General features: G+C 36.8%; 1 protein-coding gene across 6 annotated transcripts; it reads right to left on the bottom strand.

Annotated features, from left to right (window-relative positions):
* Positions 1-25,329: 25,329 nt before the first annotated feature.
* On the bottom strand, positions 25,330-84,792 carry DNAJC10 (DnaJ heat shock protein family (Hsp40) member C10). 6 transcript variants are annotated; one of them, XM_057303257.1, is made up of 24 exons: positions 84,301-84,753; positions 83,679-83,788; positions 82,479-82,828; positions 80,720-80,885; positions 78,859-78,909; positions 60,234-60,316; positions 59,866-59,997; positions 59,212-59,305; positions 58,091-58,168; positions 53,988-54,031; positions 53,193-53,330; positions 48,873-48,962; positions 48,296-48,409; positions 45,335-45,449; positions 37,545-37,672; positions 37,116-37,232; positions 33,668-33,769; positions 32,891-33,046; positions 31,915-32,042; positions 30,795-30,848; positions 30,405-30,552; positions 28,323-28,442; positions 26,494-26,598; positions 25,330-25,452 (listed from the first exon to the last, which is right to left on the bottom strand). In XM_057303257.1, exons 3-24 carry the CDS (start codon positions 82,680-82,682, stop codon positions 25,441-25,443), a joined length of 2,379 nt encoding a protein of 792 aa, XP_057159240.1. In that variant the 5' UTR covers positions 82,683-82,828; positions 83,679-83,788; positions 84,301-84,753; the 3' UTR covers positions 25,330-25,440. The 6 variants fall into 6 exon arrangements, with proteins under 6 accessions (XP_057159240.1, XP_057159238.1, XP_044237287.2 ...); XM_057303255.1 differs by having other exon boundaries at positions 83,544-83,788; positions 84,301-84,707; XM_044381352.3 differs by lacking the exon at positions 83,679-83,788 and having other exon boundaries at positions 84,301-84,792.
* Positions 84,793-144,179: the final 59,387 nt, after the last annotated feature.

The following is a 144,179-nucleotide window of genomic DNA, read 5'->3' as shown; positions in this document are numbered from 1 at the left end:
AAGCAGAGACCCCACCGACTAGTGGCTCTTGGGTCCCTTGCTGAAGCTTGACTCAATATGAAAAACAATGGTAACACCCTTAACTATGAATCATCCCCTCCAGTGTTCATGTGACCAGTGGGGTTGTGATTGATTTAGAAGTAGGATTCCCAGTTGTAGAAATACTGAGGGGTTAGGCTAAAGCTGGTGTTTAGGTGAATATATTCTCCAGCTGGTCCCAGCAAATATTTTTTTCAATGAATAAGATATATATTTTTTGGATAATTCTCTTTTGACTTGAAATTTACCATGTGCATTGGCTAGCATCCCACTTTCTATTTTGTATTGTAAAATGAGACAGGTGGTCATTATCAAATTACCACTATTACTAATTCCTCCAAGCCACTGGTCCCTATTGCAGAATGGCTACTCATTCTGACCCTTTAATTCCTGACTATTTCCATTGGAGCTCTTGTCTCCTGATTTGAGTGGCACTTTCTCTTCATAGTCTCTAAAAATAATCATTCATAGACTGTTGTGAAATCTGAAAACAATATTACAGCAAATATTTAGGTGTTTGAATCCTCAATTTTCTCCTCTCAAAGAAATTTCTTCCTTGATAGCTATTAAACTTACTAGAACTGAGTTTGTGCCTCCAACTAGGGGCACTATGGCTTACCTAAGAATATTGCTGGGCCCAGTGTATATAGGTGCATCTATGCCTCATGGTAGGATATGAAAGAAATCTTGAGAGTTGCTCCTAGGTTTCCTGGGGGACTGAATTCAGGTAACAAGAGGAATGATGGGCTCTACTCAATAACACAGGGAGAGGGTAAGGAAGACCGTGTACTCCAAGGACTATAGAAGCACATTCGAAACCAGAAGAGTCTGTACTCTGCCTTAGAACACAGAAGGAAGGAGTTAAAGGGGCAAGGGGGGTGTATATTCCAGAGTAGAATCCATGTGAGTCCATTTCACTCCTCAATTATACAACCATAGACTGTAGTATCTATAGTGTCTTAGATATACCATTTTCTTAAATGAGCAATAGTGTTCAAAAGAATCATCTGAGATGATGTACGATGCACAAGACTCTCTTAAAGAGCTATTTTAAAGGAAAGTCCAGTTTCTTAGAAACACAAATTTTCATATAGGAGCAGTACTTCACTAATAACACTGAGCTGATGAGCTGTAGAGATGATCCAGGACAGGAAAGAGTGATTTAGGTCAGGAAAAGTCACCCCGAGAAGGAGCAACCACTGATGGTTGGCTCTTTGAAGTTGTGGTATACTATCAAGGACAAGTGCTAGGTGCTGCCAGCCAAAGGAATGTCCCTTGGGAACAGGAGGAAATGTAGCTTTAGGAAGATGGTGTGCCCTGCCCTATCAGGCAGATTCAGTTAGATCTCCCTTGCAGAAGATGGTGAGCCTCTGTGAATAATGAGGCTTCAGTTCTGTTAGTCAGGGCTGACCAGACAATCTCTAGTTAATTCTGTTTGAGAATTCAGTCTTATGACCTGAGTAGGAAACAGGATCATAATTTTCAGGCATTCTGATAGCTTGAGCCAATTACATAGGCTCTAAATAGTGAAGTGGCTGTCAGGTTCCAAGTTGGGAGGGAGTAATGAAAGGAAAATGAATTGCACATATTCTCTTCCAAAGTAGTCCTACTTAGTGCCAACCAGTTCCATTTTTATCCTGTAATTTTCCTACCTCTCCTAATACACTGATTTATCTGGCAAACAGATGATTATAAATTTGTCATTTGGAGTTCTGCAAGAAATTTCAGTAATATCTTAAAGACAACATTTTGCCTTTTAAAAACTAAACTTAGTTATTAAATTTTATTATGGAAATTTTCAAAGAGAAAAAATAGAATTATATAACCAACCTCTATTTATCCATATTCAGCTCCAGTAGGATACAGCCAATCTCGTTTCATTTAATAACCACCTCCAGCCCCTGGATTATTATTTTTTCCCCTCTTCTACCCCACCTTCCCCCAACATCCTGGTCAGGAATTATTTTAAAGCAAATTCCAGACATTGCTATTTTGTAAATATTATTAGCACACCTGAACACCATTATTCCTCCTCCCCAAATAATACTTGGTTAATATAAAATATCCAGTCAGTGTTCTAAATATCCTCAAATATTTCATATGCTTTTTGTGGGGTCTGTTTCTTCAAGTCAAAATCTACATAAAGTCCATACATTGCCTCTCTCTCTAATTTTTCTTTTAATCTATAAGTCATCCTTTTCTCTTATTTTTTCTTGCCATTTTTTTCATTGAGAAACCATGTCATTTGTCCTGCAAAATCCTCACATTCTTGATTTTTGTTGCTTGCTTATGTATGTTTTTCTTAAAAAACACATTATCTCATTTTATCTACAGGACTACCTGATGAAGGAGGTGGAAGAGATGTTTTTGCCATTTAGCACATTAGTTGATCAGGATACAGAGAGATGAAGTAATGGACATTGCTGCTATAAACATTGGGGTGCAGGTGCCCCTTCGAATCACTATGTTTGTATCCTTTGGATAAATACCTAGTAGTGCAATTGCTGGATCATAGGGTAGCTCTATTTTTAATTTTTGGAAGAACCTCCATACTGTTTTTCAGTCCCAACAGTTCATTTTTGCTTTTGTTTCCCTTGCCTTTCGAGACATGTCTAGCAAGAAATTGCTGTGACAGAGGTCACAGAGGTTGCTGCCTGTGTTCTCCTCTAGGATTTTGATGCATTCCTGTCTCACATTTAGGTCTCTCATCCATTTTGATTTTGTTTTTGTATATGGTATAAAAAAATGGTCCAGTTTCATTCTTCTGCATGTAGCTGTCCAATTGTCCCAACACTATTTGTTGAAGAGACTGTCTTTTTTCCATTGGAGATTCCTTCCTGCTTCGTTGAAGATTAGTTGACCATAGAGGTGAGGGTCCACTTCCAGGTTCTCTATTCTGTTCCACTGATCTGTGTGTCTGTTTTTGTGCCAGTACCATACTGTCTTGATGATTACAGCTTTGTATTACAGCCTGAAGTCCAGAATTGTGATGCCACCAGCTTTGGTTTTCTTTTTCAGCATTCCTTTGGCTATTCAGGGTCTTTTCTGGTTCCATACAAATTTTAGGATTATTTGTTCTAGCTCCATGAAAAAAGTAGATGGTATTTTGATAGGGATTGCTTTGAATGTGTAGATAGCCTTGGGTACCATAAACATTTTAACAATATTTGTTCTTCCAATCTATGAGCATGGAACATTTTTCCATTTCTTTGTGTTTTCCTCAATTTCTTTCATAAGTGTTCTATAGTATTCAGAGTATAGATCTTTTACTTTTTTGGTTAGGTTTATTCCTAGGTATCTTATGGTTTTTGATGCAATTGTAAATGGGATTGATTCCTTGATTTCTCTTTCTTCTGTCTCGCCGTTAGTGTACAGCAATGCAACTGACTTCTGTGCATTAATTTTATATCCTGCCATGTTGCCGAATTCCTGGATGAGTTCCAGCGGTTTTTGGGTGGAGTCTTTTGGGTTTCAACATAGAGTATTATGTTGTTTGTGAAGAATGAAAGTTTGACTTCTTTGCTGATTTGGATGCCTTTTATTTCTTTTTGTTGTCTGATTGCTGAGGCTAGGACCTCCAGTACGATGTTGAACAACAGTGGTGAGAGTGGACATCCCTGTCATGTTCCTGACTTTAGGGGAGAGGCTCTCAGTTTTCCCCATCAAGGATGATATTTGCCATGAATTTTTTGCATATGGCTTTTATGATATTGAGGTATCTTCCCTCTATCATTACACAGTGAAGAGTTTTAATCAAGAAAGGATGTTGTACTTTGTCAAATGCTTTTTCTGCATCTATTGAGAGGATCATATGGTTCTTGTCCTTTCTTTTATTAATGTAGTCTATCACATTGTTTGATTTGTAAATATTGAACCACCTTTGCAATCTAAGAATAAATCCCACTTGGTCATGGTGAATAATCCTTTTAATGTACTGTTGGATCATATTGGCTAGAATCTTGGTGAGAATTTTGCCATCCATGTTCATCAGGGATATTGGTCTGTAATTCTCCTTTTTGGTGGGGTCTTTGTCTGGTTTTAGGAACAGGGTAATGCTGGCCTCATAGAATGAGTTTGGAAGTTTTCCTTCCATTTCTATTTTTTGAAATATCTTCAGAAGAATACGTATTAATTCTTCTTTAAATGTTTGGTAGAATTCCACTGGGAGGCCATCTGGTCCTGGACTCTTGTTTGTTGGGAGATTTTTGATTACTGCTTACTGCTTCAATTTCATTGCTGGTTATGGGTCTGTTCCGGTTTTCTATTTCTTCCTGTTTCAGTTTTGGTAGTTTATATGTTTCTGGAAATGCATCCATTTCTTCCAGATTGCCTAATTTGTTGGCATATAGTTGCCATAATATGTTCTTATAATTGTATTTCTTCAATGTTGGTTTTGATCTCTCCTCTTTTGCTTATGATTTTATTTATTTGGGTCCTTTCTCTTTTCTTTTTGATAAGTCTGGCCAGGGGTTTTTTGATATTTCAAAGAACCAGCTCCTAGTTTCATTGATCTGTTCTACTGTTCTTTTGATTTCTATTTCATTGATTTCTGCTCTAATCTTTATTATTTCTCTTCTCCTGCTGTATTTTGGCTTTGTTTGCTGTTCTTTCTCTAGCTCCTTTAAATGTAAGGTTGTATATTTGAGACTTTTCTTGAGGAAGGCCTGTATTGGTATATTCTTCCCTCTTAAGATTGCCTTTCTGCATCCAAGGGTTCTGAATTGTGTTTTCATTTCCATCTGTTTCCATGATTTTTAAAAATTCTTCTTTAATTTCCTGGTTGACCCATTCATTCTTTAGTAGGATGCTCTTTAACTTCCATGTATTTGTGCTCCTTTCAAATTTTCTCTTGTGATTGAGTTCAAGATTTAAAACATTGTGGTCTAAAAATATGCAGGGAAAATTCCAATCTTTTGGTACCAGCTGAGGCCTGATTTGTGACCCAGTATGTGATCTATTCTAGAGAATGTTCCACGTACAGTTGAGAAGAATGTGTGTTCTGTTGCTTTAGGGTGAAATGATCTGACTATATCTGTGAAGTCCATCTGGTCAGTGTGTCATTCAAAGGTCTTGTTTCCTTGTTGATCTGCTTAGATGATCTGTCCATTGCTGTGAGTGGGGTATTAAAGTCCCCTACTATTATTGTATTAGTATCAATGTGTTTCTTTAATTTTGTTATTAATTGGTTTATATAATTGGCTGCTCCCATGTTAGGGGCATATTTACAATTATTAGATCTTCTTGTTGGATAGACCCTTTTATTTGGATATAGTGTCCTTCTTCATTGCTTATTATAGTCTTTGGTTTAAAATCTAGTTTGTCAGGGCGCCTGGGTGGCTCAGTCATTAAGTATCTGCCTTCGGCTCAGGGCGTGATCCCAGGGTCCTGGGATCTAGCCCCACATCAGGCTCCCTGCTCTGCTGGGAGCCTGCTTCTTCCTCTCCCACTCCCCCTGCTTGTGTTCCCTCTCTTGCTGGCTGTCTTTCTTTCTGTCAAATAAATAAATAAAATCTTTAAAAAAATTAAAAAAAAATAGAGGGGGGTGGGGGAATGGGATAGGCTGGTGATGGGTAGTAAGGAGGGCACATATTGCATGGTGCACTGGGTGTTATATGCAACTAATGAATCATGGAACTTTATATCAAAAACTAGAGATGTATGGTGACATAATATAATAAAAAATTATTTAAAAAATTAAATAAAATCTAGTTTGTCTGATATAAGGATTGTTACACCAGTTTTCTTTTGATGTCCATTGGCATGATAAATGGCTCTCCACCCCCTCAATCTCAATCTGAAGGTGTCTTTGGGTCTAAAATGAGTCTCTTGTAGATAGCAAGGGTCTTCTTTTCTTAATCCAATCTGATACCCTGTGTCTTTTGATTAGAACATTTAGTCCATTTACATTCAGAGTGATTATTGAAAGATAGGAATTTAGTGCAATTGTATTACCTGTAAATTTGCGGTTTCTGTAGATTGTCTCTGTTACTTTCTGGTCTTTGTTACTTTTGGGCTTTCTTCTCTCAAAGGATCCCCTTTAATATTTATTGCAGGACTGGCTTAGTGATCATAAGTTCTTTCAGTTTCTGTTTATCCTGTAAACTCTTTATCTCTCCTTCTATTCTGAATTATAGCCTTGCTGGATAAAGTATTCTTGGCTACATATTTTTCTCATTTAGCACCTTGAATATATCATGCCAGTTCTTTCTGGTCTGCCAGGTTTCTGTGGACAGTCTTATGTTTTTGGTCGCTGCCAGCCTTATGTTTCTACCCTTGTAGGTTAAACACCTCTTGTCCTGAGCTGCTTTCAGGGTTTTCTCTTTATCTCTGAAATTTCTGCTCCCCCCTCTCTCTCTCCTCTTACTCTGGAACCCCTTTATTCTAATATTTCACTTAATGGTATTGCTGATTTCTCAAATCCTTCCTTCATGATCCAGTAGTTGTTTTTCCCTTTTTTTTTTTCACCTTCCTTATTTTCCATCAGTTTGTCTTCTAGATCACTGATTCTCTCTTCTGCCTCATTTATCCTAGCAGCTAGAGTCTCCATTTTTTACTGCATCTCAGTAATAGCCTTTTTAATTTCAGGCTGATTAGATTTCAGTTCTTTTATTTCTACGGTAAGGGATTCTCTAGTGTCTTCTATGCTTTTTTTCAAGCCCAGGTAGTATCTTTATAATCGTTGTGTTGAATTCTAGTCCCAACATGTTATATCCATATTGATTAAATTCCTGGCAGTGAGTACTGCCTCCTGCTCATTCTTTTTGGGGTGAGTTTCTCAGTCTTGTCATTATGTCCAGAAAAGAATAGGTACAAAAATACCAACAACACCAGGAATATACAAGGAAAACAAATCAGAAGAAAACAAAAACAAGAGAGAGAGAGAGAGAGAAACAAGAAGTAAAACAGAACACAGCAATAAACTAGATCTTGGGTGTAGTTTGTTAGAAGAAACTAGATCCCAAAATAGGAAAGAAAAACTTCTATATACACACAAAATAAAATTGAATACAATGAAAGGAAACAAAAATGTAAAAAAAAAAAGGTATATGTATAATCATAAATGTAAAAATAAAAATTAAAAAAGACTTAAAAGTAGAATTGATAAAATAAGAAAATAGCTGAAAAAAAAAAAAAAAAACCCAAACCCTGAAAGACTAAAGAATAATTTAAAAAAACCCTGATGAATGCTATATACTGTTTTCCCCAAGAGCTGAAGTTCTGCAGTTCTCTGTGATCAGTAAACTTAGTATTAGCCGGATGTTCCTGCTGGTCTTCTGGGGGAGGGGCCAGTTGTGCTGATTCTCAGATGCCTTAGCCCCAGGTGGAATTGTACCCCCCTTGCCAGGGGGCTGGGTTCAGTGTAAACTGCTCTGGATTGCACTATGTGGCATTGTTTTGCTCCTTGAAAGCTTTCAGCATTGATAGGGAGGATGGAAATGGCAACACCCTAATCTCTAGCCCTGGAGCTGAAAGTTTGTGTCCCCCACTCTTCAGTCCGCCCTCACAGAAAAGCAAACATTCTTGTCTCCCTGGTTCCTGCCTACACTCTGTGTTCACCCAGCCTATGACCGAGCCTTCATATCTCAGGCATGCGACTCAGTTTTGAGTCTCCAAACTTTATGGACTCCTGTGGTGTGGACCCGCCATGTTCCTACCATAGGTGTGTGTGGGGGGGTGTCTCTCGCCATGTTTCTGCCTTTTGCTGGGCCCCTGCTTGGAGAGTGTTGCCATACTGTGCAGTTGTTTGGGGTTTATAGCAACACCAAGCAGGAAGCTGGCACCTAAACTGGCTGTTTGCAGCCAGCTTTCCTGCTCTGGTGCTTGGGTACTCTGCCGTACTTGGGTACCCCCATTCTTTTTGTGACCCCAGGGTCACAAAATCCTGAGACCACACGATCTCCCCGGGATTCTGCCCTGCTTTGCCACCTGAGCGCCTTTCAGTCAGGGGCGTCCCTCACAGGAGCAGACTTCTAAAGTTCTGATTTTGCACTTTGCTGCTTTTATCCCATTCCAGTAGCCAGCTTATGGAGGTTCCCTCCCCCATGGTTTATCTTCCAGTACATCACCTTGGATTCACTTCTCCTCACCCCCTACCTTGCAAAAAGTGGTCACTTTTCTATTTGTAGTATTGCAGCAATTCTTTTCTCAGATCTCAGGTTGATTTCATAGATGTTGAGAATGATTTGATAACTATCTAACTGAATTCCAGGGACCAGACAAAATTAATGTCCCCTACTCCTCTGCCATCTTAACTTCCCCCCAAGACTTTCTTGAATTTACTCTTTAATATCATTCACTCATTTGATTATTTCTTTGTCTCATTTGCTATACTACATGATAAACTTTGGTATTCAAAATCCAGTGTTAGTTTATTTGCAGTTTCTCACAGTCAAATGTATGTGACTGATATTCAGGATCTTTATAGTGAGAAACAACGGCAAACAAAGCTGTGTAAGTTCTCATTCACTACTCAAGTAGAAATAGCATTTTCTAGGAGTAATGAAATATCTTCTATGTCTCTGCTTATTTTTCACTGCCATCTACTGGTGCCTGATGTTTTTGACTAAAATCCTTTAAGGAAATTTATCACAAGGACTTCTGCAGAGAAAGTTCCTTTTGAAGGAATAACTGCTTTCTTAATAGGTAAAGCTACCTTAAATATACAATAAAAATCACCAACTTCTAAAAAAAGGTTTCCATTATATCTACTACAATATCCCCTAAGCATTATAAGGGCTTGATAAACTTACCATCACCTACAACTTTTATTTTTTTTAAAGATTTTATTTATTTATTTGACAGAGATAGAGACAGCCAGCGAGAGAGGGAACACAGGCAGGGGGAGTGGGAGAGGAAGAAGCAGGCTTCCAGCAGAGGAGCCTGATGTGGGGCTCGATCCCAGAATGCTGGGATCACACCCTGAGCCAAAGGCAGACGCTTAACAACTGAGCCACCCAGGCGCCCCATGATTTTATGTTTTCCAAAAAGCCAACACCTATTCATTTTTAAAAAAGAGATATAATGACACATAACACTGTATTAGTTTTAAGTGTACATTATAATGATTTGATGTATGTATATTTTGAAATGATCACAGGTCTAATTAACACCCATCACTATACCTAGTTGTATTTTTTCCTTGTAATGAGAACTTTTAAGATTTACTCTCAGCAACTTTCAAATATGCAACACAGTATTATTAACTACAGTCACCATGCTGTACATTATATCACCAGGACTTATTTAACTTATAACTGGAAGTTTGTATCTTTTGACTACCTCCACACATTTCACTCCCTTCCCCTCCATGCCCCGCTTCTGGCAACTACCAATCCTCTCTATGTATCTATGAGTTTCTTTTTCTTTTTCTTTTTCTAATTGAATAAATTTGACATATAATGTTGTGTAAATTTAAGGTATACAAATATGTGACTTTGATACATTTATATATGGAAATATGATTACCATTATAATATTTATCACATTATAGTATAGTATTGTTGTCTATATTTACTAGGCTTTAGATCTCTATAGCTTATTTACTACCTGTTACAAGTTTGTACCATTAAACAACGTGTCTTATTCTCCCAACACCTGGTAAGCACCATTTTACTCTGCTTTCTTACAGGTTTGACCTTTTTAGGTTCCACATATAAGTGATAATCATACATTACTTGTCTTTCTCTTTCTGACTCATCTCACTTAGCATAATGTGCTCAAGGTCCATCCATGTTATTGCAAATGGCAGGATATCCTTCTTTCTCATGGCTGAGTGATAATCCATTGTGTACATAAACCACATCTTTTTAGCCCATCTATCTGTTGATGGGCATTTAGGTTGTTCCCATAGCTTGACTATTGTGAGTAATGATGCAATAACATGGGAGTACATATACCTTTCTGAAATCCTCATTTCTTGTGCGTATATACCCAGAAGTGGGATTGCTGGATCATATGGTAGGTCTATTTGTAATTTTTGGAGAATTCCCATATTGTTTCCCATAGTGGTAGGACCAATTTACTTTCTTTTTATAAAAAGCTTTATTCATTTTTATTTGAGAGAGGGAGAGGAGTGAGGAGCAGAAGGAGGAGAGAATCCTCAAGCAGGCTCCACGCTGAGGCTGGTGCAGTCTCCAGGACCCTGAGATCATGATCTGAGTCGAAATCGAGAGTCAGCTGCTTAACCGACTGAGCCACCCAGACACGGCCCAATTTACATTCTTAAAACAGTATATAAGATTTCCCTGTTAACCACATCCTCACCAGCACCTGTTGTCCTTTGTCTTGATGACAGTCATTCTAACATGTTTGAAGTGATATCTCATTGTGGTTTTAATCAGCATTTCCTTGGTGATTAGGGATGTTGAACATCTTTTCATGTGCCTGTTGCCCATTTTGATTCTAGGAATTTATCCATTTCTTCCAGGTTGTCCAGGCATTTAGTTTTTCATAATACTCTCTTATAATTGTTTGTATTTCTGTGGTGTTCTCTCCTCTCATTCATGATTTTACTTGGGCTTTCTCTTTCTTTTTTTTTTCTTGGTAAGTCTGGCTAGAGGTTTATCAATTTTATTGATTTTTTTCTTTCCCCCAAAGAACTAGCTTCTGGCTTCATTGATCTGTAGCATTTATTTCTTCTCTGATCTTTATTATTTACTTCCTTCTGCTGGTTTTAGTTTTATTTGTTGTTCTTTTTCTAGCTCCTTTAGGCATTAGAGTTAGGTTGTTTGAGATTTTTCTTGCTTTTCAAGGTATATTGCTTTAAAATTTCCTCTTAGAACTGCTGCTGCTGCATCCTAAAGGTTTTGAACCATTGTTTTCATTTTTATTTGTTTCCATGTACTTTTTTATTTCTTCTTTGACTTCCTGGTTGACACACTCATTATTTTGTAGCACGTTATTTATTTTTTTTAGATTTTATTTATTTATTCGACAGAGATAGAGACAGCCAGCGAGAGAGGGAACACAAGCAGGGGGAGTGGGAGAGGAAGAAGCAGGCTCATAGCGGAGGAGCCTGATGTGGGGCTGGATCCCAGAACCCTGGGATCACGCCCTGAGCCGAAGGCAGACGCTTAACCGCTGTGCCACCCAGGCGCCCCTTGTAGCACGTTATTTAACCTCCATGTGTTTGTAGTCTTTCCAGATTTTTTCTTGTGGTGGTGGTGTGGTCAGAAAAGATGTATGGTAGGACTTTGATCTTTCAGAATTCATTGAGGCTTGTTTTGTGGCCTAATAGTGATCTATTCTGGAGAATGTTCCATGTGCACTTGAAAATAATGTGTATTCTGCTGTTTTAGGATGTTATGTTTTGTTTTTGTTTTGGTTTGGTTTTTAAGTAGGCTCCACATCCAGCATGGAGCCCAATGAGGGGCTTGCACTCACGACCCTGAGATCAAGAGTCAAATGCTTAACCAAGTAAGCCACCCAGGCATCCATAGGATGGAATGTTCTGAATATATCTGTTAGATCCATCTGGTCCAGTGTGTCATTCAAAGCCATTGATTCCTTATTGATTTTCTGTTTAGATGAATCTGGCAATTGATGTAAGTGGGGTGTTAAAGTCTCCTATTAGTGTATTATTATTTATTAGTTCCTTTGTTTGTTATTAACTGTTTCATATATTTGGATGCTCCCTTGTTGGGTGCATAAATATTTACAATTGTTATGTCTGCTTGTTGGATTGTCCCCCTTTATTATTATATAATGTCCTTTTTTGTTCTAAAGTCTATTTGGTCTAAGTATTGCTACTCTGGCTTTCTTTTGACATCCATTTGCATGAGAGGTATTTCTCCATCCCCTCACTTTTAATCTGCAGGTGTCTTTAGGTCTAAAATGAGTCTAAATGAGTCTCTTGTAGGCAGCATACAGATGGTTCTTGTTTTTAAATCTTGTTTTAAATCCATTGTCACCCTATGTCTTTTGATTATAGCATTTAGTCCATTTATATTCAAAGTAATTATTGATAGATATGTATTTATTTTCATTCTATTTCTTGTTTTGTCGTTGTTTCTGAAGATTTTCTCTGATCCTTTCTTTATGGTTTGCTTGTTTTCTTTACTGATAAGCTTGGATTTAACTTTCTCTTCATTCTTTGCATACTTATTAATGGTTTTTGATATATAGTTACCATAAGGTTTGTATATAACCTCTTCTGCATAGAGTAGTCTGTATTAAGTTAATGGTTAAGTTTGAACTTGTTCTTTACTCCTCTTCTCCCCATGGTTTAGGTATATGGTGTCATATTTTATATCCTTTTGAGTTCCTTCACTGATTTTTTACAGAAATATTCATTTTTACTGCTTTTGTGTTTCTTACCTTCAATGCTGTGATTTTTGGTAGATTGTTTTTCCACTCAAAGAGTTCCCTTTACTATTTCTCTCAGGGCTGGTTTAGTGGTTATGAACTCCTCCAGTTTTTGTCTGGGACACTCTTTCTCTCTCCTTCTATTCTTAATGATAGCTTTGCTGGATAGAATATTCTTGGCTACAGGGTTTTCCCCATTCAGCACTTTATTTTTTTAATTTTTAAAAATATTATGTTCAATTAGCCAGCATATAGTACATTAGTTTTTGATATAGTGTTCAACGATTCATTAGTTGTGTATAACACCCAGTGCTCATCACCACACATGCCCCCCTTAATACCCATCACCTGGTTACCCCATCCCACACCCCCTCCCTCAGTTTGTTTCCCAGAGTATGTATGTAAATGTCTTCCTTCGTCTTGCTGACTGCAATATTTTTTCCTTATCACTATATTTTGCCATTTTAATTATAATATGTCTTGGCGTGGCTCTGCTTTTGTTGATTTTGTTGGGGGTTCTCTGTGTCTCTTGAATCTGAATATCTCTTTCCTTCCCCAGATTAGGGAAGTTTTTAGCTATTATTTCTTCAAAAAAGCTATTTGCCCCCTTTTCTCCCTCTTCTTCTGGAATTCCTACAACACGAATGTTACTACATTTGATGGAGTCACTGAGTTCCCTCTGTATGTTCTTGGTTTGCATAATTTTTTCTGGTTTGATTACTTTCCATTACTTTGTCTTCTAGGTCATTATTTCATTCTTCTGGTTCTTCCAGTCTGCTGTTCTTTCCACCAAATGTGTCTATTTTGTTTACTGAGCCCTTTATCTCTATGTTGTTTCTTATCTCTGTGTTAATGGTCTCACTGATGTTCTCCACTCTTTTATTAAGTCTGGGTAGTATCTTTATCATCATTGCTTTAAATTTCCCATCAGGTATATTACTTACATCTGTTTCATTTAGATCTCCATCCATGGCCTTGTCCTGTTCTTTCATTTGGGAAAAATTCCTCTATGTTCTCATTTTGTCTAAGTCTCTGTGCCTGTTTATCTGTGTAGTATAAGTCTGCCATGTCTCCTGTTCTTGAGGATAATGGCTTTATGAAGAATAGGTCCTGTAGGGCCATGCAGTATAGTGTCCCTTGTTCTCCAGGGCCTGCTGCTTTGGGGAGTGTCTCCAGTGTACACTGTATGTGCTTTGCTATTGAGCCCTGGCTACTTTATCCTTCAGGCCAGTCATCTGCAGAGGCTCTGCCTGTCTTGGGTAGTATTTGGTCCTTGGCCTGAATGTGGTGCATTTTAACTAGGTGTGCTCTGGTCTGTTCATGAAATGAGACCTGTCGCCGCCACCACCACCACTGAAACAGGCCTCAGAAAACTTCTGGGTCAGGAATTGTGGTGTTGGCAGGGGTTTGGGCCAGTCTTCTGAGGGAACCCCCCCACCCCCCGCCCATGCTGGGACACAGGTAAGCATGACTGGGAAGGGCAGTTCCACTGAAGTGCAGAGGACAGGGCTTGGTGTAAGTTAGGTAATGAGTGTGGGTGCTGTGCTGGTTCCCACAAATGGCCCTGTGCTTATGCTGAGGGATGGGTGAGGGAAATGGCTCTGCTGGTTCCTTCGCTCCTAGATGGGTCTCTCTGTGAATACTGCCTCTCTGGGATGTGCTCCAAGATGAACAACTCACCTCCTCAATGTGTGCCCCACGTGCTTTCAGATTGCTGTTTCCACATTGTGTGCCAATGGGTTGTTTGTCTTTCCTTTCCTCCAAGAGTAGCCCCAATGTCCTCCAAGCTCTCCAAGAGCCAAGCATGCTGACCTTTATAATCCAGGCTTTAAATCCCACTGGTTGCAAGAACTTATGAAATTTGGGCCTTCTCACTTTCCAAGCCAATTACTATGGGGATTTGCTTTCCCTGTGTGCTAGTGTGTCTCTTGCCCTTCTCCAGGACTATGGCTCCCTTTTCACTGCAGCAGCCACAATCTGATTCTCTCCCAAGCTGTGTCTCCACACGTCCAACCTTCTTTCTACCTTTAGTTGTAGAGTTTGTTCTGCCAGTCTTCAGATTGATTTCTAGGGTATTCAGGATGATATGATAGTTATTTAGTTGTACTCATGGGACATAGCGAGCCTAGGGTCCTCCTACCCTGCTCCTATCTTCCCCTCTCCTCAGATCTTTCTTTTTTCTTAATATAGGTTTTTGTTTTTATTATTATGATATCTTCATCACCATACAGTACATCATTAGCTTTTGATGTAGTGTTCCATGATTCCTTGTTTACGTATAACACCCAGCACTCCACGCAATATGTGCCCTCCTTAATACCCTTCACTGGCTAGCCCATCCCCCCACTTCCTCCCCTCTAAAACCCTCAGTTTGTTTCCCAGAGTCCATAGTCTCTAATGGTTCGTCTCCCCTTCTGTTTTCCCCCCTTCATTTCCCCCTTCCTTCTCTGAATGATCTCCCTGCTATTCCTTATGTTCCACAAATAAGTGAAACTATATAATTGTCTTTCTCTGCTTGACTTATTTCACTTAACATAATCTCCTCCAGTTCTATCCATGTTGATGCAAATGTTGGGTATTCATTCTGATGGCTGAGTAATATTCCATTGTATATATGGACCACATCTTCTCTATCCATTTATCTGTTGAATGGTATCTCAGCTCCTTTCACAGTTTGGCTATTGTGGACATTGGTGCTATGAACATTGGGGTGCATATGCCCCTTCTTTTCACTACATCTGTATATTTGGGGTAAATACCCAGTAGTGCAATTGCTGGGTCATAGGGTAGCTCTATTTTTAACTTTTTGAGGAACCTCCACACTGTTTTCCAGAGTGGCTGTACCAACTTGCATTCCTACCAACAATGTAGGAGGGATCCCCTTTCTCCACATCCTCTCCAACAATTGTTTCCTGTCTTGTCAATTTTTGCCATTCTAACTGGTGTAAGGTGGTATCTCAATGTGGTTTTGATTTGAATTTCCCTGATGGCTAATGATGTTGAACATTTTTTCATGTGTCTGTTAGCCATTTGTATGTCTTCATTGGAAAAGTGTCTGTTCATATCTTCTGCCCCCCCTTTTTATATTATTTGTTTCTTGGGTGTTGAGTTTGAGAAGCTCTTTATAGATCTTGGATACCAGCCCTTTATCTGTAGTGTCATTTGCCAATATCTTCTCCCATTCCGTGGGTTGCTTCGTTTTGTCGTCTGTTTCCTTTGCTGTGCAGAAGCTTTTTATCTTGATGAAGTCACAAAAAGTTCATTTTTGCTTTTCTTTCCCTTGCCTTTGGAAATATGTCATGAAAGAAGTTGCTGTGGCTGATGTCAAAGAGGTTACTGTCTATGTTCTCTATGATTTTGATGATTCCTGTCACATCGAGGTCTTGCATCCATTTAGAGTTTATCTTTGGTATTGTGTGAGAGAATGGTTGAGTTTCCTTCTTCTGTACATAGCAGTCCAATTTTCCCAAACCATTTATTGAAGAGACTGTCTTTTTTTCCATTGGATGTTTTTTCTTGCTTTGTCAAAGATGAGTTGACCATAGAGTTGAGGGTCCATTTCTGGAGTCTACTCTGTTCCATTGATCTATGTGTCTGTTTTTGTGCCAGTACCATGCTATCTTGGTGATCATAGCTTTGTAGTATAGCTTGAAATCAGGCAACGTGATGCTCCCAGCTTTGTTTTTCAACATTTCCTTGGCAATTACGGGTCTTTTCTGGTTCCACACAAATTTTAGGATTGTTTGTTCCAGCACTTTGAAAAATGGCATTGGTATTTTGACCGGGATGGCATTGGAAGTATAGATTGCTCTGGGTAGCGTAGACATTTTAACTATATTTATTCTTCTGATCCATGAGAATGGAATATTTTCCCATCTTTTTGTGCCTTCTTCAATGTCTTTCATCAGTGTTCTGTAGTTTCCAGAGTATAGATCCTTTACTTCTTTGGTTAGGTTTATTCAGAGATATCTTATGGTTTTTGGTGCTATTGTAAATGGAATCAATTCCCTAATTTATCTTTCTTCAGTCTCAATGTATAGAAATGCAACTGATTTCTGTGCATTGATTTTTGTGTCCTGCCACATTACCGAATTACTGTATGAGTTCTAGTAATTTGGGGGTAGAGTCTTTTGGGTTTTCCACATAAAGTATCATGTCATCTCTGAAGAGAGTTTGACTTTTTCTTTGCCAATTTGGATACCTTTTATTCTTTTTTGTTGTCTGATTGCTGTTGGTAGGAATTCTTGTACTATGTTGAACAATAATGGCGAGAGTGGGCATCCTTGTCGTGTTCCTGATCTTAAGGGAAAGGCTCTCAGCTTTTCCCAATTGGGAATGATATTTGCTGTAGGCTTTTCATAGATGGTTTTTATGAAATTGAGGAATGTGCCCTCTATCCCTACACTATCAAGAGTTTGTCAGGAAAGGATGCTGTATTTTGTCAAATGCTTTTTCTGCATCAATTGAGAGGACCATATGATTCTTGTCTCTTTTCTTATTAATGTGTTCTAGTACATTGATTGATTTGTGAATGTTGAACCACCCTTGCATTCCAGGGATGAATCCCACCTGGTCTTGATGGATAATCCTTTTAATGTACTGTTGGGTCCTATTGGATAGGAGCTTGTTGAGAATTTTGGCATCCATATTCATCAGGGATATTGGTTTGTAATTCTCCTTTTTGATGGAGTCTTTGCCTGGTTTTGGGACCAAGGTAATGCTGGCCTCATAGAATGAGTTTGGAAGTTTTCCTTCTGTTTCTATTTTATGAAACAGCTTCAGGAGAATAGGTATTATTTCTTCTTTGAATGTTTAGTAGAATTCCCTAGGGAATCCATCAGGCCCTGGACTCTTTTTTTTTGGGGGGGGGAGGTTTTTGATCACTGCTTCAATCTTATTACTGAATATTGGCCTATTTAAGTTGTCAATTTCTTCCTCTTTCAGTCTTGGTATTTTGTAGGTTCCCAGGAAGGCATCCATTTCTTCCAGGTTGCTTAATTTATTGGCATATAGTTGTTGATAATAGTTTCTAATGATTGTTTCTATTTCCTTGGTGTTAGTTGTGCTCTCTCCCCTTTCGTTCATAATTTTATTTATTTGCATCCTTTCTCTTTTCTTTTGGATAAGTCTGGCCAGTGGTTTATCGATTTTGTTAATTCTTTCAAAGAATCAGCTTCTAGTTTTGTTGATCTGCTCTACTGTATTTCTGGTTTCTAATTCATTGATCTCTGCTCTAATCTTATTTAGTTCAATTTTCATGCATGGCTTAGGCCTGTTCTTTTGTTCCATCTCCAGCTGTTTAAGGTGTGAGTGTAGGTGCTTTATTTTAGATTTTTCTATTCTTTTGAGTGAGGCTTGGATGGCTATGTATTTCCCCCTCAGGACCACCATGTGTTTTCATTCTCATTGGTTTCCATAAATTGCTTAAGTTCTTCTTTAATTTCCTGGTTGACCCAAACTTTCTCAAGCAGGATGGTCCTTAGTTTCCAAGTGTTTGTTTCTTCCAATTTTTTTCTTGTGATTGAGTTCCAGTTTCAAAAGCATTGTGGTCTGAGAATATGCAGGGAATAATCTCAGTCTTTTGGTATCAGTTGAGACCTGTTTTGTGACCCAGTAAATGGTCTATTCTGGAGAAAGTTCCATGTGCATTTGAAAAGAATGAGTATTCTGCTGTTTCAGGGTGGAGTGTTCTGTGTATATCTATGAGGTCCATCTGGTCCAGTATGTCATTCAAAACTGTTTGTTAATTTTCTGCTTAGATGATCTATTGCTGAGAGTGGAGTGTTGAGGTCCCCTACTATTCATGTATTATCTATTTGTCTCTTTATTCTGGTTAACAGTTGGCTTATGTAGTTGGCTGCTCCACTGTTGGGGGCATAGATATTTATAATTGTTAATCCTCTTGTTGGATACACCCTTTAAGAATAATATGGTGTCCTCCTGTATCTCTAAGTACAGTCTTTAGCTTAAAATCTAATTCGTCTGATATGAGAATTGCTACCCTAGCTTTCTTTTGAGGTCCATTGGCATGAAAAATGGTTCTCCATCCCTTCACTTTCAGGTTGGATGTATCTTTAGGTTCAAAGTGAGTCTCTTGTAGACAACATATGGATAGGTCATGTCTTTTTATCCAATCTGCAACCCTGTGGTATTTTATGGGAGCATGTAGGCTGTTCACATTCAGAGTGATTATTGAGAGAGATGATTTTAATGTCATGTTGCCTGTGAAGTCCTTGTTTCTATAGATTGTCTCTGTAAATTTCTGTTCTGTATCACTCTTGGGGTCTTTCTTCTTTTATAGAACTCCCCCTTAATATTTCTTGTAGGGCTGGCTTGGTGGTCACATATTCTTTCAGTTTCTGCCGGTCTTGGAAGCTCCTTGTCTCTCCATCCATTCTGAATGACAGCCTTGCTGGATACAGTATCCTTGGCTGCATGTTCTTCTGACTTAGTGCTTGCCAGCCCTTTCTGGGTTGCCAGGTCTCTGTGGACAGGTCTGACATTATTCTGATGTTCCTCCCTCTATACATAAGAAATCTCTTCCCCCTCGCTGCTTTCAAGATTGTTTCCTTGGATCTAAGATTTGCAAATTGTACTATTAAATGTGGTGTTGGTCTGTTCTCATTGATCTTGGGAGGGGTCCTCTCTGCCTCTTGGACACGAATGCTTGTTTCCTTCCCCAGATTACGTAAGCTCTCAGCTACGATATGCTCAAATATCTCTTCTAGACCCCTTTCTCCACCCCCTCAGGAATCCCGACGATTCCGATATTGGAATGTTTCATTGAGTCAGTAATCTCCTTCAGTTTATTTTCTGAATGAAATTGGATTCTTTTTATGCCACCTCTTTTTCCTTCTTTTCTATCATCTCATCCTCTAATTCGCCGTTCTGCCTCGTTTACCCTGGCAGTCAGAGCATCCAATTTAGACTGCATTTCATTCATAGCATTTTTAAGTTCTGCCAGATTAGTTCTCATTTCAGCCCTTAGAGATTCTATATTTTCATCAATATTTTTCTCAAGCTTATACAACATCTTGATAATTGTTACTCTGAAATCCATTTCTGACATCTTGGTTCTATGCATATCCATTAGTTCTGTGGCAAAGGCCACAGCCTCTGTTTCTTTCCTTTGTTGGGGGTTCCTCCTCCTTGTCATTCTGATAAGGAGAAGTTGCAGGAATGTACAGAGTCCAAATTATTGACCAGGACCCAAGATGCACCTGTTTTATAGGGACCTTAGGGATGTGGGCTTCTTCTTCTTTCAGCCTGCCTTCTGGGGGAGGGGCCTGCTATCCTGATACTCGGGCACCTCTGTTTGGGCAGAGTTGCCCTGCCCCGTGTATGTATGGGGGGGGGGATGGGATCAGTGAGAACCGTTTTTGAGGGGCTTTTGTTGTCTGGCAGCTTTCCGTATCTCTTCTGAGAGTCAGAGCAGCAGTGACCGTATCCAAACCTCTGCCCAGAACAGAGAGATCACAGTCTGCTCTTCACTGAGCTCTCCAGGCCACACTGACTCCGTTTCTGTCTGTGCTGCTAAAAACCCACAGCATCCTGGGTTGTGCACCCCACAGCCGCTCTCCTAGTCCTTGTTCCTAGGGCTGGGCACATCTCTGCCCTTTGTGCTTCTAAAACCACCAGCCGCCCCCAGTTCGCACCCACGCTCCCGAGTTTCAGGTTTCAGTCTGGAGGGCGGTATCCTTACGACCTTTCCTCACCCCAGTCTGCGAGTCTGTGCCCGCTCCCCAGCACCAGAGGCTTCTGCCTTCCTGGTGCGCAAGTGTGGTGGCTCCCTCTCCATTCCGTTTATCTTCCAATATCTGCCCGCAGACTCTTGGCTCCCCTCTTCATACCTCAATACCCAGTGCCGGAGATGTTCATTTGTAGAGATCCAGATATATCTTCTTACGTCTTAGACTGATTTCATGGGTGTTCACAATGGTCTGGTAGATACCCAGCTTGATTCAGAGAACCGGTTGAAATAGGTTCCCTACTCCTCTGCCATCTTTCCCCGCCTCTCTTCCTTAATATAGGTTTTGATCACTATAAACTTATATTGGAACTGCTTTTGCTACATCACATAGGCTTTGCTATGTTGTATTTTCATTTGTTTCAAGGCATTTTTTTGTTTGACCCATTGATAGTTTGATAGCATAGTGTTTAATCTCCATACATATGTAATTTTTCTAGTTTTCTTCTTGTAATTTTTAGTTTTATACCATTATGGTCAGAAAAGACATTTCACATGACTTGAAACATCATATTTACTAAGACTTGTTTTGTGGCCTAACATATGATCTGACCTGGAGAATGTTCCACTTGAGAATGTCTTTTCTACTTTCGGGTGGAATATTTTGTAAATGTCTGTTAATCTGGTCTAACTTGTAGTTTAAGTCCAATGTTTTCTGTCTTGTTGATTTTGTCTGATCTAGCCATTGATGGAAGTGGGTGGGGAGTGATATACCCTACTATTATTTTACTGCTATTTATTTCTACCTTTACCTCTTAACATTTGCTTTACATATTTAGATGCTCCTAATTTGGGTGCATACTTACAAGTAATGACCCCTTGCTCATTATATAATGTCCTTGTCAGTTATTACAGTCTGTTTTAAAGTAAAGTTTGTCAGATAAGCATAGCTATATCAACTTCTGGTTTCCTCTTGTGAGTACCAGCTTCCGTATCTTCATTCGTGAGTTTATGTGTGTCCTTAAAGCTGTAGTGTTTCTAATAGGCAGCATACAGTTGGGTCTTATTTTTTTTCAATCATCCAGCTATTCTAAGTGTTTTGATTGGAGGATTCAATTCATTTACATGAAATTATTGATAGGCAAGGCCTTACTAATATCTCATAATTGTTCTCCAGCTGTTTTATAGTTCTCTTGTTCTTTTCTTCCTCTCTTGCAGTCCTTTGTGAGTTGATCATTTTCTGTAGTGATTCACTTTAATTCCATTTTTTTTTTTTTTTTTAGATTTTATTTGAGAGAGAGCGAGCTCACAAGCAGAGTGTAGGGGGCAGAGGGAGAGGGAGAAGCAGACTCCTGCTGAGCAGAAAGCCCAATGTGGGGCTTGATTCCAGGGCCCTAAGATCATAACTGAGCTACCCAGGCATCCCAATTCTCTTTAACTTTTGTGCATCTGTTACAGGTTTTGCTGTGTGGTTACCATGACTCTTACACAGAACATCTTGTAAATCCATCAGTCTATTTTATGCTAACAATTTACTCTCCTACAAAAACTTTACTGCTCTACTCTCCTTTTTTGTATCTGATGTCACAATTTAACTCTTTAGTATGAACAAATTATTATAGTTATTTTCACTACCTTTGTCTTCCAACTTTTATACTGGATTTATAAATGATGGACCCACCAGCATCACATTATTCAGAATCTAAGTATATATTTACTTTGGCCAGTGAGATTGATTATATATATAAATTTTTTAGATTTTATTTATCAGAGAGGGAGAGAGCACAGAGGGAACTTTCATTTCAGCTTGAAGAAGTCCCTTCAACATTCCTTGTAAGGCTTGTCTAGTTGATGAATTTCTTCATCTTTTGCTTATCTGGAAGACTCTCACTTTTAATTCTGAAGGACATTTTGCTGCGTATTCTTGGTTGGCAGTCATGAGTTCCCTCTTTGTTGTGGCACTGCAGTGGGGATGGGGCTTATGAGGATATTGTGTCACAGCTTCTTCTGCCCACTCCAATGTGGGTTTTTCTCTCATTAACCTGATGGATAGGAGTCACTTGGCTAGTGTCTGGATTTCCTTTAGAGGGACTTATTCTGTTCACAGCTGTAGACTCAGTGTGTCCACAGGAGGAGCTGAGTTCAGGAGCCTCCTATCTCACCATCTCCTATTGGAACCAATTCTTTTTTTTTTTTTTAATTTGAGGATGTAAAATATTAAAATGTTTAGAATAGCAGTTATCTAATAAAGAGTTCTCAATTAATATGGAACAATTTTTTGTGGACATTAGTACAGATTTTTTTGAATAGGTTTTTGAGCTGTATCTTAGGACAACAGGTACTAAGGAATGCACTCAAGTGACCAGTGTAACCAAGTGATCAAGATTTCATAGTCTGGCATCAGCGTGCAGCCATAATTTGGGTTAATCAACTCTCACAAAATAGATCCAACTGCTAACAAGGGGATTGGGTGACAGTAATCTAAGTGCAAATTTAATGTTAAATATGAAAAAGACTCAAGTTCTGAATCACTAACACTTTGGTGTATGATCACTAATACATTTCTACTTAGCCCAGTGGCTAACCTAAATTGTCATTACTCTTAGAAAATAAGCTATTCACCAAAGGAATTTAGGTGTATTTAAAAGTTTCAGTTTATGTGTAAAGTAGCATACTACTAGAAAAATTATTTTCTTCTCATCCTCAGGATCAATTATGAAAATTTAAATCATTACAGAAAATTTAAAACACATTTTGTTAACTTTGTACTATTTAATAGGATGGACTGAGTATGTCTAATTTAAGATATTTGTCTGATAGGGAGACCTATGGCCTAATTATACAAAAAAATCTGTTTTAAAAGGGCTGAAAAATATTACCTCATTAAAGGCTTTCATATTCTAAGTATCTTTGTAAATGTGTCCCATAGGAAACAACATAGCAATTCTGAGAACTGTATTAAGAAAATTCCTGCTTTGAATACTGTTAGAAAACAAAGCACAAACTTAAAGAAAACTTTTACAATATAAAAATAATTTCATTTTCCATTATCTTAATCATATACCTTAAGTAAAAAAGATATAAAAGATCTTAAATAAAATTTGGGAAATTTGAATAGGTAAGCATCATTAATATCAAAAACACAAAACTTCAAACTGTTTTATATAGCCACATATTTAAATGTATCTAATTTTCATATACAGCTGCCTGATAGAATACTCTCTGGTCTTGTAGAAATGGTGCTGTTACCCAAGGCCAGCTGCACACAACAATAGTGTTGCTGAGGGAAATGGCATGTTTTAGCTGGCACTCTTCAGAGGTGCTCTCCTGCACTTACACAGCTGTTAAACCGTTAATTCTGCCAGCTGTTCTTGAGATACTCAATGACACTGTTATGATTACAGGAAATAGCCTCCTCATGGATATTGTAGGATATATATTATTTAATACAACTCCCAGTAGCCCTGGCTTTAGAGCCAATTCCACAGGCACATACTTAGACCACGTTACAGGATATATAATGTTTACTATTTTTTTTTACTGCCTAAAATGTTTCTCAGTAAGTTTGGAATTCTATTTATAGGTAGTAGTACAGGTACCTATAAACCTATTTATGGGTTCAGCATCAGAACTGTGAATTAGAGACACTTGGGAGACAGGAACCATCCCTTGGATTCCTTCTACATATGCTTCAGTGTCCAGCACAGTGGTATTTGCATAATTAGTACATCAATTCAATAAACATTTACCAAGACTTCTTTTGGTCTTCCATTTTGGGATTGTTGAGAGCCAATTTTGAGATTTTTAGGCTGTGAAAATTTAACACATGAAAGGCACTTGCCATTACTGATTGTATTTCAAAAAGGTGGTATTAAATTAAAGTTAGAAGTGGCAATTGTTCTGTAAATGCCCAAATATGTGAAGTGAAATCTAAGGGTAGTAGCACTTAAAGGATTCAACTGAAGCAAAATGGGAGAATATTAGACTTGAAAATAAAATTTGTTTTTGTAGATATTAGTGATAAAATAATTATCTTTATGAGGAAATATTGGGAAGGAGATAAAGTGACATTAAAAAAAATAAAACTCTTCTAATATTATAAAGCAGAATCCTAGTAAGTTTTTGGGAAAACCTTTTTTTTTTTTTTTAATTTGCTGACCTCTTGATCAACTGGAATTTTTACCATTCCATACACTCTGAATTGTAACTGAACAACTGCACATTATTGACATGTTAAGATGCAAGGAAAATTTGATTCTTTTAGTCTGAACTGAGAAATGAAAAGGTCCCATCCTTAGATTTTATATACTTTTCTTACAAAAATAAGTTCAGTTATGCCAGTATTTATCTGAAAACAGCAGCATCCAACAGCAAACTAATAAATGGAATAACCACAGTGTCATTATGAGCTATAGTGAAACAAAACTGCAAAATTACTTTTCCTATTCGAATAATGAAAAAAATCAGACTAGTGAAAAACCACAACTATTGGCTGGGGGGAAGGCAAATGTAAATAAAGGATCTGTATCAAAACAAAGTCCAGAAGGCAAAACCATAAATATTAAAACAATACTTCAAAAGTCAATTACTATCACAGGGTAAAACTTCTAAGAAAGCAATTCAGAAAATAACACGTTTAAAATGGAGAACTCTAAAGACTTGATATATTTGGGATACTCTACAGTGCCAGTTAATAGCTACAAATACGGTTTTCCTCAGGTATTTCTAGATGCTGTAGAAATCTATTGGGTTTATTCATTGTTACAAAAATTTTTCTCAATTGTGAAAAATTTAAATCAGTTCTTCAACCTTTAGAAAAGAAAATGAAGAATTGCTTCAGTATAATACAGCATGAAAATAGGGTATGTTTGCCACAACGTGTGTTTTTTAAATGAAACAGAATCCATTTCATCCAATTTTTAGAACAGGTGACTAAAACCAAGTTATTTCTTTTCAGGCCAGCCACAAAACTTTAAGATACAATACAGTTGTGTACAACTTAGACATGTATGTACATACTAGAGCAGGCTCATGTTGAACCAGCCAGCCTTAACATCATTTCCAAGGGTCCATAATCTATGGCCCAGGAACTGAATGTGGCTTGTGGCCTGTTTGTGTATGGCCCTGAGCTAAGAATGGTTTTTGCATTTTTTAAAGGGTTGTAAACAAAAACAGGTATATGACAACTGTATATGGTCTACAAAGCCTAAAATCTTTACAATCTGGCCTTTTACAGAAAAAGCTTGCAGACCCTTCATTTATACCAGTGTTGTATAGAATTCAGACAGTGCAATTACAAGTCCAAGATAATGTTCATTTATTCCCACCAAGAATGGAGTAACATCCTAAATAGACGCCTTCTGATGTCATTGGTTAGAATTCCTTTTCTCTTTTCTTCATCTTCAACATCATTAAAGTTCATCCTACAATAATGTAAAAGTGATTGAAAGAAAAAGTATGAATCTATATTAAAATGTTGATTATAGTATTTTACCTTTCAAATATAATTAATGGATCACTGTATGAAATATACCTTGCCTAACTGTAACAATGGAAAAGGGTATCTCTTAGTTCTTACCTGTCCATGCAGATACTACTAATTTTACTTAAATAGTCATATTGGTATGTTTTTTACCTTAATTTCAATTATGATATTCTGGTTTATGACTAATAACATTTTCTACTTCAAACCTTTAACTTGAGATCAAGAGTCACACTTTAAAACCTCTCGAGGAAGCTAACATAGTAAAATATCGGAAAAATATTTTTGTAAACCCAAGAAACTAAAGATTTATAACTCTCAAAACAGGATGTAAGGCTTCTATGCTGGAGTCTGCAGTTCTAATATGGTTCTATAAAGCCAGACATCTCTAGCCCTCTCCAGAATCTGTGCTGTTCTTTTTTGTCCTTCTTTCACCTTACAGGGAAAGAATCCAAAAAAACCCTCATACGTGATTTTATTAAATTCCACTCAGCAGTCCAGCATTCATGGACTCTTTGGTCTGTTTTTAAGTATGTCCTAGAATGACAATGATTTAAAAAAGGGAAAAAAGAACAGTTCTTTCACAGAATAGCAAAGGGGTTGCACTGCCTCTTGATAGATAAAAATTCAAGGAGGGGCCAAGATGAATATGGTTCCAATACATCCTGACTCTACCAGAAGAAAATTTGCTACTATACAAAAAGTTTTATGAGGCTCCAGTATATTTATTCCCAAGTCAATGCTTTATTTATATTTGAACATAATTTAAATAATTTATGGCCATAGTTCACTATTTTAAATGGTTTTACTTGTCCAAATTTCTAAGCTTATCAGTGTATACAGACTGATTCTCATATTTTTCCAAATTAAGAAACTTCAACTTTACTATTTTTTGAAGTCTTCATTATACCTGTTTATTGATAGATATGTACAGTAAGAATAGATAATGTTTGCCAAAGTCAGCTCTAGATTTAGTCCTTACCTTCTCTCTCTTTCCATGATTTTGGAGATTTTCCAATTTTTCATATATTAAGGTAGCAATCTCTTTTGCATCTCTGGCATCTATTTGCTCTCCCCAAATATTTCTCTAAAATTAAAAACACTGCTCTTATAATCTTTTAGGTATCTAATTTAAAAATGCCATTTCCACTTAAGAAATTTGATGACCTATTCCTTAAAAGTTCTAAATGTTTGAAACTCAAATTCCTTCAAGGAAATAATGCTGCAAAAGCAGTTAACTCATAATTTAAATACACTATTGTTATGGGAACATGTAAAATAATTCCTTGGAAAAACGTATTGCTAACTCCAATTGCCTTAAAACAACTCAGTTGTAAAGAAAAGACATCCCCCATTGGACTCAAATCATTTTAATCTAATACAAATCACAGACACAGTTAAAACCTTGACCAACAACAACACTGGAAAGTAATGTATGTTTCCTGGTTCTCATCTGCTCACAGCAGGAAGGTGGCTGAAAAGCAGGGAAGGGGGTAGGCCAATAGATCAGGCTTGCTTATCTTGGATCTGGAGTCATTTATTTCCTTCTTCCTGGAAGGAACTCCACATTATGTTAGGATCTTGCTTTTGTGTGTTACTGCCCACCTGAGTTGTACTGCTGTTTACCACAATCATTATTCTGCTTTGGTTTTCAAATCTGGCCTGGTCTTCTGGGCTTCTCTAGACACATGGTAACATCATCTTTTCAAACAGCTCCTTCTATGGCCAGATTAATTCTGTGACTGCTCATTATATTGATACTTCCCTAACATCATTCTACGTCAGTGAAGACCCCTATCCACGTCACCCATTTCTCAGCTGTTCTGAGAATCGAAGTTGAGTCAGTGATTCTAAAGGAATGAAAATTCAGGTACTGGTATAAGCTCCTTTACTCTCATTTAGTTCTGCTTACTCCAGGCTGTTCTTAAGACAGACTTAACCTCTTTGACAAATCAACACCCTTCACTGAAAAATCTAGATGACAATACTAGACTTCTAAATTCATCTTCCAATTTCATTATTTAATTCCAAAATATAATTTCTAATAAGAGATCTTAAGCTGATGTTCTTTCTCAAAAAGTATAAAAATATTTGAAATTACTTATTTCAAATGTTTTACCAGGCAACATGAATATATGGCAAATCCTTATTTAATTACAGTTCTATTGTCAAAAATGTCATGCTTTTTACTCAGGATAGCAAAAGTCATGAGTACTTTCAGTTAGCAATTATATTAGTTGAAAGATATATGCATTTATATAAATGACCATAGGGGTTATCACCTGAATTTTAAGACCCATCAGATGTCTAGTTTTCTTTTTGGGGAAAACAAACAAACATAGTGGCCCAGAGAAGGGAGTAATAACCAAACCAAGGAACCCTAACTTTTATTTTATAGTCTAAATCACTAATAAATACTTCTCAAGATAAATGTTCTGGTACTAGTCTATTTCAAAAATATTATAATAGTATTTTAATTTTTTTCCTTTCCTGGAAAAATAATTGTAATGGTAATATAAGTTATTTTTCTAAAAGTAGGAAATATAGAACTTCACAGAAAATAATTACCTTAAATTCTCTACTCACAGAAAACTACTAAAAATTTTAGGGCAGTGAATCATATCAACTTTGAGACAGAAAATCCTTTTAAAATCACTTGATGCATATTACTGAAGCTTCTTTTTACATATACAAATAAAATAAAAAATGAAAAAGGAAGAAAAAGCTAATAAAAAAAATTCAGACTAATAACAAATCTTTTCCACCTGGTCTGCTAAAGGAAAGGCACATATAGGAAGGCCTTGTACGTACCTTTGCTCTTTCGTAGGGAAAAAATTTAACAGTTGGATAGGCTCTGATACCAGCTTTCTGGCAGGTTTGCGCATAAGCCTGACAGTCTACTTTTCCAGCTTTCACTTTTCCTTTAATCATCTGAAAAGAGAGAAATATGGTTTGCTATTCTCTGTGGCATAAATTATTTGGCAAGGATACTAAAATTTTCAACTCTATAATTTTTAAGACTTGTTTTAAAAACTTAAGCTTTCCTCCTTTCCATCCTAATAAGATTGCTTCCAACTTTTTACTGGCTCTTTAAATGCCATTTACCCAGAACCACCTCTCCAAGAGCAAATACACTCTTCATCTTATCAAGAAAAGCTCCTTCCTGGTACCCGCACCTTGTCAGTCACACCACAAACACCTCAGATTCTGCCCTCACCTGCCTTCTTCCTTTCTCTGGTCTCTCATGCTGAGGTAGCACTCTGCATTTTGTGGAAGGCTGACAACTACACTGCAGCCTCCAGTTCCTCTGACTTGCTCTTCAGGGTATAATCTTTCTCACACTGAATAACTTTCTGCTATATTCAAGATATGGTTGTGTTACAAAATATGCTAAGTTTTCAGTATACAAAGGGAGTAAAAACATTTTCTTAGAATTACTACAGAAAAGGAAGAAAGCATAAGAGAAGAGGATATAGTAAGTGGAAAATGAATAACCTCTTATTTGAAGGAAATGCAATAACTAAAATAATGTTATGACTCCTGGGAGCTCTGAAATCCCTTTGCTAGAGAAATCTCCATGGCTTGGGATTGAAAATTGTTTTAGGCTGGTGAAACTGGAGCTTTCTCATTCTAGTGAGTGTTTTATAGCCCCTGGCAAAGGTCCTTGAAGCAAGGAAGCTAACAATCTGGATTAGCTAATGAGCAGGATGATGGTGACAGAAACAAAAAAAAACTCAGATTGTATTCAGTTTATGCATTCAGTTAAGTTTTACAAGCATTTACTGAGTTAGACAAGACCTGTAAAACTTGCCCTCAAGAAGCTCAGTCTTATGGAGAAGACAGTCAACTAAATATTTAACATCCACTGTGTAAATTCACCAATGGAGTACAAGGTACCAAAGTGAACTGACTGAGGACAGAGGACAGTACACACAGAAGTACCAACTGAAGCTGGGTTTGTAGGACAAGGAGAAAAAGATTCAGATGACCAAGGTAAGGAAAAGGTATTTTATTTTTTAAAGATTTTTATTTATTTGAGAGCGAGAGAGAGCAAGAGAGCACAAGCAGTGTGAAGGGCAGAGGAAGAAGCAGACTTCTCACTGAGCAGGGTGCCCAATGTGGGACTTGATCCTGGGACTCTGGGATCACTACCTGAGCCGAAGGCAGATGCTTAACTGACTGAGCCACCCAGGCGCCAGGGAAAGGCATCTTAGAGAGATGGAACAGCATGTGCTTGTTCAACAAACCTCGTTCACAAAACTTTGTTGTGCCTGAACCGTAAAGTGTGGGGTAGGGACAGAGATAAAGCTAAAGAGGTAGGAAGGGTCCCATCAGAGACCCACAATCAAGGATGCAAGTCCAGAAACTTGTTCACAGGAAGCCTGAGAAGGGAGTATTGCAGAAAGATGATCAGGGCAGAACTGAAGGCAGCCGACTGGAAACATGAAAGTAGCTCAAAGGCACACATGAGATGGTGAGGGCTTGAACGGAGAGGCTAGCAGAGGAGATGGAGATGACAGATTTGAAAGCATTTAAGAGACAGAACTGACAGGATCTATGATGGCCTGGCAAGCAGCAGAGTAATGGTGGAAAGGAAAGAACTAGGGAACAAGCAAAAGAGGTGAGGTGTCTGGCTGTTATGGTTAGGTAGATGTCATCAAGCAAGACAGAGATGTTAGCTAAAAGCATTAAAGAAGGAAGAAATCTGCAAAGATTATAGTCCGAGAAATGAAATGGAGTTCTAAAAAATTCACAGGAAACTTCTAAGAGAATTATATTTAAAATATAATTATAGCTGATCATCTTATCTAATTTTTAAATAACTGTTATTTTATCTAATTATTAAAACATGCATGTGACTACAACTTATTTAAGTAGACAGACAAGACTTACCCTAGCCAAGAGCTCAAACTCTGGAGCAAAATTTTGGCAAGGTCCACACCAAGGAGCATAGAAATCAACCACCCAATGATTTTTCCCTTGTATAACTTTTTCATTGAAGGTCTGAGGTGTTAGATCTATGGATGCTTGAGGTAAAAATCTGTGGCAAGGGATCAAAATTGTTTTAAATTATATGAAACCAAAGCAAGCATCTAAAATATAATATTGCAAAAGTTTCTAAGTTAAAAATGACTTCAAAGTTATCTTGGTAAATTGTAATTCTTTATTAAGTAATTTAAAGTGCTACAGCCTTAACTCACAATAAATATAACTACAGACATAAGAGGAAGGTAAATAGCACTGAATGTATTTTATACAATGATGCATATTTTGATTACTCACCCTAGGCCCCAAATTCTCAGGGAATAAGCATCTCTATTCCAACCATTGTAACTACTGAAAGAAGAAAAAATATGTAAGTTGTAAATACTATTTGGATATGTTCAGAAAACCATCTCTCTGCAGCAATTTAGAAGTTTAACTTTTACCATTTCCCTTCTCAGATACACCTAGCTATAAATGCTACTTACAGGGCTTCCCAAATACATGTTTCTCTAGTCTCGATGTTTTTTTTTTTTTCGTGCTCCGGACAGCCCTGAATGTCTAGCTGCCCGCTGGACATCTCCTATAGACACATGGGAATGGTAATAATACTCCGAATGTCCAAGACTTCAGTTTCAGAACCTTTACTCTGGTCATTATGTCTGTCAAATTCCTATGTACTTTTTAAGACCCATGTCAAAAGCCACCTCATAAACACAGCCTTTCATGATTTCCTCTCACAGCTGTGATCCTTTCCTCCTTTGCAATCCGTGGATATCTCTTATATTCTGCCTTGCACTTGAGTTTTCTACCTCAAATGCCGTGTGGTGTTACAGAAACAGGATGGGCACTGACACAGATGGGGCTGAATCCTCAATCACAAACCTTTAGCAGCTGTGTAACTTGACAAAGTTATTTAAGGTCTATTAATCAGTTTTCTTACTTGTAATAGGACAAAGGGCAATAATTCTTATTTCTCAGGGTATATGTGAGGACTAATGGGAATAATGTGAGCAAAGGATCTAGTATAGTACGTGAAACCAAATACTGACTTACTAAATGTTAGTACTGCCTCTGTTTATCTTCTTCTCTACTAGTGTGCCAGCTTCATGAACATTGGGATCATTCAATTCTTTTTTCATCTTCAGAGGTTCTCATTAGCACACGATCTTAAAACATGGTGGGCTCCCCAAAAATATTTGTTGGGCTTTTATTCAGTTAACTTTTTTTTTTTTTAAAAGAAGCTTATTTATTTAAGTAATCTCTACACCCAACGTGGGGCTCAAACTCATGACCCTAAGATCAAGAGTCACATGGTCTTCTGACTGACCCAGCCAAGCACCCCTAAGATAAGTTTTAAATTTTAACTGTTTAAATAAATGGTTATAACAAAAGTCTTTAAATTTTAGGCAACACTTACTGATAAGCGTTATTTGATTTTGGAGGGAAAAATCTTATCTCAGGGTATCTCCGAACATTTTCTTGGGCACAAAACGAATGATACTGTTGGCAGTCTACACTGCCCACATTGATCAGTCCAGTTAATGTCTATAAAAGAGAAAAAGGAGATAAACAGATCAAAGTGATTAGAATAAAGTTACCTCCATTAACTATTTATGTTTACAATAGAAAAATTACCACTGTGACATGGTTATTATATTATTTATCAGTGATTTTCACCAAATAAAAAAATGGGTAAGGGTTTAAAACATAGTAGAACACTTACAGTAATGAACTGAAAATGTAATGTTGTAGTTAAGACCTTAAGACAATTATTGCAGATTAAACAACAGATTTCATTCATGTTCTATGTGGGGGGAAAACTAGGTATTTCTAAAATTTAGTGTTAGAAACAAGGAACTAATGAAGGTCTCTGCAATGGTATTTCAAAGTTATTCTTCAAATAGAGATCTGCATTGCAGCACACAGACTCATGCCCAAATTTTAAAATTTTACTGAAAAGGACACAAAATTGCATTATCTTACATGTTACGATACTAGAAATCACTTTTAATTCTTTGTTCACTTTTTCTTAGAAATATAAAATAGTGATTTCATTTTCCATCATTCTCATATTTAAGTAACTTTTCCAATCTTTCATGATTTATAACACTATGTCTATTTGTACAGAAAATAAAGGAATTTTTGGGTTGACTACGGCAGAAATTTGGTCAGATATGTAACAAGCAAGTGACATAGCAAAAAAAAAAAAAAAAAAAAAAAAGGGTAGATTATTCTATACCATTCACCCAATTAGAAAGAAATAGGGTTGAAATCTAACTGGTATAATTTGAACTGTTATAAGCAATAACCTAGAGGTGGGTTCATCTCAGTTTCAAAATAGTTCTGTTAAATACACATTGATGCTGCATGTTAAGATTTAAAATAAACTATACCCGGGCCATTCTTTTCCATTCTGGCATGAGGACTTGACATGGATGACACCACGGAGAATAGAAATCAACCATCCACACTTCGTCATGTTTTCTCTGTTTAACTAGTTCATTAAAAGTTGTGGGTGTCAGGGAGATCACTGAAGGATTCATAAGATCCTAAAGAGAATATAACTTTCATTATAACAGATATACAAAGGTGTTCATATATTCTTGGCAAATTGTTGTCACTTAGAGAAGTTTCTGTTTCCGAATAATCAAAAGATACTTATGGATATTTAAAAGACAATCTATAGTGAATTATTTTAAAAAGGAAGAAATTATTCCTAGTTAAGTTTGGACTTTGCCCATCAACTTTCTCAAATCAAGGTATATTTTTTTCTTATTTCTATGTATCATTAAAATCATCTTAGGTAGGGAATAGAAGCAACTTTATTTAAGGTGACAGCAGATGGGGCAAAAAGTTCTAAGAGGTGCCCAGATGTCTACACAGGCCATATAGTTCTGTTCCAGAACCAATGATTGGGTTGGAAATGATCCTTTAATTATTAATGGAAAGTCTATTATCCTATTTTCCTGACAGTCTGACTGGAGATACTGCTCAACCTCCCTATCAGCTCACTTGCTCCAAATGCTGTTTTAATAAAGCTTCAGTCTACCATGATGCGGTAATACTAACAAAGATGTTAGCTTCACTGGGGAAAAAAAGAAAAAAAAACAAACCCAAAACTATTTAAAAATAATTTACCTCTGTAATTTACAATACTATAAATTAAATACCTCTATGAATTCCAAGATCTGTTCAGCTGAGTGATGTCCTTCATATTCATGAACATTGGACTGGTTGAAAACCACTGTTGTTGGATAAGCCTGAATGTTATACTGTTAGGAATGAGAATACAAATGAAAGATTTTATGCATTTTATCTATTGGTTTCAAATTTATAACCAGCTTGCTTTTAAGTAACAATAATAACATTTAAAAAAACCATCGCTAAACTGCTGGTAACTGAAAAATTTTAGCCTGGCCAAATTTGGCAAAGAAAATGGATTCACAGTTGCATTGATAAATGACCCTTTTTTATAGCTAGTCCATTAGCCATAAAATCCATGGGCAATGAAACACTGAAGTGCGCATAGCCGTAATATGGCTAATTATGAGCATGGGCCCTTTTGACTCTCCTGAACCAAAATGGATAAGGCTGTAAAGAGCAGGCTAATCTCTGGCTTGAGTCTTTCTGAAACCACAGTAATGCTCCAATTTGTCTAGCAGAAGAAAATAAAGGAAACAAAGCAAGGATAAAGAAATTAATAATGCGTACATAACCATATTTTAACTTAAGGAATTATGACTCATGTCAAGAATATGGTCACCTTTTATTCTTCATTCAAGATAGCTTTTATGGTACAAATACTGTAATTTCCTCCTCAGAATTAACATAAACCTTGGCCCAGGAAGCACTTCTTTGAAGTTTTAATTTTTATTTTTCTAAAAGTTATAAGGATATCTATGTGAATTTACTGTAGCTGATCTTTGCAACCATAAAGTTAACAAGCACTCTGCAGCAAACTGGAATCTTTGACTAGGATTCAAAAATAATTTTAGCAAAAATGCTGGAAATATTTATCAAACTTCTGTAAAATGAGGGTAAATGCAAATAACTCATTAGGTATGACTGTTTTGTTAACCTACTTAGTGTTTAGCATGTGTTGGGCACCTTTTTAGCACTTAAACATGTAGTTTCTTTTCTTAAAAGATTTTATTTATTTGAGAGACAGAGAGAGACTCTGAAGCAGATTCCATGCCCAGCGCAGAACCTGACACAGGGCTCAATCCCATGACCGAAAGATCACCACCTGTGCCGAAACCAAGAATCTGACGCTTAATCGACTGAGCTACCCAGGCGCCCCTTAAACATATAGTTTCTAATCTATTCTGCACAACTCTATTCAGAAGCTAAAATTATCACATCAACTTTATAGATGAGAAAATGGAGGTATTGACAGGCTATGTGACTTGGTCAAGGTCCACCAATTAGTAATGACTCCTGGCCTCTATTTCAGGTGACACCACAGTTTTAAATCCTTAATTTTACTCAATTATCTAAAGGATAGTTAATAGTTTACATAAAAAGTAGAAAAACTAAAAATTCAAATTAAGATAATTACTATTTGTAACATTGTTTGTATCTTGCTTAGCATCTTTTCAATGTCACATACAAGACATTCAAAACCAAAGATCTTATTTTAGTTTTTAAACACAGTTAAATGAAATTTCAAACAGAATGAAGAGAGAAACCATCTAACAAATACCCACATATCCCTTCTCAATATTTAAGGAAGTTTAACTTCTTTGCCACACTGGCAGATTGCTTAAGTTCTTTTTCTTGATCCCATTTCCTTTCCTCCCTGAAAGTAGGAGCAATCGATAGCCTTAAATAAGTATATATCCAATCCACTAATGTTTTTATACTTTTGTGACATGCATATGTATCCCTGGCCAGTACAGTGAAATGTTGGAGCATTAGAAAATTTCTTGTAATTCTATCATACTCTGTAAACTATTCTGCAACTTGCTTTTGTCATCTTATAATGTATTTTTAAGACTTACCCCTGCTGGTAAAGATAGATCTAGTTTTAAATGCTCTATGGTATTCCACTATGTGACTGCATAATTTATCCATATACTTGCTATTGTCAGATTTATAAATTTTTGTTAGTTTGATGGGTTAATTTAATGGACTGTTGTAATTTGTACTTTTTTGATGGCTAGTGAAGTGTAAGATTTTTTATGTTTGCTGGATTTCTTTTTCTAAAAAAAAAGTCTCAAATTATTTTATCTATTTAAAAAAACTGACTTGTAGTCAAATATTCTGGCAGTAAGGTTTTCTGTCAGTTACATATGCTGTAAATATTTAGTCTGTTGTCTTAACTTCATAGCGTCTTTTTCTTCAGCAATAGTTTTAACATTTAATGTAGTCAAAATCATTCACATTAATTTTTACCTTGTGTATGTGGGCTGAGAAAGTCTTCCTCATACAGATGCCATAAGGATTTCACTCTACATTAACTTGTTTTTAAAACCTATCATTGTCTTTTCCTTCCTTTTCCCCCATTTTTCTTTTTCTTTTTAAAAAAGTTTGCCTTCATAAAATACTTAAAATATAAACAAAAGCAGGCGGCAACAAACTTGCATGTACTCTTGTAGCCACAATAATCATCCACTCATGGGCACACTTATACTCCCTCCCAACTCTACTCCTATAACAAGATTATTTTAAAGCAAATTCCAGATGATTTTATCATTTCATCCATATTTCTGTATACTTAAAATATAAGGACTTTCCCCCAAGTGTAACGACACTGTCCTTTTTTATACCTAAAAATGAACAATTCCTGATAATTATCGGATACCCTGTCAGTGATCCAATTTCCCCAATTAGCGCTTGCTCATTCTTTTGGAGTTGGTTTGGCATCCAAATGAGACTTAAACATTGCATTGATTGATATGTCTCTTGAGTCTCTTTCATCTCTTTTCCCACCTTTCAGTGTATCTGACCAATAAATTAGGTGTTTTTCTTATAAGATCGATCCTCTACATGCTGGGACTTGCAGATTTCATGTCCATGGTGTCACTTAACATGTTCCTCTATACTGATTCCCTACACACGGACAGATCTCAAGGTGTGATTTGATTTAGGTTTTAGAGACTTGTTCCCAGAATATCTTTTAAGTGGCATTACATATTTTCATGACAAGACATACAATTTCTAGTTATTCCTGGAATTGAAGAATGAATATTAATTAACCTAAGAAAATATTTTTATGTAAACAAAGGTTCAAAAAGCTTGTTCATTTAAAAAATTTCCATCTACTAACTATACTTAGAAGACAATTATGAGGAAAACCTGAGAATCAAACTACATTCTGCCAAAAGGTAATATTGAGTCAAAAATTATAAAGATTTTAAATAATGGAAAAATCATGTACTTTATCAAGTAAACTAAACATTTTCCCAAGTTTGATAAGTAAGACCATGTCTACATTCAACTATTTATGTTGTCTATTCATGTTCTAATCCAGTCATAATTTTATAACATTTTGTTGAAATTGATTAAATAATTACTACTCTAAATGTAGACATACATTTTGAAATAGAGACCTTTGTCAGTGTAACTTAAAAACTATTTTACAAAAGTGTTAATTAGAACAAGTTATTTTGTACATACCATGTTACAGAGTCCCTCGTGAACTGTACAATCCAGAGTACCAAACTTAAGCTGACCGTAAAGATGCTTTGATGCTTTTCGTAACTCTGGCAATAAAGCTCGACATGGTGGACACCACTATGAAAGAAAAAATATTCATAAGCACTGAGCTAAATGAAACAAAAAACCACATTTCTACAACAAGCAATATATACTAAGTAACATAAACCATACTTAGTGGCAAATCTTATGCGTGTGTGTGTGTGTGTGTGTGTGTGTACTTAATCCTTGGAGGGGCAAGTATATCCCCGCTCTCTTAGAAGCAATACGTGATAGGGGCCAAAACTGAGTAACACAATTTTGGTACTCATGGTTCAAGACTATCTAGAAAATGTCTTTTTGCTATGATAAGAGAAAATCTGACAACACTGACAGATAAAAATAACTTACTGGGGCAAAAAAATCAACAAGCCACGGTTCCTTGTCATTGGCAGGAAAATTTTGAGGTCCAAGTGTGGTAACGTGAGAATTAACACTTTCTTTGGCAAAGGCAAGTATATCATATAGAATCTTCTTTCCTTTGAAATTGAATAAAAGAAAAGTTAAAATCCACATTCTGCCTTTCTATCCACAGAAACATTTCAAAGTTTTTATACTTAATAAAGAAATGAAGATAAACTTATTGAACACATTGGTTTTGGTGAGGGTCTAGTGTTCTGTATACTATATGTAAACAGGTTTGCTCTGCCAGGAGTACCTTTCTTATATGCTTCTGTTTCTTGGAAGACCTATCTTTGCAACGTTCCTTCATCCTCAGAGGCAGAGTAACCACTTCTTTTCAGTACTTGTGTTCTTTATGCTTACCTGAACTACTTCCGTGGCCCAACTATTAAATCTGTTTCTTCAAACTCGACCTTCCTTATGAATTCAAAACCTGTATTACCAACTGCCCAATGAAAATATTCACGTGGATGTCATACGAACATTTCAAATATATTAAAACTGAAGTTGAGGTATTTTCCCGTGACCTTGCTCCTTTTCTCACCTTCCCTATCTTGGCAATGGCATAATCATCTACTACGTGGATGAACACAGTGAGACCTTAGAGAATAAATAAAGAAAAAAATATCTAAAAAATGAGTCAGGGCCAAAGAATACAATAACTGACACTAAAAACACACTAGAGAGAATCAACAGCAGATTAGAAGCAGCATAATGGACCAGGGATCTGGAAGATAGAGTTGAGGAAATCCCCCAGGCTGAACAGCAAAAAGAAGAGAATAAAAAATGAGTATAGGTTAGGTTAAGGGACCTCTAGGACAGCATCAAGCATACTAATATTGACATTATAGAAGTTTCAGAAGGAGAAAAAAGAGAATAAAAGGCAGAAAACTTATTTGAGGAAATCAGAGCTGAAAAACTTCCCTAACCAGGGGAAGGAAGCAGATACACAGATTTAGGAAGCCCGGAGAAGACCAAACAAGAATTCAAGTAAATTCACATCCAGACACATTTTTAAGATGTCAAAACTAAAGAGAAAGAGAAAATCTTAAAAGCAGCAAGAGCCATGCCAACTAGTTACATACAAGAGTACCCCCACATGATTATAAGCTGATTTTTCAGCAAAAACATAGGCCAGAAAGGAGTAGCATGATATAATCAAAGTGCCAAAAGGAAAAATTCTACAACCAAGAATACCCCACCCAACAAAGTTATCGTTCAGAATTGAAGGACAGCGAGCTGCCCAGGCAAACAAAAGTTAAAGGAGTTCATCACCACTAAAGCAGCCTTAAAAGAAATGTAAGCAGAAGAGAAATGGCCATTAAAGTTAGAAGTTATGAAACAACAAAAAAATCACTGGTAATGGCAAACATTGGTAAACATGTAGGAAAGGTAGTGGATCAATCACTTATAAGGGTAGTATGAAGTTTAAAGAGAAAAGCAGTAAAATCTGTATCTACCATAATTAGCTATGGGATATGCAAAATAAAAAGATGTAAAATAAGATGTCAAAAAAGTCAGCAGGGAGAATAAAATGTCATGCTTTTAAAATGCATTCAAACCTAAGTGACACTCAACTGAAAATACTACATACATAGATTGTTATAGGTGAACCTAATTGTAACCAAAAATCTATGACAGATGCACAAAAAACAAAGAAATCAGATATAACACTAAAGAAAGTCATCAAATCACAAGAGAAGAAAGGAACAGAGAAGAACACAAAACCACCAGAAAATAATGAAGAAAATGGCAATACATACCTATCATCAGTAAGTACCTTAAACGTAAATGAACCAAATGTTCCAAACAAAAGACACTGGGTGGCTGAATGGATAACAAAAGCAAACAAAACGAAACCCCCTCTATAGGCTACCTATAAAAACCTCACTTAAGATGTAAGGGCATACACAGACTGAAAGCGAAGGGATGATAGAAGATATTCCATGCAAATGGAAATATAAAGAAAACTAGACTAGCAATACGTATAACAGACAAAACAGACTTTACAACAAAGACTGTAATAAGAGACAAAGACGGACATTACATAATGATAAAGGGATCAATTCAACAAGAGGAAATAATTATAAGTATCTATAAATATCAACATAGGAGCACCTAATATGTAGAGCAAGTATTAACTGACATAACGGGAGAAAGTGACAGTAATACAATAATAACGGGACATTAACACTTCACATACATCAATGGATGATAGATCATTCAGACAAAAAAATCAAGAAGAAAACAGTAACCTTCAACAACACATTAGACCAGTTTGACCTAATATATATAGAACATTCCTTTCGAAAACAGAATACACATTCCTTTCAGGGGCACATGGGACACTCTCCAAGATCAAGTTAGGCCACATGAAAATACCTTATGGCAAAAATCAAACACAAAGTTCCAAATCTATGGAACCCACCTAAAGCAGTTTTAAGAGGCAAGTTTAGGGGTGCCTGGGTGGCTCAGTGGGTTAAGTGTCTGCCTTCAGCTCAGATTATCACAGGGTTCCTGGATTACGCCCAGCATCTGGCTCCCTGCTCAGCGGGGAGTCTGCTTCTCCCTCTGCCTCCCCCTCCCCCCCATGTTCTCTCTCTCACTCCCTCACTCTCTCAAATAAATACATAAATACAATCTTTTAAAAAATCAGAGGCAAGTTTATAGAGATACAGGCCCACCTCAGGAAACATGAAAAATCTCAATCTAATCTTACATCTTGAACTAGAAAAAGAAGAAATAAAGTCCCAAGTTAATAGAAGGAAAAGATCAGTGTGCTTCTCCCTCTGCCTCTTCCCCACCCCCCTCGTGTTCTCTCTTACTCCCTCACTCTCTTAAATAAATAAATAAATAAATAAATAAATAAATAAATAAATAAATAAAATCTTCAAAAAAAATCCGAGGCAAGTTTATAGAGATACAGGCCTACCTCAGGAAACAAGAAAAATCTCAATCTAACCCTACATCTTAAAGGAACTAGAAAAAGAAGAAATAAACTCCCAATAGAAGGAAAAAATAAAAATCAGAGCAGAAATAAAGGACTCTCAAAACTAATAGAACGAATCAACTCAGTGAAATAACAGGATACAAAATTAATATACAGAAATCTGCTTTTGTTTTTTTTTTTTTTTGAGGGCAGGGAGGGGCAGAGGGAGAATCTTAAGCAGGTTCCACATCCAGCATGGAGCACAAAGTGGGGCTCAATCTCACAACCCTGAGATCATGATCTGAGCTGAAATCAAGAGTCCGATGCTTAACTGACTGAGCCACCCAAGCACCCCAAGAGCTGGACACTTAACTGACTGAACCGCCCAGGTTCCTCAATATGTGCTATTTCTATACTCTAATATCAAACTATCAGAGAAATTATGAAAACAATCCCATTTATAATTGTATCAAGAAGGACAAAATACCTAGGAATAAATGTAACCAAGAAGATAAAAGACCTGTACTCTGAAAACTATAAGATGTTGAAGAAACTGAAGAGGACACAAATAAATGGAAAGATATACAGTGTTCATAGATTGGAAGGATTAATGTTATTAAAATGTCTATACGATCTCTAAAAATCTACATATTCAATGCAATCCCTATCAAAACATCAATGGCATTTTTTACAGAATTAGAACACATTATCTTAAGATTTGTATGGAACCACAAAAGACCAAGAAGAATCAAAGCAATCATGAAAAAAGAGAACAAAGCCAGAGGTATTGTGCTCCCTGATTTCAAGATACACCATAAAGCTATAATAATCTAAACACTATGGTATTGGCACAAAAACACACACAGATCAATGGAACAGAATAGAGAGCCAGAATAAACCCACACTTATACGGTCAATCTGTGACAAAGGAGATAAGAACATACAATGGGGAAAAAGACAGTCTCTTCAATAAAGGGTACTGGGAAAATGAGAGCTATGTGCAAAAGAATAAAACTGGACCACCTTCTTATACCATATACAAAAATCAATTTAAAACATATAACGGACCTAAATACAAGACCTGAAACCACGACTCCTAAAAGAAAACACAGGCAGAAAAATCTTGGACATCCGTCTTACCAATATCTATAAAAAACAAAATGAATGAAGAAGCAAAACAAAATAAAACAACAAACTCAGATATACAGAGAACTGGTGATTGCCTGAGGAGAGGGAGGTGGGACAAAGGGTGAAACAGTTAAGGGGATTAAGAGGTACAAACTTCCAGTTACAAATAAACCAGTTACAAATAAACAAGTCACAAGAGTGTAAAGTATAGCACAGGGAATGCAGTCAATAATAACATAACTTTATATGGTGACAGATGGTAAGCAAACATCATGGTGATCATTCTGTAATGTACATATAAAAGGGAATTATTATATAGTACACCTGAAACTGATACTGTATTCCAATCATACTTCAACGAAAAAAATTTTTTAAATACTTAAAGAAATCAGGAAAGTCAAAGAAAAATGACATGAGACTGTCAATTTTACCAAAGGACGATAACAGAGTAAATGAAGGAGGTGATGAACTGGAAATAAGGCAGCAAACACAGGGCGGGGGGGAAATCGGAATTATTTCAGAGACAAAAGAACAGAACCCCATTATTCAAGTGTGGTCATTTTTAGTACTTTTAGGAGATAGTACAGTTTAGTGCTGGTATAATCCTAGGCTTTGGAGTCAGACATATTTGGATACGAAATCTACCTTGACTAGTTACTAGTTGTTGATCATAGGTAAATAATTATCCTGAGCCGCTGTTTTCTCCCTTGGTAGGCTGTTGTGAAGATAAAAACAGAAAGGGAGAAGTATGTGAAGCCTTTAGAAAAACATCTGACTTGTAGAAAGTACTAAATAAACAGGAGTTACCCTTAGGTTCATCTTGCCAAGACTTTGCTCACATAGTTCCTTCGGCTTAGCCTCACTTCTTGATTTTCTCTATTTGCTTTGAGAAACTGAGCATTCAAATGTAATCTCAATTCAAATATCATCTCTGGATCTATACTACACATAGGTCTAATTTATTCATACTGGCCATTACAATGTTTTTCATATTGTCTTATCTCCTTCTGTCAACCCCACCAGATGATACTTTAAATTTTTTTTTTAAAGATTTTACTTATTTATTCATGAGAGATAGAGAGGCAGAGAGAGGCAGAGGCAGAAGCAGGCTCCCCACTGAGCAGGGAGCCTGATGCAGGACTTGATCCCAGGACCCCGGGATCATGACCTGAGCTGAAGGCAGACGCTTAACCAAATAAGCCACCCAGGCACCCTGATATTTTAAATTTCTTAAGAGAACTTTGCATTTCTAAGCACATAACATCAGTCGATATCTGTTATTCACTTAGCTGTGTTATAGCTAGTAGTCTGTGTGTTTCTTTTGCTACATTTGACCCTTTTCAGGACAGGGACTACAAGGTATCCCAAATCCTCATAATTGCAACTGTACTTACATGAAGGCAGAGCTAAAATCCCACACAAGCTGAAATGTAAAAATGTAATTATAAATTCAAGTGAGATAAAAGTAGCCACAGAAATATTTAATAGTCTAGTGGAGGAAAAATCTGGAAAGTGTCCCTGGCTGAGATGCTAGTCTGGCACACTGGAAATGGAAACCATAGGTGTTGCTTACTTCTGTTAATAAGACCCCTAAATTTTTATTAACCTGATATGTCACCAGCATTCTTGCTGAAACACTAATCAAAATAGTGAGCAGAAAAAAGTTAATTATTTTAAAAAGAAGAGAATAAAATAACTAAATAAAATTCAAAAAATCTTTCTCCAAAAGGAACCCAAAAGTGAAGTTATTTACAGTAAGTATATCATATAAAACAAGGTAAAAATAACCATGAAAGACCCCAAACAGCTAAAGTGATCTTGAAAAAGAAGAACAAATCTAGATATCATGCTCCCTGATTTCAAGATATAGGACAAAGCTATAGTAAATACGACAAAATTGTATGGCACAAAAACACACACTTAGGTCAATGGGACACAACAGAGACCCCAGATATAAACCCATGCTTACACAGTCAATTAACCTTTGACAAAGGAAGCAAGATTATACAATGAGGAAAAGAGAGTCTCCTCAGTAAACGGTGCTAGGAAAATGGTAAGCTACATGCAAAAGAATGAAATTCAACCACTTTCTTACACCATACACAAAAATAAACTCAAAAGGGATCAAAGACCTAAATGTGAAACCTGAAACCAAAGAAGTCCTATAAGAAAACATAGGTAGTAACTTCTGACATTGGCCTTAGCAACAATTTTTCCAGACCTGTCTCCTCAGGTAAGGGAAACAAAAGCAAAAATAAACTATCAGGACTACACCAAAATAAAAAATTTTTGCACATTGAAGGAAACAATCAAAAAAAGAAAAGGCGCACACTGAAGGAAACAATCAAAAAAAGAAAAGGCAACCTACTGAATGGGAGAAGATATTTTCAAATGATATTTTTTTTTTTTTTTTAAACTTTATATATAGGGATAGAGAGAGTGTGTGTGTGAGCCAGGGGTGAGGGGCAGAGGGAGAGAATCTTCAAGCAGACTCCCCGCTGAGCACGGAGCCCAATGAGGGACTCGATCTCACAACCCATGAGATCATGACCTAAGCCAAAACCTAGAGTCAGACGTCCAACAAACTGAGCCACCTAGGTGTCCCGAGAAGGAGAGAGAATCTTGAACAGGCTCCACGCTCACCCAGGGCTCGATCTCATGACCCCTGAGATCATGATTTGAGTCAAAATTAAGAGTTGGACACTTAAATAACTGAGCCATCCAGCCGCCCCTTGAATGATACATCTAATGTCATCAGGGAAAAGCAAATCAAAACCACATGAGCTATTATTACCTTATACTTGTCAGAACACCTAACAACAAAAAGATAAATAGCCAGAGTTGGCAAGGATGTAGAGAAAAAGAACTCTCACTCATGTACTGTTGATGGGAATATAAATTGGTGCAGCGACTGTGGAAAACAGTAGAGCGGTTCCTCAAAAAATTAAAAATGCCATACAATCCAGTAATCCACAACTGAGTATTTACCCAAAGAAAACTACAAAACTAATTTGAGACGATATATGCACCCCTATGTTTACTGCAGCATTATTTACAGTAGCCAAGATACGGAAACAACACAAGTATCCCCTGATAGATGGATAAAGAAGATGTGTGTATATACACAGACATACACATACACACAAATGGAGTATTATTACTCAGCCATGAAAAAGAATAAGATCTTGCCATTTGTGACAATATGGATGGATCTAGAATGTATGATGCTAAGTGAAATAAGTCTGAGAAGACAAACATCATATGATTTCACTTATGTGTGGAATCTGAAAAACAAAACAAAATAGAAGCAGACTCATAAATATAGAGAACTGGTGGTTACTGGAGGGGAGAGTGATGGTGGGATGGGCAAAATGGATGAAATGGCACGGGAGTTACAGGCTTCCAGCTATGGAATGAATAAGTCATGGAGCTGAAAGGTACAGCATAGGAATATAGTCCATGGTACTATTAATAGCATCATATGATGACAGATGGTCACTACACCTGTGGTGAGCACAGCATAATGTACAGAGTTGTGGAATCACTGTTGTACACCTGAAACTAATATAACACTGTGTCAACTACAATTAAAGAATTAAAAAAAAAAACAGGGTAAAAAATACAATTACAAAATTACTATTTGAAAATAAATATAAATTTTACCATTTTTTTTCCTTCTTACCATGATGAATTTCATATTCTTTGGTTCCTTGTCCTTTAAATACTGCTAGACATGGCTGAAACACATACAGATTACTACAGATGTCTGGTGCAGAGGAACAGTCAAACTTGCCAACCTAAAGTAGAAAATTTAATTTGATGAAAACAAAATCATATGCATTCATTTTTAAATATTCATAAAGGAATGACATTGCTCTAACAATAGTTTCTAAACAGAAATTAACTGGCCATGAAAATAAAAGATAGAAATAATTAATTTATGTTTAACACTGAAACTCACTTTAGTTAAGAAAAAAGAAGAGCCTTCTAGAGAGTTCAAAAACCTGAGAAAAAATTTTCCAGAAAACAGTAAATTGTTTAAGAAATCTACTCTTTTGGGCACCTGGGTGGCTCAGTAGGTTAAGTGTCTGCCTTTGGCTCAGGTCATGATCCCAAGGTCTTAGGATTGAGCCCTGCATGGGGCTCCCTGTTCTGGGGTGGGGTGGGGTGGGGGGGATGGGCTGCTTCTCCCTATCCCTCTCCATCTGCCTGCTGCTCCCCCTGCTGTGCTCTCTCTCAAATAAATAAAATCTAAAAAAAAAAAAAAAAGTTTAAGAAATCCACTCTTCTAAAAATATAGAGGATATTTATATAAGCTTGAATGGGGGAGAGAGAAAACTTTTTCAGACCCTAGAAGCAGAAATAATAAAGCAAAGGCTGACAATTTCAAACACTGTAAAGGAAAATAGCATAAAGAATACTAAGAGGGAAATGATAAACCAAGAAAAAACATCTGAGGATTTCAAAGGATCCATGTCTTTTTATCCAAGAAATAAAAGATGAACATCCTATCGGAAGAAAGAAAATGGGCCAGAGACAGAAAATAGAGAAGAATTATGATTTGTTAATAATCACAAAAAAATTTTCAACCCCACTAGGAAGCAAATAAATGAAAATGAATATTATTAACATATCACTTTTGGTCTATCAGAATGGTGATTAAACAAATAATACCAAGGTTGGCACAGGTGTGGAGAAATGGTTACTGACACGTTGTAAGAATATAAAATGATATAAACATTCTGGCGGACACTAGTAAAGAGGACAATTTAAGAAAAAACACAATCTTGTTTAAAATTCTTCATACTATATTTTTATAGTATGTATTTTTGATATAAAAAAATAATGGAAACAATGTTGGTAAAAGAGGATTTGTTAAACAATTATGGTGTAACCATATAGTGAAATACTACCTAGACTTTAGGGAGGATGATACCTCTAGGATGATAAACATCTACATCATATATGTTTAATAATGTATTTAATATATTTATATATATGTATATATTTATCGTCTCTAAAGACCAGGTAGTACTTCATATACAGATATATAATATACATATACACACACATATACATATTCACATATATATATACACATACATATACACACAAGCATATAGGAAAATATATTGTCAAAGGGAAAATTCTACAAAAGAGAATACAGCAGTTCCCTTCTTATCAGTGATTTCACTTTCCACAGTTTTGGTTCCCACTGGTCAAACTGTAGTCCAGAAGTATATGATTCTCTTTCTCAGGCATTGTCAGGTCAGTAGTAGCTTAACACCACATCACAATGCCTACATCATTCACCTTACTTCATCTCATCATGTAGGCATTTTACCAGCTCATATCAATTCACAAGTGTGAGTACAGTACAGTATAGTAAGAGACCATACTCATATAACTTTCATTATAGTATATTATTACAATTATCCATTTTATTATTATTGTTAAGCTTTTACTGTGTCTAATTTATGAATTAAACTCTATTATGGATATGTATGTATAGGAAAAAAACAAGTATATATAGGGTTTGGTACTGTGGTTTCAGGCATCCACTGGGGGCCTTAGAACATATCCTCTGCGGAAAAGAGGGACTACTGTATAGTGGATCCATTTTTGAGGTTTTTCTTTGTTTTTGTTTTTAAAGATTTATTTATTTTAGGGGGAGAGAGAGATAGAAAGAGAAAGACAGAGCAAGAGCGGGGTGGGGGCAGAGGGAGAGGGCAAGAGCAACTCAAACAGACTCCACACTAAGTGCAGAGCTGGACGTGGGGCTCGATCTCATGACCTTGAGATCAAGACCTGAGCCAAAAGCAAGAGTCGGACACTTAACTGACTCTGTCACCCAGGCGCCCCATAGTGAATCCATTTTTATTAAAAAAGTGTGTAAAGTTACAGGTATGTCTATTACAATGCCCATTACAATATGCATGTATACACACACATATACCTATGCCCACATACTAAAACATATGCAGAAAAAGTTTCAAAAGTTACACAGTAAATTTATAGTAGGGTTAGTAACAGGGGAGTAAATATTACATATTTTAATTCATTTTTGTGCTTACTTATATATCCTAATTTTCAAACTATGAGTACAAATTACTTACATAGACAAATAAGAATTTTATTTTATTTATTTATTTTTTAAGATTTTATTTATTTATTTGACAGAGATAGAGACAGCCAGCGAGAGAGGGAACACAAGCAGGGGGAGTGGGAGAGGAAGAAGCAGGCTCATAGCGGAGGAGCCTGATGTGGGGCTCGATCCCATAACGCCGGGATCACGCCCTGAGCTGAAGGCAGACGCTTAACTGCCGTGCCACCCAGGCACCCCAACAAATAAGAATTTTAAAAAGGGAAAGATATTCTTCTATGGTATGCATTCCAGAAAACTGTCTGATACAGATATATTACATGCCAGCTACTAAAGACAAATGAAAGTTAACTGTTTTCAGATATCACTGTAGATTTTTAATAGAAAAACAAAATCACAACAGAAGAACAAAAGCACTTAAGGGTTTCTTAACCTAGAATATCAAATAAGCATTTTTATGTTACTTAAAATGTAATTTTATGTATTGAATTAATAAGAAGGCACACTAGCAGAAGGCAGGGCAGAATGCATTTTTCTTACTTGTATATGTTCATTTTTAAGTAGAGTTTTTAGTTTCTTCAACTCAGGATCATTTGAATTTTCATGTTTTCCAAAACTAAAAAATATGAGCCACCGATGATGAGCCAACCGATCCTTAGAAGTGATAAAAAGGGAAAAAAAGTGATAAAATAATGTTAGAATCAAGAGATTCTAAGTGTTCTATTCTTTATTTCCTTGATTTAAAGTTAATTTTAGCCACCATACCCATTACTTCAAAGTACTGTCTAAAATTCAGACCCATTCATAAACATAAAATTCCAAATCAGATCCAAAGCTGCTTTGTGATCAAAATTTCGGCTTTTCTGACACTCCCGCTGAGGCCCCCATTCAGGACTGGTTATGTTGTCTTGAACTCCAGACCTACCCTAAAGTTGCAACTCCAGCAATTAAAGTTTAACCTAGAATAGCTATATACATACGTATATAAAAATATATAAAATCCTTTGAAACTTCTTTCCCTTTAGTGATGAATAAAACAAATGGTGATTTTAAAATGTTAAGACTGGAAACATTACCAACATTTACCACTTTTTATTATTATTAACAGAAATATTACCTCTAGTGTGTTTGCCGAAAGCAGTTCAAAATCTGGGAGATTATGCATTATTTCCAAATATATTTCTTTAGCATCCAATGAATTAAGGAACTAAAAGAAGAGAATCATATTGTAATCTTTTTAATCAACATCGATTTATTTTAGCATCTTTTTCCATAGAACTCTTAAGAAAAAAAAAATCACAAAAGTTAAAAACAGTTTTTGAGCTATTTATTCTAAATGTGTTTTTTTTTAAAGTATATTTGGCAATTAATAAAAAATTGTGTAACTGGGCTGTTTCTTAAAAATACTGATGTAAAATTAAAATTCCATTATCTGGAATTTTCTTTAAATTGTGGTGTGTATTCTATAATAATCCCCACAATAACCTTGAGTAACCTCTGAATTATTGGGAAAAAACTGTATTATGTTCAGATTAATTTTAATGTTCATTCATGTTTTACAGACTTTTTAAAGAATCGTTAATTAAAACACTAGACTATTTGATGATCCAAGACACTGCAATAACCCAACCAATAACAAACAGGAATTAAGAACTTACAACTGGAAAATTGGAATACTCTTTATTATAGAGGTTTTTAGAAATAAAGTCCAAATATCTAAACACCTAGGGGTTTGGCAGAGTTAAATATCCCGATTAAGACCTTATCTTAAAGATTTAAAACACAAACAAGTGAAAAAAGCACACCTCCTTTCTAACAAATTTCCTTTATATCTGTCCATATTTTATCCTTAGCATATTTTTCTCATACTCTCCCTGCTCATGTAATTCTCAAAGAAGCAGCTGTTAACGACAAAGAATGAGGTAATGGTCACATCAGTAAAATGTATTTGGGGGTGACAAAACAGAGTTTAATTATGAACACCTATGTCTGATCACTCAAATATTACTTGCAAGCCTGAAACTCCATTAAAAACTTACAGGAACTTCCATGGTATTCAGAGCTTAACTGTACTCAACACAAGAATAATCATATAGACAGAACAATGCGTGTAACATAAAAATAGAACACTGTTTTTCCTAAGTTTCTATTCTTAAAACTTGTTTTTTTTCTTAAATCTTTAGCATACTGTTAAAGAACTATATGAAATATTTTGTTACCAAAGGGGTTAAAAGGCCCAAATACTACATGCCATAGTACTACAGGTCATTGACATCAGCCACATTTATTAGAAAGATTTCACTAAAAATACTACTGATTAATCCACTAGAACCTCATTATAAACCCATTTGTCATAGAGTAAAACTCGGTAATTACACTTACAAAGGATACTGTCTAGCCTCTGAATTTCTTCCTCCCTCCCTCTTCAAGTTATTCATTATACACAGAACATGTCCCCTATAAAATGTACATGTAAATCACTGTTAAAAGGTGTAATGTGAACGTTTTCTCAATTATAGAACGTACTAAATCAGTTGAGACAATAACTCTCTGCCTCAAAATAACCTAATTATAGCATCCAGAGTTTTCTTTATATGTAATGCAAAGTTATATACCTTTTTTAGGGATTATTTCCCAATATGTGTTTGGGGAGACAGAGTTTTAACAACTTAATATAACTCCACTATATTATAGTCACTGCCCAATAAATCAGTTTATTACACATTGAGATTTTTTTCATTATCAATGGAATGCAAACAAAAATACTGGGTACTTTTAAATGGCAGATAACCACAAAATTACCTTTGATAGTATATTGGGTTTTAGAATAACATTAGGATATGAATGCTGTAAAATGTTATTGTAAATAATACATCCCCAAACAATGAGGCCATACTGTAATGACTCCCTATACTGTGTGGACATTTATTAAATAAGTGAATTTTATCTATTTTTCTTCCCAATTACCCAGTACAATTTTGTCCACAGTAAGAGCTTGGTAAATAAATGTTTGCTGAATATACTGACTAGCAAAGAGGAAAGAGATGGATCTTCTCAAATGGATGTCTAGTATTACAACTGGAATTTATCCAGGAAAGAGAGTGTTTAAGGAAGACATAAACTACATATGGCATACAAATAAATGAACTCACATTCCAACAAAACAAACCATTAAGCAGAAAACACCACCACTGGAATAAACAAGGCAAGGTTTGCCAACAGCGAAAATGGAACTGACTTTGAGAGAGATAACCAAAATGTTTATATTAGACCATACCTTTTCTGACCCAATTCAGTCTGAGGCAGACCAACAGATGTTTTACTTTTCTAAAAACTTGAATGTTTTTAGGAGTGACAAAAACCATTCAATTCATCAATCCCTGTTATTACACTTCCAGTATCACTCACTTACGTCTCCTAAGATTGCATTTAAATTTGCAGGTTTATATCAAAAAGCAGAAAGATCTCACTAAAATATGAGACTGTAGTACTGAAGGCAAGAACCTATTAAGCGAACAGGCGTGCTCATGAGCTGTGGCACAATATAAACAGAAATCTTCTATGGGGCAATCTGGCAAAACAAACTGAAATTAAAACTGCCATGGCTATTTCATCTAAACAGGTAACTAAAAAAGTACAAACTTGTTCATTACAACATTACTTATGATCATGACAAAGTAGGTAATTTAAATATCAAGAGAGGACTGATTAACTAAGTATGGCACATTTAGTCAATGGATTGTTACTCAGGGATTGCTGACTTATCTATTTATGTGTATGTTTACCTCTAGCACATAATACATAATATACACAGGCACTATATATAGTGTCCACTTATGTGTCAGATAATCTTCTAGGGACTTGAGATATAACAGCAAAAAAAATTCAAACTTAAAAATGTATTGTGGGAGAAAAATAAAAATACAAAGATAATATATTAGTGTATATTATAAGATGATAAATGCTCTACTAGCAGTGAAAGCGGATTTTAGAAAGATTTTAATGACAGGGCCACCGATTCTCCTGATATAAGTTATAGAATATGAGAAAAAGAAGAGTCAAGAATGACTCTAAGGTATTTGACGTGAATGATAAACAATGGATTTTTTATCAACTGAGACAGAGAAAACTGTGGGCGGAGCAGATTTATGGGAGAATATCAGCAGTTTAGTTATAGATATATAAGTTTGAAAAATCAGTTAATATCCCAGGGGAGATGCTGAATAGGCAGAATATATATGTCTGGAGTGGAGGTGAGAGGTCTGGGCTACTGATAGAAGTGGAGAGTTGTCAGCATGAAGTCATAATTACACGCATGTGTAAGTAGAGATCTAGAAGAGTATTTATCAAGATTTGATGGTATTTATCTGTGGGAGATTTGGTTTTAGAAGAATTCTGCATTTTTTTTTTAAAGATTTTATTTATTTATTTGAGAGAGAGAGACAGCCAAAGAGAGAGGGAACACAAGCAGAGGGAGAGGAGAGGAAGAAGCAGGCTCCCCATGGAGCAGGGAGCCCAATGCGGGGCTCAATCCCACGACCCTGGGATCATGACCTGAGCCGAAGGCAGACGCTTAACGACTGAGCCACCCAGGCACCCCTGCATCTATCTTTATACATTTCTTTTTTTTTTTTTTTAAAGATTTTATTTATTCGACAGAGATAGAGACAGCCAGCGAGAGAGGGAACACAAGCAGGGGGAGTGGGAGAGGAAGAAGCAGGCTCATAGCGGAAGAGCCTGATGTGGGGCTCGATCCCATAACGCCGGGATCACGCCCTGAGCCAAAGGCAGACGCTTAACCGCTGTGCCACCCAGGCGCCCCTATACATTTCTATACCCATATATGAATTTCTTTAATGAATTTGTGTTATCTTCATCAACATCAAGAAAGAATTAAAATACAGAAATAAAAACTAATGAAAGTTTGTCTTTTATTGTTTTCTTTTGAGGTTCCCTAGGGACCTATCCAATATCCCATTATTTATCTTAACTCTTGATAACTAGCTTGAACCTCAGTCTTCTCATTCATAAAATTAGGGAGGTGAATCATACAGTAGGTCTCCAAACTGAGTTTATATCAGAATCTAAACAGGGTGGTTTAAAAAAAAAACAAATACTGAGTCCCAGCCAAACATACTAATGATCTATATTTTAACATTAGAAAATATACATACAAATGGAAACCAATGAAAATTCATATAACCTAAGAATGTTTTCCATACTTCTGGGTTGTAAAGTGTAATGGTTTTCTACCACTGTAATATAATCCTTATAGCAGACCTTACCATTAAACAGAATCCCCAAAATTAAATACTTGTTCTAAATAATTAAATGTTTATTATAGATGAATTCATTTCCTTGTTCACTGTTTACAAAATGATATATTATGTTTGAATGTGTGTGTTCACATATATATGAAGAAATTAGTAACTCATACCAAAACACTGCTTTTCTCTTTGTCACTTAAAGTGGCTCCAGGAGGAAAATAGGCAGTAGTACTTGTTGTAATATCCAAACTTTTACAAAGGTTGTCCTGGGTGGCACAGTCCATCCATCCTACATTAACGAGACCATCCTACAGTGAAAAGAAACAAAAAACAGGTCACGTGTTAAGTAAAAGAGAAAGTTAAAGGAATTTAGCTTTATTTAGAAAACCCCAACTTTTCTATTGTAAATTTAAAACTTCCTAGAAAAAGTTTACTCAAAGAATATATGATGCAGATAAAATTGGTCTAACATATAAAAATTCTACCTAACATATACAGAAAAGATATTTTTGAGCACAGATAGGTCTTTCACAATTTTCATAAATGATAAACTCCCAGGCAGCAAAGGGAGCTCCAACGGTGTTAAAGTATCAACAACATACAGATTATACCCCCAACCATAATATGATGAGAGCTAAATATACGACGAAATAACAACAAAACAAAAACAGCAAGAAATAAAGTTTGGAGGTGACACAAACACTAATATATACCTCTTTGATTAAAGAAGAATTCATAGTTAAATTACAGGATATTCAGAAGTGAACGACAATGAAAGCACCACATGTCAAAATTCTAATTAGTTAGGAAAAAAGTTTTATAGCTATGAATATATTTATCAAAAAAACAAAATTTACAAATGAGTTAAGTGTTTAAGGAACTACAAAGAAATATTTAGAATCAATTCTTAAATGTCTTTCTTTCTTAACATGGCCATGGAGTTTTACAAAATAATTGATGCTTACCAACATGCCACTGAGCCTGAGTCGTGTCTGTGAAGTCAAACAGTCTAGAGATGAAAAAAAATGATGACATAATTTTAGCTTTATTAAGTCTGAACTTTCTTCTGCCTTTCCCCCCAAACTACCATGTTGATTCTAAGGTAACTGACTGGACTGCACTGGTACACAGTGACACATACACTAGGTAGATACTGAGGCGAAAGTCTCATTCCACACATGCAAACACACGCGCACACATGCATGCACACATTTTCCCATTCTCTCCCTAGTTTTCCAGGATTTCTAGCTAAAGGGAATCTCTTTAGGATCTTCCTCTCAAATCTCTGCTCCTATCAACAATCCCCTTGATCCAAGAGATCTCATGATTTTGGAGAAATAAAATGTAATGGCTCTATTTGATAAAATTATATATAAAGAATCTTAAATTTAAAATACGACACAATCTTTTACTTAATTTTAATTCCAGTAGTTAATATACAGTGTTAGTTTCAGGTGTACAATATAGGGATTCTACAATTCTATACATTACAGTGCTCATCATGGCAAATGTACTCTTTAAAAATCTCTAATACTTTTTTCATCCATCCCCCCACCCACTTCCCCTCTGGTAACCATTAGTTTGTTCTCTATACTTAAGAATCTATTTCTTGGTTTGTCTCTTTTTTCCTGTTCCTTAAATTCGTGTGAAATCATATGGTATTTGTCTTTCTCTGACTGACTTATTTCACTTAGGATTATAGTCTCTAGAGCTATCCATATCGTTGCCAATGGCAAGATTTCATTATATACATATATGCCACTTCTTTATCCATTCATCTATCGATGGACATTAGGGCTGCTTCCACAATTGGATATTATAAATAATGCTGCAATAACTACAGGGGGATATGTATCTTTTTGAGCTAGTGTTTTCATATTCTTTGGGTAATGACCCAGTAGAAGAATTACTGGATCATAGGGTAGTTCTATTTCCAACTTTTTGAGGAACCTCCATATTGCCACAGTAGCTGCACCAGTTTGCATTCCCACTAACAGTGCACAAGGGTTCCTTTTTCTCTGCATCCTCACCCACACTTGTTGTTTCTTGTGTTTTTGATTTTAGTCATTCTGATAGGTGTAAGGTGTGAGATGCTCAACATAACTCATCATTTTTTCACATGTGCTGGCCATCTGTGTGTCTTCTTGGTGAAATGTCTATTCATGTCTCCTCCCCATTTGCAAACTGGATTATTTGTTTTTTGGGTGTGTTGAGTTGTATAAGTTCTTTATATGTTTCCCATTCCATACATTGTCTTTTAGTTTTGTTTCCTTTGCTGTGCAGATGATTTTTATTTTGATGTAGTCCCAACAGTTTACTTTTGCTTTTGTTTTCCTTGCCTCAAGAAACATGTCTAGAAAAATGTTGCTGTGGCTGATGTCAGAGAAATTACTGCCTGTGCTCTCTTCTAAGATTTTTATGGTTTTAGGTCTCAATTTAGGTCCTTACTTCATTTTATTTTTGTGTATGGTGTAAGAAAGTGGTCCAGTTTCTCCAACACTATTTGTTGAAGGGACTTTTTCCCACTGCATATTCTTCCTCCTTTGTTGAAGATTAATTGACCATATAAGCATGGCTTTATTTTTGGGCTCTCTATCCTGTTCTATTGATCTATGTGTCTATTTTTGTGCCAGTACCATACTGTCTTGATTACTACCGCTTTGTCATGTATCTTGCATTCTGGGATTGTGATACCTCCAGTTTTGTTCTTTTTTCAATATTGCTTTGGCTATTTGGGGTTTTTGTGGTTCTGTACAAATATTAGGATTATTTTTTCTATTCCTGTAAAAAATGCTGCCGGTATTTGGATAGGGATTGTAGTAAATCTATAGATGGATTTGGATAGCATGCAGATTTTAACAATATTTGTTCTTCTAATCTATGAGCATGGAATAATATCTTTCCATTTGTACTGTTTTCAGTTTCTTTCATCACGTTTTATGGTTTTCAGAGTACAGGTCTTCCACTTCTTTGGTTAAGTTTATTCTTAAGTATTTCACTATTCTTGGTGCAATTCTAAATGGGATTATTTTCTTAATTTCTCTTTCTGCTGCTTCATTATTAGGGTATAGAAATGGAACAAGTTTCTGTATATTGATTTTGTATCCTACAACTTTACTGAATTCATTTATCAGTGCTAGTAGTTTTCGGTAGAGTTTTTAGAGTTTTCTATATTGAGTATTATGTCATTTGCAAATAGTCAAAGTTTTACTCCTTTCTTACTGACCTAGATGCCTTTTATTTCTTTTTCTTGTCTGACTGCTGTGGCTAGGACTTTTAGTACTAGGACTTTCAGTACTACATTGAATAAAAGTGGTGAGAGTGGACATTCTTGTCTTGGCCCTGATCTTAGGAGAAAAGCACTTAGTTTGTCACCACTGAGTATGATGTTAGCTGTAGGTTAGTATATGGCTTTTATTATGTTGATGTATGTTTCTTCTAAGCCTACTGTTCATGAATGGATACTGTACTTCCTCAAATGCTTTTTTTGCATCTACTGAGGTGATTGTATGGTTTTTATCTTTTCTTTTGCTGATATAAAGTATCACATTGATTGATTTGCTAATGTTGAACCACCCTTGCATCCCAGAATTAAATCCCACTTGATCATGTTGAATGATCTGTTTAATGTATTGTTGAAGATTTTTGCATCTATGCCTCTATGTGCATCAGAAATATTGGCCTATAGTTTTTTTTTTTTTTTTTTTGTAGCGTCTTCTGGTTTTGGTATCAGGATAATGCTGGCCTCATAGAATGAATATGGAAGCTTTCCTTCCTAAAATACAATACAATCTTAAAATAACTTCTTCACTATTTTCATGAAAATATTAAATAGGAATGCTAGGATACAATGAGACAGATTTAGAAGGTAACTGTAGCACTACAGAGCCTATAAAGATATGTAAAATCAATCTACCTGGGGTGAAAAGTAAAAGAATGTCAGAAAGCTTAAAAAGTTTTCTTAATGTGTGGCATGAACAGAAATCTGTGCATTAGGCCAAAATGAAACAAAATCCCTCAATGATAGACTAATTTAAGGGTTATTTTTGTTTGAAGGCAATACCTTCTTAAGATGGGCCTTACAGGATAGGATGAGTGGTTGATTTTAGCTGCAAAGCAATTTGTTCTCAATACAGTAGTGAAGCTGATCAGTAAAGTCTGCGTTAAAGACCCATGCTGGGATTAAACATATGAAAATATGTTAATGAACTGGGGTATTCTATAATAAGGGGGCTGATTTTTTACCAATCTCATTGTTTGAATTGAGTTTAATAGTTTGTGGTTTGGTACACAGAGTATTGAATTTTCAAGTTAATTTACTGGTAGAAAGGTTCCTGGAGGGGAAAATTGTCATCTTCAAATATCTTGTAAGGCAACATGTATACATTTTTGATATGTTATGTATGAGAAAAAGTCATACCAAAAAATTATTATTTTGGGAGGGCTACATCTGTCAACAAGTAATTATTTTTGCAAACTGCCAAATACATCTATGGCTATCTGAAGGTACAATTTATAATGAGAATAAACTGAAAAACTTGTCCACCAAACATAAAGTCATAAATGAAATTTTAACAAATTAGTAATTTTATAACTTATGTGTAAATTAATACAAAAGGTAAGTTTCATTAAATAAAAAATTATAATTAGATATAAACTGTAGCTAGAAGTACTGAATAATCAATTATAGTAGCATACTTAAAACTGACAGCGAGTCAAAAGGTATAAACTTCTTGTTATAATTTAACAAGTTCTGGGAATGTGATGTACAGCATGGTGATAATAACAAACAATGCCATATTATACACTTGAAAACTGCTAAAAGAGTAGATTTTAAATGTTCTTACCATGAAAAAGAAATGGTATTTATGTGACAGGATGGAAGTGTTAGCTAATGCTATGGTTATCATTTTGCAATATGTAAGTGTATCAACAGGCTGTATACCCTGAAGTTACATAATGTTATATGACAATTTTATCTCAATAAAAAAATAAAAATAAAAAGAATGTCACCTAAAACTTAAATATCTTGGTTTCTTCATCATAACAAAATAACAAATAAAATTACCTCCTCCTTTGGAACAAAAAGTGATCAGCCAGCCAACACCAGCAGCAAAAGCAGTTTGTATGGAGTTAACAAAATTTCCTTAGAAGAAAACAGAGCAAATCTCTGATTATTATTGGAATTCAGGAATTCATAAAAATCCTCTTGAAGCATATCAAATTCCTACATTGACTTTCCATTGTTTTCATCACATAAAATCTAAATTCATTATTTCATTAAGAAATAAACTGGTAACTAAAACTGGTAACTAAGGCCCCTGTGATCTGAGCTTTGTCTACCCATTCAGCTAGCCATGTTTTTCCCCATACCACTCTAGCCCACTGCCTGTCTTTTTGTTAGATTCATGGTGCAGTACTGCCAGTTTACCAAGCTCACAGTGATCTTTGAAGGCTTCCTCTTCATTTTCATGACAGAATGGGTCTGACTTCATTCAAAAAGTATTTTCTAATCCTTCCACTTTACCCCATCTGAGTTCTTTTATATTCTTCATGTTGCCCTAAGATTGCGTCTATCACAATAGTTACTACATTGCATTAATGGTTTACTAATGTCTTCTTTGCTAAAATAATGAGGCCCTTGAAAGAGGGATTAAATATTTTATTACTGCAGCTCTAACATTTAACACAGTGTCAGACACAGTTAATGATGTGAACATTTTACTAGATGTGAATACTATCATTTCATGGGAGAGTATAACTGACCTAAAGTCACTTGATGAACTAGAAGTCTAAGATTAAAGGAAAGAGTTCTTAAACTTTAAAAGTAAACTGGATAGGCAGGAATTGACTGCCTGATATAGTACACTTATGAAAGCAATAAAACACTTGGTTAACTTAAACATTCAATTGCACTTTAAAAGCTGCCATTACAACTAACATCACATCATATTCATTTCCAACATCTTAACTGTTTTAGTTTCTATACAAATATGATTCATTTGTTAAATGCCAACTATTTGGCAGAGGTCAGAAAAAATGCCAAAATTTCCTTCTAAAAAGCATGGGAAAGACACTTTAAAAATTTCAATATTATGACCAACATGTTAACGCTATTACTGAAAAAAAATTGAAATACCAATTTCAAAGTATCCCTGAAAATCAAACAAATGAAAAAAACCAAATTACCTGTCCATAATTCTGTCACGGTGCTTCTGACATGCTGCATGGCGAAACTCACTAAACTTTCCTTTGATCTGTCACCATGATATTTCACTGCAGCCTAGTATTTTTTTTTTTTTTTAGTAAAAAGAGAAACATCTTCTATTATTTCTTTTAAAAACTCAGTAAAAATAATACCAAATACTTTTAATTTTACATTATTTTGAATACAGTAAGATTTATCTCTCAGTAGTATAGTATATTTCCAAATGATATGCTGAGGATCTTGACTGTACAGATTCCACAGAAGACATTTTAACAACACTATTTATAATAGTTTTCTAGTTTCAGTTTTATCACTAGAAAAAAAAGGAGATATCAGAACTTCATATTCAATGACACAATACAGATAAAATATTTTGTGAACTAAAAAGTACAATATGCATAATGGTTCAGTTAAGACAGGAACCAATGGTAAACATTTAATTTTGAAATAAAGAAAGGTCAAAGTAACGGCTTTTAAAGTATTCATAATATAATCCAAAATGTTTATTATGACTAGAGCCTAGTTAGATGGCACCTAAAATCAGATTTAAAAATAAAAATATTCTACTGTGTTTTCTTTAGTATTTTCCTTGTCATAAAGTTCTAAATTTAAAAAATGCCAACTTTATCCCTTACCATTCCAGACCTAAAAATGAAGAGGCTGGGATAACTGTTGACTCCTTTCATTCGGCAAAGCATTCTATCATCACCACAGTTAACAGCACCAATTCGAAGTAATCCATCCACTTCTTTAGCAAAGTCTCTCCACTATGAGGAAAAAAGAACAAGTATTTCCCTGATAAGATAATTTTTCTTCCCTTGAACACTCGTCAAGCTACCCATTCTTAATGGAGAGTATTTTTATAAAATAAAACCATACATATCATGAAAGTATTTGATAACTGATAGTTATCATTACTATTAATAGAAAAAAATCATAATACATTAAAAAAAACACTCAACAGATTAGAATAAAATTTTATCAGGATGTAAAAAATACATACTGTGGGAGCTAAATCATGGCAGTGTGAACATCCTGGGGAGTAAAAGTTCACAAACCACAGTTCTCCAGAATTAACAGCAGCATCTAAAGCATATAAAACCGAAACAACTTAGAATTATTTACTAAAGGTTTGTGCATATTTTAGTTAAAATTTTGTTGTAGTCATACATCTTTCATAATACCTTTGTCATTTTCTGTACAAGTTTTTCTATACAAAGAGAACATATTACAGTTGACTCCTCAACAACACGGGCTTGGATTTTTTTTTGATAGAGTACAGTAATGTAAATGTATTTTCTCTTATGATTTTAATAATTTTTCTCCAGTTTACTGTAAGAATAACAGTATATAACATATATATAAAACATGGGTTAATCAACTGTTATGTTACTGCAAGGCTTCTAGTCAACAGAAGGCTATTAGTAGCTATGTTTTGGGAGAGTCAAAAGTTATATTTGGATTTTCAACTGCGTGGGGAGTCAGTGCCCCTAACCTCTGCATTGTTCAAGGGTCAACTGTGTATCAACTGTCAAACTAACAATACCTTAAAAAACACTCCTTTGGGCACATATTTGAACAAAGAGCAACCATGAGCTTCAAGACACTTGTCACCATGAAGCTGTGAGAAGATGCGGCACAAGGAATCAGCAGCCAAACCTCATACAGGAGTTTGTGTGGATAAGACAAATGAAGAAGAGAAACAGTGAGAGAGATGGAAATTTAAGTTCATCTACTATCTGAGGCACAGGTTAAATACCTGGGTCAATCAGTTCTGACAGCTAGTTCAAATTCTGAAAGAATGAAATAAGAGAACTACACAATGTAATAAGGACTGTGGAGATTAAATTTAATCTTTGCCCTTAAATAAGTCATTTACTTTGGAAAACTCTACTATTAGAAAAGCATTAGATCAAGGTTTTTAACAGTTTAAAATACAAATACATATTTACTAATATAATGGATCTGAATACCACATGATATCCAACCAATAATACATTATGCATTATAATCTATAAAATGACCTGATGTAAACTCTAAGAAGTGAACATTGGCAGTAATTTCTTTGACCCCGGCTGTAGCAACATGGTTTTAGATATGTCTCTAAGGCAAGGGAAACAAAAGCAAAAATAAACTACTGGGCTTACATCAGAATAAAAAGCTTTTGCACAGCAAAGAAAACCATCAACAAAAAAAGCAACCTCCTAAATCAGAGGGATATTTACAAATGATATATCTGATAACGGGTTAACAAAATACATAAAAAGTTTGTACAACCCAACACCAAAACCCCACATAATCTGATTACAAATGTGCAGGGGGATCTAAATAGGTATTTTCCCAAAGAAGATATACAGATGGCCATTAGACATTGGAAAGATGCTTATCATCACTAATCATCAGAGAAAAGCAAATCATAACCACTATGAGACATCACTTAACATCTGTCAGAACAGCTAGAATCAAGAAGAAATAACAAGTGTTGGCAAGGATGTGGAGAAAAGGGAACACTTATGTACTGTGGATGAGAATGTAAATTGTTATGGGGAGGTTCCTCAAAAAACTAAAAATAGAAATACCATATGATCCAGTAATTTCACTGGGTATTTACCTAGAGAAAACAAAAAAACTAATTTGAAAGATAACATGCACTTTTTTGTTTACTGCAGCATTATTTATAATAGCCAAGATACAGAAGCAGCCCAAGTGTCCATTGATAGACTAATAGATTAAAAAATGTGGTACAGAGTGCCTTCAGGAGGAGGGAGTTAAGATGGCGGAGGAGTAGGGGTTCCCTTTTTCAGCTGGTCCCCTGAGTCAAGCTGGATAGGTACCAGACCATCCTGAAAACCCACAGAATCAGCCTGAGACGCAGGAAGATACATCTGGATCTCTACAAATGAACATCTCCAGTGCTGAGTATTGAGGTACGACGCGGGGAGCCGAGAAACCGCGCACAGATATCGGAAGATAAACGGAAGGGGGAGGGAGCCTCCGAGCTTGGGATCCTGGAAGCGGTAGCCACCTGCACGGGGGAGCGGGCGGACTCACAGACCGGCACCCACGAGAGAGCAGACTGAGACTGTGACTTGGGAATGTGTGCACGTCCAACTGAAAACCCGAGCTCCAGAGTGCTCACTGGAACCGGACTGAGACTGGGAGCTCGGGAGCGCGCACGCGACCAGACTGAAAACCAGCGCTCCGGAGTGCACGCGAATCACACTGAAACGGAGCTAGGGAGCAAGAGTGCGGGGGCGGCTGGGGCCTGGCGGTGTTAGAAACACAAAGGACTGAGACCTGCCGGCCCTGGAAGTGAGGGCTGGGACAGCTGCTGTGGGGCGCAAAACCCGGGAAGCGCAGGGTTTTTAGTAGCACCAACAGAAAAAGAGTTAAAGAGGACAGGTGAGCTCAGTGGAGAGCGGACTGTGATCTCTCTGTTCTGAGACAGAGGCTAGGATTCGGCCACTGCTACTCTGACTCTCAGAAGAGCTACAGAAAACCTCCAGGGAAAGCTGCCAGAGAACAAAAGCCCGGAAATACCAGCTCACATTGTGCCCATCCCCATCCCCCCTCGCAGGGGACAGGGTGACTCTACCCAAACAGGGTTGCCTGAGTATCAGCTCGGCAGGCCTCTCCCCCAGAAGGCAGGCTGAAAAGTCAAGAAGCCCACATCCCTAAGGTCCCTATAAAACAAGTGCACACTGCCTGGGTCCTGGTCAATAATTTGGGCTCTGGGTATCCCCGCAACCTCTTCTCATCAGAATGACGAGAAGGAGAAATCCCCCCCAGCAAAGAAAAGATAATGAGTCTGTGGCCTCTGCCACAGAACTAATGGATATGGATATAATCAAATTGTCAGAAATGGAGTTCACAGTAACAATGGTCAAGATGATGTGTAGACTTGAAAAAAAAATTAACGAAAATATTAACAAGAATATAGAAGCTCTAAGGGTGGAAATGAGAGTGAATCTGGCAGAAATTAAAAATGATATGAATCAAATGCAGTCAAAACTAGATGCTCTGACGGCCAGGGTAAATGAGGCAGAAGAACGAATTAGTGAATTGGAGGATGGGATGGTAGAAGAGAAAGCCAAGAAAATCCAATCTCAAGAATGTAGGTTATGGAAGATTACTGACTCAATGAAACGTTCCAATGTCAGAATCATCGGCATCCCCGAGGGGGTGGAGAAAGAGAGAGGTCTAGAAGAGAGATTTGAACAAATTGTAGCTGAAAACTTCCCTAATCTAGCAAAGGAAACAAGCATTCTTGTCCAAAAGGCAGAGAGGACCCCTCCCAAGCTCAACCACGACAAACCTACGCCACGTCACGTCATGGTGCAATTTGGAAATATTAGATCCAAGGATACAGTACTGAAAGCGGCCAGGGCAAAGAAATTTCTCATGTACAAAGGCAAAAATATTAGGATTACGTCAGACCTGTCTACACAGACCTGGAATGAGAGAAAGGGTTGGGGGGGCATTTTTAAGCTCTTTCAGAGAAAAACATGCAGCCAAGGATTCTTTATCCCGCAAGGCTGTCATTCAGAATTGATGGAGAGATAAGGACCTTCCAGAATCGCCAGACACTGTCCAATTTTGTAACCACGAAACCAGCCCTATAGGAGATATTAAGGGGGGTTCTATAAAAGTAAAAAGTCCCCAAGAGTGATACAGAACAGAAAGTTACAATCTATAGAAACAAAGACTTTAGAGGCAACATGACATCATTAAAATCATATCTCTCAATAATCACTCTCAATGTAAATGGCCTAAATGCTCCCATAAAATGTCACAGAGTTGCAGATTGGATAAAAAGGCATGACTCATCCATTTGCTGTCTACAAGAGACTCATTTTGAACCTAAAGATACATTCAGACTGAAATGAAGGGATGGAAAACCATTTTTCATGCCAATGGACCTCAAAAGAAAGCTGGGGTAGCAATTCTCATATCAGACAGATTGGATTTTAAACTAAAGACTGTAGTTAGAGATACAGAATGACACTATGTTATTCTTAAAGGATGTATCCAACAAGTGGATATGACAATTATAAATATCTACGCCCCCAACAGGGGAGCAGCCAACTACATAAGCCAACTCTTAACCAGAATAAAGAGACATATAGATAAAAATACATTAATAGTAGGGGACCTCAACACTCCACTATCAGCAATAGACATATCACCTAAGCAGAAAATCAACAAAGAAACAAGAGCTTTGAATGCCATACTAGACCAGATGGGCCTCATAGATATATATAGAACACTACATCCCAGAACAACAGAATACTCCTTCTTTTCAAATGCACACGGAACGTTCTCCAGAATAGATCATATGCTGGGTCACAAAACAGGTCTCAACTGATACCAAAAGTCTGAGATTATTCCCTGCACATTCTCAGACCACAATGCTTTGAAACTGGAACTCAATCACAAGGAAAAATTTGGAAGAAACTCAAACACTTAGAAACTAAGAACCATCCTGCTCAAGAATGATTGGATAAACCAGGAAATCAAAAATCAATTTAAACAATTTATGGAGACCAACGAGAATGAAAACCCAATGGTCCAAAACCTATGGGACACTGCAAAGGCAGTCCTAAGGGGAAAATACATAGCCATCCAAGCCTCATTCAAAAGAATAGAAAAATCTAGAATGCAATTTTTATATTCTCACCTCAAGAAGCTGGGGCTGGAAGAGAAGAACAGGCCTAACTCACACACGAGAAAGCAGCTGATCACGATTAGAGCAGAGATCAATGAATTAGAAACCAGGAGCACAGTAGAGCAGATCAACAGAACTAGAAGCTGGTTCTTTGAAGAATAAATAAGATCAATAAGCCACTGGCAAGACCTATTCAAAGGAATAGAGAAAGGACCCAAATTAATAAAATTATGAATGAAAAGGGAGAGGTCACAAGCAACACCAATGAAATAGGAAGGATCATTAGAAACTTTTATCAACAGCTTTATGCCAATAAATTAAGCAATCTGGAAGAAATGGATGCCTTCCTGGAAACCTATAAGCTACCAAGACTGAAACAGGAAGAAATTGATTTTTTAAACAGACCAATTAATTATGAAGAGATTGAAGCAGTGATTAAAAACCTTCCGAAAAACAAGACTCCAGAGCCTGATGGATTCCCCAGGGAATTCTACCAAACATTCAAAGAAGAAATAATACCTATTCTCCTGAAGCTGTTTCAAAAAATAGAAACAGAAGGAAAACTACCAAACTCATTCTATGAGGCCGGTATTACCTTGATCCCCCAACCAGGCAAAGACCCCATCAAAAAGGAGAATTACAGACCGATATCCCTGATGAATATGGACGCCAAAATTCTCAACAAGATCCTAGCTAATAGAATCCAACAGTACATTAAAAGGATTATCCATCATGACCAAGTGGGATTCATCCCTGGGATGCAAGGGTAGTTCAACATTCGCAAATCTATCAGTGTGATACATTATATCAACAAGAAAAAAGCCAAAAATCATATGATTCTCTCAACAGATGCAGAAAAAGCATTTGACAAAATACAGCATCCTTTCCTGATTAAAACACTTCAGAGCGTAGGGATAGAGGGTCCATTCCTCAATCTCATAAAAACCATCTACAAAAAGCCTACAGCGAATATTATTCTCAATGGGGAAAAGCTGAAAGCCTTTCCCTTAACATCAGGAACACGACAAGGATGCCCACTCTTGCCATTATTATTTAAATTGTACTAGAAGTCCTTGCAACAGCAATCAGGCAACAAAAAGGGATAAAAGGTATCCAAATTGGCAAGGAAGAAGTCAAACTGTCTCTCTTCGCAGATGACATGATACTCTATATGGAAAACCCAAAAGACTCCACCCCCAAACTACTAGAACTTATAGAGCAATTCAGTAATGTGGCGGGATACAAAATCAATGCTCAGAAATCAGTTGCATTTCTATACACGAACAATGAGACTGAAGAAAGAGAAATTAGGGAATCCATTCCATTTACAGTACACCAAAAATCATACGTTATCTCAGAATTAACCAGATACGTAAAGGATCTATATTTTAGAAACTATAAATCACTCTTGAAAGACACTGAAGAAGACACAAAAGAAGGAAAAATATTCCATGCTCATGGATCGGAAGAATAAACATAGTTAAAATGTCTATGCTACCCAGAGCAATCTACATTTTCAATGCTATCCTGATCAAAATACCAATGACATTTTTCAAAGAAGTGGAACACAGCCCTTAAATTTGTGTGGAACCAGAAAAGGCCCCGTATTGCCAAGGAATTGCTGAAAAGGAAAAACAAAGCTGGGGGCATCACACTGCCGGATTTCGAGCTATACTACAAAGCTGTGATCACAAAGACAGCATGGTACTGGCACAAAAAGAGACACATAGACCAATGGAACAGAATAGAGAACCCCGAAATGGACCCTCGGCTCTTTGGGCAACTAATCTTTGACAAAGCAAGAAAAAACATCCAGTGGAAAAAAGACAGTCTCTTCAATAAATGGTGCTGGGAAAATTGGACAGCTACATGCAAAAGAATGAAACTTGACCACTCTCTCACACCATACACAAAGATAAACTCCAAATGGATGAAAGACCTCGATGTGAGACAGAAATCCATCAAAATCCTAGAGGAGAACATAGGCAGCAACCTCTCTGACATCGGCCACAGCAACTTTTTTGATGACACATCTCCAAAGGCAAGAGAAACAAAAGATAAAATGAACTTGTGGGGCTTCATCAAGATAAAAAGCTTCTGCACAGCCAAGGAAACAGTCAAGAAAACTAAGAGGCAGCCCACGGAATGGGAGAAGATATTTGCAAATGACACTACAGATAAAAGACTGGTATCCAAGATCTACAAAGAACTTTTCAAACTCAGTACGCAAGAAACAAATACATCATAAAATGGGCAGAAGATATGAACAGACACTTTTCCAATGAAGACATACAAATGGCTAACAGACACATGAAAAAATGTTCAAAATCATTAGCCATCAGGGAAATTCAAATCAAAACCACACTGAGATACCACCTTACGCCAGATAGAATGGCAAAAATGGACAAGGCAGGAAACAACAAATGTTGGAGAGGATGTGGAGAATAGGGATCCCTCCTACATTGCTGGTGGGAATGCAAGTTGGTACAGCCACTCTGGAAAACAGTGTGGAGGTCCCTTAAAAAGTTAAAAACTGAGCTGCCCTATGATCCAGCAATTGCACTACTGGCTATTTACCCCAAAGATACAGACGTAGTGAAGAGAAGGGCCATATGCACCCCGATGTTCATAGCAGCATTGTCCACAATAGCCAAATCATGGAAGGAGCCGAGATGCCCTTCAACAGATGACTGGATTAAGAAGATGTGGTCCATATATATACAATGGAATATTACTCAGCCATCAAAAGGAAGGATTTCTCAACATTTGCTGCAACATGGATGGGACTGGAGGAGATAGTGCTAAGCGAAATAAGTCAAGCAGAGAACGACAATTATCATATGGTTTCACTCATTTATGGAACATAAGAAGTAGGAAGATCGGTAGGAGAAGAAAGGGAAGAAGAAAGGGGGGTAAACAGAAGGGGGAATGAACCATGAGAGACTATGGACTCTGGGAAACAAACTGAGGGCTCCGGGGGGGGGGGATGGGATAGGCTGGTGATGGGTATTAAGAAAGGCACGTATTGCACGGTGCACTGGGTGTTATATGCAAGTAATGAATCATGGAACTTTACATCAAAAACTAGGGAGGTACTGTATGATGACTAACATATATAATAAAAAAGTATTCTTATTAAAAAAATGTGGTATATATACATTGGAATTTTAGTCATAAAACAGATGAGATCCTGCCATTTGTGACAATACAGATGGACCTACAAGGTATTATGCTAAGTGAAATAAATCAAAAAACAAACACCATATGATTTCACTTATACGTGAAATCTAAAAAACAAAACAGATGAATAAAACAAAAAGTAGAATCAGACATATAAGTACAAAGTGATGGTTCCCAGTGGGGAGGAACATGAGAGGAAAGGGCAAAAGGGGAAGGGAAGTGGGAGTGACCAGCTCCCAGTTATGGAATAAATGTCATGGGAATAAAAGATCCAGTAATAGAGAATACAGTCTGTGGCATTATAACAGCATTGCATGGTGACAGATGGTAGCTACACGTGTGATGAACATAGCATACCCATAGAGTTGTTGAATCACTATGTTGTACACCTGAAACTAACGTAACACTGTGTCTCAACTATACTCAAACAAAACAAAAAATTTTTTTAACTCTGTAAGGATGCACTCTAACATTCAAGATAAAAAAGTGAAGACAATTTGTTTTTGGTTAAAGTGTTTCTGTATAATTCCATATCAAAATCAGTTAATAGTAATTTTTAAATAAGAGTTTCATAAATTATGTAAGTAACTTACTGTAAGATATTAAACCAAACATACTATTTTATGTATAACTAATTCACATTAAATAGAAACATGTGCAAGACTCAACGTTCACTTTCCATTACAAGACACACAGATCTGTGGAAAAAAGTTAATCTGTACATTACCAGTAAAGTGTATAATTTAGGAGTTTATCAGCTGTTCCCTGGCAATGTTTAGGAAGTCTGATCACCAGATCACTCTAAGTGGCTGAAATAATTGCCACACTGACTTAGACTACCAACTGGTAATAATTTAGGTAAAATTTTAATAAACTTAGTGAAGACTCTAACAGAAATAGGGTTATTTCATTAGCTATAAATAAGTAATGAGATGGGTATTTACATATAAAAGATAAAGCAATGGTTAGACAAAATAGGACTAATCATAAGTCTTAAATAAAACTGTGATATACAACAAATCTGAATGGCATTTAAACGGACACAAAACTATTCACAGTGAAAAAATGTCTATTTGGTACTTTGTTTTCGTACAGCACTCCTAACATATTTACACAGTTTCCACTGCTGTTGAGTAAAATTAGAAATATTCTTAATTCTGTGTTATTGAAGCTCAACGTTTTTACAAAACCCAGCAACGCAGAATAAAACAAGTGTATTTCAGAATGCAATTTTCAGCTTCTAAATTCTACACTTACAGTAATGTCCATTAATAGCCACACAACTACAGCTAATAACTTGTTAGCCTGGAAAAATGTAAAAATAGGATGAGGTCACAAAGACAGGAGGTTTAACAGAGATCAAAGAGTTAAGAACATAAATTACTAAGAGAAAACTAAATGTACAAGTATAGGGTATAAGGTCAATAAGAAAACACTGGAACAACTTTAATGCTAATAGGTTTATTTCCTTTAAGCAAAAAGCAGCAGCACAAGCATAAGCTTTAAGATGAACTTTAGTTGAGTCCTGTCTCTGGTACTGTGTTGGTCAGAAAAGGTTATGCTATAGTAAACAAATGATTCCAATTATGTCATGGGCTGACAATAAAGGTTTATTTCTACCATCTATTATATGTCTATATTGAGTTGGCTGCAACTTTCCTTTGTATCATTTCACCACTGACCCCTGGCTGGTGGAGCAGGCTCTATTTTCAACAATGCTATTTCTCCTGACAGCAAAATGGTAAACCACATGTTGGCTCTTAAAGCTTCTGCCCAGAAGTGACATACATTACTTCTGTTCACGTTCACTGGCCAAAGCAAGTCACGTGGTCATGCCTGCGTTCTACAGAGTGGGATGTATAATTCTCCATCACAGAAAAGCACCCAAGGAGAAATAATCAACATGGATGAATATAGTAAAATATACCACAAATACCTATTAGCTGAACTTAGGCATATAATTTTTTTTTCCTGAAATGCCATTTGTAATTTGTGGGGAAAAAAAAACTAATATCAATATTGATGTTTGTTGTGAAAATTAAATATGATAAATATTAACTGCCTGGAATAGGAACTGATGCTCATAAATTACAGCAATGTTTTATTATTCTCTTCCAATTACCTACAAAACATTCTTATAATATGATCACATATTATTTGACGGAACTTAGTTATAATAACTCACAAAGACGCAGCACAGCACTTGCTGGCAGACACTATGGTTGTGAAACCAACAACTCCATCAAACTGCACATTTAAAAAAATCTGCCAAAATTTTTGTCCCTCAGAATGAAGCCTTTTAAGAGGAGGTTTATTTATTCATTGATTCATTTTAGTTATTGAGAAATAATTCATGTGAATATTCAATGTGAATATTATGGGAAAAAATTACAAAATTCAGGATTTTGGTTAAAGGAAGTTTGTGTCATTATTCCCAATGGTAGAATGTCATCTTTCTTGGCCCAAGGAAAAGAGTTTCAAAAAAAGTCTGAATCAATGGGAAGCAATCCAGTAGAGCCCATATTCCTGAGATGCCCCAAAACCTGACTAAGGATCCAGTTATTTTATTTATTTATTTATTTATTTATTTATTTATTTATTTATTTATTCAACAGAGACAGAGACAGCCAGCGAGAGAGGGAACACAAGCAGGGGGAGTGGGAGAGGAAGAAGCAGGCTCATAGCAGAAGAGCCTGATGTGGGGCTCGATCCCGGATCGCCGGGATCACGCCCTGAGCTGAAGGCAGACGCTTAACCGCTGTGCCACCCAGGCACCCCAAGGATCCAGTTATTGCACACACTCCCGCAAACATGGCCCAGAATGTTCAGAAGTTCACGCTATGTGGGCTGTGCTTTGCATCATTTCAACACTGAATGGGAAGTTTTGTTAGATGCCCTTACATCTTGTATTAACTAGATAAGTACGTCTGGTTCATAATTACAAGACCCTGAAATTAACATTAACTACTCTCCAAAGAAGAGTTTTCTGACAAAGTCTAATTGAACAAAATCCTAGACTTCACTTTGGTAGGAGATGATGGGGATTAAAAAAAAAAAGAAAAGAAACAAAAGAGGCAGAGGTGCTGTGAGCACCTTTGTGATTTCTTGAGCTTGTCTTCAAAAGGATGCCTGTATTATGTAGGTACTATTCAGAATGACTAGTAAAAGCAAGACATGTGCTCTGCCTTGCAGATACTGTCTAGAATTTGCTTATAATGACTGATATATTTTTCTGTGACATATAAAAAGACAGTATGCACCATGTTTAATGGAAAGGATGAGAACATTAAGTGGAGTTTATTAATCACATTTTCTCTTCTGTACCATAAACATTCTAGAGTTCATTCCTGATAAAAATGAACTATGTAATTTGGACTAACTCTCTCACTACAACTGCAAAATTGGACAAAATATAAAACTTCTGTTGAAAGCATCAATTACCAACACAGTGAAGAATTAGGGGGCTAAAGCATGGGAAGAGGTGGAAATCCCAGAGCCAGCATTTTCGAGAAAAGGTAGTTGACTGGCAAGAAACTGAGCAGAGCTTTCAATATATTCATGAGGCTAGAGGGACAAAAATGGAGTACAGGGCACATCTAAGAAAAAGGATCCTCTAAATAAAGACGAACTCCAAAGTGACCAGTCCTCTCAAAGTCCAAAGCTCAGCTGTTGAATCATTTCAGTCTGTTTGGATAAAACTGATCTGAGGTTGTTAGTGACCCCAGCTAAAGAAAGCATAACTCCTCTCTGGAGAAAGAAAACATACATAACTTTAAAATATCTTTGTAATTATATGTATAATTACTTATACAAGAAACAGGACTAAGTAACCCAAACCAATAGAAATAACTGGTAATAGAGACCCACAACCAAGTAGGCTAATGTGATATTTACACAAGTACAAACTGATACTATCCTCCCTCTGCTTCTTAAATTAAAACATCAGGATCAGTTTGTTTCAGCCCAGTAATAGAAGAGTATCGTCAGAGATCAGATGCCAGTGGCAACTATGCACTGAACTTATCAGTATTAGTTTATTACTTATGAAAAATTATCTCTAAGGTTTTGTGGCTGTATTTTTAACTACTCTTCGGAGTTGTACATGAACTATTAGTAGTTCTTAACTGTTCCATAGTGACACATCTGAAAAAGTTTGAACCCATATATGCAATATAACCATCAGGAAAGTCTCTCATCCTGGTCAACTCATTAATTGGTCAGCTAGCACGTTTTGTTCAGTTCCTCCAATTCCATCTCTGATTCCAGTTTTCTGCCCTACTGGCCCATAAAACACTCACTGGCAGACTAGCAGATGAGAGATAATAATAGCCATACAGGAAAGCTACAGGTTCATATAACCACATGCAGTAAAGTTATGATTCTGCCAGCTTGTGATATGATAAGCAGTTCTGTCTACCAACAATCCAAAAATAATCAAATTTTCTTCAATTTTCTTTGTACAGAAGACATGTCTTTTTTTTCAGTTTACTCAGAACTTGTCCAAGTGTTCATGTATAAGACTACTGACAAAGTGATGCACAGAATATCTACTTCGTAGGCCTAAGCTTACCAAGAGGATGTAGAACATACGAATAAATGCAATTCTTGGTCAGAAGAAACTGTTCAAAATCAAGTGACTGTAACACATCTTTGATAATGATAATATGTGAGAAGCACTATATGCATTATTTTTTGCAGCTAGTATGCTATTTTTGTTTTCTAAATTGAGATTGTAATAGAACAAAATAGAGATTTGAGGTAAAATATATTGATTTGAAATTCAAAAGAAAAATAAACCTATTTTATTATAACTGTACAACTTTTGGAAGTATAAGAATCTAATCCAATAGTCAAAATTTTCTAAAATGCAATGGAATATTACAATAGGACTGTTATTTTTATATCCATTTGCACATAAATCAAAGTCAAAATAAATCTGCTTCCAAAATAACCAGTTACCCAAAATTCTGAAATCCAAAAGCTCCAAAGCTGGGCGTTTATGTGCCAGTTTGCAGCAAGATCTCCTGGCATCCAAACCTGTCCTGAACTTACCTGGGGCTACGTATTATTTTTACTTTTTTTTTTTTGGTATACATACTTAGATATTTCTCTGCAGAAATATTAATGTTTTAGAAAAAAGTATACTGTCCCACATTTTGCGAAGAACATTGTTTAATCCGTAGTGTATACTGTGAAAATTATTATAAAAAGAAACTTCACTACAGTTGGAGGCTGGAATGAGGAGCCACACCTCTCAGCATCAATTACAGTAAGAATAGTCAATTACAAACCCCAACAGAATCATCATCAACAGAAAAGAATGATCAATTACAGGCTGTGGATCAGCCAATTAGAAACTGTCATCACCCTGAACTCTTGCTTTCCTCCAACAAATTTTCATTCAGAATGACCCTTCCCAATTTCCCCTTTCTTCCCCATAAAATAACATTCCTCTCGGCTGTTTGTTGGACTTGCCTATGTTTTTGCCTTAGCTTGCATGTCCCAAACTGTAAGTCCCTGCTATTCCTGAATAAACCCATTCTTTTCCTGGTAAAATATTTTATTCTTACGTTGACATTATTTGGTGATCAGACATGGGCTCCAGACAGAATCCCTAACAACTATGAGACAGGTAAGCAAACAGGGCTGGTACCCACAAAGCCAACTAAGCTTACTGCTTCCTTACAACCCTGTAAGTTGAGGTTAAGTTTTTTTTCCTGGATTTTGAGTTCGGTTCTCTGTGTTTTGAGCTCTCCAGGCTTTGTTCAGGATCAGTTTTAAGGCTTTCTCCTTCTTCTTGAGAGTACTCGTTTGGCCTTTGGTCCAACTGCTCTTTGGAACCAGCCTGTTTCTGTTGGAACTGTGGTGGTCTTTGATTCAACTCCTTTTTTGGGACCAGACCGTTTCTATAGGGACTGTTCCTGTTTGGACTATGCTGGCTTTTAGTCTGATTCCCTCTGGAACCAGGCTGTTCCTATTGGAATTGTGCTGTTTAGGAATTTTCTTCTTGCTTTAAGAAAAAACCTCTAAGAAATGGTGTACCAGTCATCAAAATGCTTTGAGGGTGCCTCCACTTCTACGACCTCAGCCAGTTTTAGTTTAAAAACTATGGTCCTTCCTCATGCATATTTCTAACTAAATGGACCCACTTAACTAAATGTAATTTTAGAACTTCAGTGATCATTATGGTGAACTTTTGATCTCCCCAAACTTACTTTCCTCAAAACTGAATTGGATAGCCATGACTCTACAGCTGTCAAAACTGAATGGGATGCCTGTATTGCTTGGTATTTTGAAGCATCCAACCTTTACCAGGAACCTAAAATTGTCTCTGCAAAATATAATTTTTACACTAAATGAGGCAAGCAATTTAAAAAAGACAAAAAGGCTTCCAAGGGCTCCTTTCTCTCTCCCATATCTTGTCTCAGGATGTGTGCGGCCCCTCACGCTCAGGCCCCACCTCCACGGCCACCATCCTCCTTCCCTTCTGCACCACCTCCACCTCCTCTATGACCTCGGTTTCTTCTTTTTAATTCTATCACTGAACTTCTCTGTTCCTTAGAACCTCTCCCTGCTCTCACCTCTCCTGACCCTATTAAAACCTGCCCCCCTTGGAGACTTCTGAGGATCCAAATAAACCCCAAATTTCTAAGGTTCCCTGGACTAAGGCTGAATTACAAGCCACAGAGTTTCCTAAAGTGAGTGAGGACCCCCATAGGTCTGCTAAAGATTTTAGCAGTTATTCAAACGTACCAACCTCAGATATATATAAGCTAGTCTACATGCTTGTTCATGAAGGCCAGGCCAAACACTGGATGAAAACAGCCCAGTGGGAACATCCTGAAAGGGATTCTGAGAAACAGACCCCTAACTTTTGGCAAGATGTTAGAACACTTGGCTGGAAACCTCCACTGAGCAATTATAGTAGCCTTTCCCAAGCCTGTCGACTGGAACAAAATTCAGGCTTGCATACAAAAAGCCTGATGATCCTGTTCATGATAATTACAATCTACTTAAAATTATCTTTAAAGAAAATTCTAATCTTTCTGTGCATGATGAATCCACACAGGTAGCATTTAACTTTATGTTTATTAACAGGCTGAAGTGGGGTCTTTCTCTTTCAGTTAGAAGAACCAAGATAAAATGGGAAACTATGTCCATTCCAGATTAAATGTGGCAAACCAGCTTGCTCACGTGAGTCACCTGAAAGACAAACCACTAAAATTCTCAATTTTCAACTCCAGCAAATGAAAGCCCCTAAGCAAAACCAAAACCTCCTAGTTTCTGCTATTGTTGCAAAGAGCCAGGACATGGAAAAAAAGACTGTTACCCTCATAAGTGCTTCAGATGTCTTCAGCCCTCCAGCCACCTTTCCAATGCCCTCCTCATTCCTAGTGACGGGGCTCCAAGGAACTAGCAGGCGTCTTCCCAATCGTCCCACTTAGATAGCTTGGAGAAACCACTTTCCAGATTGGGAATGAATTTTTTCCTGTCCTTGACACCAGAGCTACAGTCTTGGTGCTCAACCTCACTGCTATGAAGTAAACCTGCCACAGAGTACTAAAACCGTTCAAACAGGGGGGTTCTCTAATCAACCTCAAAGGTTCCTATCGATGAATCTATTCCCTTTTATCTAGGCCCTTTAAGAAATATGCATCTATTTCTCCTTAGTCCTGCCACCCCATTCATTTACCAGGTTGAGATTTCTTAGAAAAATATTATGCCAGAATTCCTTTCTCCCAAAAGAGGGAAATAATTTTACAATTTGACAGTGAAAATTAAAATTAAAACCAGGTGAATTAATTGACCCTTTGACATCTTTTATTTGCTCTGACAGTACCATAGCTGAGTCTGGGGATGATGATAATTTGTCCTTATTGGATCAGCTACTATCTTCTTTATGGGCAAGATCTTCAACTGATATTGGCAGAATCCACTGTGCATCTCCCATCAAGATTCAAATATATCCCTCAGGGGGCGCCTGGGTGGCACAGCGGTTAAGCATCTGCCTTCGGCTCAGGGCGTGATCCTGGCATTATGGGATCGAGCCCCACATCAGGCTCCTCTGCTATGAGCCTGCTTCTTCCTCTCCCACTCCCCCTGCTTGTGTTCCCTCTCTCGCTGGCTGTCTCTATCTCTGTCAAATAAATAAATAAAATCTTTAAAAAATATATATATATGTCCCTCAGAAGCTCTCCCCAGAATTAATGAATACCCTATAAACAAAGAAGCCCTTCAGGGCTCATTATTCCCTGCACTAGTGTCTATAACACACTTATTTTACCTGTGAGAAAACCTAAATAACTGAAGATGGGAGGTTTGCTCAAGACCTGCAAGCGATAAATAACATTGTTATCACTTGCCACCCTGTTGTTCCTAACCCCATATGCTATTGATCTCCATTCCCACAAGAGCAAATTTTTCACTATGACTCATCTATGCAGTACACTTTTAGTACTCCAGGTGATAAGGCCAGCCAATTTATTTTTGCTTTCACTCTGGAAGAACAGAAATACACCTGAACAGTAATGTTCTAGGGTATCATTGAGAGTCCTTCTTACTTTTTCCAAACCTTAAAAGCTGATTTGGATGATACAAAGTTTTCTGCAGGCTCTATTTTGTTACAAATAGTACATTATTTGCTTCTCTGCTGCCCTCCTCAAAACTCTTAATAGGAAGACAACATCTGCCCCTTAAAACTTTTGGACTTAAAGGGACATAAAGTCTACAAAGAAAAACTGCAGTTTGCTCAAATTTAGGTTCTATAACCAATCTCAGAACAAGGGCTCCATTTGGATTGAACGTCCACCCCCGCCCCCCCAATCTAAAACTAATCTCTAATTACAAGGTTTTCTTGGACTGAGCAGACACTGCTGAAAGTGGATTCCAAACTTCTTTCTTCTAACTCAACCTCTATATGCTTCACTAAAAAAAGGACAAACCTGACCCTATTATTTGGAAAGATTGGATAGATACAGCTTTTGGAACTTTAAAAAAAAAAAAACAAAAAAACAACAACTAATAAAGCCCCCTGCTTTTGGACATCCAACTTCCCTTTTTCTTCCTTGTATGTGAGAGAGAAGGGAAGGCTTTGTCTACATTCCCCAAACCTCTGCAACAGGGGGAAACCTCATCTTTTGATTATGGCCTTTTGGAAACAGCCTCATCATGATCCTGTGATCAAATTAATTTTTTGTTTTCTTCTGAAGGATCAGAAGGTTCAGAATTCACAAGTCTTTCTTTCATCTGATGTATTATCTGACTCTGGAACTCTTATCCAAATTCATGGTCCCTGAATTTGCAACCTTACAAGCTGTATTGTTAGATAACATTTGTTTCCGAACAGTTCTTTTGAGATAACAATACTGTTTATAAAAACATCTTTGAGGTTTTGCTATTTTTTTTGCAACAAATTCATTAGCTATTGCTTCATATTTATACTTGCACTGTATCTCCCAAATGCACTTGGTGAATTCAGTGTGCTCTTGCAGTATTGCTTTCATGGCCACTCTAACCAGGGACTTCCAGGAGACATCCATAACTCTGGGTTTGTTTCTGTTGGGAGAACATTTCTCCCCTAAGTTGGAGTAAGTGCCAGTAAATATTTTCAGTTAGTTAGTTTCTGATCTAGGGTCTTGGTTTAGAACTATCATAAAATTTGGAGTTATGTTACTTCTTCTGTTTTGCATAATATATTTTAAGTTTTGTGCTTTGTTGCCTGTCAAACTTCTGTAAAAATCATGTACCCAGTAAAGAGATGATCTCCAATGCTTACAATCTTGATAAATATGAACTATACATGAGAAGTGCCTAAGAGCTCTCCTGCCTAACCTTCCTTGTTATTCAAATATGGCCATAAGTGGTTTCTAACTGCTATGTACTTTCCTCGAAGTAGGATGTGAGGACCAGAAAATGTCCTTCCTGGCACTGAGAACAAAAGCATTAAATATGGAAAACCTGACTCTTGATCAGAGATGCTTTCAGAAAAAGATCTCTTTTTTTCCCCCCAAAGATTTTATTTATTTATTTGACAGAGAGAGAGACAGCCAGCGAGAGAGGGAACACAGGCAGGGGGAGTGGGAGAGGAAGAAGCAGGCTCCCAGCAGAGGAGCCAGATGTGGGGTTCAAGCCCAGGTCTCTGGGATCACGCCCTGAGTCGAAGGCAGACGCTTAATGACTGAGCCACCCACGCGCCCCTCAGAAAAATATCTTGACCAAAAGGGGGAAATGTGAAAATTTAATAAAGGAAAACCTCATTAAAGTAGACTTGGGAAGCTGGAAGGGGAGCCATCTCACTCAAAGTCAATTACAGAAAGAACTATCAACTGAAGACCCTAACAGAAGAATCATCAACAGGAAAAAATGATCAATTACAGGCCCCAACAGGAAAAGATGTACATTGAATTTCTACAAGAAATTGACGATCCCTGCAAATCAGCTAATGAGAAACTGTTATCACTTTGATTTCTTACTTTTCTCTAACCGGACTTTCATTCAAGACAACCCTTCCCAACTTCCTTCTTCATAAAATAAATTCCTTTTATTTGGGGGACTTACCTATGGTTTTACCATAGCTTGCATGTCCTGAATTACAATTTTCTGCTATTCCTGAATAAACCCATTTGCTGGTAAAATAACTATTTTATTTTAAAAGTTAAAAATACTACGTTACCATGTTAAAATCCAAAAAAATTTCTAAATTCCAATACATCTGTCCTTAAGAGTTTCAGGTAAAAGAATGGTCTTGGACTAGCTTTAGATAATCATACAATCATGAACTTACCAAATTCTCTTCTATCCAATGTTATGATTTCAGGATCATCATCATAAATACCTAATTTAAAAATAAAAATTATAAATTAATGGTTCATCATAAAAATAAATTAACACATTAAAATAGGTTACTATCTCTTGTTTTATCATCAAAAATCAGATTACTATATCTCAAAGTTGAAGAATGTGCAACAAACAAAAACAGAGAGTAAGTAATACCACTGATGATGCATCTAAAGAGTGATAAAGAACAAAAAAATCCGTTTCCTGATAGGGACTGTCATAGTTGTGTATAGGAGTTCCTAATATTCCCATAATTTAATCTCCACAGAAAACTTCTATTATTATTTTTTGTTTACTTTGCAATAATTATAAACTCACAGGAAGTTATAAAAATAGCAGACTTCTATGTACCCTTCACTCAGCTTTCCCTAATGGTGACTTATGTAGTTTTAATAAAATATCAAAACTAGGAAACTGACGCTGATATGTTACTGTTAACTAGGCTACAGACCTCACTTCCTTCTCAGATTATACAGTTTTTTAAATAAATGGTATCACTAAAATATTTTAACAGTCTTTGAATATTTACAGAAGTAGAGACCAACTTATTTAGTAAACATCAATTTTATTTATCATTATTAAAACCAATGTGAGAAAATTTCTTGTTATTATATAAAATACTAAAATAATACTAGTGATGGCTATAGACCAGGTATTAGTAAACCTTTTCTGCAGAGGCCAGTTAAATAGGACTTGTGGGACACATGGTTTCTTTTCTTTTCTGTTTTGTTTTTTTTTTAAAGATTTTATTTATTTAACAGAGAGAGACACAGCGAGAGAGGGAACACAAGGAGGGGGAGTGGGAGAGGGAGAAGCAGGCCTCCCACCAAGCAGGGAGCCTGATGTGGGGCTAGATCCCAGGACCCTGGGACCATGACCCGAGCCTAAGGCAGACGGTTAATGACTGAGCCACCCAGGCGCCCCGGACACATGGTTTCTGTCATAACTATTCAACTCTGGCCCCTAAGTGAAAGAAGCCAAAGACAATATGTAAATAAATGAGTCTTAAATTTACTCTCGTAATTATCATAGTCTCATAATTCTATGATTAATAAAGCTCTATTTACAAAAAGAGGTGGCAGGCCAGATGTAGCCTGTGAAACACAGACTGCTGACACCTGATAGATGTTATTGCGTTGCACTGAATATACCTGAAAATATTATTTTGAAGGAAAAAAAAAAGTCAGTCTTGAGAAACAAATACTCCAATATGAAAATAAAGTATTTTATGTGGTCTACTACAAAAGCATACCTCACTTCTTAGACTGCATTTCAGGGTAATTAATAACAAGGAGAAATACTGAGTAAGTGAATGCTCCCTCTTGCCTTGACACCTGTGTTATACAGCCCTCCCCTCTATTTCTTTAACTTGCCTCCTCCCTCTGCTCTTCCCTCAGTTCTTATTTCTATGAACACATCAAACCATTATTAAAAAGGATTCCACATAAGAAGGAAGGCATTTAGGCTGAATTGGCTACTATTAAACTTAAAGGAAACTAGCTTTTCTTGGAAAATATGATGCTTTAAAAATACCAAAAGGCTTCAATATTTAACATCCAATGCAATTATTTTTTAATTAAATAACAGTTCTTATTTTAAAAGTATCTAAGAAGATTATGACCAAAACACCTTAACATCTGTACAGATAATATCTATATACTGACTTTCCTTTTGAATTTTGCTCCAATGTTACATTAAAAAAAAAGTCAAGGTGACATATATTAACTACATAAGCTTAGTAGTGAAAATTAATTTTCTAAATTTACTCAAATAAAAAACATTTCATACAGAGTATCATATCACCTTACCAAAATCATAACGATAATAATTCCAGCTTTCATACTGGCCTCCTTCTTGATTATCTGCAAGTCCCTTTTCTCCGTATTTGTCATACTTTTTCCGCAGATCTTCATCTTTGAGTACTTCATATGCTCTATTTATTTTTAAAAAATCACTATGTGCGTTTGGGTTATTCTATTAAAAATATTAGATATAACAGTTGTTTTAGGTACACGATCAAGTCACTTCAAAACCTATAATGAAATCTTGAGATTTCTGGGAGAATAGATACCAAAATGAAGAGGAGGAGTACAGTATGAAATGGGTTATCACGGGTTAAAATAAGAAAGTATTTCTAAAGAACTACAATCTTCCAAAAAAAAAGAATAAGGAAAGTAACAGAGAAATGAGAATTGATGCCTCCGAAGGCTGACAGATATGGTCTTACAGTATTTTATTCCTTCTAAGAAATGCAACTGAGAAAAACTAACAAAACCTTAGAGACATTTAATTTTGTAAATATTATGCTACCCCTAAAACAATTACAAAGGAATTTGTAGGTTATTTTTCTATTTGAGGCAAAACCAATATATTAACTAAAAACAACAACAAACCCCAAAACAAAAAACAAAAGGTATGTGCCCCAATCCATCAGATAATTAAATGAGACTAATATCAGGGTAAAACTCAAAACTGGATTAGAAATGTTCCTCATTTGTGACTGTTTCACAGAACTGGTTTTAAAAAAATGCTTTCATCTAAATAATAATTAGTTATAAAAGGACTACCATCTTTCCTATGGAAACTTAAAAAATCATATTCTGAAATCTCAAAGAAAATTATGAAAAAAAAATTCTAAATAGAGCAAAGATCCCAGGAAAGATAATCAACTAACAAGAGTTCTACTGCTGAGCTTTATGCAATCAAAATAACATAACTCTATTTAAAAAATTCTACATAGAAAATAGCAAACCTTTCTTCTTGAAGAGTCAAATCTCATTAAAAAGTTAAATTATAAAAAATACTCTAAGTATTAAAATATTTAAGTTTTGAAAAATGACATTATTGAGTACATATCAAATATTTGTGACTGGAATTAACTGGATTTGGCTGCTCTTAAGTTTTAATTTATAATAATTTCTGACTCTGGTCTGGGATTTGTATGTGGGAGAAAACAGTGAAAGTTGAAGTATGTTATTATTAGCTATTACTGCCATTTTTAGCAAGAACCTTCCAAGTTCTAAGGAAATAATTTTTCTGTTACAGTTATAAAATAGTTGATCTTAATTTTTTTTTTTTTAAGATTTTATTTATTTTTTAGAGAGAGAGCACACAAGCAGAGGGGAGCAGCAGGCAGAGGGAGAAGCAGACTCCCCACTGAGCAGGGAGCCCGATGAAGGACTCGATCCCAGAACCCTGGGATCATGACCTCAGCTGAAGGCAGATGCTCAACCGACTGAGTCCACCCAGGCGCCCCTGATCCTAACTTACTTTATTAAAAAAACTACTTAAACTACTCACTCCACAACATTATTGTCAGCTTTGGAATTAATACCTGTAAAGGAACTGCTGTAAATCAGTTTTCAAATTAAGAGGGAACTGAATTTTTGGTATCAACATTCCTTCGCACTGTTCTCAACTATAATATTTTGCTGCTTCCTAATATAGAAACTGAATTGTGATTTTTGACATGTGATTTTTCTTAAAGCTTATTTAGAATTTAAATATGTATCAAAACTTTACTAAAATACATTAATTAGAGATATTTAAAAAGAAAATTCTACCTACCGGGTTTTTATCAGGATGCAGCTTCAGTGCCAATTTCTTGAAAGCTTGTCTTATTTCTCTACTGCTTGCGGTTTTGGATACTCCAAGTAAACTGTAAAAATCCTGATCTGTGCCCACTAAAATGGCCATATACATTATTAGAAAACAGAGAATGACCCTTTTCAAGTCTCTGACATAGTCATTCTTATTTAACCAGACTCCCATTCTTTTTCTTCTACAAGTTCTGATTTAAGTGAACACTAAGATACACCGCTGCTTCCAGTTGATACGATACGGAAGTCTGAGAACTTCTGCTCACATTACTCCAAGACTGAGTCAAGCATCATGAAACTGTCTCCCAAAATGTCAATCTGAAGAGAGGAAACCAGGTAGTTAAAAATACATTTAAAAAAAAATAGCACTAACACTATTAAATAACACAGCCAATAATACAATCTCCGTTCAATGGCAAATCACAGTGAGTGCCCAGGCTCTATTCTTTGGGAGCCCCTTCACTGCTTCCATATCCAATTTGTGAAACCACTCAAGACAAGAGATAAAAGGTAAAAAGGTAAGTCATGTAGTTGTAGCTAGTCAGAACAGTTTAAAAACAAACTAATTCAACGATTTGCTCTGATCAGAACCAGAACACAAGCTTGGGAAAAAGCTGTTTCCTTCCCTATCTAGCTTCAGCACTGCTCTTTTGTAATACCATTTCCTTTTTGACTACCTTTTTTTTTTGGCCACTTAAGGCTACACCGTTTTCATTTTAATCAGATTTCACTTATAGGAAATCTCCTTTGGAGGGACTAGAAGGAAGTACAGGGTCCTTTCAAAGGATATTTTTCACATAACTCTTCCAAGAATGGCATGAATTTATATTGTTATAAGAGACAACGTACTTGATATGGCCGGTTTTTTCTAAGTTTTCTCAAAAGGTGCTTACACTATATAGAGACTACTTTATATAAATAGCAGAATAATAACTACAAGTTAACAGTGTAATTTTATTGCAAAGTTTACGTTTGAGATAAATAGAAAAAAAAACAGAAAAGGAGAAGGAATCAGTTATTTTGACATGCTCACCTGTATAGGGTAAATAATCTCCACTTCATCAGATCACAAAAGATCTCAAACTGCTTTGAAAAATCTAACCTTCTTAGCATTCTCAGTTTCTCTTCATTTAATTCTAAATGTCTGTTTCTAAAATTTTCTCCTTACCTGCGAATGGTCTTTGGCTCATTTCTAACTCTTCCTTTTCATGCAACCAAAGCATACCTTTGTAAAGTATAGTGATGAAGAGTAACAGATATCCAGACTAGAAAACAAGACTAGAGAGAAATAGAGAACATATTCTTAAACACCACTTTGGCACAAGTGGTGTTCCCCGCCTAGCGGTCGTTCTCAGCGTGGGTGTGGCTGACTTGATCTGTGCCGAGCTTTGGGGACAGGTGGAAGCTGCAGGTAAATGCAATAGGAAGGCTTTCTGGCTGCCATCACTCCAGAACGGGATGCGGGAGAGGGGAAAGATGGGAGACCTTACGTGAAAGAGACTATTAAGTGTTGCTGGTGTGTGAAGTCTCCGGCCGGACATGGGAGAAAGGAGCCTGAGTAACTGAGGCTTAAGTGAGAAATTGGAGTTAGAAACAGGGAACCGAGGTCGGAAGAAGGGTGACGATGTAGGTAATTGGAAAAAGATGGGGAGAGAGAACACAATGAACCGGCCACAGGGGCGGAGGGGAGGGGAAAGGAGACTGAAGTGCACAGGCATTTCTCTCTCCCTTCCTGGAGAGCCCAGGCCGCCGCCGGCTCCATAGAGCCCCGGGCCCCGGCCCATGCCCACCTCGGTGTAGCGGGGTCGCCTCCTGCAGCTACTCCCCCATCCTCAATTCCCGGCGGCGGACCCCACCCGACCGAGCGCAAGCTGTGCCCACGAGAACGTAGCACGCCCTCTCTGACCGCCGGGCCGCCGCGCTCGGGATGGGGGAGGACGAGCCGCACCAGCAGCAACGAGCGCCGCAGCTCCTGCCGGCTCCTCGCGCCCCGGTCCCCACGGCGAACTGGGCGGGGCCTGGCGCGGGGCACTGTGGGAAAGGCGTGGGGGACGCGGCCAGGGAGGACCTGCGGCAGGCTCTGCGGGCGCGGCGGCAGCAGGGTGGGGAGGGCGGTGTAGAAGTTTAGGTTGACGTGGCCGTCCGCGCGGAATCCGGCTCCGGCTCCGGCTCCGGCTCCAACCCCAAGCTGAGAAAGCCGCTCAACCCTAGAAGTCCGCACCCCCGCACTAAAGCGCCTGGCGCACGCGGCGAGCAGGACGTAAGACGATGGAGCCCGCCCCTTCCTGCTCCAGTTGCTATGGTGACGGGGAAACCCAGAGGGCACGTTTAGTCGTTCAATTTCCGTGTGGCCCTGTTCTTAAAGGGCAGGAAGAGTTACCGAGCATTTTTCTGGTTGGTGGGTGGGTGTGGCAGAAGAGGGGAAATTTTGTGGAAAAAGGGTAGTTTGGCTGAAGTGACACTGATTACAGTGTCAGGCTGAAGAGGAAACTTGAGAGAAATAATATTTGTGTGTGTGTGTGTGTGTGTGTGAGAACAAAGATTTCAGCATTCTACACTATTGTCTGGTTGTGTGTGTAAACAAACATTTCAGCATTCTACAGTATTGTCTGGTTTCCTAGTTATCCAAAAGCTAGAAACTAGGGAGTTATCCATAATTCTCTCTCTCACATTTACATTTAAATGGTATGGTACAAAAACTGCATTTTTCATCTCCTGTGACATAGAACAGTTGAATGGCTACATTTGCAATCATCAAAAGAAAAAAAAAACATTGTGAGGATGCCTGCTTAAGACATTAACTCTAAAATGAAATAAGTTGTAATTGGTAACAGTTTTGTGGGTAGTTAAGTCAAATGTAAGCTTATAAAAAACTGATGACTGTATGGAATCCATAGCTGAACTAATATATTGCAACAAAGTGGAGGAAGGAGGTGAACAAAAGCAGAAGTATTAGAAGAGCCTAAAGTAATAGTAAATATGTGCCAGGAACTGGTCTAAGCACACATGTATAAATTCAGTCCTCCAAATAATTTATATTATAGTGACTATTATTATACCCATTTCACAATTGAGGAAAATGAGATAAATAAGTGATAGATCTGGGAGTCACACTTAAGCAGCCTGGCTCCAAAGACTGTGATGTTAATCATTATGCCACAGTGTGTGTGAACCAACAAAAACTTTAGAGTAAGTTGGAAAGCAAAACAAAACTGGAGAATAAGCAGGGACCAGATCACAGCGGGTTTTATGCTATGATGTAAACATAGACTTTATCTTTTTGGTGATGAAAAAGCTACTTAAAGCTTTTAAGTAAGGGACTGAGATTGTATTTGAAGCTATTGGAAAGTGAATCCAAAGGAAACCAGGTGAGAAAGGAAGAGCAGTTAGGAGAATGCTAGAGAAAGTAAATTTGGCAGGAAATGGTGATTGGTTGGATATGGGAAACAAAGGAGAGGAAGGATCTAACGTTACTTCTGCGTTAGGTAGCTTAGTACATTCCCTGAATGAGAATATTGGGGAAAAAGAAAGTGTTCTCATTTGGATATATCTATTTCAAAGTTCCTACATTATGTCTAAGTAAATACATACAGCCTAAAACTCATGGGAAGTACCTAGACTAAAGGAAAAATAAAAAGGGAAATTAATCAATTAATCTGCAGTGGTTGGAGCCATGAGTATAAGATTACCCAGAGAAAGTATGGAGAATAAAAGCTGTGAGCCAAGGATAAAATCTGGGGGAATTCTAACATCACGAATGTCACAGCAAAGGAAACCATGAACAAAATGAAAAGACAGCCTATGGAATAGGAGAAAATATTTGCAGGTCATATATCTAATGAAGGGTTAATATCCAAAATATATAAAGAACTTACACAACTCAATCACAAAAATCCCCTAACAATTCAATTAAAAAATGGGCAGAGGATCTGAATAGACATTTTCTCAAAGAAGACATACAGGTGGCCAACAAGCATATGAAAAGGTGGTCAGCATCATTAATCATCAAGGAGATCCAAATCAAAACCACAATGGGATATCACCTTATACCAGTCAGAATGACTATTACCTAAAAGATTAAAAAAATCAGTGTTGGCAAGGATGTGGGAAAAAGGGAACCCTCATACTGTTGGTGGGAATGCAAACTGGTGCAGCCACTATGGAAAACAGTACAGAGGTTCCTCAAAAAATTAAAAATAGAACTACCATTATGATCCAGCAATTCTACTTCTGGGTATTGATCCTAAGAAAGTGAAAACACTAATTAAAAAGATATATGCACCCTCATGTTCATTACAGTATTGATTACAATAGCCAAGATATGGAAACAATCTAAATGTTGATTGACAGATGAATAGATGAAGAGAATGTGGTATATAGGTAAAATGGAATATTATGCAGCCATAAAAAAGAATGAAATCTTGTCATTTGTGACAACATGGGTGGAATTTGAGGGCATTATGCTAAGTGAAAAAGGGCATACAGAAAAAGACAAATACTGTATGATCTTACATATGGGATCTAAAGCACACACACACACATACACATGACACCAAACTTATAGATACAGAGGACAGATTGTTGGTTGCCAGAGACTGGGAATGAGGGGTGAGTGAGATGGATGGAGAAAGCCAAAAGGTACAAATTTCTAGCTATAAAATATATGAGTCCTAGGGATGTAATGTACAGCACAGTGACTCCAGTTAATAATACTTTAATGCATATTTGAAATTCACTAAGAGAGTAGATGCTAAAAGTTCTCATCACAAGAAAAAAAATTCTACAACTATGTATGGGACAGATGTTAATTAGACTTATTGTAGTGATCATTTCACAATATATACAAATATCAAATCATTATATTGTATATCTGAAACTAATATAATGTCAATTATACCTTAATAAAAAATTGACAAATTAAAAAAAAGAATGTTAGCTCTATGAAGACAGGAATTTTTATTTGTTTGAATTGATGTTGTATCCCTAGGTGCTCCTGGCACATGGTGGGTACTAAATAAATATTTTTTTTTCAAGATTTTATTTATTTATTTGACAGAGATAGAGACAGCCAGCAAGAGAGGGAACACAAGCAGGGGGAGCGGGAGAGGAAGAAGCAGGCTCATAGTGGAAGAGCCTGATGTGGGGCTCGATCCCATAACGCCAGGATCACGCCCTGAGCCGAAGGCAGGCACTTAACCGCTGTGCCACCCAGGCGCCCCTAAATAAATATTTCTTAAATGAAACAAATTAATTTGAGAGCTAGGCTAAAAAGAAGAGCTCATAAGGGAGTCAAAAGAGAGATGACCAGAGATGTACAAAAAGAACTAAACGTCAAGGAAGTTAATAAGAGTGATTCAGGTAAGACGCTGACTAAAACTTACTAACTGGGCCTGACAATTAGGTTATAACTACAACAGCAAGCACAAATTTGGTGAATGGTATGGGTGGAAGTCAAGTTGCAGTGGACTGAAGATTGGATGAGAACTGGGAAGATGGAAAGAACAAGTATATAGGACTCTGTCAAAAGTCTGGATGAGAAGAGAAGCAGGGAAATGTACTACAACTTGAGTAGGATGTGGTTTCCAGAGATGAAATGTTTTAGGCCTGGAAATGCATGGTTATGTTTAAAAGCTGATTAGAAGCCAAGGGAGAGGGAGAGAGAGAAAGAGAGATGGAGGAGGAAGGGGAGGAGAAGGGAGGGAGGAAGGCCAGGAGAGAATGGCTGGAGATAAAGGAGAGAGGAACAGAGGTGGATGGATTAAACATTTCATTTATTCAATAAATTGTTTATTGTCCACTGGGCTAGATCTCTTTGATATTGTGGTAAGCAAAGACATAGCTCTGTCCTGAAGAAGCAGTATAATGGGGGGGGGGGCACATATCAATCATTTATGAAAACAAATCTGTAATTATGAAGGGAAAATATTTAGTGCTGTGAGAATGAATGATGGGGAACTGATCTAGTCCTTGGTGCAAAGGTTTTGAAAAGGTATTGCCAAAATATATAAAATAAAATGAAAAAACATGTTAGTGAATATGGGCAAGGAATTCGGGAATGGTTTAGGCAAAGGTAATAGCAAATACATAGGCTTCATACTCCGCAAGCATATGAGTTGTTTGAGGAACAAAAAGAACATCAAAATACAGTAAGCCCTGGGGTGCCTGAGTGGCTCAGTTGGTTAAAGCATCTGCCTTTGGCTGAGGTCATGATCCCAGGATCCCGGGATCAAGCCCCACATCGAGCCCCACATCAGGCTCCTTGCTCAGTGGGGAGCCTGCTTCTCCTTCTCCCTCTGCCTATTGTTCCCCCTGCTTGTGCTCTCTCTCTCTCTCTGTTAAATAAATAAAATCGAAAGAAAGAAAGAAAGAAAAAAGGAGAGAAAGAAAGAAAGAAAGAAAGAAAGAAAGGAAGGAAGGAAGGAAGGAAGGAAGGAAGAAGGAAAGAAAGAAAAAGAAAAGGAATGCTGTAAGTGCAAAGGAAATATTCAACAAGATGAGACTGGAAAAGTAGACAGGGACAAGATCTTGCCAAGTTTCATTTTAAGGATTTTGGTCTTTTCTCTAAGAGCAATGAGAAGTCACAGACAAGTTTTAAACAGTGGAATGTCATTATTATTATTATTGTTAAAAAATTTGTGAACAATCTCAAAGTTACAAAAAACTTGAAAGTAGAATTTAAATAACTTTGTTTGCTTCAGCCTTTTGAGAATAAATTGCTGACATGTTCTCCCATTATTTCCCAAAACTGTAGTGTGTATTTTTTACAAACAAGGACATTCTTCTATAATCTACAATGCAATTTTCAAAATCAGAAAATTAACATTGATACATTATTACTGTCTAATCCTCATATCCCATTCAGGCTTTGCCAATTGTCCCAATAATGTCATAGCAGGAAACAGCATGTAACCTCTTGTTTGATTAGCTGTCATAACTCCTTAGACTCCTTCAGTCAGAAATAGTCCTTCAGTTTTCCTTTGACGTTCAAGACCTTGATACTTGTGAAGAATACAGGCCAGCTATTCTGTAGATGTCTCCCTTTTTTGGTTTGATGTTTTGTCATGAGTAGATTTAGGTTATGTATCTTTGTCAGAAATACATATAATAGAAATGACACTATGTAATTTTCATTGCATGCTAATCAGGTGGCCCCAAAGTTTGTTTTGTCTTATTATTGTGGTGTTAACTTAGATCGCTTAATTAAAGAAGAGTGTGTGAGGCCTTTTTACTCTAAAGTTACTTTTTTTTTTTGTAATGAAGACATGCTTTGTGGAAGGTACTTCCTAACTCTATGAATATCCTATTCCTCATCAAACTTTGAATTTATTCCTTATGTTATTATGGATTCATGGATTCTTATTTTAAGGGGTTAAGATCCATTACTATCAATTTTTGGATGCTTAAGTTGTTCTACATTTGACCTTTTTTAAATTTAAATTCAACTAGCCAACATATAGTACATCATAATTTTTTGATATAATGTTCAATAATTCATCAGTTGCATATAGCACCCAGTATTCATCAGATCATGTGCCCTCCCTAATGCCTATCACCCAGTTACCCCATCCCCTCATTTATAATCCTTTCACACTGACTTCTTTGTCCTTTTGACAATCCCCATTACTTTGTGATTTTGCTTATTTTACTGCACAATAAGATGTTCCAGATTCATTCAGTACTTTTCCTGCCTCAGTCCTGATACCAGCCATTTCTATGACTCCATTTCTTCTGAAGAATGATATTTAGATAGCAAGATTTAGGTCCTAGATATGTTCCAAGCTTTTGGGATGCTGTTACTCCCAGGCCTTCTTAGTGGACAGGAGTAAGGAATATATGTACATACACACACGCATGTTTACATTTACCTATATATATTATATATACATATATAAGCACACATGTATAAATTCAGTCCTCCAAATAATTTATATTATAGTGACTATTATTATACCCATTTCACAATTGAGGAAAATGAGATAAATATGTGAGAGATATATATAGATATATATCTATCTATATCTATATCTATATCTATATCTATATCTATATCTATATATATTAGTTCAGACTAATACCTCTAATGCCAATACAATGCTACAGGAGTCATTCCATTTGTTCTAGTTTTCTCTTTTTCATGCAAGTAACTCTATTCCCTGAAAATAAGAAACATGGTTCCCATTATCCTTGATATATATGTACTTAATATACAATTACTGTATGTAACCAATCTCCCATTGCTGATGCTGCCCCCTCTCCTGTGCATATGACCTCTTCATCCCACTTGGGTTCCCACACGGTATACTGAGCCACTCTAGGTGCCCTGCTTACTTCACTCAGGTTCCAACCTATGCCAGCTGCCCTCCCAATAGCACACCCTGAAAGGGCCCCATTATGCAGTAACTCACCACCCCCATCTCTCCACCTTTACCCAATATGGACACTCTCCTCACCTTGGTTTGGCTCTGACATTGTGCCTGTCCTACCTGATGGCTTTTGGTTTGTATTATTCAGGATGGGAAAGGGTCATGATTATTTTTAATAATCATTTTAGCTATAGTTTGAAGAATGTATTAGAGGAGGGCAATAGTAAGTATAGGAAAACTGGCTAGGAGACATTGAGGTAGCCCAGGTGACAGATGATGATGGCTTGGACTATGGTGGAGTTAGTGCAGATGTAGAGGAATGAATAGATGGAAGAAAAAAGTAAGAGGTAATCTACAGAGAGCATTTGGTGATGAACTGGTCATGGTGGGGAAGAGAAAGATATTTGGAGACCCATTTCTACTTCAGAAAATTGAAATCAGGGCTATATCCACCTGCTTCAGGGAAACCAAAGCTTTACCAGCCTCAGTATAATAAATCAAAACTTGATACAATAATTCTATTATGCATGAAATATGTTATAACAAAGACTTTTGTTTTTTATTCCATCTGGGGCATTGCTATTCATCCAAGACCAGCTCATGTTCTTCTGAAAAATAGTTTTCTGTGAGCCATTCAAGCATTTTTGAGCATTTCATCCTTTATTATTGCATTTATCACACCATATAGTAATTAAGTTTCATTGGTCAACCTACTAAGTGAATTCTTTGCGATCAGGAATCAGATTTTATTTACTTTTTTCCTCAGTGTCTAGCTAGAACAGTGCTTGGCCCCTACTCAGTGTAAGCATTATGATGGAATGAAGAATCAATATTTATCATGTGCAGGAGGAAAGAATGGCTCTTTGTTCCTAAAGTCATTATTATCTGGCCTGGGGGGAGGAACATGAAGAACACATATTCACATGTAGAAACATAATAAAATAAATGTCAAATGAGTGGTAAAACAATATGTTCCATAAGGAATCAATTTTGGGCTCAAGTGCTCAGAATAGAATCAGAGTGCAGTATGGGTGTTTCTGAATTTCAAAAAAAAAAAAAAAAAAGCCTGACAAATTTGGAATTTCAGAACCAGGTAAAATCTTTGAGGTCATGGAGCTCATTTTTTAAATTCATAGGCCCAGGAAAGTTGATGAGTGACTTGCTGAAAGACACTGAAATGTAAATGGATGAAATGAAAATATAACCTATGTCTCCTATTTTCCTAGGCGGTGTGAAATGATAATGATAATCATAATAACTAAAACTTAGATGGGCTTTATATGTCCCAGGTACTCTATTAAGCACTTTACTTATATTAACACATTTAATTGTCATAACCACTCTGTGGGGCAAGTGCAATTATTATATTAATTTTACAGATGGAAAAACGAGGCCAAAATACTTAACCAACATTACACAGTTAGGAAGTGGTAGAATTTGGATTCCAGCCTGAGCAGTCTAGATCTGGAATCTACAAGGAACACCACAATCAATTAATTGAAGTATTTCTGACAGCATTGGTTTAAACTAAATAAGGTGTTATTTTCATATAACTTTTCATAACAATATAATAACTTGTCACAAGCGCTTGATTTGGGGGTAAATTGTAATAGCTTATTAGATCAGATCAAATTTATAAGGACAAATAGTTGATGTCTTAAAATCACTTACAGCATCTACTAATGGAATTGGTATTTGATTATGTGTTGAATTTAGTTGGATTTGTAGTTGCTTATATCTCCGTGATAATTATAATTTCATATTTCATCTCCAATAAATAGGTCAAACTTTAGCTGTAGCTGACCTATCTTTTATGCTTATTTCCCTACATTCCAATTATTTTGACACTACATTTTTTTTAAAGATTTTATTTATTTATTTGAAAGAGAGAGACAGCCAGCGAGAGAGGGAACACAAGCAAGAGGAGTAGGAGAGAAGAAGCAGGCTCACAGCGGAGGAGCCTGATGTGGGGCTCGATCCCACAACGCAGGGATCACGCCCTGAGCCGAAGGCAGACGCCCAACCGCTGTGCCACCCAGGCACCCCTTGACACTACATTTTGTAGTGTTAAAAAAAGTTGTGTGGTAAGGAGCACCTGGGTGGCGCAGTTGGTTAAGCATCTAACTCTTGGTTTTGGCTTAGGTAGTGATCTCACTGTGGTGGGATCAAGCCCCACATTGGGCTCTGCTGTCAGTGTGAAGTCTGCTGGAGTTTCTCTTCTTCTCCCTCTGCCCCTCCCCCCTGCACTGTCTCCCTCTCCCAAATAAATAATCTTTAAAAGGAAAAAAGTTATGTGGTAATTAAAGCTTTAAGATAATAGAAGTCAAAATAAAGCAGACATAGGAATGTACACACACATATACATATGTATATATACACATACATGTATATATATATTTTGTGAATATTGGTTTTTCTTGGCACTATTTCCTACATAAATACTTACAAAATTGAATTGGAAGCAAATAAAAAGCAAATATGGATTGACAGTCCTAGTGAAGTATTTTCTTCATTTCATTTTACTTGATAAACAATAGGGGACCAAGAGATCAGATTATAAACTGATAAAATAGCCTGCCAGCTGATTACATCCCAAATCATTGGAACCGATAGAGAAGTTTATTTTAAAAAAATCCACTTCATTGTTGCAGAACAAGGACCTTCCTCAATGGACCAGAAACTTTGAGGAATCCCTGAAATGTGGAAGACAAAAGGTGTTGAATCCATGAAAGAAACCACTGAGCAAAGCACAAAGAAGAATGCTGTAAAATGTGAGAATGGCTTTGGATGTTTGTAAGTAAAGAAGAAAATGACATGACAATGAGGGAACTTGTAGATGTCTGTTGGTTGAGGCACTATATTTAGAGTAGCTATGCAGGCTGGCCCCTGTGTTGGATGTCCCCAAGACTATCCCCAGATTCTATGATTCACTAGAATGATCCATTGGAATAAGAATATAATTGTACTCATGGCTAAGATTTATTACAGGGAAAGGGAACAAAGCAGAATCAGTAAAGAAAGATGATGCATGGGCAGAGTCTGGAGGAATCCAGGTGGAAGCTTCCAAAGGTCCTCTCCCTGTGAAGTCACACAGGACACACAACTCCAGCAATGAGTTGTGGCAACATGTGCAAACTGTTGTGACCACATGTCACAAAGGAAGCTCAGCAGTGACTAAGTGACCAAAGTTTTTCCTGGGAGCTGGACATGTAGGCATTCTTTGCTTAGGAGGCACCAAAATTCTAGACCCCCAGAAGGAAAATAGATGTTCAGCACAAACCATATTGTTTTTAGAGTTCAGACACAGTGAGCCATGCTTGTTATTTAAGGAAAGATTTTTTAACAGGAAGTTGTTTATTAGCCAAGTTCCCAGACACCAGGCAAGGACCAACCTTCCAAGCAGGATTTTCCAAGCGTAGCAATCTCAGGTTTGCTATGTTAACTCTTTCCTGCATAGCCTCCTCTAATCACTCTGCTGGCGGAGGCATCTTCTGCCAGACAGGTACAATGAGGATATGAGCATTTTCGAGGTGTCAAGGAAAGGCCCTGGTTTGCTAGGAGGAAGAAGAAGATATATACAGAAAATTAATGATTGACACAATTCTCTCAGCCACACATTTTCCCTTCCTTTGTGAACACAAAGGAGATCCTATAGTGCACAGGGATAGCAAGAGAAGTTTAGGAGTGTACACAGAGTGAGCTGTGTGCATCCCAGGTGGTACACAGTTGATTGTCTGGGGGGGGGTGAGAGCAGGGAGGAAATGTTTTAATTCTCTATTTTTAATAAAAAATAATTTTGAAAAATTTAATTTGTGTTACTAGAATGTCAGCTACTTGGAGTCAGGGATCCAGAACACTGATCATGACAGAGAGGGGCTAGTGTTTTCCCAATCAAAATCCCCACAGCACTAAGACCAGGATGCTTTTTCTGAATCTGATGTCTGGCCTTCTAAATGCCTGGGTCCTAGCTGAGAATGTGATAAGCAATGGAAGACCTGCACTGGCACAGGCTTGATGTGTTCAATGTTTCATCATTTGACATTGTTCGCTCAACAGCTGGCACAAAAAATTAGGGCATCTGAGCCAGCATTCCAAGGTCTGCAGATCAAAGACTACTCTAGAAATGAGAAAAGTCCAAATAGGGCAGTATAACTAGCTTCAAGGACTGGGAAGGATAATTACTAACATTACAAGAACTAGTCCTTTGAAGTCCCAAGTTTCTTAAACAATAAATTTGCTGAGAATGTCAAGCCCTAGGGAGATAGATTGCCAATATTCCATGGCTGTTATTAAGGCCTTCGAGGGAGTTGCATAAGATGTGAAGCAGAAGGATAAGGGTGAACTGGAACTGAAGATGAAACTACTAGTTGAATATTCTGGTAGGTGCAATGTGCAAAGAATTTTAGATAAAGTGAGACCAAATAATTGGATCATTTCCCTAATGCATGTTCTATAACTAGAGCGATGTAGGTTGTCATGTAACCAGGGTATACACTATGTAGTACGAGACAGAGCATGTTATTAGGGTACTATGTAGAGTAAGAAGAGGGGGAGGCAAAAACTGTGTGGTCCTCATTATCATCCCCTCTGCTCCCTGCTCCCATGAAAGTGATAACCTTAAAGCAAACCAAGTGAACTAACAGAATTGCTGGGTGGGCCTCCACAATGAGGTGACCTCTTTTCAGAAGACTATGTAGTTATGGCATTAAAATAAAGGGGCCAAATGGAAGCTGCTAAGCAATCCCTCCCACCATGATCCCAGAGTCGTCTGATGATTCATACGTTAAAGCAGAGGCATTGGCAGTCCAACTGCAGATGCTTACATACACAGTTAAAGCATTGAGAGTATGGTACTGTTTACTTTGGGGCTATCCAGAGCACTCCAATCGGACATGGATTACACTTTATAGCCCAGAAAATAATCAGCTAGGCCTTCTAGCATAGGATCGTATAACTATTCCACATACATATCACCTGCAGAGTGTGTAGCAATAAAGTGCTGGGACAGGTACCTGAAAAAGACATATTTCAGTAGTCTGCTCAGGATGCCATTGTAGACTGGCTGGACCTCTTGCCTAATGCTATATCTGCCCTGGGTACATCTTCTCAAAGGTTGATCTGTTCTTAGCCATCTTTAGCAATCTAGAAAATTTGGAACAAAGAAGTATCTGGAGTGGAGCAAATACAGCACAGGACCCAAGCCTAGATGACTTCCCTCATCTCTCCTTTTCTTTCCTACCCTGACTTGATCAAGGAATTAGGAAGCCCAGACTGCATCCTGTGCCAGTGGTAGGTGGACACTAACCTAGATGCCCTGCTCTCTCCTGACTCAGTGAGGTGGCCACCCTCTCAACCTTGTCACTTGTCATACTGCACTTCTAGATGCAGGCACTGCACTTACGCACTTAGGCAGACACTCTATTGTGGACGCTGCACTTATCATACTGATGATACACGCACTCATTCTTATCTCTGTGAAAGGTGGGAGAGTGTGGTGGTAAAAGGGGAAGTCCTAGATCCCAGAGAAATTGATTTATGGTTCGGTGGATTAGATAACAGTTTATGATTCAGTATAAATTGCATAATCACTTGGTAGCCTGTGGTCAGGCATTCATTATCTGCCAGAGTCCAGCTAAGAACTACTTACATGTTGATAATAATTGTTACAAAAGGATGCCATTGCCATATAACAAAAGTCTAAAGGCCTAGGCTGTGATTTTCTTAGTGGAGCATATGAGAAGCATCTTATTGTATTTCAGTCTGTCAAAGGCACTTTCAGTACCATTGGATCTGTTGGTCATAAGGTACAAGAGATGGGACCATTACATCACAGCTTAGATCTACTTATTTCATACTCTTTCATAATTCAGGTCCATCTAAAACTGGCCAGTCTCATGAATTACTTGGTATAAGAGTTGGAGTAATACATCTATATGTTGTAGATACACTCTCCAAAATTTAAGAAGCCACCAAATGTTGAACTTTATGATAGATGTAGCAACTCATCCCATTATGCCATTTATGCTACTTACACCATTGTCATTTACATTAACTCATGTCATTATATGACTTTAAAAGAGATATTCCAACATGTCCTGGACCACTGGACCTCTAACAATTTTACCAACATGGCAGGATCCCGAAGTCTATCTCCTATTTTCTGGCATAAGTAAGCCTTAGTAAGCCTTGGTACATTCTGCTTATCTGTTCCAAGTCAATGTAATGGATCAGTATGATGGTCTTTATGATATCAGGATGACCAAAGTCCAGCCAAACCATATTATGACAGTAAGAGGTTTGACCTAGTCCTGGAATAAGGATGTGCTCTACCTGGTGGTGTCAGGTGCATGCAAATTGTTTCTGTTTTCTCTTATATAAGTAAAAACCCCAACATTTAACAGGTTAATTACTAACTACATATCAAGTGCCAAAGACTGCTAGATTTTTTTCAGCTAAGAAAATATATTTGAAAATGTAACTTTCTTTAACATTACCATTTTATTCTCTAAGAACCAATGACTTTTGTCTTGGCCAAAAAGGCAAGGTAAATGAGAATATGTTAAGAATCACCAGCCCTGCATGTCTCAGGCCTTTAACGGTGGTATTATGTCCGACATTCATCCCGAAATGTAACTTTGCTTTTGGTTCCCTTTCTTTGTGTCTGTGGGAACAGTTTCAGATGCTTCCATTTGTCCCTTTCTAGCTTAAAAGCCCTATCTCCCGTCAAAGAACCAATGCTGGGATTCTGCCAGTAGGTGAGCGTATCTATTTAAAGTATACATTCTAGGACAGGGAAAATAACCGTAAGATGGGTTCTCATCCTCTTGGGCCTACTATTAGACTCAGGCTACACTCTATGAGCCCTATTCTGCTTAGTGAATTACGATGGCATTTTGGGTTTCTAGGGATCAACACAAACTCAGAATTACTGTCTAAAAATTCCCAGAAGGTCTGGTTGTTTTCCGTTCCCAAGGGCAGTGTCAGTCTGGACAAGGGCCCTGGTCCCCCTGGGGCAGGCTCCAGGGGAAAACTCATAGTGTATCCCTGTTCTCATGTTGCAAGTTGGTTCTATCTGGGAGCTAAGTAAGAGTCTGGGAATCTCCACTGTGGTAATTTATTTTTCTGTCCGGCATACCTATAAGTTTTCCTTCTATATATGTCAAACAGTACCTTAATAGCTGCCTATCGATTATATTTCTTGGGGCCCTGTAGTCGATTAGCAGATCACTGCAGGTGAAAATACTTGATTTTCATTCCATCTCTGTAATAATTGCACCCTCCTATCCCTGCTAGTTTAATTCTACCAACTAGCCTCTACAATTTGGGGGTCTTATTGTTCTCAATGAGATCAGCAACTCATTTCTATCGCAATATTCTCCACAGAATTTCTGGCCATTAGCGCTCTTCAAGGATGTTGCTGCCCCTCTCCCAATGTATTTATTATTACCTTGGGGAAATTAATGATCTCTTGTTTCTCCTGAAGGGATGGTTTGGGACTGGTAGAGCAGGTTGCATATCACAGATCCATTTTAACCTACCATTTTTCCTGAGACTTTAGACTTCTTCCTCTGTAGTATTCCAGGGAAGTTCTGACATTTTGATCTCATTAACCACAAGGCATCATTTAATCTAGAATTCATTTAGCTAACCTAACAGATTATTAGCAGGTGCTAATGCCAAAATATTAAACATGATATCCTTAACTTATGTTAATGAATTTGGCCCTACTGAGGTGAATATTCTAGACATCTTAGTCTAAATATTTGGTCCTACTGAGTTGAATATTCTGACCTCTTGGTCTAAATATTTATAGAACTCATTCTTCTACATGCTTCCCAGGCTTTGGTCAGTATGAATTGAAAGTTCTATTATTTTTTTAAATTTTTACATTTTTCTTTAAAATAAAAAATTGGAATAATTTGATTTATAAAAGGTACAAAGATAGTACAGAGAATTCTTGTATATTCTTCACCTAGTTTTCCCAAATATTCACCTTACATAATTATGGGACATTTGTGAAACTAGTGTTTTAACATTGGTACCATACCATTAACTCTACTATAGACTTTATTTGGATTTTGCCAGTTTTTCCACCAATAATTGGCAATTCTTCTACCTCATTTTGTGTGCACACTATTTCCTGGGGAAGCAGGTCTTGTCCTGCTCCATCTGAACTATGTTGGGCCTTGCATGAATAAGGCCCAGAATGTTATGGACCTAGAATGAATGAGAAGTAGTAGGGGTGAGCTCTGGGAGTATGATTATGAAGAACCCAAAACATATAATATATAAGGGTGGAAAAAGAAGAAGATAGCTTCAATAAAAATTCACATTTGAAAGAATGTATAATGGGAAACACATGCAGACAAACACTAACAAAATTCTGGACACATATCATACCTTGTTGGATATGAAAAGCAAAGCAGGAAAAGTCAGTTCTATGGTTAGCCAATATGACAGTTCTCTGAGGTGATCTCCTTTTTACCTTATTCTCCATGGTTTCTTTACTTTCTAGGAAATGTTCTTTTCCTATTATGCTCTATAGTCACATCTGAAGGGCCACTGGGAAGGAAAGGTAAAAAGAATGAATTTACTAAGGATAAAGGGAGAAAAAAATAAATTGAAAACCAGGAAATAGCTAACACAGATGAGGGGATAACTATAAGCCAGGCTCTGTTCTAAGTACTTTTCACACCATAATCCTTTTAATTTTTACAAAGTCCTCTGAGGTAGATACGATTGTTCCAGTTTTACAGAGGGGAAGGTGAGGCACTGAGAAGTCACTAACTTGCGCAAGGTTGGACAGCTAGTGGGGACAGAAATGGAATTTGAACCTGGGTAGCCTGGTTCTAGAGTCTGCACTTTTGAGATGGGGTAATGCTGGACTCGAGTTGGGAAGTATATGCTTTTCTTTACTTTTAGAGACACATTGATTTTTTCTTCAACTATGTAATAGAAATCACTGCACAAAGAAAGGGGGGTAATCAGAAGGGGGAATGAAACATGAGAGACTATGGACTATGAGAAACAAACTGAGGACTTCAGAGGGGAGGGGGGTGGGGGAATGAGATAGACCGGTGATGGGTAGTAAGGAGGGCACGTATTGCATGGTGCACTGGGTGTTATACACAACTAATGAATCATCGAGCCTTACATCGGAAACCAGGGATGTACTGTATGGTGACTAACATAATATAATAAAAAATCATTAAAAAAATAAAATAAAATAAAATAAAAGGTTGTGACTCTTTTTTAAATTTCAAAAAAAAAAAAAAAAAAAAAAAGAAATCACTGCACATTCACCTGGACTTGGGGTTTTTTTTGAGAGAAAGCTTTTATACAATTTTATACAATTTTTAAATTATATATATATATATATATATATGGATATAAGGATTATTTCTTCTTGAGTCGTGTTGATAGTTTGTGTTTTTCTAGGAATTTGTCCATTTCATCTAAGTTGCAAAATTGATTGCTATAAAGTTGTTCATATTATTCCCTTATTATCTTTTAGTGTCTGGGGAATATGTGATATTCCTATTTCATTTCGGACACTGGTTAATTGTGCCTTTTTCCCCCCTCATTTTTCTTGATCAAGCTACTGATCAGTTTTTTTTAATGTTTTTGAAGATTTTTAATCTTTTGATTTAATTGATTTTTATTGTTCTGTTTTTTATTTCATTGCTTTTTTCGTATTTTCATTTTCTTCTTTCTACTTATATATTGGCTCAGGTCATGATCTCGGGGTCCTGTTGAGCCCTGCATGGGCCTCCCTGCACAGCAGGGAGCCTGCTTCTCCCTCTCCCTCCGCTGCTCCTCCTGCTTGTACTCTCTCTCTTTCTGTCAAATAAATAAATAAAATCTTAAAAAAAAAAAAAGAACTGCTTCTTTGTTTGCCTTAGTCCCATGAATCTTATGGATGCATGCCGCATTGGCCCTCAAGAGCCAGGTGCCTTGAGGTCCTATCTCTTGAATGGGAGCCTTAAAGTTGGGGTGCTAGATACGTGACCCAAACTCCTCACTTCTCAGGGAGAAGCTGGAAGCTGGGCATTCCCTCCTGATTGTACGGTGCTGTGCTAGGGTGGGGTTTGTGGCCAGAATGTGTCTCAGCTTTTCTTACCCATCTGATGTTGGTACTCTCTCATTTGCCCAACGTGCAGGAGTCAATCAGTAGTTTCTGGATTTCTTTCAGAGGGAGTTTCTCTGAGTGTAGCTGTACATTTGGTGCATTTGTGGGAGAAGGACAGTTCAGGAGCCTCTTGTGTCGCCATCCTGGTCTTCCACCTCTTTCAGTTTCTTTCTAAGGACCATTTTAATCCCATAAACGTTGATATCTTCTGTTTTTATTCTCATTCAGTTCAAAATATTTTCTAATGTCTCTTGTAATTCTTCTTCGATCTATGGGTCATTTAGATGTAACAAGGAGAATAAACTAGTGCTTATGTCAGAGAATTGTGAAGAAGTAAATGGACCATTGTAGAAGTGATGTGCTTAGGAACGGTGCCTGACACGTAAGAATTGTTATGCATCAGCTTTTGTTTTCCCCTCCAAATTTATCTTTGGGTTTCCTCATTCTGCTTTAAGGAGGAATCTAAATTGTCTCTTATCTTTGCTACTATAAACCCTGCTTACTCTTTCATACTCCTTTGCTACTACCAAAGTGAAATAGGAATCCTTTGAGAGCCCAGGCTTTCTTACATTGCTAACGTATAATTGGTCTCTTTAATTAACCAGACTCTGTGGGTAAGAGGAACCACAATTTGGGTTTTGTTACTTTTGCTTGCTTTAGCAGCCACGTGCCCTTTAAAATTCTGTGGCCAGAACAGAACAAGAAAAGAACACAGGTGTGGTTTTTTTGTTTTTGTTTTTAAATTAACCTTGTTGCTTTTTTGATTATCTTTTTCAAACAGAAAAGCTTACTGCTTTGGCCACCTTGGAATATATTATTCATAACCAGTTTCAAGTTAAATGGTGCTCTTCTCAATAAATTTATTTTATACCTAAAAGAATTTTTTTTACTAAATGCTGTTTCCAGGGGTTATTCCTTTTCTCTCAGCATTTTAAAATATCAAACAGAACTGAATGTGCTTCTTGCCCAAATTAATATATTCCAAGCTAACATTAATTAAAATGTTAAAACCTCATCTGCACACTAATATGCAAAAAACCATCCTCCATGTTGAATAAAGATGGTGAATAAATAGCACAGAATTCTCTACCTCTAAATGAGGGAATAGGATTTCAGGGAACAAAGTGGACACTGAAAGGCTCTTTCAGATTTTTAAACATTGAACCACTGTTTCTGTCCACCTAGATACAAGTGTCTGACCTGGTGATGACATCTTTTGGACTTTTCATACCTAACAGCCAGCCTCTCACATTTTGATATAGGTTTCTATTTTGTTCTCCATGGAAAAGTTTTAATTTTTAGAATAGACTTTTCAACAAGAGCTTAGTATTAGATTGAACAATTCTGTTGGCATAACTGAGCACAAAAACCTGGTATGTTTCCTCTCAATAGCAGTGGATAGGGTAATGCAGTTTATTCCATTTATAAGAAAGTTTTATAGCACAATGATGAAATCAGTAATAATTCTGCAGTTAAATATAACTGTTTAACTCTACTGTCATACATCTTTCATTTGAAGACTTGATCCTCATCAAGATTAATTTATATCCCAAAGACCTAATCTACTCCTTGTAAAAATGTCCTCTTTGATGACTTTTTTATTAATTAACAATGTTAATTAGTTGAATAACTTTTTAAAAAAATTTACAAAGCTAAGGGGCAGATTGTCACCAAGGCGTTGGCAGCAAACATACTCTCTCTATGCCTATCCTCCTGTCTCCATTTTTGTTGTTTTTGTTCAATTTGTAAAAATGTGACTGAGCCAGCAAAAAGTGCCACCCACTAATAATTAGGCAAAATGAGCTGCCAGTGTATACTGGGAAAGAAAAATATCTTTCCAATGAGCAAGGCTTTACTTCATAGAATTTTTGTTTGAAGAATTATCAAATACACGATATCTGGTCTTGAGATGACCAGAGATTTTGAAATTTTTTCTATATTCTTAAAGGTAAACACTAAAACTTTGATTTTATTTTATTTCTGCTTCATCAATTTGACAGTTGCAAAAGCAAGAAAACTACAAGCTGTAGTTTGCCACATTCTCTAGGACATATCTGAGAAAAAATCTTTAAATTCTTGGGGACCCCAAACTCTTTCCAGGTATCTAAGAGGTCAAAACCATTTCCATCATAATAATGATGTGTTTATTTATAAACTGTTTTCATAATAATGATAAGATATAAATTGTCTCTAAATGATTTTCATAATTGTGAAGTATTAATTATGCTTTGCTTACTCTCACTTTGTTACAAGTGTCCAGTAAAGTTTTCCAGAAGCTACATGATCTATCATATCACAGTAGACTGAACGTAGAAACAGGTATGAAAATCTAGTTCTCATTTATATGGGCCAGACATTAGAGACTTATAGAAATGTAAAGTACTGTCATCTTCCTCATTAATTTTTTAGGGAAAATTTTCATAAACATGTTAATATGTAATGGATTTATTACTTTTAAAATGAATAAATATTTAAAAATTTTCAGTTTAATTTCTAATGTAAATATCAGTAGACATGATGGACACAAAAAAAGCTCTTTGAAGTCCTCAATAATTTTAAGCATGTAAAAGGATCTTGAGACAAGGTTTTGAGAACCGCTAATTAATCCAATTGCCAAGAAGACTTCCTACTTTTATCATTCTACCCTGAGAACTGTGCACTTGAATTTTTATCTAACATGCCTACTCATTTTAATGACCTCAGCTCCATTTCTAGTTCATGTAGCCTATGCCTCCTTCCCACTGCCCCCTTCCCCCTCCAGTTCTAGATTCATGGTTAAATCAATTATCTGGGATCCTGAATTTTAGAGTCCTAAATACCTGCAGCAATTTGGTGACTTGGGAGGCAAAATTCCTTGGTAAGGTATGAGGAGATAAGAGTACAAAGAGTGATCTTCAAAGAACTGAGGTTTTATAACTGGTAACATTTCTCTTATGCCTCCTACATTCTTGTAACCAACGCAACAAGAACTGACCAGAGCTAGAACCTTACCATCTATAGATGGTCTATAGTATGTCAGACATTCTATTAGCTACTTTGTCTTTTGTTTTTAATCCTTACAGTTTGGAGCTGTGCAGAATTGACTCATCTCAGGGGTGAGGACCCCTAGTTTTGGAAATGATTTGTTCAAGACAGTGAAGCTAGTTCATAGAGTCGGGATTCCCAGCCCAGCCTCATTAGCATACAGGCCAGGTGCACAAAAGGTGCCTTTCAATTCTTTTGTGATATTTCTTCCTTAGATTTTACATTGAGGGAGGTCTAGACCATAATAGACATTTAATAAATACATTTTTGTAGAAATGGAGGCATAAATTTGACTCTTAACCTAAAGAGTTGAGTTCTGCTTAGTAGTTTTAGGATCCTTTCAACTTTCTCTCCGATCATTTCAGCTCTCTGATCAGAATCAGAAATTCTAACTGTTCCTCTGCTTATAAAAGCATTGTAATCAGAGATCTTTTAGCATGGAGAGTCACTGACCTTTCAAGGGATGAAAAAAATTAATGAGTAAGGATAGGTCTGTTTCTTCCAGAATGTAAATGGGAGTTAGTCTAAGAGGAACTTAAAAATAAATTGCCACTGGGGTCTGAAGGGCTATTAGAAATAAAGACCAATCTCAAGTAGGATTTTTGACTTAACATGAAATATATATCTTGAAATATTTCCCCACACCCTCTCCTGCAAAGAAATTCTATCTTGCTTTCACTGTCTATTTAGAACAATTTGTTTAGTTCAGTTCTGCTTTAATAATTGGCTTAAAGTCTATGAACAGTTTCATGGCATCAACTTTCATTTCTATTTGCCATTATAACTTGAAATCTTAAAGAGTAATGGTTATCCTTCAAGAAAGTCCTTTCACTTTCCTACATCTGAAAGATCACAAGAAAGAAAGTGAATAATTCACACAAATCCAAACTGATATATTTTAACTGCTATTTAATCATTTTATTTTGAACAGGAAAAGACTTCAATTAAAACCAGTTACATCAATAGTAGCAGGTAAGTAACACCAGCCACGTTGTTATTAAAGAGTTTAGACTGATTCAAAGTAAAAATTATTAAGATAGCATATGAAAATAAGTTAAGAGAAATCTAAATAATTAAGAAAATAACTTTTAAAAGTATTGCTCTGATTTAAAATCAATTCCTTATATATTTCCTTATTCAGAAATATTTTATAGCTTTTATAAGACAAGTATCTACTTTCTCTGACTTCATCTTTAATTCGTTGCACATATTTTATGACGTGCATCACATTTAACCTCCTGTGCACATTTCTCCTCTCCCACGCTACAGTCCAAGTTCGTAAGACCAGAGAACCTACTGTTCATCTTTACATCCCTCGTTAAAAACAGTACAGTGCTTTGCATATTGTATATGTCCAATAAATATTCATATGAATAAATTATTACCACACATGCTAATGTTTCTCTCACAATTTTAATTTTAATTCTATATTGGTTTCTTTAGAGAAACCTAGACTCTAGAGCCCCCAATTTAATTGTCTTGCTTAGATTTTCCTTGTATTCTTCAAGTGAGTGTTAACATAAAATGCAGGAATCTCCTAAACAATAATTAAAATTGGTATTATTAGAATTGTCTCGGTCAGTTACTTTTGCTGGAATAAAAGTTCTGTTCTTTAATTCTACCCTGGAAATTGAATCTCCTCTGTCTTATCTTTGGAGGTGGCCTAGAATCACAAGAGAGTGAAAGTGAATAGGTAATTTCACACAAATCCAGTACTTTTTGTTATTTGGACACAGGTTTAAAAGAAAAACACATCTTAACTTATAGGATGAAATAAAATATAACTAAAACTGGGAAGAAAGTAAACACAGTATTCATGTCAGGAAAGACATGTTTCCTTTAATGAAAACTAATGAGGGTATGTATTCCATGGATTAACTTTTTTTTTTTTAATGGGGAAACTCCCCAGAACTAATTTGCCATATGTTGTATTTCAGAGACAGTTAAGTCATGAGAGTAAGGTATCCCCACAGTGTAGCCAACCTGAGTAAGCCACTAATTTTTATTCTCAGGGAATGTGACCTACTATAAAAGTACTTGTGTTGTCAAGAAGAGTGATAGGATGGTGGCAAAGAAAAGTAGTCTTCCTCATGAGAAGAGAAAGTTGGAGAAAAAGTCTTGTCTGTTTTTTTTGTTTTGTTTTGTTTTTTGTTTTTTCAGGAGAAATACGGAGCCAGATGACCAGCAGCCTGAGCACCACGATCAAGAGCAAGGTCACAGGAGAATGAGACAGATTGGATTTGAACCCTAGCTGTGCCATTTCAGCCCTGGACAAATCAGTTAAGCCCTTTCCTCCTTATCTGTAAAATAGTCATAATGATGCTTTCATAGATTGTTTTGAGAATGGTAAAAGACCATGTTTTTAAAAAGCATGGTATATAATAAACATTCACAAATGTTAACAAAGGAAAAAACAAACTTGTTCTTTCTATAGAAATATTCTTGCAGCAGGGAATGGTATTTCATCAAACTATTTTAGCTTAGTGGAAATACCTCTCAAGAGCCTGCCACTGTCATCAAAAGTACTCTAATCTAAGTAACCTCCTATGTTCTATTACTTTTTTTGAAGATGAATTAACTCGTCAGATAACAAATATCAGGCAGTGTAAAATCATACATCTGTATTCTTTTTTTTTTCTTTTAAAGATTATTTATTTATTTATTTATTTGAGAGAGAGAGAGAGAGAGAGAGAGAGAGAGAGAGGACAGTGAGTGAGAACACGAGTAGGAGGAGAGGGTCAGAGGGAGAAGGAGAAGCAGGCTCCCCACTGAGTAGGGACCCCGATGCGGGGCTCCATCCTGGGACACCAGGACCCTGGCATCATGACCTGAGCCCAAGGCAGATGCTTGACCCACTGAGTCACCCAGGTGCCCCCACACATCTGTATTCTTGATTTTAAATCAGTTTCTTGTAAAATATATCGCATGCATCACAAGCACCAGTGCTTTATTATCCCCTCACAGAACTGATAAAATCGATTTTCAGAAACTAAAAAGTAAGACAAATTTAGTCTGAAATTTGGTATATTTCCCCAAATGCAGCACCCTGGGAGCCTGAAATAATCGGCAAGTCATACCCATTTGCTTACTGGGAAAAAGAAAGAGTGAATTGCCACCTGAGTGTGGGTAGTGGGTAGTACAGAGTTTTGTCTAGAAGCATTAGTTATCCTGATGAATACAATTCCTAGCCTGGTTTCCTTTGTGAAGGTTCAGGGTAAGGGCCGGAGCCTGAATTTTACCACTTATCCCTTTCTCCTTGAGATATAACTAAAAAAGAATAATCACAGACATTTGACTCAAACAGTGATCAAGACACCAACATTATTACTGATAAAGGGCCAGGTCAGGGATAGACACACAGTCTGTAGTACTTAAAAATAACTGAAAACTATTACTGCCTGATCCTCCTGTTAGTTGATAAGTATTGCCAAGTGTCTGAAGAGGTTCCTTGGGAACTAGAGGTCTCAGGGCCAAATACACTGTGTTCTCATGTTCTCCCACATGAGTATATTTAGAGATGAAATCAGCTTGAAATGAACAGTAAGAACAGCTTTAAAGGGGAGATGAAGTCATAGCCCGACAGTTTTATCTCTTTGCTTTGGTGATGAGGTATGTTATGTGCTCACTGTGTGCAAATGTCTCTGGGCTTTAAAAGGAAATATATTTTTTCAGGATAAGCATAGGCATAAAAAGGAGTAGAAAAATAGAAATTTCTCATATATTCCCCACCCCAATACGATGACACTTTTCTGTGTATCATTCAGTTTTTACAAATCTGTAAAAATATTGAAAAAATATTTTATTCTGATTTTTCTACTCAAGAATCATAATATGAATATTTTTAATGTTATATCATAATCTTTATAAACATATTTAATGATAGTGCAGTGTATAATATTTCACTAAATGGATTCAGCGTAAGTTATTTAACTAGTCACCCAATGGTTATTTTCAGTTTTTAAACTTGTTTCCAGATTTCCCTTTGCTGATATAAATAATGCTGACATATCATTCTGCATAAAACTTTTGCTAGATTTTTTACCTTAAGATAAATTCTCAAGAATTGAATTTTAGGGTCCAAGGTATATTTAGAGTCTAAGGTATAGTCCCACAATACATTTTCAGTAGAGGGCAAAGAACCACTTTCTCCTAATAAAAACCCAATCAGATCTCTAAAATCTGGTGCCTGAAGGTTATTCTGAGAAGCTGTATTTTAGGAATGGTGGCAGGACGTACAAGACCTGTATATGGGAATTACATTCTGTCACTGATAATAACTACTTAGCAGCACTGTTTCTAGGAGAAAATGCTGACCTTTGCTACTCTTCTGATGCTCGAGAGGAATTTAACAGAAAACAACACATTTTCAACTTGATAAATTCTTTAAGTAGAAAAAGAGAAACTAGCATTTGTTGAGTGCCTACTTGGCTCCAAGCACAGTGTTTCCATTTTCACATTTATTATTGTTGGAGTTACATAGTAGGGTTTGTTGCCTCAGTTGTACCTCTCATCTTTTTTCCCCTCCATGGTTCTGGTTAATAGAATATAGCATCAAAGACCCAAGTGTAACAGGGCTCAAGATTTCAGCCATGTTACTTGTAAAGCTGGATTAAAAGGTGTGAAACACCTCCAATGTCCTTCCAAACCTAGACTTTGGAATCCATAGGTCTGTCATTTATTTATTTGCTTACAGGTGAGAAGCTGGAGTTGAGAAAGCAGGCCCTCTTGGTCTGCTTATTATGTAAAGATAAAAAACACAGGTGGCCACTGTATAAGAGAGCAGCAGGACCCCGGAAGACAAGAGGTAGTCTCCTATCCACATTGCAATGTAGTGTCTTGACTTTTGGTTATAACCGACCAATGGAGAAGTACCTTCCTGGAAACCGATCAGGTCACCCACTCCTCCTGTGCTGACAAGGGAGCGGTATAAAAAAAGATGTGCCCTCATAGAAACATGACAGGGGGCCAGGATTTGGATCCCTTACTTTCCCAAACTTACTTTCACAAATAGTCTTCAAAAGAATATTATAAAGATTAGAAACCTATTTGTAAGTAGGGAACCTGAGGTTCAGCTATGTTAAGCAATTCCTGAGTTCACACAGCTAGGTGGCAAGTGAGCCAACATTCAAGCCCAGATGTGTCAGACCCCAAAGCCCACATTCTTTTCATCGTGCTGATGAGCACTATTGCCTTCATGAGCCTCACCAGCCACCCTTCCATTCTTATTCTCATAGACTTTTTAGAGACATGGTATCTTGTAGGGTAGGAAGTAACTCTCATGATGGGAATTTCAGGCATCTTGGTAGTCCAGAGGGATTGAGGTTTGGGGCAGTTTGGCCTCTAACATTTCTCAAATGATGAATCTCTCTGTAACTTTTGGAACAATTATAGAAACCACAACTCTATGTAAGACGTCGGGAGAGGTCTTTCGTCTTCTGGACCCAAACTGTAAGACCCTGATTGCTCTTTCATCTGGGCCATTTGCCAGGATTGTTTACATCTAATATGTGAGGGGATGAGAGACACTCTTCTCTGGACAAAGAGCAGGCTTGCTCTCTGCTTGCTGTAAAAGCAGTGCGTTCCCCAAACTAAGGGTCTCTCAGGTACAACACAAGCTCACTATATGCACAACATCCATTTGAGCCCATTGTATCATTAAGATTGTGTGATACCGATATGAAATAAAAATGGACAGATACGTTAATGGAGTAGAACTGAGAGTCCAGAAATAAACTCACACATTTATGGTCAGTTGGGTTTCAGTGAAGGTGCCAAAACAATTCAGTAGGAAAGGAGTAGTCTTTTCGACAAGTGGGGCTGGGATGGCTAGATATCCACATGCAGTAGGGTGAAGTTGGACTCCTCCTTACACCATATGCAAAAATGAACTCAGAATGGATCAAAGTCCTAAGTGTAAGAGCTAAGTTACATATATAACTCTTAGAAGAGACTTTAGGTATAAATCTTTGTGAGTTTGGATTAGGAAATGTTCTATTAGATATTTAGATACAATACCAAAAAACAGAGTGAACACAAGAAAAAATAGATAATTTTGACTTCATAAAAATTAAAAAGGTTAGTGCTTATCAAGAAGATGAACAATATGGCATGGACCCTGCCCTTGATGTAAGGTGCTGGATGATGCCTCCTTAAGCCAAAGCTTGGAACAAACTTTCTACGGGCAAAGTGAGTTCAATGGCTGAGATGAGGTACACTGCCTTGTGGCCTGATAACCCAATTCAGAATACTTTTCTCTGTAAAAAAAAAAAAAAAAAAAAAAAAAAAAAAAAGAGTAAATAAATAAGAAAGAAAGAAAAAAGAAAATGAATAGGCAATATAGAGAATGGGAGAAAGGATTTGAAAAAGGTCTATCTGATAAGGTTCTAGTATCTGGAATATATAAAGAACTCTTACAACTCAACAATGAAATGGCAAATAACCCTATTAAAAAATGGGCAAAGGTATTCCTCCAAAGAAGATATACAAATGGCCTATAAGCACATAAAAAATTTTACATTATTAGCCATCTGGGCAATGCAAATAAAGTCAGAGATACCACTTCACATCCACTTGGATAGCTAGAATAAAAAAGATAATAATGAGTGTTGACAAGGATGTAGAAAAATCAGAACCCTCATACATTGCTGGTGGGGATGTAAAATGATGCAGCAACTTTGTAATAGTTCCTCAAACGGTTGAAGAGTTACCATATAATGCCATAATTCCACTCTCGGATATATGCTTCAAAGTAATGAAAACGTGTAAATGCAAAAGCTTATACATAAACGTTCATAACAGCATTAATCATAGTAGTGAAAAAGTGGAGATAACCCAAAGGTTTAGCAACTGATGAATTTTTAACAAAATGTGATATATTAGTACAATGGAATCTTTTTGGCCATACAAAGAAATGAAGTTCTGATACATACTATAACATGGATAAACCTTGAAACCATGCCTAGCGAAAAGAAGCCAGATACAAAAGGGCACATATCGTAGGATTCCATTTATATGAAATGCTTACTATAGGCAAATCCTTAGAAACAGAAATAAGTTAGGAGCTGCCAGGGGGTGGCGGGGGAGCAACTTTTAATGAGTATGGAATTTCTTTTTGGGCTGATGAAAATGTTCTGGAATTACACAGTGGTGATAGCTATATAACTTTGCAAATTCACTAAAAATCACAGAGCTATACAATTTAAAAGCGTGAATTTTATGGTATATGAATTTTATCTCAATTGAAAAATAGCAACAGCAATAGCAACAATAAAAACACTGCTAAGCCATAGTCCAGACACAGATGAGTTGGATAAATGGCAATTATGACAAGGCTTTTCTTCTTTCCTCCTAGGAAAGGAATTTTGAAAGAGAGTTGGAAAACAGGTTTATAAAAAAACTAATAAATTAGGTAATCTCTGATTAGGTAAGATATAATCATAGATATCTAGAAAAATATAACTCATCTGAAATGACCCAAAAGGAGGTAGACATGTTTGCACTGATACTGAATACGAGTAAGAATAATTCAAACAAAAATATACATGAATACAGATATGAACATCATAACATAGTAGCAAATTAGATTCAGCCATGTATTACAGATTAATAAACCATGACCAAGTGATTTTTGTTTGTTTGTTTGTTTTCAGGTTTCGAAGATAGTTTAACATTAGGAAATCTATTAATATAGATCATTACTTTAGCAGATTAAAGAAGAAACACTATGTAATTATATTAATTGATATTTTTGTCCTTTTGGTATTGCTGGCATATTTGGAGGGTATATTTTAGGTCAATTCTCACTCCAGTTTGCAGATAGCTTCTGGAGTACTCAGCGAATTTTCCAGTCCACAAACTTGTATAGAGAAGAGCAAAGAAAGGAAGAGTATGGAGAATCTTACAGTTCTTCTAGAAAATCAGGTTACTAAGACCACTTAAATCAAGTTCAAATTGGTTCAAATCAAGCTCATTATCTAGTACTGAATCATTATATGATATATGATGATTAAGATTGCTCTAATGACTAATGGAATAGATTTTGTGTCTTATTAAAATGCAAATTATCTCGGCAGGGGTAATATATTCAGCTTCATTTGCCAATTACAACAGAGGAGACTGTTAGGGAAGTGGAAAGGAGGAAAAATATATTGGATACTCAAGATGGGGAGAAAAGTGTACCATGAAGAAGGCAAAAGTACTTCAGGAGATCAATTTTACTGATCTAATATTTTGGCTTAGGTGAATCCTGAAAGTGGATGCTCTAATCACAGAGGCCTCAATGAGAAAGGGAAGGGTAGATTCAGAGAATACGCAGACAGGAGAGGAGATTAGCATTCAAGAAGTGCCTTCCGTGGTCCCAGCTTTTGACAGGCATTTTAATAATAGCAAGCACTATGATTGTTCACAATTTATAGATGAGGAGACTGAATTTCAGGGAGGTTATCATGCACAAGGTGACCCAGCTCTTCAAATGCTAAGCCAAATTTTAATTCCAAATTGGTCTCTAAAGTCAGTATTGTTTCCATTGAAATAATTAAGGGAAAGAATAGTTAATGAAATAATTTTCTTCAATAATGAGAATATGAGATGAGTATTACATAAGCATATTATACAAAGCATCCAAATATTTCCTTAAGTAATTTGCTAAAAACTTTAGTGAAATTCAGAAGCAGAAAAATAGCCAGTAGGGATTATTTTATTTCTCTAATATATAAGTTTCGTTAAGCATTGAAATCTGGCCAACCGTCTCTCTCTCTTTGATAGCCAAGGTTTTACAAAGTTAGTTTCTGGATATATATTCTTTCTCTTTTTTTCTCTGAGTTTTATGTGTATATAGAGGACACAGATATATCCTCTCTCATATGTCATTTAACAAATCATGATTTTAATATTTAAGTGGCCGACAAAAATTACATGGTTTGCATTTAAAAAAATTATAAATTCAGGAAAACTCCTGGCAGTCCTTGAGGTGATTACTTACTCGAGAGTTTCCAGGCTGCGTATATAGTCTACTTTAAAGCAGAATCAAAAATAAACTAGTGAGTTTTTCTTAGTTAGAATTGTTTAGCTTAAATGTCTAGATGTTTATTTTTCTCATATATTTAATTAGGAGTCTATATTGATCAGAAAATAAGATATATAATATTTAATATGTAATATATATTATGTATTTTTCTTTTTCTCATTCTTCAGGTCTTTATCTAGAAAGTAGTTAAGCCCTTCATCAGTGAAAAGTTGCAAGATTTTTTCTCCTCTTTATTTTTTTTTTCATTGGTTGCATTTTTTGGTCACAAGTAAAACTTTGGATAATGTAAAGGGTGTCTGTCTGGCTCAGTCTATAGAGGATGGGACTCGACCTCAGGGCTGTGAGTTCAAGCCCCACGTTGGATGTAGAGCTTACTTAAAAAATTTGGATAATGTCAAACTTGTCGATTTTCTTTTGTTTTGTTTTGTTTTGTTTTGTTTTGTTTTGTTTTGTTTGTTTCTGGATTTTGAGTTAGTGTTAGAAAACTTCTCCACTCTTAGGATATATAGAAATTCTTCTGGTCTTGCACTTGTGTTCTCCCCAAAATTGTACAGCTTCATTTTTTTTACATTAAGATGTGTGATCTATTTGAGGTTTATCTTTGTGGACTCAGTTTTTATTTTTCCATATTTAGAAAGTGCAGTTCTACTGTAGCACTTGTTTTGAAGACACAAGTTGTTCCAATGTAATTGATATATTATGGAACAGTGTAAACATAACACTAATTCTTGCATTTGCTAATGAACAATTTTGTCTGAGGGAAATACTAAGTGCACACAGAAAATTACTCGACTGATCTGAGCTACTAAATATTAAGAGTACACAATATGCATGCACACACACACACTTCAACTACCTACCAGCTACCTCAGTTCAACACATGTTTTATTACAAGGTTGCGTTTTGCTATTATTTCACACATTTGTAAACTTCCTGTGTTCAAAACAACTCCACTCATTCCACATCCCAAACATGTCTAAGCATCTTGGTTCCAAAATGCCAAGCCTGTGTGTAGAAGAGAAAAACTATAAAAGCTGAAATAGTAAAGATTTTCAAAGAAATGGGAAAGTATGTGATTCCTTTCAAGCAAAAGGTACGAAGGAATTTACATGGCAGACAATCAGAGACTCCACAAATATAATAGAAACATCTATGGCTGGAACAACCTCAAGTGCTGTGAGGTCAATAAGAACAATATTTTAAAGAAATGGAAACAATGGAAAGAATATGAATATGGATTGAAGACTAAACTGGTGTTGCCAACAACTTTTCTCACAAAGAAAAAAGCATAATCTAGATATAAGGCCTTAAATAAACATTGCCAAATCCTGCATAATTTTTTTTTTAAAGATTTTATTTATTTGAGAGAGAGAGAGACAGCCAGCGAGAGAGGGAGCACAAGCAGGGGGAGTGGGAGAGGAAGAAGCAGGCTCATAGCGGAGGAGCCTGATGTGGGGCTCGATCCCATAACGCCGGGATCACGCCCTGAGCCGAAGGCAGACGCTCAATGACTGAGCCACCCAGGCGCCCCAAATCCTGCAGAACTGACTTCTTTTTTTTAGGACTCTTGGTTTGGTGATTTGAAACACTGCTACAGTTTCAAAGTCTTCAGCTGCCTGGCAAAGCCAAGAGTAGGAAAAAGAAAGCCACAAAAGAATTTTCAGCAATGAAACACATATTGAAGTAAGCGATACAATGTGTCACATTGCAGTTTTGATGAAACAAGGACCTATTAAAAATGCATGACTGTCTCAAAGGCAGAAAAACAGGCTATTTAAGTATTTAAGGCTGTGAAACTGTGATAATCCTCTTCCTGCTACTTCATAGTGAGTTACAGGCTGCACCCCTTCCTAAGTGCACTTCTACAAGTGAACTTCAGGTCATTTTCAAGGTTGAGTGCCATTTTTACTATAGTATTTATATATTTCTTAACCATTAAGCATGTATAAAATTGTATGGTATTTTTTTAAATTAAATTCCTGTCTTTTTTATGTCACTGATGAAGTTTTTTTCTAAAGATTATTTATTTATTTATTTATTTGAGAGAGAGCGTGCGGGGGAGGGGCAAAGGAAGAGGGAAAAGCAGACTCCCCACTGAGAGGGAGCCCAACCTGAGGCTCCATCGCAGGACCCTGCTGGAATGACCTGAGCCGAAGGCAGGCACTTAACCTGACTTAACCTGAGGTAGCCACTCAGTCACCCAATGTGGGATTTTACATAATGGGAAGATTTTTAGGACATTACATTTTCTGTTACAGCAGAACTGATTACATATATTTTCTGATTATTTGAAATGTTGCTTTTTTCCCAAAGATTTTATTTATTTATTTGAGAGAGAGAGTGAGAGCACCCAAGCAGGAGAAGGGGCAGAGAGAGAGGGAGAGGGACAAGCAAGCTCCCTGACAAGTGAGGAACCCAATGTGGGCCTCAATCCCAGGACCCTGAGATTACGACCTGAGCTGAAGTCAGATGCTTAACCGACTGAGCCACCTAGATGCGCTTTGAAATGTTGCTTTTATCTTTAAATTTCTATATGTAGCTCGTCTATTTCTGGACAATTTTTTTAAAAGATTTTTATTTATTTATTTGAGAGAGAGAGAGAGCAGAATGAGAGACAGAGAGAGAGAGAACGAGAGAGAGAGAGAGACAGAGAGAGAGCACAAGCTGGGAGGAAGAGCAAAGGGAGAAGCAGACTCCCCGAAGAACAGGGAGCCTGACCTCAGGCTGGATCCCAGGACCCCAGGACCATAACCTGAGCTGAAAGTAGACACTCAACTGACTGAGCCACCAAGCACCCCTGCACATTCAATTTTGTTTCATGGACTATCTGACTACTCATATGCCAATGCCATGATAAGTCAAATTCTATTTTAATTTTTGAGGTTCAATAATTTAATATCTAGTAGAGTTAGATAATCTTTATCCTTCTGCCCACCTGCATAGCCATAGTTCCTATATTTTAGGGTTTTCCTGTCCTATTTTTGCTTGCTTATTTTTTCTTTTCTTTTCTTTTCTTTCTTTCTTTCTTTCTTTCTTTCTTTCTTTCTTTCTTTCTTTCTTTCTTTTTCTTTCTTTCTTCCTCCCTCCCTCCCCCCTCTCTCTCTCTTTCTCTTTCTTCCTTCCTTCCTTCCTTTCTTTCTTTCTTTCTTTCTTTCTTTCTTTCTTTTCTTTCTTTCTTTCTTTTAAAAGAGTTTATTTGAGAGAGAGAGAGAGCATGGAGGGGGGGCAGAGGGAGAGGGAGAAGCAGACTCCTCACGGAGCAGGGAGCCTGACATGGGGCTCAATCCCAGGACCAGATCATGACCTGAGCTAAAGGCAGACTCTTCACCAATTGAGCCACCTAAGCTCCCTGCTTGCTTATTTTTTCATATGAATTTTTGAATGAATTTCATGAGCTCTAGGAAGAAAGATTTTGACAATTTAAATGGAATTACATTAAATTCAAAAATCAACAGACAGAACTGATATCTTTCTGATACTGAGTCTTCCATTTCATGAAATATCTCTAGAAAATGCCTTCTGTTTACTTAAGTCTGTATTTTTCTATTTTGGAAGTGTTTTGATAATTTTTTCTTATAGATGTTTTTATATTTCTTAAGTATATTTCTACTATTTTATATTTTTTATTGCTATGCTAAATGGGATTTTAATTTCCATTATGTCATTTAAATGGTTGTTGTTTTAATAAAGTAAATTAATTTCTGTTAATAATTAGTTATTCTGTTACCTTACTAAGTTATCTTACTGTTTGTGGTTGTTTTTCCATTGATTTTCTTGGGATTTTCAGGTATACATCATACCATTATATAATTTTTATGTTATCAAGCAAGAGAAAGCACTGAGAGAATTTTCCAATTCATATGCCCTAAATGCCTTTTCTTTCTTAATGGAATTAAAGCTAATATTTCCAATATGCTGTGAAATAGTAGTGACGGTGTTTATCCTGGTTTCATTCTTGCTTTTTAAAGGAATGGTCCTAGTATTTTTCCATTGTATGAGTTCCTGGCTTTTGGATTGCGATAGATTAAGCAATTTTCTACCTAGTACTATTTTAATGAGTGTGGAGTTTTTGTTGTTGTTGTTTGTTTGTTTGCTTTTAGGAAGGAGAAGAGAATTCCTGGGCCTACCTGAGCATCATTTGATAAAATGGGCCGTCAAGAACATATAGAAGTAACACGGTAAGTAGCAAGCAGGCTTCTTGAGTTTTTAATAAGTAGTTGTGAAAATGATACTTCTCTGAGTACTTGCCTTTGAATCTATCACTGAATTTGTTTCATGTTTCACTATGATGAGAAGTGGCAGTTCTGAATAGACTATGGGCAAGTTTGTACGTGGGACAGGGGTGGATGGCAGATATATGTGTCTATGACTGAAAGTTTGTGATTAATAAATGTGATTAAAGCCAGAATCGCATGTCAATTTTTATTTTGCCTGAGGCTCTGAATCCTAAGATTTCATATTAATAGAGATGATATTGGCTCTTTACTTGCAAATTCTATACGCACAACTACCAGATTATTATAAATTAAGGTAAGAGCATAGACTAAAGTAATGAGTTTCAAAGGGATAGTTATGGGATGGCTTACAGGAGGTTAGTACCTTGTGTTCACTGTGTTTATCTCTAGTGTTTCATGGGAGACACTGTGGCACTTGCTAAATATTTGTGTAAAGAAAGAGAAGAATTTTGGGGCAAATTTGAAAATACAACTGCAGTTATATTGCATAGTGATGTCATGTATACATAGTGTTTTAGTACATAGATTTTGGTGGCAGACTTTGTGGGTCTAATTCCTGGCTATACCACTTACTAAGTCTGTGATTATGGTCAAATTCTATACATTTTCTGTGCCTTCGCGTTCTCATCCGTAAATACATGTGCCTACTTCATGGGTTGTTGGTAGGCTTAAATCAGTTTATATATATAAGAACTCAAAATATTACCTAGCACATAATAAGTACCCTATAAACATTAGTATTTTTATTGGATGGTAAGTTCTGCCAGGTTTATAACTAAATGCTCCTATTTGTGACTACTTTTTAGGGTGACAAGTCTGGAAAATACAGGTGATTTGTTTTCTTTTCTTTTCCTTTTTTTATTTAAAGATTGTATTTATTTATTTGACAAAGAGAGATAGCCAGCGAGAGAGGGAACACAAGCAGGGGGAGTGGGAGAGGAAGAAGCAGGCTCCTAGCAGAGAAGCCTGATGTGGGGCTCGATCCCAGAACGCTGGGATCACGCCCTGAGCCGAAGGCAGATGCTTAATGCCTGCGCCACCCAGGTGCCCCAGGTGATTTGTTTTCTTAAGCAAGAAATTAGTATGCTTTTCTTACAGGATATATTTCTTATAGTTAAGATTTCTTATGATAATATTCTCAGTTTTTATTATATCAGAGAATGTGTCCTAGAAATTTGAGTTGAATAAGCAACATATTTAAAGAAATGTAAAGAAGTCTGTGATTAATTGTCATATGTAAAATGTGGTGCATAAAACAAAATTAAAAAGTCAATCTCAAATAGAATTAAATTTCAATATACTTACAAATTATTTATTTAAAACATTTATTAATACTATATTGAAATGCTTCCCCATTGAGCTATTAAAATAAAATAGATAATTCCTAAAAACAAAATATTTTTTTAAGTGATACATTTTCTGAAAAACGATTCTTGTGATTTTTTGTTTAACTTTTCTTCACATGCTATAGCCAGGATCTAGATCTAGAGAAGGTACACTGTGGTTAAAAAAAAAAAGTGAGGTCATGTTATGTATTTGGCCTTCATTATCTTTTCCTAAAAGTAGAAATTTATATTAGGTAATATCATATCCCCCCCAATTCTAAAATTTCATGAATTTCTTATGAAAGAAATCTTTACCTTTAAAGCAAATAGATATAGAAAAGGAATGAAATTTATCAATCATTTTAAGGTAGGCTGTATAAGTATGTAATGTGACTGATATAAAATGTTCTCTTGAATACTCCCATAACTATGAAAATGTTTTTATTGGGTATTAAGTTTTAGATTATACAGAAACTATACATCTTCTTTCTGCCCTTAATTTTGACAACTAAACTTTGCTATTTAAATACTTTATGGTGGCGTGGGGGATGTCTGGGTGGTGCAGCCGGTTAAGCTGTGTACTCTTGGTTTATGCTCAGGTTATGAACTCGGGGTTGTGGGACCAAGCCCTGTGTGGGGCTTCATGCTCAGTGCAGAGTCTGCTTGAGATTCTCTCTCCCTCTCTCTCTGCCCCTCCCACTCATGCTCATGTGTGTGTGCGTGTGCAAGCACGCTCTCTCTAAAATAAATAAATCTTTTTTAAAAAGTACTTTAAGGAAAAGCCTGCTTTTATTACAATGACATATTTGGTAGCAGCTGGTAGTGTGACTCCCACTCTAGAAAAACGTAAATGATTCATTGTAACCTGTCAGGAATCAACATAGCAACTTCAGCAGACTATTTCTTATTCTCAAGAAATGTTAAGGATTTGAAATTTTGCCCTATTTACAGTTTAACAATTTAGTCTCATGGATGTTATCAGAAAACACAAGACTCCTAGATTAGAGATAAAGGAAAATTTATTAATCACAGCAATAGTGGTAGCCAGAATATTGGCATTTTTGTACAGGATCTTTGAGCCTCTATTCCCACAGTATTATGTGAATACGACTGAGTAATATCTGTTTACATTGTAGGCTGTTTTATAGGAGAGAAACCCTGAACTTAGAGAAATCACAATCTTTTATAATGGACCATATGGATACTTAGCTTTTGCAGGCGAGACATTATCTCTATTTACCAAAGCTGTTCACTCTACTAATATCACTGAAAACATAGTCTAGAAAAATAGATATTTAGTGCCTCTGCTCATAAGAAGTGCAGAAATATGAGAGACCCTTAGAGAATTATCTCTCAATACTTATACCTCTTGATAATAACTTTTACATATTCTGATTAGTAAATAAATAAATAAACATGTTCAAATGAAGACATGTCAAAACTTGAAATTTTAAGCTCAGTCAAACACATTTTCAAAGTCATCAGTTTGGAATAATCAGGATTACACAGTTTCCATATTGGGCTAGACAATGATGTGTCTAAAATGGCATGACTAATTATAAAATGATATATCTTCATTAATATTTGGCAGCAACTGGATTTTGATAATATTATATGCATCATTATAATTCTTTTCTGTCCCATTGTTATTCTTTTCAATCTGGGGAAATTACTCTGATATTTTCTAAAAGTCAATCCTGAAGTCATGTGAGTAGCAGAATGACAAGTCCACAAGTCAGCTGACGACTATACACATAAGAATGTGAAATAGATGATGCTTTAGAATGGGGCTCCCAATCTGGGGCCACAAGACTTGAGGGGAATGAATGAATGAATAAATGAATCAGAATGAAGATCCAAGAGTTGCTTATAGAATTGAGAAATTTCTGAGGGGATAAATTGTACAAGTTTAGTTTAACTAAAATGGATATTTTTTTAAAAAAGATTTTATTATTTATTTATTTGTTTATTTATTTAGAAAGCACAAGTTGGGGGAGGGGCAGAGGGAGAGGAAGAGAGAGAATCTCAAGCAGACACGGAGCCAAGCATAGAACCGGATGAGGGGCTTGATCTTATGACTCTGAGATCAGGACCCGAGACAAAATCAAGAGTTGGAGGCTCATCCAGCTGAGCCACACAGGCCCCTAAAGTGTATTTATTAACAGGACTCTGGTAGACATCACAGAGATAGTCTGTCATGAATACCACTCAGCTAAACTCCTAAGGTCTCTCAGAGAATCCAGAAGTCATTATAATAGCTTTACTAATGACTAATCAACCTGTTCCAGGACAGGCCCTCGATGTCTGATTGGGTTCCTCATCTTCTACCACCCCTCAGGTGGTGTCTGATCACCATAGATAGCCAACCCTCAACAAAAATCCTGTTAGGTGGGTTTAGCCAGAATCCTCCTTTAGTCCTAATGTTTCTTCTCAGAAACTTTCCATCCACTGACCCCTACCTTACTCTTTAACTATAAATCCCACTTGCCCATGCCGTATATGGAGTTGAGCCCAATCTCTTTCCCCCACTGAAATATTCCATCTTATGTCCCTAAAGGGACTTTGAATAAAATTTTCCTTACCATGATTTAACAGGTGTCCTTGAATATTATTTTTTCTTTAACATTACTCAAAACGGTGACCCATAGACCAGCAGGATAGCCATTACCTGAGAGTGTACTAGAAATACAGAATCTCAAGCCTCACACCAGACCATGTATGAAACCTGCATTTTTAGATTTCTCAGGTGATTCATGTACACATTAGAAATGGAGACACATCGCTAATGTGATTGGTTTCCAATGCTTATCTCTAAACCAAGACCATTTTGACTAGATAACAATGCATGGAAACCTTTTGCATTTTTATTTTTTAAAAGATTTCGTTTATTTATTTATTTATTTATTTATTTATTTATTTGACAGAGAGAGAGCAGTAGGGAGGGGCAGAGAGAGAGAGAAAGAGAGAGAAGCAGACTCCCTACTGAGCAGGAAGCCTGCCTTAGGGCTTGATCCCAGGATCCAGAGATCATGACCTGAGCTGAAGGCAGATGCTTAACCGACTGATCCACCCAGGCGCCCCTTTGGAAACCTTTTTTAAAATAGAAATTCTTAGCACCCTCCACCGGAGATTCTAATTCAGTAGATCTGAAGCTCAGGAACAAGCTCCCCCAGCCTGTTTGATTGTGATACATCATTACCCTAGGCCGAGGACAGTGTCTCCCAACTTTGGCTTGATCTGGTCCCAGATCAATGATTCTCAACCTTGACTGCACAATAGAACACTTGAGAGGCTCTTAAAAAAGATTGAAATCTGAGCCCTACTCTGAGAGTCTTCATTTACCTATGCTATTGTGGGACTGAGGAATCCATATGTTTTTAAAGCTCGTCAGGTGATTTTAATGTGTGAACCAGCATTGAGAAATACTAGTTCTTATAATTTAGTTAAATAGTGTAGGTGGGAACAAATAAAAGGAAACTTGGATTTTTTTCTTAAACAAAAGAGTTACATATGAGATGGACCTTTTAGAAAGATTATTTTCATGGTGGCATAAAAAATGGATTAAAATGTGAGTGATAAGGAGTGTGAAAACCACCTGTAATAGTGCAGTTGGGAGCTGTTCTACTGAAGCACTGACAGTAAAAATGGAAAGAGAAATTTTAAAAGAAGAAATATTTAGAATGAAGAATTATCAGGTCTTTGAGATGAACTCTTTTAGTAAGAAGCATGTTCAACAACGTTAAGAGTCTGTAGAGAGGTCAAGGTTGGATTGAATGGTTAGGAAGTCATGGAGATTTTTGAGAGTATTATTCCAGTAAGGGGGTAGGAACACAATTTAAATTTGCAAGGGATTATAGAGAAAATTAATGATGAAAAAATATGGAATTAATGATGAAAAAAACATGGTCATTTAAAATCCTTAACCAGGAAGACAAGAAAGAAGTAACATGCTTACTAGAAAGGAAAAATAATCTAGTGAAGGTGGTTTCTGTTTTAAAGAAGGGTGAGATCTACACATAAGGTGAAGTCAGAGATCGAAAGTAGAAAGCAAAACAAAATAAACTTCTATTTTTTTTGTACATTCAAACTATGGGAAAAAAATCAACAAATTTTACTTGACTGATGGGAATATTTGTCTGAAAGTGTTATAGGTTTAAAAAATAAAACCTTGAAAACACTTTTAGGTTTTGTCAAAGAATTCCATCACTTTAATCCACGAAATAGCAATACCTGAGCCTATTGGGCCATTTATTAAAAGTTATGCCTTATGGACACAGCTGCCGGAACAAATAATGTCCTTTGATTTTGAGAACTGATCTTTCTTTGGAATCCTTGGAATGGTGGAGCTGGGGTGGGTAGAATATCAGTACACTTACTCTTGTCTATTAAAGATCAGTTAGTCTTCTCTGCTTAGAATAGCCTCTTTTGGGGAAATAGTCAATCAATTCAAAAATTCGAACTTCCTAAAAGGCTGTTTCTTTTCTTTCTCAAAAGTCCTTCCTCTCCTTCCTCTATTTCAAGAGAGTAGGGGTTTGTGTGTGGTGGTGGTAGTAGCTTACATTTACTCATGACAGCCTCTTCATTAGCTTGAGTTTTGCCCCTTCTTTATCTCATACTGGTCTCCACTAAAATGGTGTTGTCCGATCTGATCTACTCCTGCAGAGGCATGCTTATACCATTTTGATTTAAGACTAGTGTGTAAGCTTCCTCTGCTTAAGTCCATGGTTCCTCACATTTGTCCCCACTTATAATGTGCCTGCTAATATCTCCTATCTTGACTAATTGACCAAAGCATCACTAAGAACCAGCTCTTAGTTTTGTTAATCTTTTCTATTGTTTTTCTGGTCTCCATTTCATTGATTTCTGTCTGATTTTGTTATTTCTTTCCTTCTCCCAACTTTGGGCTTAGTTTGTTGTTCTTCTTCTAATTCCTTGAGGTGTAAAGTTAGGTTGTTTATTTGAGACCTTTCCTTTTCATAATGTAGTCTTTTATTGCTATAAACTTCCCACTTAGCATTGCTTTTGCTGCATCCCATAGATTTTGGCTTGTTGTGCTTCCACTTTGATTTTCTTCAAGATACTTTTCTATTTCCCTTTTGATTTCTTCTTTGATCCATGTTGTTTAATTTCCATATATTTGTAAATTTTTTCATTTTCCTTCTGTTATTGATTTCTAGTTTCATACTATTGTGGTCAGAAAAGATATTTGGTATGATTTCCAAAGATTTGCTTTGTGGCCCTACATATAATCTATGTGGACAATGTTCTACATGTACTTGAGAAGGTTGTGTATGCTGCTGCTGTTGATGGGATGTTCTGTATATGTTTCTTTAATCCATCTAGTGTATAGTGTTATTACTCTCTGCTGCGTCCTTATTGATTTCATGTCTGGATGATTTGGAACCAAGTTCAGGATTCACAATCAGACCAAGGTTGGTGGATCTGCCTTTGAGGGTGCAGATGGGTATATCTCCCACTGGACCCCTATCTGGGAAATACTGCTCCTGAACCATGGCATGAGGGACTGGAGCCAGGCCATGGCCTGCTTTCAGAGTCCACAGCTCTGGCTGAGGTTGGTGGGCCCGTTACCTAAGGCATGAGACAGTGTGACTTATCCCAGATTCCTTGGCAGATGGTGCTAGTGGCAGGATCAAGACCAAATAAGGCTGTAACTGAGTCCACAGAGGGTGGAACAGTTTCTGGGTCTGTAGTCAGGATCACAGTGAGTGCCACCGGTGTGTGTGGGCTTGCTTTTGCAAATTAGCCCTTTTTGGTCTTGGGCTCCACTGGACTTTTGCAAACTCCTACCTGGATTCTAAAGCTCCCACAAAGGCACTTTTTGGCAAATAGCTGCCAAATTATTGTTATGGAGGTATATGAATAGTGGACCTTCTATTCTGTGATCTGGCTCTGTCCATTTTTTTTTAATGTAGTAATCTTTACTTCATTAAGCCAGATTTAAGGGTGTTCATTTATATAAGCATGTAGGTTTTTAAAAAAAAGATTTTATTTATTTATTTGACACAGAGAGAGAGAGAGAGTACAAACAGGGGGACTGTCAGGCAGAGTGAGAGGGAGAAACAGGCTTCCTTCCAAGCTGGGAGCATGATGCAGGGCTCGATCCTAGGACCCAGGGATCATGACCTGAGCCGAAGGCAGACACCTAACTGACTGAGCCATCCAGGTGCCCCAAGCATGTAGATTTTTATGACAAGAAAATTTAAACCTCTGACCCATAAAATGATGATGATGATGATGGTAATTATGAAAAAAATAAAGTGAAAATGGCAAAATCTAGTTCATTGTAAGTCTATCAATTTTTCTGGATGTTTGGAATTTTTCATAATAAATAAATTGGGAAAAGAAAAAATTTGATTTGATTAAAATTTGTCAAGAAAACAGTTTATAAACTTCAAAAGATGTCTTCTAAGGAAAATTAACCTTACTCATAACTACTTTGTATTTTGAATTAACCCTTAAAAAACTGCAGTGCTACAAGCCATTATCAAAAGACTTTGTGGACCTAAAATATGCATTGTTTTAGCCCGAGAATGAAAAAGAAATGCAATCCACTGATTTACATATCTCATTAGAATAATGGCAAGGCAGTAAATTCACTCTGTATAGTACTTCCTTGACATTATGAAGCATGCAATATTGATTCAGAAGTTCCACTGCTCCAAATGCATAAATTAATTAGAACTAATTTTAAGCTAGAGTTATTTCTTTCTGTCAGACACTAAGATATTTGGATAGGCACTGGAGTCCTTCTCTTAAATGTTGAATTCAATCACATGTCATCCTCCCTTGCTCTTCAAGTCAAAAGATACATTTTTTTGTATGTAATGTTTATCATTTCAATGCATGTCTTTGTATTTTAACTACACTTGTATTCATCCCTAAAAAATATACTGATGTTTCAAAACTATAAATGTTAGATTTTAGCTATCCTATTTTTCCATTTTAATACATGTAGCTCTATCATTCATTTTATAGCCATGCGTTTTTCCAAATTATGAATATAGTATAATTTACATATCTATTCTAGTATTGATGGACACTCAGATCGTATTCATTTTTTTGCTCTTATAAGTAAGGCTTATGTATGACTCCTTGGGCATATTTGCAAAAAATTCTTCAGTAGTGGAACTATGATGTTTATAGAGAATTTAGGTTTCTTCTGTAAATTGCCTGTTCAATTTTTTTGACCATTATTCTATTGGGCTGCTTTTCTTTTTCTCATCGATTTTTCTTTATGTACTTGGTATACTAATCCTTTGCCACTTATAAGAGTTGCAGACAAATTTTCTGTCTATGTTTGGTCTTTTCACTTTTTAAAATGGAAGCTTTTAATACTCAAAAGTTTTAACATTTGATGGATCACTTCCTTTATAGTTTATCTTATTTTAGGGAAATCTTGCATAAGAAGTTTTAAATTTTCTTGAGTTCTTTTGTATTTTCTTCTAAAAAAGTTTAAAGTTTCATTTTAATATGCATGCTTTCAATTATCTTGAATTTATTTGTCTACTATTCTAGCATTTGTGTTTTTTGGCTGTTCCATCCTTTCTTCACTGTGAATCCTTTTCCCCCAATATATAATCTGTTCCTCAGTTCTTTATTCTGTTCTATTTATCTACTTCAGAGGTCATGTCACACCATCTTAAGCTATATAATATGTGTCTTGATATTGGGTAGAGTCAGCCCTCCCATATTTTTCATTTTTTTTTCAAAAATGGTCTTGACTATTTGTGGTTCTTTGGTTGTTCATATCATACTTTTTAGAATCAGATTATCAAATTCATGTATTGTTTTGATTTTTGGTTGTAATTGCATCAGTTTTACAGATTAAATTGGGAGAAGTCTCTGTCCTTATATTACTTAGTTTTCTTCAATGTCTTTTCATAAAGTTTATAAATGTCTTAAATATCTTTTGCTAGATTTATTCTTAGGTACCTTATGTTTTTGTTGCAACATTATAAAAAATATCTCTTAAAATGCTAGGTTTCAGTTATTTATTGATTGTGTATAGGAATGTATTTGATAACTTATATCCAACTTATTGTAATAATTTATCAGTTCTTTCTTTTTTTAAAAGATTTATTTATTTATTTATTTGAGAAAGAGAGAGACAGTGTGTGGGGAGGGCCAGAGGGAGAGAGATAGCAGGAAGCAGACTCCATGCTGAGTGGGAAGCCCACCAGGGGGCTTGATCTAATGACCCTGAGATCATGACCTGAGCAGAAATCAAGAGTTGGACACTTAACTGACTGAGCCACCCAGATGCCCCATCAGTAGTTTATATAGGACTTTCATGTAGACAGAAATATTGCCTAATAATAATAATGTCAGTTTTCCCCTCCTTTCCCCAATACTTCCATCTTTTTTATTTTTTCTTGTCTTTCCTCAGAGGTAAGGATAAACTCTAGTAGTATATCAAATAATATAGTGATAGCTAGTATCCTTGTATCTAATTTTAGTGGCAATGTTTCTAGCAATTAACCATGAAGTCCCTGAGTGCATATTTTAAACAATGGTTGGGAAAGTCTTTAATCCTAGCACCTAACTTTTCTTCTGTTACACAGTAGATATTTATCTACTTATTAGTAAGTAGATACTTATTATTGTTTATTTAAATTTCGTTGTTCTACCTTGTATATGGACATATGTAAGAGCATTTCTGTCAGGCATAAAAATCCTAGAAAATTATATGCTGAAGTGTAAAGTGATTACAGCTTGCAATCTGGTAACATCTTAAATTATCCAGAGTAGGTGTCAACTTGAATATTTAAGAATCTTTCTAATCTCTGTGATAAACAAGAGGGAATTATTCTGTGACTAGGGAGCATTGATTTATGACAAAACTGCTGTTTTTAAACATGTTATTACCAACTTACTAGGCACAAACAGTCAAATGTTAAAGATATCATTCAGAAGCAATGTTTTTGTGCTTACTTTCTTTATAAACCAATAGTAAAGCATTAGGAGAGGGAAAGCAAGTTCTGCTGTTCTGCTACTGAATTAGTTTCTGTTGCTTTGTAACAAATTACCAGAGATTTAGCAGCTTAAAACAACACTAATTTATTATCTCAGGTTTCTGTGTGTCAGGACTTTAGGCACAGATTAACTGGATTCTCTCCTCAGATCTCACAGGGCTGCAATCAAGATGCCAGCTGTGCTACAGTTTTCTTCTAGGGTTTGGGTCTTCTCCTAGGCTCCTTTAGGTTATTGGCAGAAATTCAGTTCCTTGTAGCTTCAGTTCCTTCGGGTCCTTGTGTTCATGCTAGCTGTTGGATGGGACCACTCTAAGCAATTAAAAGCCAATTCTGTAAGCAGCTCACAATACGGCTATTTGCTTTTTTCCCCTCCTAAGTCAACCAGAGAAAATTCTTGCTTTTATGGGCTCACCTGATTAGGTCAGAACCACACAAGGTAGTCTCCCTTTTGATTTACTCAAAGTCAACTGATTTGGGACCTCAATTACATCTGCAAAACTCCTTTTGCCATGTAATACAATATAATCACTGGGATGATATCTGTTCATATTCATCGGTTCTGTCCACACTCCAGGGGAGAGGATTATACAAGGGTGAGGCTCAATGGGGATCATTTTAGGATTCTGACTACCACAGCTATTATGTACTCCTATGTAGAATGTCACTTTCCTTCTTCCATTCTCCCAGAGAAACATTTTCTTTCTTATTTCATGGCATCATTGCATGAAAGTCTCAACAAATCTTTCTCTTTTCCAAACATTTGCACATGCCTTAAACTGTCATATGTCTTAAATTGATAGTTTGGTTTTAGCCTTATTTCTTAGGTAAGCCTGGGGACACTTCATGTGACATTTAGTTGTTGGATAATTGATAGGTTTTAATTCGAGAGCTTCTGCATTTCACTGGTTTAAGCTGCTATTTCAGCTACATTCAAAGCCACATGGACACAGACACATGCACACGCACGCACACACACACACATACATGAGCAGCCACATTTACAATATTTCTGGTGATTTACCCAGAATTTTAATATTGTCTTTGTATTAGTCAGTAATAGGCACTGGTATAATTTTATTCGCTTCCAGTTTGAATATAGAATGTCTAAAAAATTATGAGGGCATTAGAGAATCCTAAAATGGCAGAAAATAACATTTTCAGGGCATTTTGTTTACTTTTGGGAGATGTGTACTTTATTAGCAGTACCTACATTTTAGTAGCATTTTATAGTTTACAAGATGTCATACTGCATTTTATGTTATTATGCCTAACAGCACTCTTATAGGGAGGAAAGTAAAGCCTACATAGATGATTTTCCAAATTACACATGCAGGATTGTGTAGAACAGGGAATTCAACCAAGAACTTTCGACTTCAGGTATAAACCTTTTTCATACATCTGCCTCATTACCACATGAGTAGAAAGAGTTTATAATATACCATATATAATATATATATAATTAAATAACGGAGACAGAGTTTTCTAGAATTCAAGGGGGTATTCTTTTGTATAGTCTTATTTTGTGCAACTCTGAACTGGTTTTGAGGGATGAATCTTTCCTTTTCCCATAATTTATGTGCAATTCTTTTTGAATTGGTTTTATTTTATATTGTGCTCTATCTCCTATTTATAATTTGGCATATGTTTCTTGTCTGCTTCATGCTCTCCTTGTATTTTTATGAGGCTGTGTATCTTTTTCTTTAAAAGAGAGAACAAATGGAAAACATGACCGTTAGATTTATTCAAGGATTCCACAGTCCTTCATACTTACACTATTCCTTATCAACCACATTTTATTGTCTGGTGGCAAATTTTCTAACAAAAGAAAGATAACAATATCCAGAATGTAACTATTCATGAGGTTTGGAGATTTATGAGGAAATTCTACAATGCAAGTGGCTTTTGTTAAGTAGATGGAGCTTACAAATATGATGAAAGATGGTATAAACCCATAGATATTGGTGACTTTTAAAATTAAATTATTTTGCATATAATACAGATACATGATAAATGCAAATAGATTAAAAGAATGTGTGGTGAGAAGTGATTTTTTCTCTGATCCCATGTTTGTGTCTATTAGTAGTTTGGTGACTTGCAGGGAGTCTCTGATTAATACTTCTTCAAAATGGAAAAAAGGATTTGCTAGTGTTTAAAAGTATAGCAGAATTTAAGAATGAGCGAAAAATGGCAGTAAAATGCATTTGCATGTGTAAGGGAGAAAACTTCTGGGTACGCAATTTCCAAAAGGATACTGTTCTTAAACTGACACAGAGTTGAATGATGGAGAGAATATGCCACTGTTTGTGCATGCTTGCTGGATTCAGTTATTCAGCTGCTTCTACCATTTTCTTGCTAAGCTTGTTAATAAGATCCGTTCCTTCAGCTATCTTCTCTCGGACTAATCTCTCAGTTATGGTATGGATGAAAGTGGTGTCGTTATAGAGTCAAGCGATGTTGTGGGTTGAATTGTATACCTCAAAAAGATATGTTGAACTCATAACCTATGGTACCTGTAGATAAGGCCTCATTTAGAAATAAGGTCTTTACAGACATAATCAGATTAAGATGTGGTTACATTGGCTTAGGGTATGCTCTAAATTCATTAACAAATGTCCTTATTAGAAGGCCATGTGAAGATGTGGACACACACAGGGAGAATACCACATGATGGTGGAAGCAGAGATTGGAGCAATGCAGTGGCAAGCTAAGGAATGGGAAGGTTTGCTGTTATCACTGGAATCTAGGAGAGAAGCATGGAATAGGTTCTTCTTCAGAACCTCCAGAGGTAACTAACTTTGCTGACATGTTGATTTTGGACTTCTAGCTTCCAGAAGTGTAAGAGAATAAATTTTTGTTGTTTTAAGCTGCCCGACTTGTGGTACTTTTTTATGGTAACTGTATAAAACTAACAAAGGAGGGAAGGCAGAAAGAACGTTTTCTTTACTGAAAAACTACTTACATGCTAATACCATTGCAATACACACATTACCTCATTACTATTCTTCTCATAACAGCATTGCAAGGTAGATAATGTCTTCATTTTACAGATGCAAAGACTCAGGCTTAGAAGTCTTAAATAATTTCCAAAGTCACACAGCAAATGGTCTCTGTTTGATAAAGAAGCCATTACACCACACTCTTATAGATGATCACCCATTTATAAAGGGACAGCTAAACTTAGAAATGGCTTTATCCATCTGGGGCTGCCTCACATGGTCTGATTACAGGAGCATTAGAAGCAAAAATTAACATCTCCTACTGATGCCTGAAATTTCACTATTTTTAATAATTAATATTTCTTTTTAAAATGTAAATATTCCAGAAAGATTGACATATTATGCCAATGAAAATATAAAGATGTCAGAGAATTTTTTCCTTGATATCATAGAAGATCTATCAGCTTGAGAATATTGTTTGCTGGAAGTTGGAATATGGTAGAAGAGTAGGAGGATCCTAGGGTTGCCTTACCCCATTAATACAACTGCAAAACTATCAAATCATCCTAAATACCCATAAAATGGCCTGAAGACTGACAGAACAGCTCCAAAACTAAAGGGAGAGAAGAGGACACATTGAAGATGGTAGGAAGTGCAGAGATGCAGTTTGGGAGAGAAACAGATCTTGACCACTGCAGTAGGGAGGAGCTGTGGTCGTGCAGGAGGGCAAGAGACAAACCAGCACACAAGGAAGTGCACAGGGAAAATGACTCCCCATAGCAACTGGTTTGGAAAGTGAGAGGGCCTGAATTTTGTGGGTTCTTGCAGCCAGCAGGGCTTAAAGCCTGGAGCATTAAAGGTCAGTGGGCTTGGCTGGGAGAGAGCCCAGATGGCATTGTGTTGCTCTTGGAAAAATTTTTTGTGGGAAAACCTGCGATGTACAACTTGGAAACAGTGATCTGAGGAGCACCTGGGAATACATAGTGAGAGGTTATTGGAAAATGTGCCAGATAGTATTCACAGAGAGACCCTCTGAGAACAAAGGAACTGGCAGAGCCATTTTCTCCCCCGCTCCCCTCATAAACACAGGGCCACCTGCAGGAACCAGCATGGTGCCAACACTGGTTACCTAACTTGGTTACACCAAGCCCCAGCCCCCAAAGCTCCAATATAACTGCCTTTCCCAGTCACACTTGCCTCATTCCCAGTGTGGTGGGTCCCCTCCCCCAGATGACTGGCCCAAACCCCTGCTCACACTGTCTCTCCCCATGTGAGTTTTGTGGAGCCTTGGTTATGGCGTTGACAACAGGTCTCATTTCATAAGCTAGTTAAAATGCACCACATTCAAGCCAGGTACTAAACACTGTTCAAAACAAGCAAAGAGAGTCTCTGAAGATGACTTGCCTGAAGAATAAAGCAGCTAGGACACAACAGCAGAGCACACACAGCGTACATTGGAGACACTCCAGAAGTGTTGTGCCATAGGGAATAGAGGACCTTACACAGCAGGGCACTACAGGACTTCTCCTTCTTTAGGCCATTTCCCTTAAGAACAGGAGATGTAGCTGACTTTTCTAACACACAGAAACAGGCACAAAGACTTAGACAAAATAAGAGAGAGACTTTTATCCCAAATGAAAGAACAGGACAAGGCCATGGCCAGAGATCTAATCAAAACAGATATAAGTAACATGCCTGATAAAAATTTAAAGTGATGATCATAATGATACTACATGGACTTGCTAAAAGAGCGAAAATAGTAAAGTATCCTTAACATAGAGATAAGGAATAACATAACAGAGATAAAGGGCTCTATAAATGAAATGAGAAACACCTGATAGGATGAATAGCAGGCTAGAAGCAGCAGAGGAATGAATTAGTGGCCTAGAACACAGACAAATAGAAAGTAATCAAGCTGAACAAAAGAGAAAAAAAGAATAATGCAAAGTTAGAATAGACTTAGGGAACTCAATGACTCCATCAAATTCATATTATAAGAGTCCCAGAAGGAGAGAGAAAGGGGGGCAGAAAACTTATTTGAAGAAATAATAGCTGAAAACTTCCCTAATCTGGGGAAGGAAACAGATGTCCAGACCCAAGAGGCACAGAGAACCCCCAACAAAATCAACAAAAGCAGATCTACACCAAGACATATTGGAATTAAAATGGCAAAATATAGTGATAAAGAAAAAAATCTTAAAAGCAGCAAGGCAAAAGAAGATAGTAACTTACAAGGTAAACCCATAAGCCTAGCAGAGGATTTCTCAGCAGAAACTTTCCAAGCCAGAAGGGAGTGGCATGATATATTCACAGTGCTGAATGGGAAAAATCTGCAGCCAAGAATACTCTACTGAGCAAAACTATCTTTAAAAATAGAAGGAGAGATAAAGAGTTTCCCAAACAAAAATTAAAGCTGTTCATGACCACTAAACCAGTCTTGTAACGAATATTAAAGGGGACCATTTGAGTGGAAAGGAGAGACCAAAATTACAGTATAAATGTAGGAAACATACAAGCAGTAAAAACGAATATTTCTGTAAAATAATCAGTCAAGAAACACAAAATAAAAGGATGTAAAATATAACAACATACACCTAAATCATGGGTAGTACAGGAGTAACAAATGGGTTCAAACTTAAATGATCGTCAACTTGATATAGACTGTTATATGCTAAAGAAGCTATATACAAACCTAATGGTGACCACAAATCAAAAATCACTAATATGCAAAGAATAAAGAGAAAGAAACAAATCCAAATATATCACTAAAGGAAATCAGCAAAATCATGGAAAAGAGAAGGATCAAAGAACATCTTCAGAAACAACCACAAAACAAGTAATAAATGGCAATAAATACATATCTATCAGTAATTACTTTGAATGTGAATGGACCAAACAATCTAATCAAAAGACTTAGGGTGACAGAATGGATAAAAAAACAAGACTCATCTGTATGTTGTCTACAGGGGACTCATTTCAGACAAAAAGTAAAGAGATGGAGGAAATAGCTATCATGCAAATGGATGTCAAAAGAAAGCCAAAGTAGCAATACTTATATTGGACAAAGTAGATTTTAAAACAGACTGTAACAAGAGACAAGGAAGGACACTATATAATAGTACGAGGGCAATTCAACAAGAAGATAAAACAATTATAAAGATATGCACCCAACATAAGAGCAATCAAATACATAAAACAATAATAAACATAAAGGAATAATAGTAGGAGACTTTAATACCCCACTCACATCAATGGACGGATGATCAAAACAGAACATCAACAAAGAAACAACAGCTTTGAATGACACACTGGAATAGATGAATTTAACAGATATATTCAGAATATTCCATGCTAAAACAGCAGAATACACATTGTTTTCAAGTGCATGTGGAAAATTATCCAGAAGTAGATCACATATTAAGTCGTAAATCAGACCTCAACAAATACAAAAAGATTGGTGTCATACTGTGCAACTTTTTTGACCACAAAGGTATGAGACTAGAAGTTAACCACAAGAAAAAATCTGGAAAGACCATAAATACATTGAGGTTAAATAACATGCTACTAAACAAAGAATGGATCAACAAGGAAATAAAAGAAGAAATAAAAAAGTACATGGAAACAAATGAAAATGAAAACACAATGGCCAAAACCTTTGGGATGCAATAAAAGCGGGAAGTTTATAGCAATACAGGCCTTCCTCAAGAAGCAAGAAAAGTCTTTCAACCTAACCTTCCACCTATAGGACCTTGAAAAGCAACAACAAACAAAACCTAAAACTAGCAGGAGAAAGGAGATAATAAAGATTGGAGCAGAAATGCATGATACAGAAACTAAAAAACCAATAGAACTGATCAATGAAACCTGGAACTGACTCTTTGAAAAAAGTCAATACAATTGATAAACCTCTAGTCAGACTTACCAAGAAAAAAGAGAAAGGACTCAAATACATAATATTAGAAATGAGAGAGGAGAAATAACAACCAACACCACAAAAATACAAACAATTATAAGAGAATATTATGAAAAATTATATGCCAAGAAATTGGGCAACCTAGAAGAAATGGACAAATTCCTAGCAACATATAAACTATCGAAACTGAAACAGGAAGAAATAGAGCATTTGAACAGACTGATAACCAGCAAAGAAACTGAAACAGTAATCAAAAAACTCTCAACAAACAAAAATCCAGGACCAGATGGCTTCACACGCAAATTCTACCAAATATTTAAAGAAGAGTTAATACCTATTCTCCAATTATTCCAAAAAATAGAAAAAGAAGAAAACTTCCAAATGCATGTTATGAGACCAGCACTACCCTGATACCAAAACCAACAGCAGACCAATATCCCTGATGAACATAGATGCAAAAATTCTCAACAAAATGCTAGCAAACTGAATCCAACAATACATTTAAAAAAAATCATTCACCACGATCAAGTGGAATTTATTCCTGGGTTGCAAGGATAGTTCAATATTCACAAATCAATCAGTGTGATACATCACATCAATAAAAGAAAGGAGAACTATAAGATCATTTCAATAGATGCAGAAAAAGCATTTGAGAAAGTACAACTTCCATTCATAACAAAGCCCTCAACAAAGTAAGTTTAGAGGGACCATACCTCAACACAATAAAGACCGTATTTGAAAAACCCACAGAAAACAAACATCATCCTCAATTGGGAACAACTGAGAGCCCTTCCCCTAAGATCAGGAACAAGACAGGATATCCACTCTCACCACTTTTATTCAACATAGTACTGGAAGTCCTAGCCACAGCAATCAGACAACAAAAAGAAATAAAAGGCATCCAAATTGGCAAGGAAGAAGTAAAACTTTCACTACTCGCAGATGCAAATGATACTATGTATAGAAAACCCTAAAGACTCCACTAAAAAAACTGCTAGAACTGATAGATGAATTCAATAAAGTCACAGGATACAAAATCAATACACAGAAATCTGTTGTATTACTATACAATAATAATGAATAAACAGAAAGAGAAATTAAGAAAATAATCTCATTAACAATTATACCAAAAATAATTAGATACCTGGGAATAAACCTAACCAAAGAGGCGAAGGACCTGTACTCTGAAAACCATAAACGCTGATGAAAGAAATTGAAGACAACACAAAGAGATGGAAAGATAGTCCATGCTCATGGATTGGAAGAACAAATATTGTTAAAATCTCCATGCTATCTAAATCAATCTACAGATTTACTGCAATCCCAATCAAAATACTAAGAGCATTTTTCACAGAACTAGAACAAACAATCCTAAAATTTGTATGGAACCACAAAAGACCTTCAATAGTCAAAGCAATCTTGAAAAAGAAAAACAAAGCTGGAGGCATCACTATTCTGGACTTCAAGTTATATTACAAGGTGGTACGGTGCTGGCACAAAAACAGACATATAGATCAATAGAACAGAATGGAAAACGCAGAAATGAATCCACAACTGTATGGTAAATAAGTCTTTAAAAAAGCAGGAAAGAATATTCAATGGAAAAAAAGTCTCTTCAACAAATGGTGTTGGGAATACTGGATAGCAAACTGCAGAAGAATGAAATCGGACTACTTTCTTACACCATACACAAAAAGAAACTCAAAATGGATTAAGGACCTAAATGTGGGACATGAAACTATAAAAATCCTAAAAGAAAACACAAGCAGTACCTTCTATGACATCAGCCACAGTAACTAGATATGTCTCCTGAGGCAAGGAAAACAAAAGCAAATATAAACTATTGGAATTACATCAAAATTAAAAGTTTCTGTGCAGTGAAGGAAAAATCAACAAAACTTAAGGCAACCTTTGGAATGGGAGAAATATTTGCCAATGACGTATCTGATAAAAGGGCTGGTATCTAAAATATATAAAGAATCTATCAAACTCAACACCCAAAACCCAAATAATCTAATTAAAAATGGACAGAAGACACAAACAGATATTTTTCCAAAGAAGACATCCAGATGGCTAAGAGACACATGAAAAGATGTTCAACATTACTCATCATCAGGGAAATGCACATCAAAACTACGAGATATCACTGTACACCTGTCAGAATTGCTAAAACCAAAAACCCAAGAATCGACAGGTGTTGGCAAGGATGTGGAGAAAAAGAGTCTTGTGCACTATTGGTGGGAATGCAAACTGATGCAGCCACTGTGGAAAATGGTATGGAGGTTCCTCAAAAAGTTAAAAATAGAACTACCCTATGATCCAGCAATCACACTACTGAGTGCTTACCCAAAAAATATAAAAACACTAATGAAAGAGATACACGCACCCCTATGTTTATAGCAGCATTATTTATAATAGCCAAGATATGGAAACAGCCCAAGAGTCCATCAATTGATGAATAGATAAAGAAGATGTGGTATATATATCTATATATATAATGGGATATTACTCAGCCATAAAAAGAATGAAATCTTGTCATTTGCAATGATGTGGATGGAGCTAGAGAGTGTTATGCTAAGTGAAATGAGTCAGTCAGAGAAAGACAAATACCATATGATTTCACTCATACGTGCAATTTAAGAAACAAAACAAATGAACAAAAAGAGGGAGGATGAAGGGGAGAGAGAGAGAGAAACCAAATAACACACTCTTAATTATAGAGAGCAAATGATGGTTACTAGAGGGGAGAGGGGTGGGGGGATGGGTGAAATAGGTGATGGGGATTAACCAGTGCACTTGTTGTGACAAGCGCTAAGTGATGCAAGGAATTGTTGGATTGCTATATTGTACACCTGAAACTAATATAACAATGTATTTTTTTTTTTAAAGATTTTATTTATTTATTCGACAGAGAGAGACAGCCAGCGAGAGAGGGAACACAAGCAGGGGGAGTGGGAGAGGAAGAAGCAGGCTCATAGCGGAAGAGCCTGATGTGGGACTCGATCCCGGAACGCCGGGATCACGCCCTGAGCTGAAGGCAGACGATTAACCGCTGTGCCACCCAGGCGCCCCTATAACAATGTATTTTAACTATAATTTAAAAATTAAAAAAGTTAAGTAATTAAAAAAAGTTTTATGGTCAAATAAAAAAAGGAATATTGTTTGGTGATAAAGATGAGAGTGGCATAGCAAAAAGAGTACAGAAGGAGGAAACAGAAGAGCAGCATAAATACATCTGTTCACTTCAGGATTTTGCAGAGTTCTGGCAAATTTACTTACATATTTTTTGGCCTTCGTTTTTTTTTTTTTTTTTTGTTAGGGATGACACTGTTTTCACTAGAGATTTATATTTGTAAAAGTGTGAAATATGAGGACTAAGTGGGAATATTTGGCCAGTATAGGATAGCAGGATACATATGATGCATTACCTGTCTCAAACAACTGTTTGACATCCTAATTCTAATTGCAAAATTTTAATGTAATTTAACTTTTTTTACTACATAGAATACATCTTTATTGTGAAAAAATAAAAAAATATACAAGGGGAAAGAAGATAATGACAATGAGCCATAATCATACCATCCTAAGTCTAGCAATGCTGTATTTTGCTATGTTTCCAGAACTTAATTGTATAATATTTTAAAAATTACATGGGTTGATACTAATGTATATTTTTTAACTGTTTGCAATTTTTTAAATAGAATAAGAATATGTAATTTAGGAATAGATGCAGAGAACTATATTCAGGATGCCTCATACAGTCAAAAGATTATTTGAATTTCTACTAACAGACTAAGTAAGAGGACATTTTAAAGATTCATTTTCATTTTCCACAGAAGTTAAAATCTCAGCCTAGGACACAGAGAAGAGAAAAGCATGACTCACCTCATTTGCTGTAAATTTATAACCTTGATTAAGGCTGTACCCAGAATGGATAAATAATGATTTTATCGTGTTTTTTCCCAGCTCAGTTCCATTAAAACAGTTTCAAAGTGAAATTGTCATAGAATGTGCATTATAGATAAACCACAAGCTGGCTTGCCTGACAAAAGTAGGAGAAATTCAAATTATTTGCAATTATTTGAATTATATGAAAATAGATTTTCAGAGGTTTTGATTGTACTGAATGTTGTTTTGTTAAATAAATATCATTTCTAACTTTGTACTTAATGTGTATCAGAGGTTTCTTGTTTGTTTACTTTTTTGTTTGTTTGTTTAGAAGAAAAGTAATGTGGTTAAGTAGAATGATAACTTCTGGGGTGGTGTCGTGACGGCTAAGAGCTTTACCTGTGTGGATGTGAGATGCAGTAGCTAAGGTGAGATAATGGGTAGTTCCACTAGTTGAACGATGCGGGGGAAATAAAGACTGTATACTTGTCTGGCTTTCTTTGGAAGCCTTGAAGAAGAACCATAGGCTCAGATCAGCCAATTATCAGCTCAGGATACAGTGAAAGCCAGAAGGTAGTGTTTAATGTGTCTCTTATCTCTTGCAGTCAGAGACTGGACTGGGACTGGAACTGAATTGTGAGGGTGGTCAAGCAGCAAAGGAGATGGAGAGAGTAGCCTTGACAGGTCTCCTAAGTTTGTGTAAGGGCCTTTATAGTGGAAACTTGATAAATAGGATGAGGAAATTGGGTGGATGTGCCAGAGAAGTTTGAACTCTTAATTCTCCTGGGCTGGCAGAGGTGACCTCCACCTACATGCTAGAGAAGAGCAGCCTCTCCTTGCCTGGGATGAAAGACCTCAACAGGGCCCAATGCCTTGTAAAACGATGCTTGACTTCCTTAAGACATCTTCCTTCCTTCCTTCCTTCCTTCCTTCCTTCCTTCCTTCCTTCCTTCCTTCCTTCCTTCCTTCTCTCCTTCCTTCCTTCCCTATAAAGCAGAATTAAGAGTCAAAGCAGCATAGCTTGAGGGGGAAAGCCTGTGGGGGGAGGAAGAAGGACTGCTTACTTGCCAAAGAAATGCAGGAGCTGAATAAGGTGTACCAGCTGGAACTTGGGAATGTGTGTGGGAGTACATCATGAGCACACTGGCCTGGGGCTTGTGCACAAAGCAAGCCTGCAAAGTGGAGAGTTTATAGACTTGGGTTTATACGCCCACGACTCAAGATTTAATGTGCTAGCAAGGACACCTGGAGCCCATTTTAATATCCTGCTGACCCAATAATACCTCTTTGAAGATAGGAGGAGAAGCCAGAACTTCCTTGACAGAATATTGAGGAATGGAGTTAGAAGCTCAGGAGGTGGGCAGGTTAGAATGGATTTATTATGTGAGACTAAAGAACCCATCCTTGCCTCCGTTCCCTGGAAGAGCCCACATAACACCTCATCCACTAAAGAAATAATGAATGCACTATTGAGGGAGACATTGGCATCTTTGAGAAGTTCTGTAGTAGCTGTCCTCTATAGGCTACAGTTCACAGTTGGAGACTGCCATCTGTGGTTGCCTAGAGAAAATGGGAATGATAGGATTCCAGAATATCTGAGGCCAAATGGTTGCACTTTGGACATAAATACTATAATGGGCGACAAGGCCAGAGTGGCAACCAGGAAGCCGTGGCCCACTGGGATCTGTGCCAAGGGTTCATACATCATGCTGCTCGGAAGAAGACAGATGGAAAGCCCATCATTGTGTAGCTGGTTAACTTCAATATATGGAAAAATGAATTGTGAAGAGAAGACTGATATTAGAGGGAAAAATGGAAAATAGATTCCAGATCTAAGCTAGTTATCAGAGTGATCTGAGCCTAGTTCACAGATGCAGAGCCCATCCATTGAGGGATGTTTGAAAACAACCTTGAGAGACTACTTCAAGTATATGCAATAACTATTTTTCAGTCCTTACCCGAAAGGACTTACAGCCACTTATCAGATAATGATACATTGGGTAAAGACCTTTCAAGGGGTTTTGGACAAATAATCTGAGCTGGTTCTTATGACAGGGGACCAGAATTGTAATCATGAACCTTGGTCAGGGTGAGACTTTGGGAGAGCAAGTGCTAAGCAGAGTCCTGGCCTAAATCTGTCTTTTTTTTTTTTTTTTTAAGATTTTATTTATTTATTTGAGAAAGAGAGAGCATGCACAAGCTGGGGGAGAGATAGGGGAAGAGGGAGAAGTGGACTCCCTGCTGAGCAGTGAGTGCAATGATGTTGGGCTCCATCCCAGGACCCTAAGACCATGACCTGAGCCAAAGGCAGATGCTTAACTGGCGTAGCCACCCAGGCAACCCCTAAATCTGTCTTATAATGAGTCAAACTCCCAACACCAAGAAAAAAATTCATAAGTAAAACTGAAAACTGGGAGAAACTGCAGAGGTTAATGTCACCCTCACAGGCTTAAAGGACACAGGTTTATTTCCCATGTATTTCCTTTCAATTCACCTCTTTGACTCATGTAACAACCATGTGGATTTTGGCAGAAGACAGTAGACTACCACATACTTAACCAAATAGTGGGCCCAATCAGCTGTGTCAAATATTTTCTCTCCACTAGAACAAATCAATATAGCCTCCGGTACTTGATATTGATCTAGCAAATGAATTCTTTTCAATCTCCATGATTCAAGAGTGTTTCAAGGTCAATTTACATTTATGTTAGATGGACAGTGGTACACACTTACTATCTTGTCCCAGGACATTATTAATGCCATTTCTCTATAAAAATAAAGTCTGCAGGGACTTTGATTATCTTAACATTTAACAGATCGTTACACTGTTCCACTATATTGATGCCACCTTGTTAACTGGATCTAATGTGTAAGAAGAAATTACCGTAGTTGCCCATTCATGTTAGATGGTAGGAAAAAACTCTTTAAGTTTCAGAGTGATGCTTTATCATCAATGGTTTTAGAGGTTCAATGACCTTAGACATTCTAGGACATTCTATCCACGGTAAAGGGCAAGTTATTATATCTCATAGCCAGTACGACTAAGAAAACAGGAGTGCTAAGTGGGCCTCTTTGGATTTTGAAGGCAGCCTACATTGCAATTAAAAATACTACTTTGACTTATTTATGGGGTGACTTTGATTGTTGTCAGTCTCAAGTTGGGCCCATAGCAAAAGAAGGCTGTGTAGCAGGTCCAGGCTGTAGGGCAAGAGGCCCTGTATCTCAGGTGGATCCAATTATGCAAGAACCAGATAAGAGTATCTGGAAACCCCAACAAGAAAATTGCAGCATCTAGGGTTTTAATGCAAGACTATGTCTTCCACAGAAAAGAATTACCAGGTGCACTGCTGGTACGCTGCTGAGCACTAGTAGAGTCTGAATCTACCACAACCCGGGTAGATAACTGAGTTGAAAAGTTTGGATAAGCATGGTGACAATTCATTATAAAATGGTGCTATGGTCTGAATGTTTGTGCCTCCCCATTTATATGCTGAAATATAACTCCCAAAGTAAGAGTACTAGGAGGTGGGGTCCTTGGGAGGTGATTGGGTAATGAGGGCAGAGCTTTCATGAATGGAATTAGTGCCCTTACAAAAGTGGCCCGAAAAAGCTTCCTTGCCTCTTCTGCCTTGTGAGGTTATAGTCAAAAAGACAGCCATCCATGCGGAAACACATTCTCACCAGACACTAAATCTGCTGGCACCATGATCTTGGACTTTCCGGCCATTATAATTATGGGAAATAAGTGTCTGTTGCTTGTAAGTCACCCAGTTTATGGTATTTTTGTTATAGAAACCAAATGGAATAAGATAAATGGAAATTGTACTTTTGGGATCAGGCCCAAATAGGTCACAAGGACAAATAAATTATGTTAACAGGTGACTAAATGCTGTTTTACTAACAGAGTTTATCTCCCTTACCTCACATATAAGGACTAATTCACAGATAGGTTGACTCCATATGTGGAACCAAATATGAGCTGTTACCTTATTCTAGTGCTACTCAGGGGTGACCCTAAAGGACAGTAGGGAAGGAGGAAATATTCCCAGTGAGCAGAGATGTGAGCATTAGACATAGTTGTTTACTTTGTATGAAGGACAAGTGACCTGAAGTAAAGATGTATTTCCCAAGAAGGTAGTGAATGACTTGGCTTGGTCAGGGGACTGGAATGGGCAAGATTAGAAGATTGAGGACAAAAAAGTCTGAGTTAGAGGCATGAGCTGGACATAGGAGTGTGTGTGTTTCTTCCTCTCTGATGATACTATCCACTGGAACACATCCAACACACAAGAAAGACCAAACAGCTAGGTGGACAGAATGACCCTTCTGGTGGATGTTGGTCAGCTTCTGCCTTGAGTCACTTCAGTATTTGCACAATGGGCTCATAAATAGAGTAGCACTGGTGGCAGAGATGGAGACTGTACCTGGGCTCAATAGCATGGAGTCCTTGCCATGGCCGATCCAGCGACTGTTGCTATTCAATGCTGGACCTACTAGAAGAAGATTTCAGTGATGAGCTCTTAATATGTCATCATCCCTCAAGGAGATCAACCACTTACTTGATGGCAAGTTGATTACACCAACCCCTTTCCACCCTAAAGATGACAGTGATTCTTCCTTACTTGAATTGATATCTTCTCTAAATATGGGTTTCCTTACCTGCTAACAGTGCTTCTGCAATACCAGAAGCACTCACACAATGTGTGATTTACTAAGGCAATGCCATATAACATTCTCTCAGATCAAGGGACTCATTTCATAGAGAAAGAAGTATAAAAGTGGGTGCACAGCCAACAGGTCCTCTGGTCCTACCACATACCACATCACCTAAAAACAATCAGAAGTTTTAAAATTATGGAGTGGTTCAGCCAACGCCCTGCAAGACTGCCTTGAATCACTGGCTGATATATAATGAGGTGTCCTCATGGCTAAAATACACAGGTCCAGGAACTAGGACATGGAAATTGAACTGGTCCTTCTCAACATCACACCCTGAGGTCCACTTGTTGAATTTGCAGTTCCCCTTCTTGATAATTCAGCTCTGCTAGATTATGGAAACACTTTCACTCAGTAATACAATGAACTTGAAGTTGTGACTACTTCAAGAGTGAAAAGTGACTCCTGTTTTATTATGGGCTCCTTGTGGCAGTGGGCCAGCAGGTAAGAAAGGAATTATTATATTCACGGGGGAAATGAGCCTCAAGATCATGAAGAGCTAGGACTGCTACTAAATAACAGAACTCAGAATAGGCACTAGTGTTTCTATGTCTGGTAATAATGATGAACCAGCAATTGCAGTGAGGATAGTATGATAAGAACAAAGCAAGTAGGAGCTCAGACTCTCAGGCCGAAGAGCTGTGTCACTCCACTAGGCAAGCAACTTAAATGAGTGGAGGAGGGACTGATCAACCTGGCAGACAGAGTGAGAGGAAAATATATAAAGAACGACAGACAAGTGAGATGATGAACATGAGTTTTGGTTGGGGTGTCAGTTGCAGCATCTGTAGCTCGTGACTCTAATCCTCATGTATTAAGCTTTTAGAAGAGCCCACCACCTGAACACTCAGGAACAGATTGCATTTCATGTAGGGCACGGGTGAATACTACCGGGGGTGGACAATACCAGGTGCCTCTGGTGCCCTCACACCCTCCTGGTCATTTCTCTGAATCCAGCTGTGACGGGGGAGGACAGTTCTAAGCGTGTGTTGACGCATTTTGCACTGACAGCATCTTATCTCAAACATGCATGTCTTTGATTTCAGCCTCAGGGCTTCTCTGTCGCTGTAGATGAAGGAGGCATAAAATAGGCAACTAGAATATAGATCTAGATGTTAGGAA

The sequence above is a fragment of the Ursus arctos genome, unplaced genomic scaffold (genome assembly GCF_023065955.2).
Source record: "Ursus arctos isolate Adak ecotype North America unplaced genomic scaffold, UrsArc2.0 scaffold_1, whole genome shotgun sequence".
In the NCBI taxonomy this organism is placed as follows: domain Eukaryota; kingdom Metazoa; phylum Chordata; class Mammalia; order Carnivora; family Ursidae; genus Ursus; species Ursus arctos.
This window is presented reverse-complemented; position numbering and strand designations above follow the sequence as displayed.

Excerpts from the sequence above, each read along its gene's own strand:
- DNAJC10 (XM_044381352.3), bottom strand. The coding sequence starts at position 82,682 with ATGGGAGTCTGGTTAAATAAGAATGACTATGTCAGAGACTTGAAAAGG. Across the intron at positions 80,886-82,478 it reads TGCATCCTGATAAAAACCCG|AATAACCCAAACGCACATAG; the intron begins GTAGGTAGAATT and ends TATTTTTAATAG. Across the intron at positions 28,443-30,404 it reads AGTTTGAGCTCTTGGCTAGG|ATGATTAAAGGAAAAGTGAA; the intron begins GTAAGTCTTGTC and ends CTCTCTTTTCAG.